This window comes from Hyperolius riggenbachi, chromosome 9 (genome assembly GCF_040937935.1).
Source record: "Hyperolius riggenbachi isolate aHypRig1 chromosome 9, aHypRig1.pri, whole genome shotgun sequence".
NCBI lineage: Eukaryota > Metazoa > Chordata > Amphibia > Anura > Hyperoliidae > Hyperolius > Hyperolius riggenbachi.
This window is the reverse complement of record NC_090654.1, coordinates 14828965-14973143: the sequence shown is the minus strand read 5'-3', so window position 1 is coordinate 14973143 and position 144179 is coordinate 14828965. Positions and strand designations below refer to the sequence as shown.

The window sequence follows — 144179 nt, the reverse complement described above, 5'->3', positions numbered from 1 at the left end:
TACTGACTATACTGTGTTACTTTTCTGACTATCATGATGAGGTCATATTATACAATACAAGGACCAGTGTGACCAGAAACACAAACGAGAATCCTGATTGGTGGAAGCAGGCTTTGGGGCTAAAAATGGTCAAAAGAGACCTGCATTCATTGTTTTCTTTATGTAAATGCAAAATGAAAATATAGAATTTTCTTGTATGATGGCGTTTTTAGGACTAATCCACAAAGAATGTTAACCCCCTGGCGGTCTATTAAAACCGCCAGGGGGCAGCGCAGCACTTTAATTTTTTTTTTAGCTAGCCTAGTAGCACTAGCTACACGATAGCCGCTGTGCAGCGGTTCCCCCCTCCCCTTCCGATCGCCTCCGGCGATCAGAGCAAACAGGAAATCCCGTTCAGAACGCGATTCCCTGTTTGGCTTCCCCCGTTGCCATGGCGACGATTGGGATGACGTCATCCATGTCATGGCATCGGAGGGAGTCCCGATCCACCCCTTAGCGCTACCTGGCGTGTGATTGGCCAGGCTGCGCAAGGGGTCTAGGGGGGCGGTGCTAGCTGCGTGTAACAAAAAAAATTGTACAAATCGGCCCACCAGGGCCTGAGAAATCCTCTGCAGCGGCTAAGCCCGAGCTCAGCTCGGGCTTACTGCTGAGGAGGTTAAAGCAGCAGGGACAGCCATACTATCCCAGAAAAAAACACATACCGGTGTATATATAAGTAGATAAATACTTCTTCTACTTACGTAACATTTGTATTGTACTGTCCACGTTTTGATTTCAGTGAGGTTAAATAGTAAATCAAGAGAAAACTGTTCCAGGCATTTTCCACCTTTACTGCCTCTGACTGAAGCCAATCCTGATGTCATTTCCTCCCTTGCTCTTTTTTTTTTATCCTAGAACCTACACTAACCTGAAACTGTCCTCAGCCAATCAGTGAGGAGCAGGAATGTGGGAGGGGTGATGACAAAGTTTCCCTCTCCCCAGCAATGTACCAAATAGAGCCAGGCTGAATGGGATAATGTTCATTACAGTAGAAACATTTATGATTATATTGGAATGCTTGCAATGCAGGGTCGGGTTGTAGACTGCATAATAAACATAGAGCAGTGGGTAAATGGAATTTGATTTTGTGGCTGACAGTCCCGCTTTAAAAGGACCCAAAGTGATCATTAGTGCTACTCTCTGACCTACCTACCTTTCCCTCCCCCAATACGACCATAAATGCAGTAATTGCTCACTACACACTCTGGCTGTTAAAGTAAACTTAAGATGAAAAAAAAAGTTTGATACATCCCTGGGGCTTCCTCCAGCCCCCTTCAGGCTGACTGGTTCCTCGCCCTCCTCCGCCACCCCCTGCATCCTCCGCTAGGCAGCCCGGGCTCTGCACAAGCTTCTATGGAAAGCTGTTCAGTGATTTATTTTTTATCCCAAAAATGTATTTTTATCCAGAATTCCCACTATCACAAAAAAACATAAATGGTAGAATACATACAGTATATGTAAATTGAACAATTCTTTTAGAGTAAAATGCACTGTGAATTACCTTTTTCTTATGTTGTTTTCATTTACACTATGTAGTTAAAAAAACCTGACAGATCGGTTTTGGAGGAGCCCATCTCTTCATTAGTGTTGGGCGAACACCTAGATGTTCGGGTTCGCGAACGTTCGCCGAACATCGCCGCGATGTTCGGGTGTTCGCGCCGAACTCCGAACATAATGGAAGTCAATGGGGACCCGAACTTTCGTGCTTTGTAAAGCTTCCTTACATGCTACATACCCCAAATTAGCAGGGTATGTGCACCTTGGGAGTGGGTACAAGAGGAAAAAAAATATTTGAAAAAGAGCTTATAGTTTTTGAGAAAATTGATTGTAAAGGTTCAAAGGAAAAACTGTCTTTTAAATGTGGAAAATGTCATGTTTCTTTGCACAGGTAACATGCTTTTTGTCGCCATGCAGTCATAAATGTAATACAGAGAAGAGGTTCCAGGAAAAGGGACCGGTAACGCTAACCCAGCAGCAGCAGCACACGTGATGGAACAGGAGCAGGCGCAGGAGGAGAAGGCCATGCTTTTTGAGACACAACAACCCAGGCCTTGCATGAGGACAAGAAGCGTGCGGATAGCATGCTTTTTACCGCCATGCAGTCATAAATGTAATAAAGATAAGAGGTTCAATAAACAGGGACCACGCGGCAACGCTAACCCAGCAGCAGCAGACGTGATGGAACAGGAGGAGGCGCAGGAGGAGAAGGCCACGCTTTCAGGTGCAACTCAGGCCTTGCATGAGGACAAAAAAATGTGTGCGCAAAGCAATGCAATGAGTAGTTTTCAGGACACAATGGGCTATTCGGAGGAGCTATTCCCACCCCCACAATCTTCTACCTGTGAAAGGTCAATGGAACAGCCACAAATGTTGTGCCCGGATTCACAACCTTTTTCTGTGGAAAATGCACCTCGCACTGAAATGCAAGGCGAGGCCGAGGATGAACATGACGTCAACAACTCAACATGATGCAAAATGGGGGCGGAACAGAAAGCTGCTTTCAATGTTTTGAAGGCCTTAATTGCCTCCGGTGGCCAGTTAGGTGCATCATTCATCACACCCAAATCCCAGAGCAATGTGTGCAGGAATTTGAATCTCAGGAGGTGTACCGAGATCATCTGGACAAGTGACCAAGTGACAAGTGACAAAGTGACCAGTGACAAAGTGACAAAATGACAAAGTGACAAAATGACAAAGTGACAAAGTGACAAGTGACAAAATGACAAGTGACAAAGTGAGAAGTGACAAAATGACAAAGTGACAAGTGACAAAATGACAAAGTGACAAGTGACAAAGTGACCAGTGACAAAGTGACAACTGACAAAGTGACAACTGACAAAGTGACAAAATGACAAAGTGACCAGTGACAAAGTGACAACTGAGAGGTTGTTCTGGGGAGCTCCACTGCACTCAGTCGCATATGAGGAGAGGTCTCGTCGGGACTGCTGATCCTCCTCAGCTTGCTCAAAGCCTTGAGGGTTCCTGAAGATCCTCTGCTTGGAGTTCGCCGGGGTTCAGCTTGGTGTCGGGGTCGGCGGCGTCCTCCTCACTCCAACGTGGCAGATCTTCTGTTGAAGGAAAAAAAAAAAAACATTGTTAAAAGTCCAGTACCGCTTCTGAAGGACTCACCAAGAGATGGAGGAGCGCTTCAATCTAGCGCACCATCGCTCGCTGGGTGATGTCCCTGCCTACGCGCTGGAATTCTACGCTGCACATGCTAGCACGCTTTTGCGCAGTGCCGAGGCGCATTCCAGCAGCTAGTAGCTACCAAGCTTCTGTGGATCTGATTGGGCCACCATGTTGGATCTCTGCCAAGTCCTCCAAAATTTTGAGCAATCCACGTTGCTTGTGACTGAGCAGTGACAACTCTACAGTCAGCATTACAATACCACTGCTGTGTTTACTGAAGAAATCAATGTTGAAGATGGAAACCGCTGGCATGATGCAAGTGGGGGATTCTGAAGATGAAAACGATCAGCGTGATGATACCAACATCAGGCAACCTGCCTCAGGAAACGCTGGTCCCAGCTATGACAAAGAACAGGACGAGGAACAGCTGGAGTTGGAGCAGGAATTGGATGCCCCCACTGCCGAGGGACAGAGCGGTGCACGTTGGACTTCCACAATTTAGCGGGAAAGGACAGCAGAAGAGGAAGAAAGTGATGCTGGTGACGAATATGGTGCATCACAACAATCACAACGCTTACAAGAACATGAAGACAGAGGAGTCTGGCAGGACTCTCTGGCACACATGGCTCAATTCATGCTAGACTGCATTGAACGCGGCCCGTGCATTATTCACTATTCATTATTATTCATTATTCTGGAATCTGGACAACACCAATTACTGGGTTTATACCCAGTTTATACAAACACAATGTTAAAAAACTGATTGAAGAAAGTGTCAGACAGGTCAAAAATGGAACAATTCCAGCAGGCCCTTGAGGATGGAGACTTTAGAGAGGAGATTGACATCCTCCTCCTTCTCTAGCCAGTTGTACGCCGACAGACTGACTTCAGCAAACCCAGGAGGACCAGGAGGGCAGCAAAGAACACAAGCTGCTGCTAGTGCCGAAAAGGGAATGGTATTGGCAGTGTCCTTGGAGTGGGAACATTTTCTGACACCCATGCAGCAGCCCACAGAACAGAAATCGGGCAGTTCCACGTCCTCCAACACCAATCGCCTGGAGAAGATGGTCAAGGTCCAGGACTACATGTCAGATGGCGTAGCTGTGTTGAACAATCCATCTGCAGACAGACGGTGAGTGTGACAGGCAGCACAGAAGGACCATGGCAACTCACTCATAGTACCACAGTTTGATAGTGCTGCCCAAAAAATTATATGGATCCGTGGACCCGGGCACTGCGGGCAGTACTGGGAAGTGGGAACGCAGATTTTAGTACCTAAACACACGATACAACATGTTTTCCGGGGTCGGACTCTGAGGCACATACAGATGGTCCCGATCATCATCCTCATCATACAACTCTTCTCCTGAGTCTGACCCACCCACCACCTCTGCCACCCCAACATCCCCAGACACAGACCCCTCATCGTCCTCAACATTAACTTGGGATGCTGGCCTGAGCCAGACCTCCTCCTCCACATCAGGCCCCATCATCTCCTCAATGGCAGCCCTCATTAATCGTTCTGGCGACGGACCGATGGACACAACATTCTCCTCCGGAGAGGGCTGCTGCTGACCACTGGCTGCTGGGGTGGATGTTATAGCTTGCGTGGGGCGTTGGCTGTTGCTGTTGTTGGGAGTGCTGCTCACAGCGGAGGTCTCTGAGGAACTCATGGTGAGCTCATATAGTGGTTGGCGGTGAGTGGAGTATTACTGATCCCAGCAATATACACACTGACTGGCAGAGTACGCAATGCTATATAGTCTGGCTGAGCGGTGTACACAGAGTGGCAGTACACACAATGCTATATAGTCTGGCTGAGCCGTGTACACAGAGTGGCAGTACACACAATGCTATATAGTCTGGCTGAGCGGTGTACACAGAGTGGCAGTACACACAATGCTATATAGTCTGGCTGAGCCGTGTACACAGAGTGGCAGTACACACAATGCTATATAGTCTGGCTGAGCCGTGTACACAGAATGGCAGTACACACAATGCTATATAGTCTGGCTGAGCCGTGTACACAGAGTGGCAGTACACACAATGCTATATAGTCTGGCTGAGCGGTGTACACAGAGTGTCAGTAAACAATGGTATATAGTCTGGCTGAGCGGTGTACACAAAGTGGCAGTAAACACAATGCTATATATAGCGTGGCTGAGCGAGGTGCACAGTGGCAGTACACACAATGCTATATAGTCAGGCTAAGCCGTGTACACAGAGTGTCAGAAAACACAATGCTATATATAGCGTGGCTGAGCGAGGTGCACAGTGGCAGTACACACAATGCTATATAGTCTGGCTGAGCCGTGTACACAGAGTGGCAGTAAACACAATGCTATATATATAGCGTGGCTGAGCGAGGTACACAGTGGCAGTACACACAATGCTATATAGTCAGGCTAAGCCGTGTACACAGAGTGTCAGAAAACACAATGCTATATATAGCGTGGCTGAGCGAGGTGCACAGTGGCAGTACACACAATGCTATATAGCCAGGCTAAGCCGTGTACACAGAGTGTTAGAAAACACAATGCTATATATAGCGTGGCTGAGCGAGGTACACAGTGGCAGTAAACAATGCTATATATAGTGTGGCTGAGCGAGCGGTGTTCTACTGTTCCCAGCAGCGACACACAATGACTGGGGGGGACCCTGGCTAGCGTGGCTGGAGAGCGAACTACCCTGCCTGCCTACCCAAAGCTAAACCCACAGACAAATGGCGGAGATATGACGTGGTTCGGGTATTTATTTACCCGAACCACGTGACCGTTCGGCCAATCAGAGCGCGTTCGGGCCCGAACCACGTGACCCGTTCGGCCAATCACAGCGCTAGCCGAACGTTCGGGGAACGTTCGGCCATGCGCTCTTAGTTCGGCCATGTGGCCGAACGGTTTGGCCGAGCACCGTCAGGTGTTCGGCCGAACTCGAACATCACCCGAACAGGGTGATGTTCTGCAGAACCCGAACAGTGGCGAACACTGTTCGCCCAACACTACTCTTCATGGAGGAATCTCAGTATCTTCTTTATTCTTTACAAAAGCATTACCTAGAAAGGATCTGTACAAAGATGTCCACTAGCTTCCCTATTCATTTTCACACTATTTTGGCAGTCGGACTGAGCAACTGCAGTAAGGCCCGGTTCACATTAGCGGTCGCCGTCCGGAATCGCCGTGCCGGAGCCGGACCGCATGCAGAACGGACGGAATGGACGCACGGCATAGCAATGAAAGCCTATGCGTCCGTTCACATGCGTCCGTTTCGTCCAGACCGGATCCGGACTCCGGCATAAGACCCAACATGCGCTATTTTTTGGTCCGGCTCCTCCGGCAGCCGTATCCGGAGCGGAGCCGGACTGCACCATCCGGCCAATACAAACCAATGAGAACCGGAGAGCGCACAACACACTGGCTAAAAATCCGGATGTTCTACCCCACTTCCTATGCGTATTGAAGCGGCGATTTTGGATGGGGACACATGGGCAAGCATTTTGGAGTGGAGCAGCAGTGACTTTAAACGTGCTGGAGATGTTGGCAGTATGTTGGAGGTGGAGGTGAGTGCTAAACAGCGGAGGGCCTGATTCCACAGGTCCACCTTCTGCTGACCTTCCAGACCCCAACATTTTTATTCTATTACTACTATATTTTGCCAAACGGATCCGGATCGCATCCTGATGAACACCTGATGCAACCTGACCGGATCCGGATCGGATCCGGATCAGAACCGTACGGTTCCGATCCGGATCCGGTCCGGATCCGGTCAGGTCATCCGGTCCGTTTGGCAGAGAACCGCAAGTGTGAACCGGCCTGTGCTTTCCTAAATAAAGAAATGACTGAGAATCCCTCATGAGGGGCTGGACTATTCCAAAACCTGTCAGATCTGTAAGATTTTCACTACCTACTGTAAGTGTCAGCAACATAGGAAAAAAAGTAATTTATAGTGTATCTTAGTTTGGGAGAAATGTTCATTTATTTGTATGTATTTTCCAAATGTTTGTGATCGTTTTCCTTTAAAGTGAACCTGAACTGAGTAAAATTATTTAAAATAAACACATGATGTACCTGCAAATTAATATTACATATTTACCTCACCGTCTGTTCCTTTCAGAAGCTCAGCATTTTCTTATAACAATGATTCCTCCCAGTTCTGACAAGATTTTGTCAGAACTGAAATATATCAGTTTCTGTCAGTTATATATCAGTTGCTGTCAGTTATAACTGAAAGGACAACTGATGTGCAAGGTAATGTCCATGTTTCCCTATGGCTCAAGTGGGTGATATTACAGTGTAACAATGTGTTGACCAGGAAGCTGTTATGGGGTTGTAATGCCTGGCAGATCTCCTGCTTTCTTTTCAGCTGCTATGCCCCAATCTATCACCACCTTCTTCACCCTATGTGGCGCAACACCGCTTGAATGAGAGGTGAGGAAATAGCACCTGCCCGATTTCGGTTACACCAGGGCCTTGGAAGTGCAAGGTATAGCAGCTGAGGCCAAGAAAGCCAGAGTACCACCAGAACAAACAAGACTATGTAGCTGGGTGATATGGAAGAGGCTACACAGACCACTACAGATGAACTATGGATAAGGGAGCAAGATTGCCCAGAGCAACCGCAGCTCTGGGCTTCCGATAACTGCCACAAATAAACAAGACACACTGGTTGCTCAGGGCGACCGCAGCTCTGAGCATCTGACTGAGTATCAAGACAGACAATAGAGAGAGAGACGGAATGCTTGCCAATCTAATCGCTGCCTTAGTGATAGCAAGCATCCACACTGACTTGGACAAGGCAAACAAGTAATAACGTAACTAATAGCAACCGCAGCCTAATGTTACGTTCACAGGAAACAGGATTAGCAGGAACAGACAGACAGAAGGATGTTTGCCTAGCAATAGCAAACATCCACACTGATACAGACAAGGAATACTGGTAGGAGCGTAACTAATAGCAACCGCTGCTATAGTCACGTCCCCAGGAACAAGCAAGCAGGATAACTACTAGTCACCAACATGGTGAAGGCAGTCTCCCACTAGCAGGATGGTAAGACTGCACTGACCCCCGCAGGTGCAGTGAACGTCCAGGCAGGTAAGGTAATTCAAAGCAATACAAAATACAAAATCACAGCATGGCCCAGCAACAACTCAGGTAAGCTGTACGCTATGTCGGGTGAGGTCTGGAATGAGAGGCAGGCTTTTATATAGACATCAGCCAATGGGAACAGACATGCAAATTTCCACGCAGCTGAATGGTAATAATGCAATCCTGTGCTACACTGATTGAAGGCTGTAAGCTGTGTGTGAATGGAAGGGATCTTCTTTACAAATGCATGCCAGATTATGCAACCACAGGCATGCAAGAAATCCACAGCTGTCTTACTGCAGTTCAACCGCAGCAAGCCATAGGTGGATTCATGACAACATTCTGTGCTACGTTGAACTGCAGTGTGATTCCAAATAGCAATGACTCTCATGGCAATTGCAAACAAAACCAAGCAACCAAATGCAGGTAGAGAAATCAAAACTGCTCGGCTGCAACCGGCAGGAGGGATCCTTACAGGGGTAACGGCCATTTTGAAAGAGAAACAGAGAATTTCATCGATCACAGTGGACAAATGGGGCGCAGGAGAGGAGAAAAAGATTGATGAGCAATCTACACGCGAGGTAAGTTTTGATCTGTGTGCAGGGGCGTAACAATAGACCCTGCAAGGGATGCCTCCAAAGGGGGGCCCAAAAGCCACAGGGGGCCCGTGGGGGGAAAAGTTTGAGAGACTGAAGGCTAAGGGCACCGAGAGAAAAAAACGTATTCTGCTCTCGCACCATTGTTATATTGACTGCATGTGTCCACCACACAGATAAGGACTCATACACACTGAACTCCCCATCAGACAGAAATCTTTGCAAGATGCTGCACACACAGATGCTGTACACCTGCAACAGATCAGTATCTGCAAATCATCTGTTCCTGCAAAATGCATTCATAGTCTATGAGATCTGCAGATCATCATACACGCCTTGTTTAACAGACATTCATCTGCAGATCAGATCCACCAGGATGGATTTTCAGATCTGCAGAGGATTGTCTGATCTGCAGATGAATGTCAGTTAAACAAGGTGTGTATGAGGATCTGCAGATATCATAGACTATGAATGCAATTTGCAGGAACGGATCTTTGGCAGGAACAGATATTTTGCAGATACTGATCTTTTGTGTCTGTACAGCATCTGTGTGTGCAGCATCTTGCAAAGATTTCTATCTGATGGGGAGTTCAGCTCCATAGAATAGACTGTGTAGGTGTGGCTCTCATACTACATGGAAGGGGGTAAGATTTCTGTCTGATGTGGTGTTCAGCTCCATAGAATAGACTGTGTAGGTATGGCTCTCATACTACATGGAAGGGGGTAAGATTTCTGTCTGATGTGGAGTTCAGCTCCATAGAATAGACTGTGTAGAGTATGGCTCTCATACTACATGGAAGGGGGTAAGATTTCTGTCTGATGGGGAGTGCAGCTCCATAGAATAGACTGTGTAGAGTATGGCTCTCATACTACATGGAAGGGGGGTAAGATCTCTGTCTGATGGGGAGTGCAGCTCCATAGAATAGACTGTGTAGGTATGGCTCTCATACTACATGGAAGGGGGTAAGATTTCTGTCTGATGTGGAGTTCAGCTCCATAGAATAGACTGTGTAGAGTATGGCTCTCATACTACATGGAAGGGGGTAAGATTTCTGTCTGATGGGGAGTGCAGCTCCATAGAATAGACTGTGTAGAGTATGGCTCTCATACTACATGGAAGGGGGGTAAGATCTCTGTCTGATGGGGAGTGCAGCTCCATAGAATAGACTGTGTAGGTGTGGCTCTCATACTACATGGAAGGGGGGTAAGATCTCTGTCTGATGGGGAGTGCAGCTCCATAGAATAGACTGTGTAGGTATGGCTCTCATACTACATGGAAGGGGGGTAAGATCTCTGTCTGATGGGGAGTGCAGCTCCATAGAATAGACTGTGTAGGTATGGCTCTCATACTACATGGAAGGGGGGTAAGATCTCTGTCTGATGTGGAGTGCAGCTCCATAGAATAGACTGTCTAGGTGTGGCTCTCATACTACATGGAAGGGTGGTAAGATCTCTGTCTGATGGGGAGTGCAGCTCCATAGAATAGACTGTGTAGGTGTGGCTCTCATACTACATGGAAGGGTGGTAAGATCTCTGTCTGATGGGGAGTGCAGCTCCATAGAATAGACTGTGTAGGTGTGGCTCTCATACTACATGGAAGGGGGTAAGATTTCTGTCTGATGGGGAGTGCAGCTCCATAGAATAGACTGTGTAGGTGTGGCTCTCATACTACATGGAAGGGGGTAAGATTTCTGTCTGATGTGGAGTTCAGCTCCATAGAAAAGACTGTGTAGGCATGGCTCTCATACTACATGAAAGGTGGTAAGATTGGTCTGTGATCTTTCATTTTCAAAAGACTATGGTCTGATGTGTGTATGTGGCCTTACTGTTGCTGCTTCATTGAGAGCTTATTGTCTCATACTGACTCCAACATCCTGTAATAAGAGTATCAATCAGTGACATTCTAAATGTTTTGCCAACGTTACAGTGAATGAATACTATATCTTACATTCAGCATGTCATTGTTGTTCCTCCATATAGCATGTGCTCTCATGTAGTAAAATAATACAGCTGTGTGTGTATGTATGTACTGGGAGCAGAGCTGCAACGAGGGACTTGTCGGCTGCAAGGGGCTGGAGGAAGCCCTGGGTAAGTAGATCTGGGGGTAGCATAGATTGCCTGACATTTCCTTTAAAGGGAGACTGTAAGGGGGTCGGGGGAAAATCACCGATGCTCCGGCCCCGCCTCCGGTTCACTTCTGGAATTTCTGACTTTAAAGTCAGAAAACCACTGCGCCTGCACGCCCGTGTCCTCGCTCCTCCCACTGATGTCACCAGGAGTGTACTGCGCAGACACAGACCATACTGGGCCTGCTCTGTGCGCTCTTGATGACATCAGCGGGATCGAGGACACGGCAACGCAGGCGCAGTGGTTTTCTGACTTTAAAGTCAGAAATTCCAGAAGTGAACCGGAGGCGGGGCCCGGAGCATTGGGGAGTGGCTGCGCGGGCACAGGATGTCTGCGGGGGACCATTAGAAGCCCCGGGTAAGTTCAACTCATTTTCCCCCGACCCCCCTACAGTATCCCTTTAAGTCTTAGTGTTTTTATCTGCATGGGGAAAACACATTGGTCCTCAGTTTTCCTGGGGGGTGGGGGGCCCCCATCCAAAGTTTCGCGGGGGGGCCCATCAAAAGTTTTGCAGGGGGCCCAGTGATGTCTAGTTACGCCCCTGTCTGTGTGTGTTTATTTTGACTTTTAATTTCCAGTTCAGGTTCTCTTTAAGTAAAACATAAGAACCTCTATGGGCAGCAGAGAATGCCTGTGTGATGAATGGTGTAACGTGTTATGTAACAATGCAGAGGACAGGTGCAGTGCTGATAGGCCTGTTTATATATAAAGCATTGGGTCTCTTTGGTCCTGCAGGGACATTTGTCTCTGGAACGTATGCAGTAATTCTCTTACCCGACTATTGTGTCAGCGATTTCTTGCCTGTTTGTGGCTTCATTGTGAGCTGTTCGGAACAATGCAGGTGGCCTGGTTGCCCTGACAGCTAGACATTTATAAGAAGGTGAAAGACAAAAGAAATACCGAGAGCCCAATATAGTGTAGTATGCAAAACAAAGGGTTGGAAATGAAAAGTATATAATGTATATACTCACAAACGTGGGTTACCTCCTAGGTAACCACTGTATAGGCAGGTGAGGAGATTAGACCTGTCCTCACTTAGGATTAAAAGTCGCTCTCTGTAGATAAGGAAATAAGGGGCAACACCCCTCCACCAGAGGTGGATATTGATAATGTAAGAGTGAACAGAGGCGCCAGCAGGATAAAAGGTTCTAAAAGGCTTAAAATCCCTCAGGAGGTGGTGGTGGACTCGCCTTCCCGAAGCAGACAAGATACCGTCAGTTTATGACAACAGGTTTATTAATATACTCCAAAACAAACAGTGCAACGCGTTTCACGGGTATGTTCCCGCTTCCTATTTTGAATACACAAGTGGTGGGAAAGCAGGACCGGGCCTAAGGCAGAGGCTGGGGAGGCACCAGCCTCTGGTTGCACACCTGTGCCTCCTTGAGTGCCTCTCTCACCCAGCGATGAGAGTGTACGCAGAACTCGCCTACCAGTGCCACCGGGATCTTCAACGTGTCGCACTGTTCAACGTCTCCTCTCTCTAACGCCCTCTAGTGGCATCTCTCATCACATCTGCTGCTGGAGGAGTCAGAGAGGAGATGCGGTGACTGGCACTGGACAGGTGAGTTGTACCTGCACCCAGGGGACGTCTGGCATCTAGATATATAATGAGGGTACCTAATACTGCGGGGCACATTTGGCATCTATATACTGGGGACACATCTTGCATCTATATACAGGGGTACCTAATACTGGGGACACATCTTGCATCTATATACTGGGGGGTACCTAATACTGGGGACACATCTGGCATCTATATACGGGGGGTACCTAATATTGCGGGACACATCTGGCATCTATATACTGGGGGGTACCTAATACTGGGGACACATCTGGCATCTATATACGGGGGGTACCTAATATTGCGGGACACATCTGGCATCTATATACTGGGGGGTACCTAATACTGCGGGACACATCTGGCATCTATATACAGGGGTACCTAATACTGGGGACACATCTGGCATCTATATACTGGGGGGTACCTAATACTGCGGGACACATCTGGCATCTATATACTGGGGGTACCTAATACTGGGGACACATCTGGCATCTATATACTGGGGGGTACCTAATACTGGGGACACATCTGGCATCTATATACTGGGGGGTACCTAATACTGGGGACACATCTGGCATCTATAGCTATACCAGGGAGGTACCTAATACTGGGGACACATCTGGCATCTATATACTGGGGGGTACCTAATACTGGGGACACATCTGGCATCGATATACTGGGGGTACCTAATACTGGGGACACATCTGGCATCTATATACGGGGAGTACCTAATACTGCGGGACACATCTGGCATCTATATACTGGGGAGTACCTAATACTGCGGGACACATCTGGCATCTATATACTGGGGGTACCTAATACTGGGGACACATCTGGCATCTATATACTGGGGGGTACCTAATACTGCGGGACACATCTGGCATCTATATACTGGGGGTACCTATTACTGGGGACACATCTGGCATCTATATACTGGGGGGTACCTAATACTGGGGACACATCTGGCATCTATATACTGGGGGTACCTAATACTGGGGACACATCTGGCATCTATATACTGGGGGGTACCTAATACTGCGGGACACATCTGGCATCTATATACTGGGGGTACCTAATACTGGGGACACATCTGGCATCTATATACTGGGGGGTAGCTAATACTGGGGACACATCTGGCATCTATATACTGGGGGGTAGCTAATACTGGGGACACATCTGGCATCTATATACTGGGGGGTACCTAATACTGCGGGACACATCTGGCATCTATATACAGGGGGGTAGCTAATACTGGGGACACATCTGGCATCTATATACTGGGGGTACCTAATACTGGGGACACATCTGGCATCTATATACTGGGGGGTAGCTAATACTGGGGACACATCTGGCATCTATATACTGGGGGGTAGCTAATACTGGGGACACATCTGGCATCTATATACTGGGGGGTACCTAATACTGCGGGACACATCTGGCATCTATATACAGGGGTACCTAATACTGGGGACACATCTGGCATCTATATACTGGGGGGTACCTAATACTGCGGGACACATCTGGCATCTATATACTGGGGGTACCTAATACTGGGGACACATCTGGCATCTATATACTGGGGGGTACCTAATACTGGGGACACATCTGGCATCTATATACTGGGGGGTACCTAATACTGGGGACACATCTGGCATCTATAGCTATACCAGGGAGGTACCTAATACTGGGGACACATCTGGCATCTATATACTGGGGGGTACCTAATACTGGGGACACATCTGGCATCGATATACTGGGGGTACCTAATACTGGGGACACATCTGGCATCTATATACGGGGAGTACCTAATACTGCGGGACACATCTGGCATCTATATACTGGGGAGTACCTAATACTGCGGGACACATCTGGCATCTATATACTGGGGGTACCTAATACTGGGGACACATCTGGCATCTATATACTGGGGGGTACCTAATACTGCGGGACACATCTGGCATCTATATACTGGGGGTACCTATTACTGGGGACACATCTGGCATCTATATACTGGGGGGTACCTAATACTGGGGACACATCTGGCATCTATATACTGGGGGTACCTAATACTGGGGACACATCTGGCATCTATATACTGGGGGGTACCTAATACTGCGGGACACATCTGGCATCTATATACTGGGGGGTACCTAATACTGGGGACACATCTGGCATCGATATACTGGGGGTACCTAATACTGGGGACACATCTGGCATCTATATACTGGGGGGTAGCTAATACTGGGGACACATCTGGCATCTATATACTGGGGGGTAGCTAATACTGGGGACACATCTGGCATCTATATACTGGGGGTAGCTAATACTGGGGACACATCTGGCATCTATATACTGGGGGTACCTAATACTGGGGACACATCTGGCATCTATATACTGGGGGTACCTAATACTGGGGACACATCTGGCATCTATAGCTATACCAGGGAGGTACCTAATACTGGAGGCACATCTGGCATCTAGATATATACTAGGGAGGTACCTAATACTGAGGGCACATCTGGCATCTATATACTGGGGGTACCTAATACTGGGGACACATCTGGCATCTATATACTGGGGGTACCTAATACTGGGGACACATCTGGCATCTATAGCTATACCAGGGAGGTACCTAATACTGGAGGCACATCTGGCATCTAGATATATACTAGGGAGGTACCTAATACTGAGGGCACATCTGGCATCTATATACTGGGGGTACCTAATACTGGGGACACATCTGGCATCTATAGCTATACCAGGGAGGTACCTAATACTGGAGGCACATCTGGCATCTAGATATATACTAGGGAGGTACCTAATACTGAGGGCACATCTGGCATCTATATACTGGGGGTACCTAATACTGGGGACACATCTGGCATCTATATACTGGGGGTACCTAATACTGGGGACACATCTGGCATCTATAGCTATACCAGGGAGGTACCTAATACTGGAGGCACATCTGGCATCTAGATATATACCAGGGAGGTACCTAATACTGGGGACACATCTGGCATCTATAGCTATATTGGGGAGGGACTGCCTAATACTGTGGGGCACACCCAAAGGGAAAGGGGGGACCTATTGGTGGTAAATCTGGCTCCGTATATTGGTGGAGGAAGGCTACCGGGGGGGGGGGGGTACATCTGGCTATCTTACATGGGAAGGGGGGCTACGTAGGGCTATCTTAACTGGAGGGGGGTCCTAATGCCGGGAGTACACCTTGATATCTTACATGGGAGGGGGTCTACATCTTGCTTCCCCCGTCCTCCTGTGTCCCACGGGGGTCCCGCTGTGCCCCTCCGAATAGCGGGGATGTAAATATTTACCTTCCTGGCTCCAGCGCAGGCGCAGTATCGGCTCTCCGCTCGGAGATAGACGGAAATAGCCAATCGCTGTCGGGCCGCTTTACTGCGCAGGCGCAAGTCTCCTGCTCCTGCGTAGTAGAGCGGACCCGACGGAGATTGGCTATTTCCGTGCTGAGAGCCGCAACAGCACCCCCGCTGGAAGGTAAATATAGCAAGCCTTGTCAGGCTTGTCAAGGGAGGATTGCCGGAGACTTCGGGGGAGCAATCGCTGGACTGCCTGCAGCTGCAGGGGAGGGGGAGCCTTATTGGGACCCTGAGGCTTCCCCCTACCGAGGTGAGTACCCCCCGGGGAACTTTTGTTTTTGTTACAGAGTCTCTTTAAAGGTGACGCTACGCATCATCACGCCGGATGGCATGACAGTACTGCACATGCGCCTTTTTCTACCACTGAACCGTTCATGCGCAGGACTATCACGCCGGCAGCAGTGATGACACGTAGCATCACCATTAAGGAAGTGTCCGACAATCGGCCCGGGTGTAGCCGGTCGTGATTTCTGCAGCGGGACCGGGAGAGGGGCCAGGGGGACCTCGCGGCCTACGGTGGGCTGGAGGATTCCCCAGGTAAGTCCCATCTTCATCTATTTTTATTGCTCAGGCGAACAATCGTTTGTATGCTAATTATCTGTTGTTTACGAACGACAGTAGTCTAAAGTCTGTACGTTAGTTTGATGCAGTGTTTTCATCGGATTGATTTTCAATTCCTGATGTTGTTATGTCTGTTTTCTTTTTTTATTACTATTATTTTTTTGTCTTTCCTTGTTGTACTTTTCTGTACTCTCACTCACCACAGTGCTTCCTCTGATATTCTAGGTATGCTTTGGAACTGGATAGGGTCCTCAGTGTTTCCCATCACTGTACATAAACATGATAAAAGCCCTGACATCATCTAATGATCACATCTAATGATCCCCACAGTGACATCATCCTGGCCTGCCATGCAGTACAATAGCAAGGTGTCCATAGAAGGATCACATGATGAATGGGTTTAGCTTCCTGCACTAATGCTTTTATCTTCCAGGCCTTTCACTGATGACCATTCACTTGTCTGGTGATAATGACTTCACACATGGGGGCAGAATGGAGATAGTGATGTGTGTTCACCCAGGAGGGAGCCGCCCAGTGACCCTCCCGTTGCCTGCAGGCATTATTAGACACAAAGCAGGCCTGTTGTGATACAGTCAGCCCTGGTCCAGACTTGTTTTCTTTTCTATGCATGTTGCAGTGGGGCAGCACTAGGGGGTGAAAAGGATGCAACCGCATTGAGGCCCTTGGGCCAGAGGGGCCTCGAGGGTCCCTCCCTCAACCGCAGTATTAGCTCTTTATTATTTCTGTGCTGGTAATAATCACTTCTATAGATGCTTTGAATGGTGATAATCTTTTAGGCCTTGTTCACATTATAAATCGCAAGCACTGAGCGATTTATTGAGCGACTTACTGAGCGATTTTTTTAGCGTTTCTCTAAGCACTTTTGTGTTGCATTTTTAATCACCAGCGCTAAACCCTAACCCCTCCCCCCCTGAAATCACCCCTATTAAAATTTACCGTCTGGTCTTATTGCTATTTCAATCGTTTTTTTCCACAAAGCAATGCAGTTTGTTGCGCCTCAGATAACCGTCAGATTCAATAAGAGTGATCGAGTCTGCAGGTAAGCATCAATGTGTGTATGGCCAGATTTAGTCCTCCTGAAATCCTCCTCTCGTTTTCTCTTCAAATCAATCACACAATCAGCAGGGAGTTTTTGAGATGCCACCAGCCCTGTTTATCATGCGATTCTATAAATGAACACACAGGGAGTAAGAACAGGTTCTGCAGGTAACACAGGGGAATCCCTGGCTTGGGAGCTCATGTAGGGAAAGGTCAGGCAGCGCAGGATCCTATATTGGTGCATACATACCTCCAGCTAGTCCCCTAGTAGACACGTGATATGATAAAAAAAAAAATGGGCGTGTCTGAACACTGATCAACAAAACTTCTGAATCGACTCGTCATAGATTTCATACATTTTAGTCAGATCTGACTCTTACATTGAATCTAACGATCAATCTATTTCTGCCAGGAGACGTGGTCAGCAATCGCAGAGCTTAGGTATTCCTAGGGGATTGTCAGTGATGAGAGGCGAAAGCCCCATCTACAGGATACAATTTTTTGTGCAATTCGATTGGATCGATTAAATCCAACATGTCTGATCGGGATTCGATTCGATCGGTAGTGTGATCAATTTGCCATTGTTTTGCAATGACATTCGACACACTATCAAATCGAATCCCGATGGGACATGTCGGATTTAATCGATTCATCGAATTCGATCCGATCGAATCGCACAATAAATTGTATCGTGTAGATGGGCCTTAATACAGCAATTCTGGCTTACATGCAGATTGTATGCAGCCTGGAAGTGGTCCAGTCAAAGTGCTGTAATATACAGAGATATACAGATATCTAATGGGTGATGGGTAATTCTCCTTATTTGTGGTCTCTAGATTTTCTCCATTTTGAGGCCCTGTTCACAGCGATCAGTTGCCTTGTATAATCTGCATGCCAACTCACTGGCCATACAATGCTATGGACCTGTTCACAGAACTGCGTTGTAAGTGATCGTATAATTGTAACTCGCAGCATGCAGGCTTTGCATTAGGGCCGCTTCACACGTAGGCCCAGTGCACACCGAGCGGTTTTTGGAGCGATCCGCCGGCCGCATCCGCCTCTAAAAACGCTTGTCTAATGTATTGCAATGGGATGGTGCACACCGGCGGTTTGCGGTTTTTGTCAAGCCGCAACGCGCCTCCTGCTGCGCGTTTGCGGTTTTCGGAAGCGTTTCGTCCTCAATGTAAAGTATAGGAAAAACGCAAACCGCTATGAAAAACGCTAGTTCAGAGCGGTTTGCCGGGCATTTTTGTTACAGTAGCTGTTCAGTAACAGCTTTTACTGTAACAATATGTGTAATCTGCTACACAAAAACGCACCCAAAACCGCTAGGTATGTTTAGAAAACCTCTCTAAACATACCTAGAATCGCTCTGAAATCAGCTCCCAAAACCGCTAGCGTATTGCAGATCTGCTAGCGGTTTTGGTGTGCACTGGGCCTTACTCGTTCAGGACTTTATTAAACTCCGCTTAGCGCAGGAAGCGGATCCTAGGATCTGCCTCTCCTTGCTTCGGTTTGCTGCCCCGCGCAAGCAGAACGCTAAGTGGAACTCGGCACATTATCCCGGGACGGAAAATGTGTGCAATGAAAACCTATAAGAATGGACACTGTCGGTTCTCACTAGGCTAGTTGTCCGTCCACTTCGCTAGTTTCGATTGCTGCGGTGACGTAAAACTTACGTGTCCCGTCACCTATTGCCGCCGCTTTGCACCTCCTACACAGCCCGGAGTCCAGCAGAAGAATGGGGATCTCCATTGGGTTGTCCAATAGGAACCCTCAGCAACAGGAAGAATACGCAGTTGGTTCATGGTGGACCAATGAAAAATCTCCCTGTTGCTAGGGAGAAATGGCCTGCTGCAGCTTATGGAGAGCCGCGTGCATCTGCAGGCCTCCGGGCTGAATAGATGGTGGTGGCGGGACAGGTGAGCGTCGATGGATGTGTACGGGTGGTCGTGATCGACGCAGGAGCAGACGAGCGGAAGCAGAGCCGACAGGAAATTTGTTGCAAGCGGATGCAAAATGAATGGATACGACTAGTGGATGCGTTTACCGTTTCCGTTTTGCATCTGCTGTAGTGTGACTTCTATGTCCAGTTTCCATCGCAGTTTATATTCATTATAACGCATGCGTTATAGAACTGACCACTGTGAACCCAGCCTCAGTCTCTCATAGGGGGAACAAGAAGTCTGCGGCTCTGTGCCCTGCATTTGTCTTCCTCAGTGTACGGGTGAATGACTGTTGGTTCCTTTGAAATAGTTGCCCTGTTTTAGAGCTGTTATTTTACTATGATGACTCCTAAATGAAACAAGAACTTTGGAAAAAAAAATACAGGAAACCCAGCAGCCATAAGATGCCAACATGTATTCACAGGTTTGCATTACTTTACACAAGGTTTGGACGCAGGGTCACTTAAAGGGACTCCGAGCAGTGCAGAAACTATGGAAAGATGCATACCATTTAAAGCTCTCTTTCTCCTCTTTCCAATGATATATAAACCGCCGCCCTACGCCTTTTAATTTTCGTTATGTTTGCGATTGAAATTGCCACGGCCGCATTTTCGATCGCGAAAATAGAGAAAACTAAAAGGCGTAGGGCGACGGTGTCGCCAGAAAGAGGAGAAAGAGAGCTTTAAAATGATATCCATCTTTCCATAGTTACATTGTATTACACAGGGCAACTTTTTCTGCTGAATGCAGCTGCTGATTTTGAGAAAAAGTCGCCCTGTGTAATACAATGTAACTATGGAAAGATGGATATCATTTTAAAGCTCTCTTTCTCCTCTTTCTGACGACACCTAAATCGTCTCCCTACGCCTTTTAGTTTTCTCTATTTTCGCGATCGAAGCCGCGGCAATTTTAATCACGAAAATAACGAAAACTAAAAGGCGTAGGGCGGTGGTTTATAAATCATTGGAAAGAGGAGAAAGAGAGCTTTAAAATGATATGCATCTTTCCATAGTTTCTGCACTGCTCGGAGTCCCTTTAATGCAGGAAACCTGTCTCTAGCATGTAATAGGGATGGTCAATGAGATGATTATAATTTCAGAAATGGACCAGCAGCTGCTAATAGCTAAATACATTTATGGTACGGTGGCGTAGTGGTTAGCGCTCTCGCCTTGCAGCGCTGGATTCCCAATTTGAATCCCAGCCAGAGCACTATCTGCGCAGAGTTTGTATGTTCTCCTGTGTCTGCATGGGTTTCCTCCGGGTACTCTGGTTTCCTCCCACATCCCAAAAACATATGTTAAGTTAATTGGCTTCCCCCTAAATTGGCCCTAGACTACAATACATGCACTACACGATACATACACAGATATATGACTATGGTAGGGATTAGATTGTGAGCTCCTCCGAGGGGCACATAAGTGACAAGACTATATACTCTTTGCAGCGCTACATAAATACTATGAGTGCCTATGGCAAAGGAAACCTGGGTTCATATCTCAGCTCTTCCTGTTGAGTAAGCCAGCACCTATTCAGTAGGAGACCTTGGGCAAGACTCCCTAACACTGCTACTGCCTATAGAGCGCGTCCTAGTGGCTGCAGCTCTGGTGCTTTGAGTCCGCCAGGAGAAAAGCACAATATAAATGTTCTCTGCCTGTGTCTACTAAATAATAATAAAAGGTACCTGCCCCCCCCCCCCCCCCCATACCATGAACACTGTAGCGAGTCACAGACAAGTACCAAGTACGCAGAGCAAACCTTCCTACACAGGGTTTACTTACCTCAGGCTTCTTTCAGCAGACCATAGTCTTTCAGCTCCCTCAGTGTCCTCTGCATTGTGCCCCAGTCTTCAAGTAAAGATCTCAGATTAGTCTAGTCGCGGGCTATTCCACATGCATGGTCCCGTCCAGCTGCCTCCTCGATTGCGTGCCCGACGGTGCGAGTGTATTGCACATGCAATTATTTTGCAATGGGAGCGCGATTGAGGAGGCCCATAGACATGACTGCTCATGTACAGTAGCCAACAGCTAGACAAGTGTGAGAGCTTTCTGAGGGGGACAGCAGCACAATGGAGGGGGCTGGGAGGACACAGAGGGACCTGAAAGACTACATGGGGTTGGAAGAAACCCCAAGCAAGTAAAAATCTTTTATTAAGGCCGGTTTCACACTGTAAACTGACGGCAGCAATGCGGTGCGTCGCTTCCGCCGCACCGGCAAAAACAGGCCTTTGGGCAATACCGCACTACTACGCGGTATTCCTTATCTGGCATTGGGCCAAGCAGGAAGTGACGCGCGCTTGCGGTCCCTTCCTGCTTCAGGGTATGCGGAATTGCACTGAAGCATAGTGTAAAAATACGCTTCCGCACATGCATGCCGCGACAGTAATTTTTTAAAAATCCCTGCATCGCCATAGACTAACATGACTTCCGGGGCGACGCAGATCAACCGCAGAAGACGCGCGGTTACATAGTTCTGGACCTACGGGGATGCAGCGAAAACGTCACTTTTGTCGCGCCATAACGTGGAGGTATAAAGTCTCAAGTATGAAAATCTCCATAGACTTTCATTGCACAGAGGTGGGGTGCGGTAAAAATACAGCACCATCCCGGTGTGAAAGGGCGCTTACAGTTCAGGCTCCCTTTAACCTAATAAGGGTTCTTACACTGCAGATCGCAATTCTGATTCTCATTTTCTCTGGATGCTGGAAACTCAACAAGAAAAACACAAAAACCGCAGCATGCAGGACTTTTTTCATTGCAACAAAAATCGGAATTTCATGTAAAATCGCATCAAAATCGGAATCACATGTAGTGTAAACTGTAAAACAGCCCTCAGGCTAATTTTTAAAGCAGAAACCTTGTGCAATCCCTCCCCCCACACACACAAGAGAAAAAATGGGCACTCTGCACATTGAGGCATCTGTGGTATATTTAGTTCTTTTTGCACAATTAGACACGTCCTGTCAATTCTATTGGCCCAATTCTGATCTGCCTACAATTTGCATCCGAGACACGATTATTAGCAGCCCACTGACCACCTCTATTGGTGAATATGCCCAGTAGGGGGCAATACTTTAACGTCGGAACATCAGTTTATATAATAGTTTTGGCAATAAGGTCTGCGTTATTAAGCTGAAATAGTATGAATACCAGTGTACACCCAGCTCCTGGAAATCATTTTATCCTACATTTTGGATAGTGTAGAACTATGTTATGTTAGCATCACCACTGGTGTGACTTACCCCCAACTTCCTGTGCTTGCAACCACCACGGGGCTTTGGGACTTTAAATTAAGTGAACCAGAGATGGCAGACTAGTGCTTATTTATGCTTGCCTGGGGCATTCTCCAGCCAGATAAATACCGTAGCTTACCTCGCCATCCTCCGTTATTTCTCTATGACTCCCGTTAGCAGTCGCGGGCTTCTGCGCATGCGCAGCTCAGCCACGGTAGCACCCCTCATCGCACTCCCGTCCCCTGGAGCGTTCTGCGCCTGTACAGTACTGTGCAGAACGCTCCACGTGTGAGTGCGGCCGGGGCACACAGGAGGCCGAGCTGCGCATGCGCAGAAGCCCACGACTGGCGGCGACTGATTACCGGGAGTCGTAGCGCCAGAACGGAGGATGGCGGGGAAAGCCGCGGTATTTATGGGGCTGGAGGAAGCCCCAGGTAAGTATAAATAAGCGCTAGTGTGACATCTCTGGTACACTTTAGACAATTGAAGTGAGAGGGATATGGAGGCTGCCATATTTATTTCCTTTCAAGCAATACCAGTTACCTGGCTATCCTACTGATCTACAGACCCTGAACAAGCATGCAGCAGATCAGGTGTTTCTGACATTATTGTCAGATATGACAAAATTAGCTGCATGCTTGTTTCTGGTGCAAATCAGACACTACTGCAGCCAAATAGACAAGCAGGGCTGCCAGGGAACTGGTTTTGTTTAAAAGGAAATAAATATGGCAGCCTCCATATCCTTCTCATCTCAGGTTCCCTTTAAGCAATACCAGTTGCCTGGCTGTCCTGCTGATCCTCTGTCTCCAATGCCTGGTACACACCATGCAATTTCCCATCAGATAGTTGGTCGAATAGGTCATTTTCGACAGGTCCGATTTCATTTCCAATCACTTCTGTACAAAATCGATCAGGAAAACGATCAGAAATCAGATCGGACCTGTCAGAAATGATCGATTCAACTGTCTATCTGATGAGAAATTGCATGGTATGCACCAGGCATAATACTTTTAGCAATAACCCCTGAACAAGCATGCAGTAGATCAAGCAATTCAGACATTATTGTCAGGTATGACAAGCTTAGCTGCATGCTTGTTTCAGGTAATCGAGACAGTACTGCAGCCAAATAGACCAGCAGGGTTGCCAGGCAACCGGTATCGATGAAAAGGAGATAAATATGTCAGCGTCCATATTCTTCTCACCTCAGTTGTGCTTTAAGCATATCATTGTACATCTCAGAAGCAGCTGCCTGAAAACAAAAGATCAGTTTTGAAACCCACTTTTCCTCGGAACCCCACCTTTGCCCCTTTTTTTTTTAAATTAAAGTAACGATGACATAAAATAAATTTTGTTTTTATTAAAAAGAGTCATGGAGTATTCCAAAATATAAATCTTATTTTCTTCCCGACTCGATAATTCATTTACAATGTACATTTTCCACGGCGGGGAACGAAAAACAAAAAGTCATACAAAATGACAGTAAGAGCCTTTGCTATATATATATACCCCCGTTTCAAATTTTTTTAGCTGCACCTTTTAACAACAACAAAAGGATAAAATTGCCAGTACTACGATGTCTACAGCTGGAAGACGAGACATTTAATTGTACTGAAACTTCATTTATGAAAGGATGAGGGGGTACATACATAATTGTACATTTACTGACGCGTTTCCCCGTCCTGGACACTAACTAGAAACAGTCATCATGTTGTAGTTTTTGGTGGGGCTGTCTCGGCCCATCCGCAGTGTGTCTTTGCAGCTGGAGTGGGCTTCTAGGGACATTGTCGCTGCCGGGACCCCCTCGTACAGTACACATATAGATCCGTCTTCGCCGATGCGGTACGAAACTTCGAACGGGTCGACCCACAGCGTCAACTCGCTGGGGAGCAGCTGGAACAGTCTGCGGTGGCTGAGACCGATGTGGCCCGCTGCCCGGCCTATCAAAGGGTCCATTTTGTGGTTGATTCTTAAGCAACGGTAGCCGGACCCTTTGCAAGGAAGCTGGGGGAACCAGTGGTGTTTGTAATGATCTGTTGAAACAAAGAGGGGGAGTGGATAGCGTCGAGGAGGAGAGGGAGGGAAGGGTTGGCGTAGAGAGGGAGAGGAGGAGGAGTTTGGAGGAAGAAGAAGAGAAAAAAAAAAAACAAGTATTAATAACTATTCTCTCCAGTCTGGCTGGTTAGATCTGGCCTTGCTCAAAGATACGTCCCACCGAATTCATAATACTCGTCTGCGGCCTACGCTGGGGTCTGTATTGTATCACAGGCCATATGGCCCCCACTGTATGCTACAGAGTTGCCTTGACCAAATGTTTTGTTTGTTATAATCCCCGACTCTGAATAGATTTATGAACAATCGCTTTTTCCCTACAAGTCAGTGGATCTCACGATCTGAGGGATAAGATTTGATGCAAGTTTAGGCCCAACTTCGATATAAACAGGATGCAAAACTTGCACATATGTTTTCAATGAGTCAATCGGCTCGTTATGTCCAAGTCTGATAAATACGACAGACGACAAAATGGTGACAGTACAGAGATAATCTACGCTAACAACAAAAGCAATAACGCTTTCAGAATGTATAAACAGTGAATACATTTAAGGCAGTTAAGTCTATGAACGCAGTACCATTCGATCGGTTGTGGGATGTACTACGTATATAAAACCGATTAATTTATTTTTCCATAGTATAAAAAACTACAAAAAGCTTTGGTCCCAGTACTTTGACGCTATCTGCGTGGAGTTTGTATGTTTGCCCCACGTGTCGGTGGGTATCCTCTGGACATTCGGGTTTCCGACAGACTACAAAGCCGATCAGCCTCCCCCAAATATCTGGCCTAAAGCAACCCATACACCACACAATCTTGATTGATGCGCTTTGGGTCCTATGGGAGAAAAGCACTTTACAAATGTTTTGTTGTTGTTGATTGTACAATCTTCAACACTTTTATGTACTATGAGAGCTTACCTACAGTCTGTTGTTTTGTTTTTAGTGTGGCCATACACTGTACAATCTGGATTGTACAGGTTTACCAAATCTATGTAAAGGCTCCAATACGTTACACCGATTAAGCGATCAACTTTATTGAGCGATCAACAACAGTGTGGCCGATCGGAAGTCGATCGACTAGTGGCCCACACACTGTGAGATCCTATGCGATTCTCCACCAATCGATCTGAAAGATGTTGAGCCTCCATACTCTGAGACCACAAATCGATTCTGTGTCAACCTAAATATTGTAAACAGTAGCCGATTCCTTTACAATCTATCCTGCCGATCGAGTAAATTGGTCGATTCAACCAGATATCGGCCAATTTCCACTGATCGAGCAGAATTGAACATAATGAATTCTCCCCGGATCCCATAAGATAATCCAATCAAATGGTTGAACAAACAGGAAAATCGAGGAATGTATAGGGACCTTAAAATATGGTCCCACCGATTGTTTTTATAAGCTCTTGTACTACACAAAACTGCGGAACGATTGAGCAAACAAGATTGTATGGTGTATAGCCGTCCTACACGAATGTGGTAAGATTGGACAACAAAGATTGTATGGGATACTACAGGGATGCAGTAAGACTGTACGATAAGGATTGTATGGTGTATGACCGCCTACAGTAGGGACATTATATTACTTTTATGGTAGGCATTTTAGACTAGGACTACGATTGGGCTATTATATTGTCACTATTGTCGGCCTATTAAAATATCTAGAACTAGATTAGGAGAATTAGATTGTGAGCTCCTTTGATGGAATAAGATATTTATTATTCAGTGTACCCCGTATACACATTGCGGAAAGTGTCTTCAGTGTATAAATACATAATAATATTAATAAACAAGTATGGAAGGTAACTGAATCTATACACACAATAGTAATGGATCTGTCTTGCGATATAAGCTATAATATGCCTGAAAATAAGGCACAATGATCAGACCTGACTTTATGAAAGTATAACACATACAATATATAGAATATGAGATAAAGTCACCTCTCATGGAGTCCTGTAAGGAATGGCAGAATTGTTGCAGTTGGGTTTCTTCTATCAGGCCACTTGTTTTGAGCAGCTTAGTGACAAAGGCAGCAGCTGTGGAGATCTCGGTCTTCATTGTCCCCCTTTCTTGTTGCCTCCAGCGAGTATTAGAGAAGGATCCTAGGCAGAACATACACAATATTCCACTTATTTGTCTCTGGTCTTCTATGGGGATGGGAGAAAGGACATGGGAGTAGAGTGATTGCAGATCAGGGGGATTTCTCATCAGAAGTCGGGGAGATCGGGATAGAGGGGAGACCCTGGAGAGCAGATGACACCCCACTTTCTGTCTGTGGACCCCCTGAGGTCAGATCGGGCCAAACAATGGGGTACTGAGCAGAATGTTCCCCCAGTTCTCCCCAGCTGTCTCCCCTGTTTTCCTGGCAGGCTAAGGAGGAGGTGCCGCAGCTGCTGATGCGGATGGAGGTGGAGGGGTTACAGAAAGTGATTCAATTGTTTGTGTTCCATTCATTAACCCCTCCCCTAAAGTCACTAAGCCCCGCCCCTCCCGGAGACCAGCTGCCCTTGAACTTGAGGGATCGGGGTCCGCTCTGCCTTCATCCACGGGGTCCCCCGGGCCAGATCAGCAGAGCGCTAAGGAACGTTCTTTCTTTCGGGAAAATTTGAGAGGGGGCAGCACAAAAATTCCTGGCAGAGTTAACTGGGGGCAGCAGAGTAAACAAGGGCTGGGCGGGGCCGCGAGGCAGCCACTCCGCGGTGACGTCACAATGGAAGCCTCGCGCGCACGTCCGCACAGGTTTGTTACAATGTATAAATAAACAAACAGAGGCGCGCTGACACGTCACGGGCAGGGAATCTGCCCGGCAACAAGTGGGAGTGGGTGGCAGGAAGGGGTACGGGGGCAGTCTGCTTAGCAACAGGTGGAAGGTGGGGGGATGAATTTCGGCAGCCACTTCCTCCTTAACCCTTCTGGGGCCGACCGCAGCGCAAAAACTTATTTACAAGATCAGATGTTCTGCTTCTGGCTGTTTCATTCTCAGAGTTTTGTGGCTCTGATTGTGGCCCAGAAAGTAAAAGTTCTGCAGAATTCTGGGGTGGGGGGGGGGGAGGCCTCTTACATCCCAGCGTTTATCAGAAGCGTTTATTATGTAATATCTGAATTCTAATCTAAGCGGGTCTGTGTATGAATCTGTCACAGAGAAGTGCTGTGATTTCGAGATAAAGCACTTTCCCTGGTCCCCAGTTTCATAAAATTGTGTGACATTATGCACCCCTTTTCCCCCTGTTTTGACAATGCCTGTATTGAAGCTTGGTCATGCCGATAAAGCTGTCTTTGATTTGATATGACTTTGATAAGGGATCTTTTCACAAAAGGCTGTGTTCACACTTGTAATATGTGCAATATTTCGCACATGTGTTTGCTAGCGCTGGTCCGGTAATAAGAAAAATTCTAACATTTGTAACAATGTACTACTTGACAAGAAATCGCATGCGCTGCCCACAAAAATAGGCTCTGTTCCCACTTGAGTGGAGAATGGACATTTTTTGCCTGTTCTCCGCACATCGAATGATAGGAGCCATTCACACTTGTCACGCTGTAACATATCCGCAGTATAGCCTTCTGGGCAGGCGGATCCCCCCGTTTTGCCGTTCGGGGAGCACATCCGGACCCAGCAGACCATCGGATCCCACTGGCTCCAACATGGTCCGGTAACAAGTGGGAACACAGCCATACTCCCAGGTGCGTTATATTGCAACGCACAAGGACTGTCCTGTGAACCCTGACATGAGAGTCTGTGGACTTTCATGTTGCCGTGCAGACAGGGCCGGCGCTACCATAGTGGCAAAGGGGGCAATTGCCCCAGAGCCTGTAGGGGCCCCCAAGGCATGTCCCTCCCATCTTAACTGTTGCTCCATGGGGCCTCTGCAGAGTCTTTGGTAGAGTAGCGTCTCACCTGTGCTGGGGGCAGGTGACACACTACACTGCCATAGACTCTGCAGGGACTCTGCAAGCACAGTTAAGTTGGATGGTGATTGGGAGGGATGGTCAGCAGCCAGCTCCGGGACTCAGGAGGGAAATCTGTTGCAAAAAAGGGCCCCTAATGCCGATTTTTGGTCTATTGGGGGGGCCCTGGATTTATTCTGCCCCGGGGCCCCACTGTGACTAGAACCGGCCCTGCGTGCAGATCACACACCTTGTGAAGTGTGACAGGGCCGCACATATTTTGAAACAGTCTTAGGTTCTTAAAGCGGCTCACTCTGCTGCCGCACAAATTCGGTAGGGAGTGTTAAATACTATTCCCCCTCCGAAGTCATCGCAACTCAGAGGGAGATGTAATTTGGGATCCAGGCAGCAATCGCTGAATTACCACCGTGCATGGGGGACGGACTATAGCTTCGGCGCTGCGCCACTTGAGGCAGGCACCAAAAAGCCCGGCGTCACTGGCTACAAAAGCAAGTAAAGAGTCCCTCTGTTGTGAAGCAATGATTGCAGCTGCCAAGTGAAAACGCCATTTTTTCTGGTGAGCATTGTCGGGTATTTAGGTAGGCGATCTGACACACGATCACCAACTGTATGAAATCCAGAGATGGATGAAGATGAAGTGGAGCCCTAGGCGAGTTAGTAGCTTTGAGAAGGGTCAGAGAATGTAGCAGGTGGGTCCATGACACCCACTTGGTCCCAGGCACCAGCCTAACTTGCCTTGTGGGCTCTGTGAACAGCACATATCACTCAATTTTAAAGAACGCATGAAGTCAGTAAAAAGTCACAAGTTAGATACCTTGGTAGTGGGAAGAATGTAGGTGGTTTAGAGCAGGGGTAGGGGAACCCAGGGGCGTAGCAATAGAGGTTGCAGAGGTTGCCACCGCATCGGGGCCCTTGGGCCAGAGGGGCCCTGAAGGGCCCTCCCTCAACTACAGTATTCGCTCTCCATTGGTCCTGTGCTCATAATAATCACTTCTATAGATACTTTGAATAGTGATGATTATTAACAAACTGTTCCCCATTCCCTTCTTACACCTCTGACACTGTAGTTGCCATTGGCAGGTTTTGGTGCGCCGTATCAATTGTTATGTATAGAGTGCTTGGGGGGCCCCATTGTAAAACTTGCATCGGGGCCCACAGCTCCTTAGCCACGTCACTGGGGGAACCTATGGCTCGGGAGCCAGATGTGGCTCTTTTGATGACTACATCTGGCTCACATCAGTAGGGGTTAATTCACTAAGCTACACTGCTCAAGCAGCGCAGGTCAGTGTGGCAGTTTGAGTGACATTCTTAAAGTAGGCACCCTACTGCTGTAGCATGCACTACTAACTTACTCGCGCTACCCCAAAACTAACGGCCGCTCCAATTGTCCCACCCTGGACCCTGTCAGGTCCAGTGACTTTGTAGGATGAGATCCCAACACTTTGACAGGCAGCCTATTGGGCCAAAGTGCGGGGATCTCGTCCTACAAAGTGAATCAACCTCCAAGTCAGCTAGCTAATTGTACACGCTGTTAGTCGGTATTTCTCCTGTCTGGCTCTCAGGGAAATTGCTGATGTTGCTGAAACCCAAGAGAGGCTGAAGATGTGTCTGACACTTCCGCTACCTGGCGGATCAACTGTATACACATTACCATGGCAACAGGGACGTGAGCCCAACTGCAGAGCCGGGACAAGGTCCTCCAGTCCTCCAGCACCCAAGGCTGAGACACCAAAGTGCGCCCCTCCATCCCTCCCACCCCAGCCATCACACACTGATTGCTATTATACTAAGAGGTGCCCCAGGGCCCCCAACCCTCTCCCCCACAAAACCTTAATCTCTAGTTATCTGGCTTGCACTAGTCACTGCCATGTATCCCCTTTTCTTATTTCTCTCTGCTTCAAAGACAATAGGGGGATGATAGCTGTGTGAGTTGTGCGCCCCCTCCTACACTGCGCCCTGAAGTTGGAGCCTCTTTCGCCTCTGCCTAGGCCCGGCCCTGTCCTACTGTCCCAGTTTTGAACATATCGTATGGCTCTCACGGAATTACATTTTTAAAATATGTGGCTTTTATGTCTCTTTCAGCCAAAATGGTTCCTGACGCCCTTGTTTAGAGGTTTCCTGGATCTTCTTACAGCACACCATTCCAGTGCAGGGTCTCTCTATGTTTTTTTGATTTCCTATCATCGAGTAGCCTCCTTCTGGCAGTACTCCCCGACCATGGGCGGGTGCCTACAGACCGTGCATGTGTGAGTAAGGTCGGTGCATGCCCAGTAGAACTAAGCCCTCGTACTTGGTGGACAGTGGACAAAAGGCTTTGTTCTACTGGGCATGCCCGGAATATACTCACATGTACCCAGTCCGGATGCGCTCGCCCATCCTGCGCTGGAACGGGTGCAGTATAAGGATATGGGATGCCTTATGACCATTCAGAGACTTCCAACTACTAGGATAGGTATCTAACATTTTTTTTTTTTTCACTGCCTTCAGGGCCCATAGGCTGGGTTCACACAAATCTGTATAGCTCTGTTCCAGTCCTGTCTTGTCCTGTCAGTTTTGCATCAGTACGCCATCCGTTTTAACAGGAATAGAACTGTACACTTTATGTGTATCAACACAGCCATCGAAACCTCATATAAGGCCTGGAACCCACTACGAATTGCAAATTGCTATAGCAATCGCTGACGTTTTTATTTAGCGTTTTGTAAGCGGTTTCATGAGTGTTTTCCTGCGATTCTGGTAGCGATTTTAAAAAGTGTAAGCTTTTTGCCAGCGATTGTGATAGCGATTAGTGATTTTATTATTTTTTACAGTTTGCAGTAATTTAAAATATAAATAAATGTAACCACAGTAGCGATTGCGATTAGCAAAATCACCATCGCAGGACAGGCAGCATTTTAGGAGTGTTTGTGCTTCAATGTAAAGTATATCATGAATCGCTACACTTAGCACTTTGTGTGCGATTATAAATTACTGCAAATGTAACAAAAATTGTAATAATTTGAAAGGACCCATCAGAATTAAAAATCGCTACACAATCGCTGCCAAAAAGCTTACACTTTTTAAAGTCGCTCCCAAAAGCGCCAGAAAATACTCATGGAATTGCTTACAAAACGCTAAAAACGCTTCCTCCAGCCCGCGGCAGGCAGGAGGTGCCCTCGCCGCCGCTCCGCAGGCTCCTGGTGGCCAACCCGACCTGGCCAGGCCGGCTGCCAGGTCGGGCTCTTCTGGGCCCCAACGACGGGCTCTTCTGCGTTCCACGCAGGCGCGCTGATGTCATCGGATGTCCTCCGGTCTGTACTGTGCCTGCGCAGTTCAGCCCGGAGGACGTCCGATGACGTCAGCGCGCCCCCGTGAGGCGCAGATTGGAGCGCAGAAGAGCCCGACCTGGCCAGGTCGGGTCGGCCACCGGAGACGACCGGGAGCCTCCGGAGCGGCGGCGAGGGCACCTCCTGCCTGCCACGGGCTGGAGGAAGCCCCAGGTAAGTGGATATGGATTTTTATTTTTTTTCCCACTCTCTGAACCTTCCCTTTAAACAATACCAGTTGCTCGGCTGTCCTGCTGATCTATTTGGCTACAATAGTGTCTGAATCACACCAGAAATAAGCATGAAGCTAATCTTTTCAGATCTGACAATGTTGTCAGAAACATCTGATCTGCTGCATGCTTATTCAGGGGCTATGGCTAAATGTATTAGAGGCAGAGGATCAGCAGTACAGCCAGGCAATGTGCATTGTTTAAAAGGAAATAAACATGTCATCCTCCATATCTCTCTTCAGTTGCGCTATAAAACCTGACCCACATTTTTCTAGGAGTGATGGCATTTTTGTCGCTTCTGCTATCTGGATTGCCTCATTCAGGCATCGCAGCCCTGGATACCCCCACAAGCTCAGAGTTTAGACGCCCATGAGAATGGATTCTAATAGCGCAGGGCTACTTCAAAGCGTTGCTTTGTCAGCCTGTCCCAGCTGCCCAGGCACCCTCCGACAGGTCCACTTTAAGTATGTTTAATAGGCCTGATTGTTATAATTTGCAGCATTTTTCTCGAGTAGCGTCACGGCGGGTTACATCTGCCTGCAGTCTGTTTAGCTTGTGTTACTTTTCGCCATAATTTGAACTCAGCTTGAAAAGTCATCAAAATAGCTGAGTGTTGATCGCTATGACAAATGCTGGTAAAAAATACCCCCCTTTTTTTAAGTGATCACAGGAACATTAGCGCAGCTTCATACGTCGTTCTTCCATCTGGAATCCGTTAAAATGGCTATTTGTGTTGTGACCGCGTTCGGTTCTCGCTAGCGACTGCAGAGTTCTAGGACTGGTATTTAGGTTGGAGCCGCTCGGGGTTATGTTCCATGTCCCAAGTCGCCCACATCGCATTCGGAGCTTTTTTTTAAATGAATGAATTTTTATCCTCCTACGGCTGTGTGGAGCTGCAGTTTATACACTTTTATAGTAAACCTGAGACGAAAGGGTGTAAAAGTTTTTTTAAAACGGCAGGAGCTTTCTGCGCCTCCGCAGTAGTACTGCGCAGGCACAGAATGCTCCAATCCACGGGAGCTCGATGGGGATTGTGCCTGCGCCAACTGGCCCCGACTGGCCGAAGATATCGGGGCATCTACTGGAGCATCCAGGTGGCGGAGGATGGCGGCGAGAAAGAGATCTGCGTGGTGGGGGCTGGAGGAACCCCAGGTATGTATAAAACTTTTACACCCTTTCATCTCAGGTGCACTTTAAAGGGGAACTGAAGAGAGAGGTATTTGGAGGCTGCCATGTTTATTTCCTTTTAAGCAATACCAGTTGCCTGGCAGCCCTGCTGATCCTCTGCCTTTAATACTATTAGCCATAGACCCTGAACAAGCATGTAGCAGATCAGGTGTTTCAGACTTTAAAGACAGATCTGACAAGACTAGCTGCATGCTTGTTTCTGGTGTTACTCAGATACTACTGCAGAGAAATAGAGCAGCAGGGCTGCCAGGCAACTGGTATTGATTAAAAGAAAATAAATATGGCAGCCTCCGTATACCTCTTACTTCAGTTCCCCTTTAAAGGGAAGGTTCAGGGAGGGTGGGGAAAAAATAAAAATCAATTTCCACTTACCTGGGGCTTCCTCCAGCCCGTGGCAGGCAGGAGGTGCCCTCGCCGCCGCTCCGCAGGCTCCCGGTGGTCTCCGGTGGCCGACCCGACCTGGCCAGGCCGGCTGCCAGGTCGGGCTCTTCTGCGCTCCAAGTCCTTGTACTTCTGCGTCCCACCCCGGCGCTCTGACGTCATCGGACGTCCGCCGGGCTGTACTGCGCATGCGCAGTAGTTCTGCGCATGCGCAGTACAGCCCGGCGGACGTCCGATGACGTCAGAGCGCCGGCGTGGGACGCAGAAGTACAAGGACTTGGAGCGCAGAAGAGCCCGACCTGCCAGCCGGCCTGGCCAGGTCGGGTCGGCCACCGGAGACCACCGGGAGCCTGCGGAGCGGCGGCGAGGGCACCTCCTGCCTGCCACGGGCTGGAGGAAGCCCCAGGTAAGTGGAAATTGATTTTTATTTTTTCCCCACCCTCCCTGAACCTTCCCTTTAAGTTTTGAAGTTCTGCAAAGGATTATGGGTAAGCTGGGAGTTTCTGTGTATTACAAGAGCTGCAAAGTCACAATGAAATCACGATGAATAGTGATTGAAAAGCGATTGCTAGTGAAATGGTGCAGGCAGAGCGATTGTGGTTTGCCGATGGGCTCAACTTCATCCACTTCTATTGGCATTGTGATTTTTTAAATCTGTGATTCCAAAATCCTTCTGAAAGCGCTCTAGTGGCTCCTAGGCCTAAAAGAGACTGTGCCTGTAGCTTTAAAGGATACCAGAGCCCAAATGATTATGAGAAACAGGGAGCAGGCATGTATGGTGAGCTGTCCTGATGCTGACCGCTCCCCCAGTTCTCCAAACTGCCCCTCCGATCCCCCTAATGTCCACCGCCCCCCTCGTCTTGGCCGGGTTGGGCATCGCTGCGCATGCGCTGGCACGCTGCACGCGTTGTACAGCGCACGACTGTGGCCTGGGGCCAGCGCTCTGCGCAGGCGCATGATGTAATTGTGATGTAAAGTATTAGAGCCACAGGATCAGCAAGACAGCCAGGCAATCTGCATTGTTTAAAAGGAAATAAATATGGCAGCCTCCCTATCCCTCACACCTCGGGTCACCTTTAACCTGTGTAGGAGGATCAGTCCTGTCGGTGTGGGGTAACATTTACGTATTTCTCTGCCTTGTTAAATTTTCCATGCGCAAGGAACGGAAGCACAGCAGATTTTTCCAGCAATCGTTCTGTTTTATTACCGTGCAGTTTATTTTCCCAGACAGTGTTTTAATCCTGTACTCAGAAGTTCAGAATAAAACATAAAACACGCCAGTAAATAAAAAGAAATCTGGAAAGTAAAAAAAAATAACTTATGTCTGGGCTTCCTGGAGACTCACATGGAAAACCCAATCAGGAAGAGGTGACGTCACGCAAGGGCTGCCTCTTCCCATTACTTACTGCAAAATCTAAACATCAATCCACGGTGACATCTGGCTATGGAACAGCGGGCATTCGCGAGATCAGAGGATGCGTCATTCCTGGGTCCAAAACAGCAGGCTGGCACCGGCTCCCAGTCCCTGCCCAAATTACGGAGTGTTTTTCTCTTGTTTCAACCCAAAAATTCTATAAGGGCCCACCTAGAGTGGCTTCAAGGACAACTGAAGAGAGAGGTATATGGAGGCTGCCATGTTTATTTCCTTTTAAACAATACCAGTTGCCTGGCAGCCCTGCTGATCCTCTGCCTCTAATACTACTAGCCCTAGCCCCTGAACAAGCATGCAGCAGATCAGGTGTTTCAGACTTTAAAGTCAGATCTGACAAGACTAGCTGCATGCTTGTTTCTGGTGTTATTCAGATACTACTGCAGTGAAATAGACCAGCAGGGCTGCCAGTCAACTGGTATTGATTAAAAAGGAAAGAAATATGGCAGCCTCCGTATACCTCTTACTTCAGTTCCCCTTTCAGTCTTGCCAGCGATTCCAAAAGCACTAGGCTAATGAAAGGCAATGGAGGCAAACCCACAAGAGCGATTGTGATTAGGAAAATCGCAATCGCGGGTCGGGCAGCAATTTTGCTGCAACTGTGCTCCGATAAATATAAATAGGACTGATGCAAAATTGCTTTTCATTTGCTGTACAAAAATGACTTTGCATTGATTTCACTATCCAACGAAAACAGATGGAAATTGCAAATCGCTAATCGCAATCACTCTGCAAACACAAGCAGATAGGCCCCATTCACACTTGTAAATGCAAATCGCGAATTTGCATTTCTTTTTTCCGTCTATTTTTCGGCACTTGTGTTTTGCGATTCTAATTCTAGTGAATGAGAATCGACACGCCATCGTCGGAAAAATGCTGCTCATTTGCAATCAGCAATAATCACAAACGCCTCACAATCGCTGTAGTGAGAGTAATCCCATAGGATTACTTGTGTAGTGCTTGTGCAGCAGTGCCTTGCTGATCGCCGGCGACCAACAAAGCACGAATTGTGTCCAAACAGCGCCCGAGTGTGAATAAGCCCTAAACTAAAGATGCTTCTAAAACCACCGGAAATCTCTCTAACATATCTGTACAAAATATGAGCAAAAACGCTAAGCAATTGCTATTAGCGAACTGTAGGGGGCGCCTGGGCTACAGGTCACAGAGAGGGCAATGCGATTTTTAAACACGGAACAGGGGCGGAGCTAGTATTGTTGAGGGGACCCAGCAGGAAACAGACAAACCCCGCCCCCTGCGATAAATCATGGGAAACTTGCCACTGCTAAAATCAAACTGCATAGACCACTAATTTGCCCTCTGAAATATGTCATTAGTTTAATAATTAAAGTTATATAATTACTGGTAAATTCTAAAACTGCTCACCTCCAGGACCCTCGCCTCGCTTCGTCTGCCGCCTACACTCACGCAACTTTACTAAACCGATTACTTTGGTGGTGTGGATGGTATTTAGGCTGGGTGCGCACTTGTCAGTGCGTGAAAGGTCGCGTTTTCTGTCATGTGCGTTTTTGCGGTTTTTGTGTGTTTTTCATATGATTGCGGCTTGCATTTACAAAACGCATACAAAACGTTTTGCATGCGTTTTTATATTGCGTTTTATGCAACCCACTAGGAAATCAACTGGAAGCGGAAACAGATCAGAAAACATAGTTTAAAAAAAAACGCATATAAAAAGCATTACATTGCGTCACCATTGACTTTCAATGTGTGCGTTTTTGATGCGTTTTTGAAAAATATGCAACAAAACCATAAAACGCTTACAAAATGCATATGCGTTTTTATATGCGTTTTTTTATGCGGCCCATTGACTAACAATGCATAAACGCTGTGTTTTCCGCAACGCTAGCGTTTCTGCTAAGTGTGTTCCCAGCCTCAATGACATATTTCGTACGGCAAATTAGTGGTCTATATATGTATGTATTTGTTGGGCACTTTGCTTTTAGTTTATTGCAGGGAGAGAAGCTTACCTATGAGGATTCTTGCTTGGTCCCCTCAACTAGACTAGCTCCGAGGGGGCTGCTTATGGAATGGGTGGGGGGCTGCTGTACATGGATGTCAAACATGGATGATGGGCTGCTGTACATGGATGTTACACATAGAAGAGGGGGCTGCACATGGAATGAGAGGGGACTGCTGTACATGGATGTTACACATAGAAGAGGGGGCTGCACATGGAATGAGAGGGGACTGTTGTACATGGATGTTACACATGGAAGAGGGGGCTGCACATGGAATGGGAGGAGGAGCTGCTGTACATGGATGTCACACATGGATGATGGGCTGCTGTACGTGGATGATACACATGCAAGAGGGGGCTGCACATGGAATGGGAGGGGGCTACTGTACATGGATGTCACACATGAAAGAGGGGGCTGCACATGGAATGGGAGGGGGCTGCTGTACATGGAAGAGAGTCTGCATATGGAATGGGAGGGGCTGCTGTACATGCATGTTACACATGGTAGAGGGGGCTGCACATAGAATGGGAGGGGCTGCTGTACTTGGATGTTACACATGAGGAGCTGCGTATGTAGTGGAATTTGCATACATGTTTTGGCCTAGGGTAACCATGGCAGCCTTGGCAAGCTATGGACATGCAGGGTGCAGGGGTAAGAGGAGTTACAGAGTAACCAGTAAAGTCATGGACAGCACAGCACAGGCTTACCTCTGATGCATATAGCTGAACGTCTATCCTGTAATGGAGAGAAATATGACACTTTAGTGATCTTTGCTGGTAAATGAAGTAAAATCCATGATGTGAGGACATTTCTATGATCAGAGGAGGCTGCCATACCAGTGTTTAGGAGAATGATGTTTGCAGGAAGCAGGATGCTGTAGCCGGCTGAGCAGCAGTCTGGCAGTTATGAGCTGGGCGTGTCCGTTGAGCGGTTTTCCTAGGTGGCGCATGCACAGCCTCCCCCGCATGGCAGTTACTGCAAGCAGCAAGGTGATTGGAGGAGGCTTACTACAAACAAGATTTGCTGAGATATTGGTACACTCATCTCGAATATAAAAGATTGGAAAGGGGGATGATCTGTACCTCAGAAAAGTATTTATTCTGTGGTTGTATGGATAACAGGCAGTGTCTGGGCTTGAGTATGGAAAAGGGAGGAGACTGCTTGTAGTTTTGCTCCTCAGGGGCGGAGCTCAAGTCTTCAAAATATCCCTGAGCAGCCAACTGCTCTGTAACTGTTGGCAAAACAAGTGTTAAGATGGCTGCCTTTTTGGGTTTGGGTTCAAGGTGCGTTTGCAGTTACTGGGGGGGCTCAGCGCATCTCTGAGCTGAGGCCATTCAGAGGCGGCCTGGTGATGCGCTGATCCCACTTTTTCTGCGCAATTCTTAATTTTACTGGTAGCGCGCCCAGGCTATGCATATGCATAGGTAGGTTTTAGTTAGTGTTAGGTCCCCTCCCATGGAGGAAAGACTTCTTCGACAGTGGGAGGGACGAGTACCTAACAAATTGCATTGCAAGCTGTTAGTGGAAACTAACATCCTCCAAGTGGTAGACAGGTTGTATGTGTGCTCATTGTGTATTTGTATCCCATGAGTGGGGTCTGCACTTTTTTGCAGGTAAGCATTCATCTGTTTTTAAGTAGCGCTGTTCATTTCTTTGCTAAGATGGCTGCCTTGCCTACAGTCAAAGTATCCGTTACTGCAAACACTGGATGCCATTTTGTGATATTGCTTCTTAATGCTTAAGGCCGGTTTCACACTGCCGACCTGCGGTATCCGCTGATCGCACCGCCAAAAAAAGCCTATGGAGATTACTGTGCACAGTAATCTCCTTCCTGGCTGCAGGCCAAGCAGGAAGTGAGGATCTCTAGTGCTCACTTCCTGTCGGCAACTTTTGAATTACGCAGAGGTGTGTTAACAAAATATGCTTCCGCGCATTCGTGCTGCAACGTGAATGCGAAAAATAAATATAAACCTGCATCGCCATAGACTTACATGACTTCTGGTTGTCGAAGGTCGCCATGCAAGTTACCAGCACGACGTTGTGCTAGCGTCAGGCGTGCGGTAAAAACATCAATTCCGTCGCATCGCACAGGTATTAAATGCCCCATAGACTTTCACTGGTCTAGCGTTACCCTGCGTACAAACACGTAACGCAACGCAACGCACCAGTGTGGAAGGGGGCCTGAAGAGTCCTTCCTGTGTATTTTTAAATACAATCCAATGCAATTCATGTTATCCTTATAGTACCCAGATGTTGCTTTGGCAACTGAGGGGGTGAATAACTCACCTGTTTGCCGGCAGCCGAGATGGGGGCTGGGCCGTGTCAGGTTTCCTGACAGGAAACCCGGTGATGCACTTCCTGTCTAGCAAGCAGTACGTCACTAAACCGGGGGGGGGGGGGGGGGGGGGGCGGCGCTATGCAAACGTACCTGCTGGCGCACTCTGCCTCAGGGTCATGTGTTTGTCATTTATTTGCGTTGCAGTGGGATGGGCCAGGGGCAGGAGCATGGCATCGCACCCCAACGCAAAAATCAGGTGTAAAACCGGCCTTAAAGTAAACCTAAAGGTTTTACAAAATATATATAAATACAAAATACTAGTGACCTAAGCCTGTATAAAAACGGGCTGTAAGTCTATCGCCGTGCGCACTCGCCCCCTACACACGCGCCTCCGCCGTGCGTGCACATACGCTTGGCCGGCCCACCTCCTGGCCCCTGCGTCCTGTCGCAATGGCTGTGTCAGTGCGGGACATGCGCAGTAGCGCGAAAAGCACTGACACATGGACATGGGACGCAGGGACACTTGTAGATTATTAGGTAGGATGGGGGAGCCTCTGGAGAAAACACAGTTCAGGCTTGATACTTACCTATGTCTAAGGAGGGCTCTGGATACCATAGAGTTTTCCCAGTCCTCACTCCGTCCCCCAGTGAAGTTCTACAATCCAATACCTCTTCAGCCCTCCTCAGGAGCCTTCTGAAGTGCCCATGTCCCCGATTGCTTCTGTACTGCACATACGGAAACTTGGACTTGCCAGTGTGCGCAGCACGGATGCAGCGTGTGCGTTCATCTTCGGAAATCCTCGGGGGCAATAGTACTTCTGAAGGCTGCCCGAAAGCTGAAGAGGTATTCAAACTAGAAGATTTAATAACTACAGCAGGGAACAGCGCAGGGATGACGGGAGGGCTCCAAGGTATCCATAACCGTCCCTCTACATAGGTAAGTATTATCTAACATTCCCTCCATACCAAGATTCTGGTTAACTTTAACAAATTTGGGTCAGATTTGCAGAATTGCATACATTATCTACAGCCCACAGATTGTCCTTGCGTAACAATAGACCCTGCAAGGGATGTATCTGCATGGAGGTCCAGAAGCTACAGGGGGCCCTGTCCTGAGAGACTGACAACTAAGGGCACAGAGAAAAAAAGCGTTCTGCTCTCTGCCTCTCTGCACATTTGTTCTAATGACTGCATTTGCTCAGCCACTGATAATGAATCATATAAAGTTTTGTAGACAGTCCCTATTCAATGAGCAGGGGGAGGGGGCCCCTTCCAAAGTTTTGCATAGGGGCCCAGCGATTTCTAGTTACACCCCTGGTGGTTAGCACTCTCGCCTTGCAGTGCAAATCCCAGCCAAGGCACTATCTGCACAGAGTTTGTGTGTTCTATCCGTGTTGGTGTGGGTGTCCTCTGGGCACTCCGGTTTCCTCCCATATCCCCAAAACATACAGATATGTTAATTGGCTACCTCCCAAATTGGCCCTAGACAACAATACATACACTACATGATACACACACATAGGACATATGACTATGGTAGGGACTAGATTGTAAGCTCCTCTGAGGGACAGTTAGGCCCCATTCACACCTGAAACCGCAAAACCCCGGCAATTAACGCTAGCCTGCGATTTTGCAGAAAAATTACTGGACACTGCAGTGATTTGGGAGCGATTGCGATTAGCGGTGCTATGCATGCTAATCGCGATCAATAATTGCTAATCGCTGGCAAAACGCTGCATGTTACGCGTTAGCGGTGAGAACACTGCCATAGGCTTACATGGGCTAGCGGTTTTTTTAAAAACCGCTAGTGTTTTGCGATGAGCAGGAATCACGCAATTCCCACTCAAGTGTGAATGGGGCCTTAGTGACAAGACAATATATTCTGTACAGCGCTGCGGAAGATGTCAGCACTATATAAATACTAATAATTCAGGCCTACAGTCGCAGCTGACTTTGTTTTGCAGAAAGTTCTGGACATGAGTTGGCGTTTGGCTCTCGTGGGGTTGCTGCGAGTTCACTGGCTGGCTGTAGGTTTTCTGCAGTTCGGTACACAGGGCTTGATTGTGGCAGTAATTAGAACTGTAAAAACTCCCTTATAAATAACTCATGTTTCCTCCCTGCAGACAAAGTTCACACACAGGCCCCTAACAACACCGCCTTGTAGGGAAGCCAGACACATGGCCTGCGGACACAGGGCGGACTGAGGAGGACCCAGCAGAGAGGAACAGATTGCTGCGAGTGGAGAAAGTGTCAGGCTGGGGGCACACTTGTCTGTGCGGAAAACCAGGCGTTTTCTGCCATGTGTGTTTCCGCTTTTTGTTTCTTTGCGTTTTGCGTTTTTACATGGCATGTGTTCGCGCTTTTCAAGCATTTGTGCTTTGAGGTTTTGTTTTGAAATAATCTGACCTTTTTGATGGAAAAAAAAAATACAGTATCATACTTTTTTTTTGTAATAAGCGCATGCAAAACAAATGCATTCCCCACACCCCTTCCATACGAAAGCATTGTATGCGAATAGCATGCAAGTCACATACAGTATGTGGGATTGTGCATTCTTAAAACGGTACATTGCAAATCATAATGCAGCCCACAGACTTTAAAGTGGCATACATATGAATTGGCCGCCGGGAGACTTGAGCGCAGGATACAGCCGGTATATGGCTTATTCTGCTGCTGCACAAGTCCCGGCGGTGGTAATTACTATTCCCCCTCCAGGTCCACGTGGATGGTGGGGAATGATATAATTCGGCTTCCGGCTATTGCTGGCGGCTGAATTACAGTGTTTTAAAACCAACTTCAGCTCTGTCTTCTGACGGCGCTGAAGTTACTGACTGTGCGCCGCTATACCCGTAATACCTATTATGGCCTAGGGTGGCGCCGGCTGTGCCCACATCTCCTGCGCTGTTATTTAAGCGCTCGTTTCAAGGGTACCTGTAATGGAAAAAGTTGCCCACATGTGTACTTACCTCGCCGTTTCAGCACTAGGACCCTCTGAAGCCCACTTGTGCGCACTGGGTAGGCGTACTCGGCTTGCGCCTGCACAGTAGCGTGGAGATGAACATGCATGGCTTTTACTGCCGAGTCCGATTGGCGGCTCCATGCTACTGAGCAGACGCAAACCATTCTATGTACAGGAGCGCAAGTGCGGAATTCTGGGGGTCGCATTGCTGAACAGCAAGGAGGAGGGGGCAGGTAAGTATCTACTGAGGTAATTATACTATGAAGCGCACAGGTTTGCTGTAAGCGCAATTTTGCGTGCATTTTCCGCTTTTCAGCAAAACGCACGCGATTTACACAAGCGAGCTCTCAACCTCCCATTCTTGTGTGCGCAGTGATGAGAAAAAAATGCAGATATTCTTTTTGCATTCATTTTGTACTAAAATAATGTTTAAAGCGGACCTGAACTCAGAACTTCCTCTCTGCTCTTAAAGATACACAACAGCATAATAACCTTAAGGCTGCTTTCACAGTGGGACGTTACAGGCGCACATTAGAGCAGCCAGTAATGCACCCCACCGCACAGTAATGAAAAATCAATGGGCTGTTCACAGTGCCCACGTTGCGCATCTCAAGATAACGTACTGCATGCAGTACTTTATACACGACTAAGCCGCGTTAGACTGCTTGCACATGCTCAGTAATGTTAGGGAGGAGGGGAGAGCGGCCAGGCACATGGCTAATTAATATTCACTGCACGATGTAACGTGCAGTGTTTACTTCCTGGAGCGCCGCCCTGTGCGGCGATTGGCTGGCGGGACCACGTGATGCCGCATGTGTCCAAGAGTACGCATCACGGATGCCAGAGTGAGCTGCACAACGCGGCTCAGTCTGACGTCCACATCCAACACCACCAGGCGTTGCGTTAGGGGCACGTTATGCGACCATAATGTCCCCTAAAATGCAACAGCCTGGTGGGAAAGTAGCCTTAAACAAAAAACATTTCTTTGTTACAGCTGATACAAATACTAAAATAAATCTACACAGTTTCTACTTAGTGATTCATGGAAGCAGACATATGGGCTTGATTCACAAAGCGGTGCTAACCTACTTAGCACGTCTAAAGTCTTTAGACACGCTAACCAGGGTGCTAAGTAGGTTAGCACCGGATTTCTCAATCAGATCGCGTGCTAACTTTGTGCGCGCAAAGTTTTACGCGCACAAAGTTTTATGCGCGCTAAGTCCCATAGGCTTTAATGGGCACTTCGCGCGTGCAGTACGCGCGTAAAGTTTTACGCGCATAAAGTTTTGCGCGCGTAAAGTTTTATGCGCAAAAAGCTTGTTTAGTCGTGCTAAGGGGGTTTTCACAGGCGTGCTAACAGTTAGCACCGCTTTGTGAATCAAGCCCCTATTGTTTACAGCCTGTGCTTTCAAATGGGCTTATCTGCCATCTCTGCCATAGGCAGTCATGTGACACAGGGGAGAGATTAGATTACAACTTGTGAATAGACACAAATGAGGGGGAATTACGCAGGCTAAACTCTCTAAATACATTCAGGGTGCATTTCTCTACGTTTTTTTTCTGTCCTATGCGCAACAGATCAGGTGCTTATGGAGCGAAAATGTAATCGAAAATAATTTTGTACTTTTTCACAATTTTTTTTTTGTGTGCAAATTTTCACTCAAAAAAATAGTTTTGCTTTTTCGCAGAAAAACAATTTTTGGCGTTTTTGTGAATTTTTGTCATATGTATTTTCATGAAAATTTGCGAGCAACACCGGAGCTGCCCCGTCCCTGGCTTCCTGTGCTGGGCTGTAACCTCAGGGAACATCTGAAAGTCTCGCCTGCAGAATGTATATTTTTTGGGGGGTAAATTGCTGATCCTGATGTTCTGGGAAAGGTCTGAAAGGCTCCTCTGTGTAGGCCAGGAACGTCTGGTCATGCCACTCAGAGGCAGAGCTCGCGTTTCATTGTTGGGTGGGCACCGGGACATTGGTGCATATTTTAGGGGTGGGTCTGCACCAGAAATCGCACAGGAAAAGCACACTTGTTTTTTTCGGAGGGTTTGTTATGAGATCCTCGCTGTGCTGGCTCTTAGGCCTCTATGAGACGGAAGGCTGAACTGCGCGCTTGTCACCTGGCCGGTGCAAAAAGAGCAGTTGATGGGGTGAATGTGGAGCAGGGAGAGCATAGCAGAGGGCATGTGGAGCAGGGACAGTATGCCAGGGGACATCAGGAGCAGGACAGCATGCCAGAGGACATCAGTAGCAGGACAGCATGCCAGGGGGCATCAGGAGCAGGACAGCATGACGGGACATCTGGAGCAGGGACAGTATGCCAGGGGACATCAGTAGCAGGACAGCATGACAGAGGGCATCTGGAGCATGGACAGTATGCCAGGGGACATCAGGACCAGGACAGCATGCCAGGGGACATCAGTAGCAGGACAGCATGCCAGGGGGCATCAGGAGCAGGACAGCATGACAGAGGGCATCTGGACCATGGACAGCATGCCAGGGGGCATCTGGAGCAGGACAGCATAGCAGAGGGCATCTGGAGCAGGGACAGTATGCCAGGGGGCATCTGGAGCAGGACAGCATGCCAGGGGGCATCTGGAGCAGGGACAGTATCTCAGGGGACATCAGGAGCAGGACAGCATGGCGGGACATCTGGAGCAGGGACAGCATGGCAGGGGGCATCTGGAGCAGGACAGCATGGCAGAGGGCATCTGGAGCAGGGACAGCATGCCAGGGGACATCTGGAGCAGGGACAGCACGGCAGGGGGCATCTGGAGTAGGGACAGCATGGCAGGGGGTACCTGGAGCATGGACAGCATGCCAGGGGGCATCTGGAGCATGGGCAGCATGGCAGGGGGCTTTAGAGCAGGGAGCGCGTGGCAGAGGACATCTGGAGCAGGGACAGCATGGCAGAGAGCATCTAGAGTAGGGAGAGCATGGCAGAGGGCATCTGGAGCAGGTAGAGCATGGCAGGGGGCATCTGGAGCAGAGAGAGCATGGCAGAGGGCATCTGGAGCAGGACAGCATGGCAGGGGGCATCTAGAATAGGGAGAGCATGGCAGAGGGCATCTGGAGCAGGTAGAGCATGGCAGGGGGCATCTGGAGCAGGGAGAGCATGGCAGGGGGCATCTGGAGCAGGACAGCATGGCAGGGGGCATCTGGAGCAAGGAGAGCATGGCAGAGGGCATCTGGAGCAGGACAGCATGGCAGGGGGCATCTGGAGCAGGACAGCATGGCAGGGGGCATCTGCAGCAGGGGCAGCATGGCAGAGGGCATCTAAAGCAGGACAGCATGGCAGGGGGCATCTGGAGCAAGACAGCATGGCAGGGGGCACATGGAGCAGGGACAGCATGGCAGAGGGACATCAGGAGCAGGGACAGCATGCCAGGGGGCATCAGGAGAAGGATAGCATGCCAGGGGGCATCTGGAGCAGGGACAGTATGCCAGGGGGCATCTGGAGCAGGGACAGCATGGCAGAGGGACATCAGGAGCAGGGACAGCATGGCAGGGGGCATCTGGAACAGGGACAGCATGGCAGGGGGCATCTGGAGCATGGACGCATGTCAGGGGGCATCTGGACCAGGGACAGCATGGCAGGGGGCATCTGGAGCAGGACAGCATGACAAAGGGCACCTGGAGCATGGACATCATGGCAGGGGGCACCTGGAGCATGGACACCATGTCAGGGGGCATCTGGAGCATGGACAGCATGCCAGGGGGCACCTGGAGCATGGACAGGATGGCAGGGGGCATCTGGAGCAGGGACAGCATGGCAGGGGGCATCTGGAGCAGGACATCATGGCAGGGGGCACCTGGAGCAGAGACAGGATGGCAGGGGGAATCTAGAGCAGGGACAGCATGGCAGAGGGGATGTGGAGCAGGGTCAGGGTGGCAGAGGGGATGTGGAACAGGGTCAGGGTGGCAGAGGGGATGTGGAGCAGGACAGCATGGCAGGGGGCATCTGGAGCAGAGACAGCATGGCAGGGGGCATCTGGAGCAGAGACAGCATGGCAGGGGGCCCCAGGTGCAATGGGCAGGAAGAAGCTCTCTAAGTACAATGCAACACCAAGCAGCCTGTGCCACCAGTGTAATTAATATCTATAGAAACATTACCGAGGACACATTTCCAGAACTTGCTGCGACTCCCTAATCAGAGCCAGATTTTATTCTGAGAACTGTTTATACCATAAGTGATTGCACAATATTAGCCTGCAGAATGCAATTCCTGGAATTTGTCATAACAGAGAGAAAAGGAGCACAGAACAATGCCAGGCTATGGCAGCACCGCCACTGCCCCGGCATGTGTCTGAGTAATAAGCTGAGCCTATGCCAGGCTATGGCACCACTGGCTCTACCCTGGCATGTGTCTTAGTAATACGCTGAGCCTATGACAGTATCGCCACTGCCCCGGCATGTGTCTGAGTAATAAGCTGAGCCTATGCCAGGCTATGGCAGCACCGCCTCTGCCCCGGCATTTGTCTGAGTAATACGCTGAGCCTATGCCAGGCTATGGCAGCACCGCCACTGCCCCGGCATGTGTCTGAGTAATAAGCTGAGCCTATGCCAGGCTATGGCAGCACCGCCTCTGCCCCGGCATTTGTCTGAGTAATACGGTGAGCCTATGCCAGGCCATGCCAGCACCTCCTCTACCCCGGCATGTGTCTGAATAATACGTGGCTGAGCCTATGCCAGGCAGCTCATATGGAAATGAACAGACAGAGTAAAGCTGCTTTTTATGTCTCTAGTCTGACTTGTAAACAGCAATTACAATAATTGTAATTAGGGTCATCTGACAGACTGACCCATTTCACAGACTATGTTATTAACCCCTGACTAACTCTAACGGTGCCTGATACTTTTCCATAGACATTTCCTGCTGGCCGCTAACAACGGGTTTGTTGCATCAGGATTAGTTGAACTCAGTGGCATGGTAGTGGAGTGCTGGGTCCCTGGTTCAAATCTGGGGCACTATCTACACAGAGGCCTCAATTCACGGAGCATTATCAAACGTTTATCAAACACTTTATCAAACGTTTGATAATTTACCTCATGGGTAAAATCTCATTTTAAATTCACTAAGGTGTTATATATTTATCGAATGTTTTACCGATAAAACGTTCAACAAATATATAACACCTTAGTGAATTCAAAATGAGATTTTACCCATGAGGTAAATTATCAAACGTTTGATAAAGTGTTTGATAAACGTTTGATAATGCTCCGTGAATTGAGGCCAGAGTGTGTATGTTCTCTCCTGTTTGTGAAGATTTCCTCCTACATACCAAAAACATACAGATTAACTGGTTACTAAAAAAATGTCCTTAGACTGCAAGAGGAACAAAACCATGGTAGGATTAGATTGTGAGCTCCTCTGAGGACAGTCAGTGACATGACTATGTACTCTCTAAACTGCTGCAGAAGATGTCAGTGCTATATAAATACATAATAATAATATGGTAGGACATTAGACTTTGACTATGGTAGGATTAGATTGTGAGCTCCTCTGAGGACAGTCAGTGACATGACTATGTACTCTGTAAAGTGCTGCAGAAGATGCCAGTGCTATATAAATACATAATAATAATATGGTAGGGCATTAGACTATGACTATGGTAGGATTAGACCGTGAGCTCCTCTGAGGACAGTCAGTGACATGACTATGTACTCTGTAATGTGCTGCAGAAGATGGCAGTGCTATATAAACACATAATAATAATATGGTTGGGCATTAGACTATGACTATGGTAGGATTAGATTGTGAGCTGCTCTGAGGACAGTCAGTGACATGATTATGTACTCTGTAATGTGCTGCAGAAGATGTCAGTGCTATATAAATACATAATAATAATAATATGGTAGGACATTAGACTATGACTATGGTAGGATTAGATTGTGAGCTCCTCTGAGGACAGTCAGTGACATGACTATGTACTCTGTAAGTGCTGCAGGAGATGTCAGTGCTATATAAATACATAATAATAATATGGTAGGACATTAGACTATGACTATGGTAGGATTAGATTGTGCACTCCTCTGAGAACAGTCAGTGACATGACTATGTACTCTGTAATGTGCTGCAGAAGATGTCAGTGCTATATAAATACATAATAATAATATGGTAGGACATTAGACTATGACTATGGTAGGATTAGAGTGTGAGCTCTGAGGACAGTCAGTGACATGACTATGTACTCTGTACAGTGCTGCAGAGGATGTCAGTGCTATATAAATACATAATAATAATATGGGAGGACATTAGGCTAGGACTATGGTAGGATTAGATTGTGAGCTCCTCTGAGGACAGTCAGTGACATGACTATGTACTCTGTAGGTGCTGCAGGAGATGTCAGTGCTATATAAATACATAATAATAATATGGTAGGACATTAGACTATGACTATGGTAGGAGTAGATTGTGAGCTCCTCTGAGGACAGTCAGTGACATGACTATGTACTCTGCGAAGTGCTGCAGAAGATGTCAGTGCTATATAAATACATAATAATGGTAGGATGAGATTGTGAGGACTGTACTGCACAAAATCGATCCCTTTCTTGATCAAAAGAAAATCGAACGTGTTGGAAATTATCCATCGATGGGATATTTCCTGTCGATGTGATGGGACAATTGCCTTGTGTGTACCAGGCTTTACAGGCTGTGTTGTTTCCCATGTATTGGGCAGTGATAGCCTCGCTGCTCAAGTTGCTAAAAATAAGACAAATAGGCCTATGTCTGATGCTTTTCAGGCTGATATAATCAGTGGACAGTGTGGACATCTGGTTTTGGTGTACAGTGTGCAGCATGGTGGTAATTTGTGTAAAATAACCCAAACTGTTTCCATTTAGCAGAACAGGCTATTCCTGACTGCAGTAATACAAGTAGACATTCCTTCAGGCTTGTGGTCCACACCCTGCATTGTCTGCCCAGGAGCTGGGGGGCCCCGCATACGCTGCACTGACGGCTAATTGCTAAGAGAGAGGGAGGGACCAGCGGTGATAATGTACCTGTATACCCGGACCAGCCACAACATTATAATTATTTGACTCGCCGCACACATGGATTCCTTACTGAAGGGAGGCCCAAAGGCTTCCTAAGATTGCTATCTGGGAAAAGTTTATGAGGGGCAAAAAGGCCAAAACAGGCAATTTGGGTGCCCACTAGCGGTAAACGTTTGGGTGGCACCATAGACGCCATTGAAATAGTGGTAATAAGGGGAAATTTGGGCGCCAAAATGATCCCTCAATGTGGCTATTTTAATGGGTGCCTGAAGGAATGTCTACTTGCATTACTTGTGTTTTAATTTTTTTGGGGTGGGGGCGATAGGAGGCCAGGGTGTGCAGGGGGGTGGGGAACACAGGGGGGTGCATGGTTACTGTTAGATGTCACGTAGAGTGTTTGTGCAGGGAGAGGGGGCAGTTAGGGTAAGTCTTCAGGGTATTTGTGGGGGGAGGTTAGGGAGTTAGGGTTAGGTGTCAGGTAGGGTGGGTGCTTATCCGGGGGGGGGGGGGGCAGGAGTTTCGCACTAGGATTTTTACATTGTGCTCTCTCTAGCATCCTGTACTTAACAATTGATATAGAGCACCAAAACCTGGCAAGGACAGCTGCAGTGACAGAGAGGTGTAAGTAGAGGAGGGGACAGCCGCAGTGTCAGAGAGGTGTAAGCAGGGGAGGGGACAGCCGCAGTGTCAGAGAGGTGTAAGCAGGGGAAGGGACAGCTGCAGTGTCAGAGAGGTGTAAGCAGGGGAGGGGACAGCTGCAGTGTCAGAGAGGTGTAAGCAGGCGAGGGGACAGATGCAGTGTCAGAGGGGTGTAAGCAGGGGAGGGGACAGCCGCAGTGTCAGAGAGGTGTAAGCAGGGGAGGGGACAGCTGCAGTGTCAGAGGGCTGTAAGTAGGGGAGGGGACAGCCGCAGTGTCAGAGAGGTGTAAGCAGGGGAGGGGACAGCCACAGTGTCAGAGAGGTGTAAGCAGGGGAGGGGACAGCCGCAGTGTCAGAGATGTGTAAGCAAGGGAGGGGACAGCTGCAGTGTCAGAGAGGTGTAAGTAGGGGAGGGGACAGCCGTAGTGTCAGAGAGGTGTGAGCAGGGGAAGGGGACAGCCGCAGTGTCAGAGAGGTGTAAGCAGGGGAGGGAACAGCTGCAGTGTCAGAGAGGTGTAAGCAGGGTAGGGGACAGCTGCAGTGTCAGAGAGGTGTGAGCAGGGGAGGGGACAACTGTAGTGTCAGAGATGTGTAAGCAAGGGAGGGGACAGCTGCAGTGTCAGAGGGGTGTAAGCAGGGGAGGGAACAACTGCAGTGTCAGAGAGGTGTAAGCAGGGTAGGGGACAGCTGCAGTGTCAGAGAGGTGTGAGCAGGGGAGGGGACAGCTGTAGTGTCAGAGAGGTGTAAGCAAGGGAGGGGACAGCTGCAGTGTCAGAGGGGTGTAAGTAGGGGAGGAGACAGCTGCAGTGTCAGAGAGGTGTAAGCAGGGGAGGGGACAGCTGCAGTGTCAGAGGGGTGTAAGTAGGGGAGGGGACAGCCGCAGTGTCAGAGAGGTGTAATCAAGGGAGGGGACAGCTGCAGTGTCAGAGGGGTGTAAGCAGGGGAGGGGACAGCTGCAGTGTCAGAGGGCTGTAAGTAGGGGAGGGGACAGCCACAGTGTCAGAGAGGTGTAAGCAGGGGAGGGGACAGCCGCAGTGTCAGAGATGTGTAAGCAAGGGAGGGGACAGCTGCAGTGTCAGAGGGGTGTAAGTAGGGGAGGGGACAGCCGTAGTGTCAGAGAGGTGTGAGCAGGGGAAGGGGACAGCCGCAGTGTCAGAGAGGTGTAAGCAGGGGAGGGAACAGCTGCAGTGTCAGAGAGGTGTAAGCAGAGTAGGGGACAGCTGCAGTGTCAGAGTGGTGTGAGCAGGGGAGGGGACAGCTGTAGTGTCAGAGAGGTGTAAGCAAGGGAGGGGACAGCTGCAGTGTCAGAGGGGTGTAAGCAGGGGAGGGGACAGCTGCAGTGTCAGAGGGGTGTAAGTAGGGGAGGGGACAGCCGCAGTGTCAGAGAGGTGTAAGCAAGGGAGGGGACAGCCGCAGTGTCAGAGAGGTGTAATCAAGGGAGGGGACAGCTGCAGTGTCAGAGGGGTGTAAGTAGTGGAGGGGACAGCCGCAGTGTCAGAGAGGTGTAAGCAGGGGAGGGGACAGCCGCAGTGTCAGAGAGGTGTAAGCAAGGGAGGGGACAGCCGCAGTGTCAGAGAGGTGTAAGCAGGGGAGGGGACAGCCGCAGTGTCAAAGAGGTGTAAACAGGGGAGGGGACGGCTGCAGTGTCAGAGAGGTGTAAGCAGGGGAGGAGACAGCCGCAGTGTCAGAGAGGTGTAAGCAGGGGAGGGGACAGCCGCAGTGTCAAAGAGGTGTAAGCAGGGTAGGTGACAGCTGCAGTGTCAGAGAGTTGTAAGCAGGGGAGGAGACAGCCGCAGTGTCAGAGAGGTGTAAGCAGGGGAGGGGACAGCTGCAGTGTCAGAGGGGTGTAAGTAGGGGAGGGTACAGCCGCAGTGTCAGAGGTGTAAGCAGGGGAGGGGACAGCCGCAGTGTCAGAGAGGTGTAAGCAGGGAGGGTACAGCTGCAGTGTCAGAAGTGTGTAAGTAGGGGAGGGGACAGCCGCAGTGTCAGAGAGGTGTAAGCAGGGGAAGGGGACAGCCATAATGTCAGTATAAGTATAAGCAGGGGAGGGAAAATCTACAGTGTCAGAGAGGTGTGAGCAGGGGGAGGGGACAGCTGCAGAGTCAGAAAGGCGTAGCTGAGGAGCAGACAGCCTCAGTGTCAGAGGTGTAAGCAGGGGAGGGGACAGCCACAGTGTCAGAGTGGTGTAAGCAGGGGAGGGGACAGCTGCAGTGTCATAGAGGTGTAAGCAGGGGAGGGGACAGTTGCAGTGTCAGAGAGGTGTAAACAGAGGAGGCTACAGTCGGAGTGTCAGAGAGGTCAGAGCAGGGGAGGGGACAGCAACAGTGTCGGAGAGGTGTAAGCAGGGGGAGGGGACAGCCTCAGTGTCAAAGACGTGTAAGCAGGGGAGGGGACAGCTGCAGAGTCCGAGACCTGTAAGCAGGGTAGGGGACAGCTGCAGTGTCAGAGAGGTGTAAGCAGGGAAAGGGAAAACCGCAGTGTCAGAGAGGCGTAAACAGAGGAGGCTACAGCCGCAGTGTCAGAGAGGTGTTAGCAGGGGGAAGGAATAATTTTTTACTGATTACAACTATTCACATCACAGATGTAATCCTTACTAGCATAGCACCACACAGTGGTTGTAGGAGGGCCCCTCTTGTTTAAGGGCCCCAGTGCGGGTGCACCCTCTGCATTCCCTACTGCTGCACCACTAGGGAGGAGGCGAGGACGGTTGGGAAACCCCTACGTGCAGAGTCTGGGGAGCAGCAACCCCCCAGTACCACATATGTCTGTATTGGTTGCAGCGGTTTTTGGATTGCGGCTGAAGCACTGCTGAGAGAGGTTTTAGCTCCCCCCATGTCTGCAGATGGCTTCCAGATGTTTACTGTGTGAATTGGTTAAATCTGCTGTGAGCTTTGATGAGCAGAATGGAAGGACTGTGTGTCCTGGGAGTGTTTCTGTGAAATGGCTGTGATGCAGTACAGCTATTGTGCACTTTCTGAGTAGTTCGCAGCACACCTGCTTTCCTGCCCTTCACCACAGAACTTCCTTTCTGGCAGCCCAGTACAGACTGTACCTTGTCAGGCTGACATAACCCTCTGGGCAGCTCACAGAGACACTTATTATCCCTCCTTACCGAATGTTGTTCTCAGGCATTCCTTATTAACACTGCTGTTGCAGGCCGCAGAATAAACATGCATGCACTTTTATGTCATTTCTACCCTTGGCCTTTTAATCAATCAGGAAAGCAAAAACACGTGCGTCATATTTACCCAACACGGCAAGACCTGTTCCATCCGAGGATTAGATGAAAATTGTACATTTCAACCAATCTAATAGCAAGGCACGAGCAGGGTCTTTTCTGGACGTTTTGGTGCCTAGGGCAAGGCAGCTGTCAGGGCTGTTTCAAGGCTAAATTGCACCCAGGGTGTAAAAATTGCACGCCGTTCCCCCCACCCCCGTTTACTCGCGAACCCTTACTCTTTAGGGACAGTCACACAGCCACAGGTCACAAGTAGATCTGCCTACTTACTAGTGACCAGCCGCTCATTCAGGAGGAAGCAGGGACCAGGAGAACACACAGGTGAAGAGAGCCCGGAAAGCCGACTCCTCCATTGGCGCCGCGCAGTACCGCTACAGGACATCAGGTGTCATCACGTGGTGGTGACGTGATGATGACTTGACGTGTGACGCAGGCAGCCCAGGAGGAGTCAAGGAAGGTGTTCGCGCTGGTAATCTTCTTTCTCCTCCCATTTGGTTTTACTGCACGTCACCAGCTCCCTAGCGGTGATGTCCTTCTACCTGCACCCCCCTTCTTCTACTTGCCGCTCTGCGCCTGGGCGGCTGCCCTGCCTGTGCTTACCTAGAAACAGCCGTGGCAGCTGTTGCCTGCCCCCCACCCCCTAAACTGAAACTGCCATACATCACTTGGTGTTTGGACAGATCAATCATTAGATAGAACAGATTCGATCAGAGAGAGATTGATATTCCTATCCTTTAACTTAAAGGGACCCTGAGTAGAGCCTTTAAAATGAAAATCTGCACTTACCTGGGGCTTCCTCCATCCCCATTGCCCGCGAGGTCCTTCAGCGTCCTCTGGTTCCCCTCCGTAGTTCGGCTGGCGGCTCTGTTAGCCCTGCGACTTCGGCCAAAGTCGTGCACAACTTAAAGACTGAGCCGCGCATGAGCAGGTTGCTTACAGCAAAGGGCGTGTGATCAAGCCTGGTGTGCGGACAGGCCGCGCATGTGCATTTGTGCACGATTTTGCCTGAAGTTGCCAGGCTAACGGGGCCATTAGCGGGACCACGGAGGGGACGCAGAGGATGTCGAGGGATTTCACAGGTTATGGGGGCTGGAGGAAGCCTCAGTTAAGTACAGATTTTCATTGTAAGCGTCTGCTCAGGGTCCATTTAAAGGAAACCTGTGGTGGGCGTATAAAGACAAAATATACACACCTGGGGCTTCCTCCGACCCCTTCGGCCTGACTGCTACCACACCGTCCTCTTCCGACTCTCCGTTCGTCTGCAATGGGCCCCAGAAAGTCCTCTGATCCGGGGCCAACTGCGCATGCGTGGCCTGGCTGCGTGCTCCCGCTGTGTTCTCATCACCTGGTCCATTCTGCATCTGCACAGTACTACTGCTAAGACACAGTTTGCTCCTGGCGACGATAATAGGGCCCCCCTGCAAAAATTATAGCATGGGGCCCCCTTGGTCCCTGAACCCCACCCAGGTCACGTGATCAGGAGCCGGGGAATGGAAGCAGGTAAAAAATTACATATGCTCCTGCACACGGTTTTTGTGAGCAAACAGGGAGGGGTTTTGCTAATTGGCAGCACTTTTTGGTTGAGAGAGGGAGGAGGAAGGGCCCCCAAAGCGATGGCAGGCGTCGCAGGGGTTATTGCTACGCCCATGATTGAGACTGGGGTAGTAGCCCGACGTGCATCAGTGCACGTCTGATGTTAGGCCCCGTTCACACTGCACGTGTTGCTGTCCGGATTTCGGGAACGCGTGCAGGAGGCAGACACGCACGACATCAGAAAGTGCATAGACTGCACTGTCTGATGTTCACACTGCATGCGCTCTGGAACAGTGCGGTCCGGGAACGCATGCTGCACGCATTTTTTTGACAAAGAGAGGTTATATAAAGTTATCCCTAAAGTTGCAGTATATCAGTTTTTGTAAATCATTACTAAACACCTCTATAACTTGGCGTTTAATCTACTTTATTGGGATCACAAACTTCTTTTTTATTTTTTTTTTAACCACTAAAAAGTCTTTGTCCTCAGTTTATTTATGCCCTTTCAGAATGTAATCCTACAGCTCCCGCTGTAATAACAAACAGAAATAAACTTCTTCCAGCTAGAGTTTATTGTCACCACCAGTTCTGGATGACAATAAACAGAGGCGCTTGGCACTGACCTGGACGGCTTTTAGTTATAGGCTCCACCTTGACTGTCTGATGAAGCTGGGTCACACATGTGAAACGTGTTACAAACCAAGGAGTATATCAGTAAATCGTACTGTTAAATGTTAATACGTTTGTTGATGTTTGTCCTTTGGAGTATGTAAGTCCACCACTGCCACTCCATGTTATATATATTATATTTTACCCTTTTGGTGCCTCTGTTCCTTTGCCCATAATTCCGATCCACCCTTGGTGGAGGGGTAACACCCCCCTTTTTCCTATCTACAGAGAGCAACTTCTTAATCATGAGTGGGAACAGGTTGAATCTTCCCACCTGCATTTGCAGTGGTTGCCTTGGCGGTAACCTTGGTTTGTGAGTATAATTATACTCACCTTTCCACTTTCACACCTTGATCCCAGTACATACTACACTATAGCGGGCTCTCGTTGTCCCTGTGTTTCTTTCCTACAAGTTCTGGATGCAAGCCTGGCTTCGTGAGCATAAAGAGATAATTTGCATATTCAATAGTGGTGCATTGTGGGTAGCCACAAATATTCACTTATAGCTAAATTATTGCAAATGTCCTTCTGTTTTAAGAAGACAAATCACACCAAGCATTGTTTCTTGAGGTGACTGTCATATGTAGAGCTGTGAGCATAGCTCTCAACTGTCCCTCTTTTGGAGGGACAGTCCCTGTTTGGGAGCCCTGTCCTTCTGTCCCTCTTTCCTCCTTATTAGTCCCTCTTTCAGGACTAGGTCCCTCTTTCTGTGTAAATATATATATTTCTCAACTAAAAAATATGTTTGATTGACTCTAAAGTTTATTCCCATCCTTTAAATTGATATATTACTAATTGATATATTACTAATTGTATAATGTTACTATGAAGAAAAATGAACCAGGATAGAAAGGACCAGTCTGGTTTGAATTATAAAACAACATATTTTTCTTATTACATTTTTATGGTATGCGTGACTAGGGGTGTGCCAGGGGCGTGGTTAGAGGCGTGACAGGGGCATGGTTAAAGTGTCCCTCTTTCTCATCTCAAAAAGTTGGGAGGTATGCTGTGAGCCCGAGGTGAGAGACACATGGAGGCTGCCATATTTATTACCTTTTAAGCAATACCAGTTGCCTGGTTATCCTGCTGATCCTCTGCCTCTAATACTTTCATCCATAGCCCCTGAACAAGCATGCAGCAGATCAGGTATTTCTGATATTATTGTCAGATCTGACAAGATTAGCTGCATGCTTGTTTCTGGAGTGATTCAGACACTGCTGTAGCCAAATAGATCAGCAGGACAGCCAGGCAAGTGGTATTATTTAAAAGGAAACAAATATGGCAGCCTCCATATTCTTCTCACTTCGGGTTCCTTTAAAGCTATAATCTCTGTAATTATCTAGAAACTCCCCGAATGCTAAAGTCTCAAAGAAATAATAGAAAGGATTGGCTGGAAAAAACTTTTCAAGCAGAAACATTTTTTATTAGGCATTAGTTATACTGACAGGAAAAAAATACCTTACAGTATTACACTGTATTTACTATATGTCATGTTCCTTTAATGGCGAGGCCATTATACTTCCTGGAATTCTGGGATTGGCGGAAGCGGCTCAAGCACTCCACCAATCCCAGCGCAGAACGGCAGAGAGGGGCGGGTACTCAGGCGAGGAGAGGCTGCGACACGCAACCAATCAGATCCGCCGCTGCGCAGACAGCCTATCCCCGGCCAGGAAGAGGTTCCGCCCTAAAGAGACTGCGCTGTGATTGGCTGCACGCTTCCCGGCAGTCTGTGTGAAGGAAGAAGCCGCCAAACCATGTGTGTGAGTGAGTGAGCTGCCGGGGCGCCGGTGACAGGAGGGCGGATGGACGGGCGGTGTGTGGAGGTGAGTGCGGCGGGAGACAGAGCCTGTGCTGTCCGGGGGGCTCTGAATACATATACAGCCAGCGCTGCGCACTGACCCTGCCTCCCAATACCCTGACACGGCCCTTATGTATCCCCCCCAGTCCTTCTCTCCTCCTGCACCCCAAGTTCTTCTATCCCTATCAGCCTGATTGGGAGCCCTGCCCCCCCTCCCTCACTATGCACTTGCCTTATGTGTCCCACTCCAAGTCCTTTTCTTCCTCCTCAACCTGACACTGCCTTTTATGTCCCTCCAAGCCAAGTCCCGTTCCCTCCACCATGGCACTGCTCTCATGCCCTCCCTCCCCCCTCTACCATTGCATTGCCTTCATGTACCTCTTTACCCCTAATCGGCGCTGGTAGACTTGGGCGCAGGATCCAGCTGGTATAAGGCTGATCCTGCTGCTGCACAAGTCCGGACCGTGTTAATTACTATTCCCCCTCCAGGCCGCCATGGATAGTGGGGGAATGAAATAATTCGGCTTCCAGCGATTGCTGGAGGTCGAATTATTGTGTTTTTTAAGCAACTTCAGCTCCGTCTTCTGACAGCCGGCGTTACTCACCGAGCGCTGCAATAGGAATTATTCCTATTGTAGTCTATGGAGGCGCCAGATGCGCCCAAATCTAACAGCGCTGAAAAGCACTGCTCCGCTGACACTGCCCTTATGCGCCCTGGCCTCTCACCACCTCCCTAACTATGGCACTGCTCTCATGTCTCAACTAGCGTTGTCCGGATCATGAATGATTTGGATCTTTGATCCGAATATCTTTTGTGAGTCGAATCATCCGGATCATCAAAATGAACGATTCACTTCACAAAGGGGGTGGAGTCAGGAGCAGCACGCCCCCCTCTCTCAGCGGGCAGGGGGGTCCTGGAAGCAGAGCAGAGATGGATCGCTCTGTTGGAGGGGAACCAGCCTTGCAGGGACAGGTACATGAGAGAGGGGACATGGGTGCCACTGCCAGATATGTGTAGAGCACACGTACTGGCTATTATAATTATATTATGTAGAGCACACGTACTGGCTATTACATTATAATGTGCTGCTGATTTTAGGCTGTCTGTTCCGTAGTTGTGCATAGTGAACAAATGGGACACTTTTGGCTCAGAAGCACAGCTTAGTAACTCTGTAGACAGCGTGCTGGGCTAGAATGACAGGGCAGGCACTGTGATTGAAATGCAATATGATCCTCCTGCACTCTGCTCTAACCTCCTTGGCGGTAACCCCGAACGTAGTTCGGGGTAAGCCGCGCAGGAGGTTTTCTCCGGCCCTGCTGGGCCGATATGTTTAATTTTTCTTTGCTGGACGCAGCTAGCACTTTGCTAGCTGCGCCAGCACACTGATCGCCGCCGCCCCGCGCACGATCGCCGCTATCCGTTGCGCTGCACGCCCCCCCAGATCCCGTGCGCTGCCTGGCCAATCAGTGCCAGGCAGCGCCGAGGGGTGGCCCGGGACTCCCAATGCCGTCCCGACGTCAGTGACGTCATCCCGCCCCGTCGCCATGGCGACGGGGGAAGCCCTCCAGGAAATCCCGTTCTTTGAACGGGATTTCCTGATCGGAGATCGCCGAAGGCGATCGAAGAGGGCGGGGGGATGCCGCTGAGCAGCGGCTATCATGTAGCGAGCCCTGGGCTCGCTACATGATATAGGAAAAAAATTTTTTTTTTAAAAACTGCTGCGCTCCCTCCTGGCGGATTTTTTTTTTATACCGCCAAGGAGGTTAAACAGCTGCACTTCACCCTAAATTTATGATGAGTGTAAAAGGTTAGAAAAGGACACATTGGGGAATGCTTTCTTTCACTGTGAGACGTTTGCATTCAAACTATACAGATGAACATATAGGTGAAATATATTTAAAGCATATGATTGCAACTTGTGCGTAATGTGTGCAAAAACCTGCTCTCTACTCACCCCTCTTCGTCCACCTCCTCCCTTCTCAGTCCACCATCTCCCCTTCTCTGTCTGTCCACCCCCCTCCTCTTCTCTGTCCACTGCAGGAAAAGTCCTGTCCTGCTAGTCATTTCACCCCCCGAATGCTTCCCTAGTAAAATGATCCGAGATTCGGATCAAAGATCTGGATCTTTTCAATGATCTGATTCGAATCATCCGAATCATTGAAAAGATCCGGACTTCCCATCTCTAGTCTCAACCTCCTCCCCAGTCCTCCTCAACCCCTTCACCATGGCACTGCCCTCATGTCCTCCCTCCCCTCTTACCATTGCATTCCCTTCATATCCCTCTCTCCCCTTCACCCCCAGTTTTCCCCTCACCATGAAACTGCCCTTATGCACCCGTGGCCCCTCTTACACCTCACTATGGCACTGCCCTCATGTCTTAATCTCTTTCCCAGTTCTCCTCTGACCCTGACACTGCCTTTTATGTCCCCCCAAGCCCCCCCCCCTTTACACCGCTTACCATTGCACTGCCTTCATGTCCCTGTTTCCCCCTCACACCCTGTTTCCCCTTCACCCTGACACTGCCCTTATGCCCTCCCCCTCACTATGGCACTGCCCTCATGTCTTAATCTCTTTCCCAGTTCTCCTCTGACCCTGACACTGCCTTTTATGTCCCCCCCCTTTACACCGCTTACCATTGCACTGCCTTCATGTCCCTCTCTCCCCCTCACTCCCCTTTTCCCCCTCACCCTGACACTGCCCTTATGCCCTCCCCCTCACTATGGCACTGCCCTCATGTCTCAACCTCCTCCCCAGTCCTCCTCTCCCCCTCACCATGGCACTGCCCTTATGTCCCCCCCTTACCCTGACCTCATGAACCCCTTCTTGCTTCATGTCCTCCCCCACTTACAGCCAGTGTCCCCATCTGCCCCACGCCACAAGGTCAGAATCAATTTTATTTGGCCAAATACGTTTGCACTTACTGGTAATTTAACTTGGCAGTTGCTTAATTGACACAGAAAATATGATGCAAGACAGACAGTATAGATCACAGGTGTCAAACTAAAGGCCGTGGGCACAGTGCCATTTTATGTGTCCCTCAATAGCTTCCAATGTCCACCATTGCAAGCAGCAACACAGGAAACCTGGAGCAGATAAATATTAAACTGCTGCACTGTGCTACTCCGCTGAAGGGGGAGGAGCTGGCTCCACTGTGCTACTCTGCAGAAGGAGGAGGAGCTGGCTCCACTGTGCTACTCTGCTGAAGTGGGGAGGAGCTGGCTCCACTGTGCTACTCTGCTGAAGTGGGGAGGAGCTGGCTCCACTGTGCTACTCTGCAGAAGGGGGAGGAGCTGGCTCCACTGTGCTACTCTGCAGAAGGGGAGGAACCGGCCTACCACACTTGCTATTGTTACACCACTTAATTTGATACTGTTCAATAAATGTTAAATCTTAAACTATTTGGCCCATGACTAAGACTATGTTTTAGAATGTAGCCCCTTAATTGATTGAGTTTGACACCCCTGGTATAGATGTGAGTCCAGGACAGCATATAAGATAAAGTGGTAGTAAACATGGTGCAAAGTGTTAATTTTCAGAGATTGATATCTCACTTCTGAATGCATAAGCTGGAAGGGGCAGGGTGAGAGGGCTCAGAGGCAATCTTGGTCACACTCTTTCTGCACCTGCTAGAGCAGGCATAGGCAAACTCGGCCCTCCAGCTGTTACGGAACTACAAGTCCCACAATGCATTGCAGGAGTCTGACAGGCACAGTCATGACTCATAAAGGCAAATGCATTGTGGGACTTGTAGTTCCGTAACAGCTGGGGGGCCGAGTTGGCCCATGCCTGTGCTAGAGTAAGGATCCTGTAGAGGAGGTAAGCTATAGCCCATTATTCTTTCTGCTGTGTGGATGATGCGATGCAGCCTCACCTCTTCACGTACAGAGCAAGAACCGAACCAGTTAGTCATAGATAATGTAGTGATGGATTTGATGATCTCAGTATAGAACTGTACCAGTCATTTTCTGTGGTAGGCCAGTTTTTTTTCAGAAGTGCTTAAATGAAACCTAAACTGAGAAGGATATGGATTTTTCCTTTTAAAATAATACCAGTTGCCTGACTCTCCTGCTGATCCTGTGTCTCTAATACTTTTAGCCGCAGCCCCTCAACAAGCATGCAGACCAGATGCTCTGATTGAAGTCAGACTGGATTAGCTGCATGCTTGTTTCAGGTGTGTGATTCAGTCACTAATGCAGCCAAAGAGATCAGCAGGACTGCCAGGCAACTGCTATTGTTTAAAAGGAAACATCCATATCCCTCTGTTAAAAGGAATACTGTAGGGGGGTCGGGGGAAAATGAGTTGAACTTACCTGGGGCTTCTAATGGTCCCCTGCAGACATCCTGTGCCCGTGCAGCTGCTCACCGATGCTCCAGCCCCGCCTCCGGTTTACTTCTGGAATTTCAGACTTTAAAGTCTGAAAACCACTGCGCCTGTGTTGCCGTTTCCTTGCCCCCGCTGATGTCACCAGGATTGGACTGTATTGCGCAGGCACTGTATGGTCTGTGCCTGCGCAGTACGCTCCTCCAGAAGTGAACTGGAGGCGGGGCCGGAGCATCGGTGAGTGGCTGCGCGGGCACAGGATGTCTGCGGGGAACCGTTAGAAGCCCCGGGTAAGTTCAACTAATTTTCCCCCGACTCCTACAGTATTCCTTTAACCACTTAACGACCGCCCCCAGCCGATGGGCGGCGGCAAAGACCGGGCCCAAACGACCGCAATACGCCCATCGGCGGGGGCGGCTGCGGGAGTGGCTATGCGGCGATCGCGTCATTCGTGACGCGATCAGCCGCCGGGGACTGGCTCCGCCCACCGCTCGTAGTAACCCGCCGGCCGTTCGGAAGCGCCGGCGGGTTACTAGCACCCGGATCGCCGCTGAAACAATGTATAATAGGCTTTGTAATGTATACAAAGCCTATTATACTGGCTGCCTCCTGCCCTGGTGGTCCCAGTGTCCGAGGGACCACCAGGGCAGGCTGCAGCCACCCTATGTCGCACCCAAGCACACTGATTTCCCCCCCCCCTGCCCCCTGATCGCCCACAGCACCCCTCAGACCCCCCCCTGCCCACCCCCCAGACCACTGTTTGCACCCAGTCACCCCCCCTAATCACCCATCAATCACTCCCTGTCACTATCTGTCAACGCTATTTTTTTTTTATCCCCCCCCCCTGCCCACTGCCCCCTCCTGATCACCCCCCACCCCTCAGATTCTCCCCAGACCCCCCCCCCCCCCCGTGTACTATATGCATCTATCCCCCCTGATCACCTGTCAATCACCTGTCAATCACCCGTCAATCACCCCCTGTCACTGCCACCCATCAATCAGCCCCTAACCTGCCCCTTGCGGGCAATCTGATCACCCCCCCACACCAATAGATCGCCCGCAGATCCGACATCAGATCACCTCCCAAATCCATTGTTTACATCTATTCTCTCCTCTAAACACCCACTAATTACCCATCAATCACCCATCAATCACCCCCTATCACCACCTGTCACTGTTACCCATCAGATTAGACCCTAATCTACCCCTTGCGGGCACCCAATCACCCACCCACACGCTCAGATTGCCCTCAGACCCCCCCTTATCAATTCGCCAGTGCAATATTTACATCTGTTATTCCCTGTAATAACCCACTGATCACCTGTCAATCACCTATCAATCACCCCCTGTCACTGCCACCCATCAATCACCCCCTGTCACTGCCACCCATCAATCACCCCCTGTCACTGCCACCCATCAATCACCCCCTGTCACTGCCACCCATCAATCAGCCCCTAACCTGCCCCTTGCGGGCAATCTGATCACCCACCCACACCAATAGATCGCCCGCAGATCACCTCCCAAGTGCAGTGTTTACATCTCTTCTCTCCTCTAAACACCCACTAATTACCCATCAATCACCCCCTATCACCACCTGTCACGGTTACCCATCAGATTAGACCCTAATCTGCCCCTTGCGGGCACCCAATCACCCGCCCACACCTCAGAACGTCCTCAGACCCCAGCCCTGATCACCTCGCTAGTGCATTGCTTGCATCTATTTCCCCCCTCTAATCACACCTTGAGACACCCATCAATCACCTCCTGTCACCCCCTAGCACACCTACCCATCAGATCAGGCCCTAATTTGCCCTGTGTGGGCTCCTGATCACTCGGCCAAACCCTCAGATCCCCCTCAGACCCCCTTCCGATCACCTCCCCAGTGCATTGATTGCATCTATTTTCCCCTCTAACCGCCCCCTGAGACACCCATCAATCACCTCCTGTCACCCCCCCTAGCACTCCTATCCATCAGATCAGGCCCAAAACATCCTGTCATCTAAGAGGCCACCCTGCATATGACCGGTTCCACAAAATTTGCCCCCTCATAGACCACCTGTCATCAAAATTTGCAGATGCTTATACCCCTGAACAGTCATTTTGAGAAATTTGGTTTCCAGACTACTCACAGTTTTGGGCCCGTAAAATGCCAGGGCAGTATAGGAACCCCACAAGTGACCCCATTTTAGAAAGAAGACACCCCAAGGTATTCTGTTAGGTGTATGATGAGTTCATAGAAGATTTTATTTTTTGTCAAAAGTTAGCGGAAATTGGATTTTTATTGTTTTTTTCACAAAGTGTCATTTTTCACTAACTTGTGACAAAAAATAAAATCTTCTATGAACTCACCATACCCCTAACGGAATACCTTGGGGTGTCTTCTTTCTAAAATGGGGTCACTTGTGGGGTTCCTATACTGCCCTGGCATTTTAGGGGCCCTAAACCGTGAGGAGTAGTCTAGAAAACAAATGCCTCAAAATGACCTGTGAATAGGACGTTGGGCCCCTTAGCGCACCTAGGCTGCAAAAAAGTGTCACACATGTGGTATCGCCATACTCAGGAGAAGTAGTATAATGTGTTTTGTGGTGTATTTTTACACATACCCATGCTGGGTGGGAGAAATCTCTCTGTAAATGAACAATTGTGTGTAAAAAAAAAATCAAAAATGTGTCATTTACAGAGATATTTCTCCCACCCAGCATGGTTATATGTAAAAATACACCACAAAACACATTATACTACTTCTTCTGAGTACGGCGATACCACATGTGTGACACTTTTTTGCAGCCTAACTGTGCTAAGGGGCCCAAAGTCCAATGAGTACCTTTAGGATTTCACAGGTCATTTTGAGACATTTGGGTTCAAGACTACTCCTCACGGTTTAGGGACCCTAAAATGCCAGGGCAGTATAGGAACCCCACAAGTGACCCCATTTTAGAAAGAAGACACCCAAGGTATTCTGTTAGGTGTATGATGAGTTCATAGAAGATTTTATTTTTTGTCACAAGTTAGCGGAAATTGATATGTATTGTTTTTTTTTTCACAAAGTGTCATTTTCCGCTAACTTGTGACAAAAAAAAAAAATCTTCTATGAACTCACCATACTCCTAACAGAATACCTTGGGGTGTCTTCTTTCTAAAATGGGGTCACTTGTGGGGTTCCTATACTGCCCTGGCATTTTAGGGGCCCTAAACCGTGAGCAGTAGTCTAGAATCCAAATGCCTCAAAATGACCTGTGAATAGGACGTTAGGCCCCTTAGCGCACCTAGGTTGCAAAAAAGTGTCACATGTGGTATCGCCGTACTCAGAAGAAGTAGTATATTGTGTTTTGGGGTGTATTTTTACACATACCCATGCTGGGTGGGAGAAATCTCTCTGTAAATGGACAATTGTGTGTAAAAAAAATCAAACAATTGTCATTTACAGAGATATTTCTCCCACCCAGCATGGGTATGTGTAAAAATACACCCCAAAACACATTATACTACTTCTCCTGAGTACGGCGGTACCACATGTGTGGCACTTTTTTGCACCCTAAGTGCGCTAAGAGGCCCAAAGTCCAATGAGTACCTTTAGGATTTCACAGGTCATTTTGCGACATTTGGTTTCAAGACTACTCCTCACGGTTTAGGGCCCCTAAAATGCCAGGGCAGTATAGGAACCCCACAAATGACCCCATTTTAGAAAGAAGACACCCCAAGGTATTCCGTTAGGAGTATGGTGAGTTCATAGAAGATTTTATTTTTTGTCACAAGTTAGCGGAAAATGACACTTTGTGAAAAAAAACAATTAAAATCAATTTCCGCTAACTTGTGACAAAAAAAAAAAATCTTCTATGAACTCACCATCCTCCTAACGGAATACCTTGGGGTGTCTTCTTTCTAAAATGGGGTAATTTGTGGGGTTCCTATACTGTCCTGGCATTTTAGGGGCCCTAAACCGTGAGGAGTAGTCTTGAAACGAAATTTCTCAAAATGACCTGTGAAATCCTAAAGGTACTCATTGAACTTTGGGCCCCTTAGCGCAGTTAGGGTGCAAAAAAGTGCCACACATGTGGTATCGCCGTACTCAGGAGAAGTAGTATAATGTGTTTTGGGGTGTATTTTTACACATACCCATGCTGAGTGGGAGAAATATCTCTATAAATAGACAATTGTGTGTAAAAAAAATTAAACAATTGTCATTTACGGAGATATTTCTCCCACCCAGCATGGGTATGTGTAAAAATACACCCCAAAACACATTATACTACTTCTCCTGAGTACGGCAATACCACATGTGTGGCACTTTTTTGCAGCCTAACTGCGCTAAGGGGCCAAAAGTCCAATGAGCATCTTTAGGCTTTACAGGGGTGCTTACAATTAGGCACCCCCCAAAATGCCAGGACAGTGAACACACCCCACAAATGACCCCATTTTGGAAAGTAGACACTTCAAGGTATTCAGAGAGGAGCATAGTGAGTCTGTGGCAGATTTCATTTTTTTTTGTCGCAAGTTAGAAGAAATGGAAACTTTTTTTTTTTTTCTTTTTTTTGTCAGAGTGTCATTTTCCGCTAACTTGTGACAAAAAATAAAATCTTCTATGAACTCACCATGCCTCTCACTGAATACTTTGGGATGTCTTCTTTCCAAAATGGGGTCATTTGGGGGGTATTTGTACTATCCTGGAATTTTAGCCCCTCATGAAACCTGACAGGTGCGCAGAAAAGTCAGAGATGCTTGAAAATGGAAAAATTCAATTTTGGCACCATAGTTTGTAAACGCTATAACTTTTACCCAATCCAATAAATATACACTGAATGGTTTTTTTTTAATCAAAGACATGTAGCAGAATAACTTTCGCGCTCAAATGTATAGGAAATTTTACTTTATTTGAAAAATGTCAGCACAGCAAGTTAAAAAAGTCATTTTTTTGCCAAAATTCATGTCTTTTTTGATGAATATAATAAAAACTGAAACTCGCAGCAGCAATCAAATAGCAGCAAAAGAAAGCTGTATTAGTGACAAGAAAAGGAGGTAAAATTCATTTAGGTGGTAGGTTGTATGACCGAGCAATAAACCGTGAAAGCTGCAGTGGTCTGAATGGAGAAAAAGGCTCTGGTCCTTAAGGGGCGAAAAGACTGTGGTCCTGAAGTGGTTAAGGTTCCCTTTAAGCTCAACTGTCTACTGGCACACCTTCTTCTGTGTCTTCTCTCTTCTCTGATGCCTGTGACCCAGTAGCACGTACCTCGTACAAGCTGTCAGGTCACATGATATAGGTGCGCGGCTGCGATGGAGAGAAGGCACGGGATCTGGGAGGAGGCTTGCCAGTTGACAGGTGAGCTTTACCACGAGGCCATACGGCACACAGGTGGGGAGATCAGCTGGTGGTCCATCGGTCATCTGTAAATTAACATCGCTACCCCGCACCCCTGACCGAGCCCTTTCAAACGGGATCATGCCAGCATGCTGGGTTGATTGAAATTACGACCCAGCAGGCCGGGAATTACCAGGCAGCCACATTGTGACATCGATCCCCTCCAGATTCGATCATTATGACCAAATCTGCCGGATATTGATGCCACAAATCGAGTAATGTGTGGGAACCTTTAAGAGGAACTTAAAGGGAGCCTTAACTGAAAGATAAAAAAGAGTTTTGCTTACCTGGGACTTCCCCCAGCCCCCTGCAGATGTCCTGTGCCCACGCTGTCACTCACCAATCCTCCGGTCCCCTGACAGGCAGCTAGTTTCAGTTTTAGAGACTGACCAGATGCCGGCCAGTGCACCTGCGTGGTTCTCGCCGTGCGTGTACTTGATCACACTACTGCCGCTGTGGCCGTCTTGCACAGGTACAGTATGTGTGCTGCATGTACATTGTACGCGTACTGCACCTGTGCAGGACAGCCACGGCAGCGGGAGCGCAATCGGGTACATGTATGGCAAGAGCCACGCAGGTGCACTGGCTGGCGCCTGGAATGGGATTCTGAAATCGAAACAAGCTGCCTGTGGGGTATTGGAGGTTTGAGATGGCACAGGACATCTGCAGGGGGCTGGGTGAAGCCCCAGGTAAGTGAAACATTTTTTTTTTTTATCTTTCAGTTAAGATTCCCTTTAAGTGAAAAGGGGAAAAAGAAAAACAATTGCAAAGTGATCAAGAATTGATTGATAATCCCCATGTTATTTGTTCATATTGTTTGGTCCACAATCAGCCTGCACCTCATCATCTTTACTACTGGCAGACAAGAAAGCACCTACTGCCATTATCTATAATCGCGCTCACTAACTATGCGATATGCTCACATTTTTCTTTTTAGTAGATGTACATATGCACAGAGGGAGATACTGGTTGCTTGGCAGTTGTAAGCAGCCGTTACTTCCCACAATGCAACAAGGTTCCCACAGTGTTATGTCAGGACCATGGGGGGGGGGGGTTCACCCCAATATCAGCCATACAGACCTCCCCTGATGATCTATTAGAGAAAAGGTAAAGATTTATCGTGGGAAAGAGGTATCGGGTACTGATTAGGACGAAGTTCAATCTTTCGTTACAGTTCCTCATTTAACACAAAGGTAAACTGTTCATGTAAAGGCTGCATTTTTTTCCATCACCAGTCTTTTCTGTGCTTGTGATATTTACTTTTTTTTTTTTTTTGCAGGGGATTGGGCCTTTGAGCTATGTCAGTAAACCCTCTGTTTGCTGCTAGGAAAAGGGACATTTCAGTGCTGTATGGTCCAAGCCGTGCATACAACACCTCCTGCCCTACAACAGCTCAACCGGTCTACCCACTGAGCAATGATCAGAGCTACCCTCCCTCAAAGCGTCACCGACCGGCAGACCATTCAGAAAACAAAGCCATGGATGATATCTTTGGTGACCAGGAGGACTTCACAGCTGATGATCTGGAGGAAATCGATGTGTTGGCCTCGCAAGCGCTCACACAGGAGCTAAGCTCCGTCAGTCATCCACATCGAGGCAATGCAATCTCAAATAAACAATCAGCATCTGCATCGTGGCAGCCACGAAACTCCGTACCGGAGAGGCCGGAAAGGGCTGCCTTAAGTATGTTGGTCTTGATATGAACATGTAACATAACTCACAGTGGGGATTAGGGATCGTCACTGCGATGCGAATAATTACGGGTTGATGTAGCTGTATGCAAATGTATGTATCTTGAAAATGAACCGATCAAATCCTGCTGAGTTAAAATTTGGTCCATTTTCAAACTGCATAAATTTGCATACAAAATCTGCATAATCCTCCAACTCAAAATTATTTGCATCTCATTGACCATCCCTAGTGGGGACTATACACAAAGTTTGGATAGGCTGCGGTTATGGTCTAAGCCTGTCAGATTTTTATTGTTATGTTTGTTCTAATTGTGAGCTGGCAAATCGTGCATTTTACGAGAAGAATTCCTCATCTTTTCCAGCATGCATCGGAATATAATTAGTGCAGCGCTGGGTCCCCGGTTTGAATCCCAGCCTGGGCAGTATCTGCACAGAGTTTGTATGTTCTCCCTGTGTCTGTGTGAGTTTCCAGCCGGGCACTCTGATTTCCTCCAAAAACATACAGATAAGTTAATTGGCTCCCCCCTAAATTGTCACTAGGCTACGATACATACACTACATGATATAGACAGACATGGTATCTGAATATAAGACACATACAGTGGTTTGCAAAAGTATTCGGCCCCCTTGAAGAATTCCACGTGAAAGACTAATACAAAGTGGTGTACACCTGAGAAGTGGAACGAAAATCATACATGATTCCAAACATTTTTTACCAATAAATAACTGCAAAGTGGGGTGTGCGTAATTATTTGGCCCCCTTTGGTCTGAGTGCAGTCAGTTGCCCATGGACATTGCCTGATGAGTGCTAATGACTATGGAGTGGAACTGTGTGTAATCTAATGTCAGTACAAATACAGCTGCTCTGTGATGGCTTCAGAGGTTGTCTAAGAGAATATTGGGAGCAACAACACCATGAAGTCCAAAGAACACACCAGACAGGTCAGGGATAAAGTTATTGAGAAATTTAAAGCAGGCTTAGGCTACAAAAAGATTTCCAAAGCCTTGAACATCCCACGGAGCACAGTTCAAGCGATCATTCAGAAATGGAAGGAGTATGGCACAACTGTAAACCTACCAAGACAAGGCCTTCCACCTAAACTCACAGGCCGACCAAGGAGAGTGCTGATTAGAAATGCAGTCAAGAGGCCCATGGTGACTCTAGACGAGCTGCAGAGATCTACAGCTCAGGTGGGGGAATCTGTCCATAGGACAACTATTAGTCATGCACTGCACAAAATTGGCCTTTGTGGAAGAGTGGCAAGAAGAAAGCCATTGTTAACAGAAAAGCATAAGCAGTCCTTTTCGCAGTTTGCAACAAGCCATGTGGGGGACACAGCAAACTTGGAAGGTGCTCTGATCAGATGAGATCAAAATGGAACTTTTTGGCCAAATGCAAAACGCTATGTGTGGCGGAAAACTAACACTGCACATCACTAAGCAGGGACAGGGAAGCTGGTCAGAGTTGATGGGAAGATGGATGGAGCCAAATACAGGGCAAACTTGGAAGAAAACCTCTTGGAGTCTGCAAAAGACTGGAGACTGGGGGCAGAGGTTCACCTTCCAGCAGGACAATGACCCTAAACATAAAGCCAGGGCAACAATGGAATGGTTTAAAACAAAACATATCCATGTGTTAGAATGGCCCAGTCAAAGTCCAGATCTAAATCCAATCGAGAATCTGTGGCAAGATCTGAAAACTGCTGTTCAGAAACGCTGTCCATCTAATCTGACTGAGCTGGAGCTGTTTTGCAAAGAAGAATGGGCAAGGATTTCAGTCTCTAGATGTGCAAAGCTGGTAGAGACATACCCTAAAAGACTGGCAGCTGTAATTGCAGCAAAAGGTGGTTCTACAAAGTATTGACTCAGGGGGCTGAATAATTACGCACACCCCACTTTGCAGTTATTTATTTGTAAAAAAAAATAAAATAAAATAAAAGTTTGGAATCCTGTATGATTTTCGTTCCACTTCTCATGTGTACACCACTTTGTATTGGTCTTTCACGTGGAATTCCACTAAAATTCATGTTTGTGGCAGTAATGTGACAAAATGTGGAAAACTTCAAGGGGGCTCGAATACTTTTGCAAACCACTGTACTTATGGTATCTGAAGCAGCAGAAGTGTTATTTCCCATGGAGATACAGACACAGTTAAAACATAAAAAGTAGATTTAAACATAAAATAAAACTAGAATATCTTAGTCATTTTTAGGAGAAGGAAGATAGATACAATTTTTTTTTAGTTTATTTTTGCCTCGGGTGTCCTTTTTTAAGAGGTCTCCTTGCTGTCAGTCACTTGTGGTCCTCACTTCTCTGAGGGTAACTATTATGTGTGTTATAAATGACAGTGCTAAGTCTGTATGTATAAATTTTTTTTTTTTTTTTTTTTTTTTTCACCTCTAGAATCCAGTAACGGAAACGATACTTTTGGACTTAATCATCTGCAGTCGGAGCACGAAGGCTTGAATCAAAAAGTGAGTTTTCCTGGGTGCCTTACTGGGAATTGTACAGTTCCCCATATCTAGTTCCCCATCCGGTCCGCCTTTCAGCAGCTGACGTGGAAGCGCCGCCCCTCGTCTGACTTGTGGTTGGTCGGCGCATTGTTGTCATTTGATTTTTTTTTTTTTTATTGCTTCTTCTTTTTTTTTTTTTTTTTTTTTATCTGAGATATATAGCTGTGAGGATTTAAAGCGGAATATAACCCTGCATTTCAACTTTGCTCTAAAACATTATTTACAGTATATTATACACAACCAGCATTTTTTTTTTTTTTTTTTTTTTTTTTTTTTTTTTACTAGACCAGCATTTGGAAGGGTTACACAGGGCTTTAAAGTTCCTGGAGATTTCTGCAGACGCATCAGAAGCTGAAATAGATACATTTTGTTTACATAAATGTATCTAAGTGTTGAATGTGACTCATCTCTCTGACTGAAGGTGGCCACACACCATACAATTTTTTAAATATCTGTTCAATTAAAGAATTGCAATCAATTTTTCTGACTGATTGTAACAAATTAAAAAATATGACCACTGTACCACACACCTATGCTCAATTTTTCCCCAATTATGATAAAAATGATTGGAAACTCTGAGAAAATTGCTAGGGTGTGTATATTAATAAACTTACAATCCAACACACACCATACAATCTTTAGAGAAATTGAACAGAAATATCTGGCATTCCGGATCGATTTAAATCGAAAAAAAAACGGGAATTCCGATCTGATTTTTCAGTCGAATGAAAAAAAAGCTTTCGATTTTTTTTTTTTCGAGATACGATCGTTTTCATCAAATTGCTGTAAAATCGGATCATTTTATTGTATCGTGTGTGTGGCCACCTTGAGAAGGAGCTTGGAGGACAGCCAGAGTGTGTAAGATTTATCAATGGATACATGTAACTAAACAGAATATCTATCTGAACTTCTGCATATCTCTCCAGGGACCTTTTAAACCTCTGTGTGTAACCCTTCCCATGCTGGTCTAGTAAAAAAAAAATACTTTTTGCATATAATATGCTGTAAATAATGTTTTAGAGCAAAGTTGAAATGCAGGGTTATATTCCGCTTTAAGTGGACCTGAACTCAAAACTTCCTCTCTGCTCTAAGAGATAAGCAACAGCATAATCTTGAAAGAAAAAACATTATTTTTTTTATTTTACAGCTGAGACAAATCCTGCAATAAATGAGCAGTGTTTCTACTTTTGCTTTCATGGAAACAGACATAGGGTTAACATCGGCCGACAGCTGAGAGATCAAATTATAACTTGTGATTAGTCACAGATGAGGATGGAATTAGACAGGCTAAACTCTCTAAATACATCCAGGGTGCATTTCTCTATATTTGCCTTCTGTCCTGTGCAAGAGATCAGGTCCACTTTAAACCTTAGTGAATTAAGCTTGAAAGAGGGAGATGGTCCTTCTAAAATGTCACAGCTATATGAGGTGTGGATGGAAAAATAAAAAGATGTCTTAAATGTAATATTTGACGGTGATGGGTGAAAATAAGAGACACAGGGCTGTAGCACGTCCTCTCTCTTCCTGTTGGGTGCTGTTCATCTTTCTTCATACACTGCTGGAGCAAGCCTAAAGGATGGGGGATATCAATGTCTTACTGACATGTCCGGCTGCCTAATTGTTCCAGGGCAGTGACTCAAAACCTAGGGGGAGCAATGGCTGCTCCCCATAAATCTACATTTTAAAGTTAAGCTGGCCATACACTAGGCCGATTACCCGCCGATCAACAGCAGATTCGATCACTGGGATCGAATTTGCTGTGACATCGTTCACGCTAAATGCTAAACTTTGATCTATTTTGTCCCGAAATAAATCGGTCCCGTCAATCGCTCCGTGCGGGAAATTACCGTCGATCGCCCGCGGGTAGGGAGCGCATCGCTAGCGGCGTATGACCGACGCAGGTATACGTTACCTGAAGCTGGCTCCTGGCATCTTCTCCGCATCATGTTATCCGTGTAGAACTTCCTGTGTCACTGCAGTGACAGCGGAAGTACAAATAGAGGGCGCTCTTTGAACTTCTGCTGTCACTGGAGTGACAGAAAGTTATACGCGGATGTCGTGATGCGGAGAAGATGCCCGGGACCAGGCTTCAGGTAATGTATGGAGGGGGGGGGGGGGGGGGGGGGACAGGCGGCAGCTCAGCAGATGGTGAATTGGTTTCAGGCTGAAATCGATTCACAATCTGATTGCAGTAAAGGCAGCCATACGATTCCTCTCTGATCAGAGAGGGATCTATCTGTTGGTCAAATCTGATGGCAAATCGACCAGTGTATGGCTACCTTTAGCCTGTATGTGTATCTGACAGTGTTTACTCTCTGAGCCTTCTCTGCGCTTCTCCAACCAATGAAAGCTCCTATATAAACAATGGCCTTTCTCTGGGTCTCTATTCAGGGACTCTCCGGTGACAATGCCCGACATCTGGTGACGTTGCTGTGTGGCAGGAGGTCACATTATATCACTCTAAATTCCCACAGGCAGCCCAGAAGCCTCAGTCTCTGTATCTCTGTATGAGTGCTGCCCCAAGGAATGTCTACAGAAATGTTTGTTACCTGAAACAGAATACTCAAGCAGCTCAGGGTGACCCAGGAGAGTATAGGGAACTAAAAGAGACTGAAAAGCCCTCCTACTAAAAAGCAATGCTTGGTGGGATGTGCCTTCTTAAAACAGAAGGTATTAGCGATAAGTCGGCTTTACGTGTGGTTACCCACAATGCACCGCTACTGAATATGCAAATTATCTCTTTATGCCCCAGAAGCCAGGCTAGCATCCAGAACCGCTGGTGGTGTGGCTCTTAAATGTTTTATTATATATCATAAGCTATAGTCTTGCTATATACCAGCAGTTCTGGATGTAAGCCTGGCTTCAGGGCCATAGAGATAATTTGCATATTCAGCAGTGATGCATTGTGGGTAACCACAGCTGTGGACCTAAAGAGAGTCTGCAGCCTTCTAAAAATGCTCTTTTTAATTTGACTTTTAGCTTGAGCAATATCAGCATAGCTAAAATGCTGCATTCCCACGGCAGAACAAAGTAATTACACCCCCCAAATACTGTGGCAAAATTCCATGACTTTCCAGGTCGTGGATTTTGCTGCCCGGGGAGGCAGAGCTTAGTCTCCATCAGCGTCAATCTCTATGGATCTCCGCCTCTCCCCACCCCCCTCAGTGAAAGAAGATGAGAGGGGCGGGGAGAGGTGGCGATCAACGGGGGATTGATGCAAGTAGAGGCAGAGCTACAGCACTAAGCTCTGTCTCTACCAGGAAGCAATCCCTGCATTTTGCCTCTGGAGTTTGGGGGGTTTATTTACATCATTGTGCTGTGGGAATGCAGCGTCTTAGCTATGCTGATATTGCTCAAGATACCGTATATACGCGCGTATAAGCCGAGATACCCACTTTTACCTCCTAAACCAGGAAAAAGTGATTCACTCGCATATAAGCCCCCTACCCAGTATAGCCTCCTACACAGTTGCTTGATGTGCCCCCAGTGCAAGTCAGCCCCTCTCCCCATAGCCAGATGTGTCCCAAGAATGATAAAGCTATGTCCCTGTTCAATGCACCGCTGACACGTTGCTGGCACGCTACGCTCCATAAGCCAGGGGACGCAGGTAGTCTTGAGCAGCGCACTCTGCACACCATGTTGCAAGGGATGGGGGGCACAGACACAGCAGGGAGCCAGCTGGTAAGAGCAGGATCACTAGTGCACAATCCTTACACTCCTCTGCCAGTAACAAAAACTGCTCCACCGATTCACATATAAGCCGAGGGGGGTAACTTTCCAGCACATTTTTTTTGTGCTGAAAAATTAGGCTTGTATCGAGTATATACAGTAACTGTCACATAAAAAGAGCATTTTTAGAAGGCTTCAGACTCTTTAAAGCAGTGGCTGGATAGTAGACCTGAGTTATGAATCTCAGCTCTGCCTGTTGAGTAAGCCAGCACCTATTCACTAAGGAGTTCTTTGGGTGAGACTCCCTAACACTGCTACTGCCTATAGAGCGCATCCTAGTGGCTGCCTCGCAAGCGCTTTGAGTCCGACAGGAGAAAAGCGCTATACAAATGGAATTAAAAGCTGAATTATCACAAATACCGTCTGTTTTTAAAGAAAGCTCTGATACAGAATCAGATGCTTACCTTAAAGGATTTACGAGGTGAAAACCAATAAAATGGCCGCTTGAGGTTGCTGCGCAGTCCACATAGACGCGAGTGCGGCTGCGCAGCTTTAGGGCCTCCCTTCCCGATCCACGCTACAGGCTGCGCAGCTCCTCTTCCTGGTTCAAGTGCACCCAATAGCTGACTGAGCCCACCCACGCATGCGTAGTTACTCGGAGCAATTGCCATTACGCGCACTTAAAGGAAACATCCAAGCTAAAAAAAACACTTACCTGGGGCTTCCTCCAGCCCGTGGCAGCTGTCCTGTGCCCTCGCCACAGCTCCGGTGGCTCCCGGTCTTCCCCGCTGCAGAAGCCGACCTCGCCGGGTCGGCTTCTTGTGCGCTCCACGACGCAGGTCACGTGGTCCAGCCGACGTCATCAGTATTATACTGTGCAGTACCGTCCTGATAACGTCGGCCGGACCACGTGACCCGTGCAGTGCAGAAGAAGCCGACCTGGCGAGGTCGGCTTCTGCAGCGGGGAAGGCCGGGAGCCACCGGAGCTGCGGCGAGGGCACAGGATGGCTGCCACGGGCTGGAGGAAGCCCCAGGTAAGTGGAGTGTTTTTTTTTTTTTTTTTATAGCTTGGACCTTCCCTTTTAAACCAGGAAGATGAGCTGCGCGGCCCCCGATGAAGGAGGGCTGTATTCAGTAATGGGGGGCTTGTTACAAAACCTCATTAAATTCCTCAGGCTTCCCTCTCTAAATAGTAAGTAGCATATTTTGAACCTGAGCTTCAGCTCTGGTTTGCGGCAAGAAGGCAAATCACAATATTTGTAACCTGTGTACGTTTTTTTTTTTTATCTGTTAGTTGTGATGCTCCTTGATTTAGAGAGTTATGAGCGGTACCGCCTCCACAACCTCCTAACGGGGGAAAAAAAATGCGACTTGTTTGGCGCACTACAGAGAGCATGCAACAAACTCACATAGCTCAGAGATCAGCTGCCAGCAGCAAAGATGTCGCCTCCTAATTTTAAAGGGAACAGTAAATGAGAGGAATAGGAATATGGAGGCTGCCGTATTTATATCCTTTTCAACAATACCAATTGCCCCCTACGTCGCCTCTGTGCGCTGCCCTCACGTTGCCTTTGTGCCCTACACCCCCCCCTCTCCGCGACGCATCTGTGCGCCGCACTCCGCGTCTCCTCTGTGTGCTGTCCCCCACGTCGCAACCCAACCCTCATAGAAGTCCTTCTGGCTGTGAAGAAGAAAGTGTTTTTTTTTTTTTTTTTTTTTTTTTTTTAATATGATAGCTGAAAAAAAAGCACCATGGAGCGTAGCACATGGCGCACAGAGGTGGCGACACGAGTGAGTCTCCACCCCCCAACAGTTTTGATCATTTGGATGTCTGGAACTCTATTCTGATTGATCACCCCGCCTTCCTATTCGTTGGAGTTTTTCATAGATTCCTCTGTTTACTCCCTCAGCTGAAATCTATTCAGGATGAAGTGTTGGTGAAGAACGGTGAGATTAAAGTCTTGCGAGATGCCCTCCGCCAGACCGAGTCCAACCTGGAGCAGCAGAGGATTGCGCATGTGCAGACGGAGACCGAGAAGGCTCGGCTACAGAGCGAGAAGGAGAAGGAACTCCTGAGAAAGGTGCGGATGGATGCCGGGTAACCCGGGGGCGTGGTTACTGGAGAGAGAGTCACTGAGATGCTGATAATCCTGACTGTATGACAGTTAGGACTGCACCAATCAAAATCTGCAGGAAGCGCCTCCTGATTGGCCTAGCTTCAAACTGTGTATAATTTGTGGAAAATTTGCATACAAGTTATTAACATTTCATTGACTGTCTCTAGTTTTGTGCAGTGTCCTCTAATTCATAAGTTTACTTAAAGGGAACCTGAACTGAACGGGGGGTAAAGAGTTTCACTTACCTGGGGCTATTACCAGCCCCCTGCAGAAGTCCTGTGCCCTCGGAGCCGCTGTGGAATCCTCCGGTCCCCCGCTGTCACTTAGTTTCGTTTTTGACGACTCACTTGCCGGCCGCCATGCTTATTATTGAACGCATTCCCTACTGCAATTAGCGCTGTTGCGGACCAATGCGTACAAAAATACGAGTTGCCGCAATACGCATGCGTAGATATGTGGAAACGTGTATCTTTCGGAGGCGGCCTGGTGTTGCGCTGATCCACCTTTTTGTGTATCTTTGTACGTTGGACGCATTGGATTGCGTCCAATAATACGCATGGCGGCCGGCCGACTGGTGAGTCGTCAAAAACGAAACTGACAGCGGGGGACCAGAGGATTCCAGAGCGGATCCGAGGGCACAGGACTGCTGCAGGGGGCTGGTAATAGCCCCAGGGAAGTGAAACTGTTTACCCCCGTTCAGTTAAGGTTCCCTTTAAAAGTTAAGGCTGGTACACACATACAGTTTTGATTGTCCAATTTTATGACTTCCATGTAGTACAAGAGCTTACCTATAGAATCTGTCCATAGTATTTAATATCTGTTGACTCTTATGCTACACGGAAGTGTTAAAATTGGCTAGTCCTTGCTTGGTCAATCAGAGTTGGATGTGTGTATGCGCCTATAGCCAACATTTTGTCTAATATAAGGGCAGGTTATGATACTTGGCAGTTGGCAACAGGTTTTTATCTCCCATAATGCAACAAGGTTCCCAGGCAGGAAACTGACCTGACCTGGCCATGGCCCTGACATCACACCGTGGGAGGGGTTTCACCACAATATCAGCAACAATGGTGTCTCTGAAGCTTTTAGAGAGAAGATTTCTCATGGGAAAGGAGTAGAATCAGCTACTGATTAGGATGAAGTGCAATTCTTGGTTAGCGTTCCTCTTTAAAGGAGTTATCCGGGCATTCTAAAGAAAATAAAGGCTACTTACCGGGGGCTTCCTCCAGCCCCAAGCTCCTAGGACCTCCCTCGCCGCACCCCTGCGCGCAGCCGTTCGCCGTAGCTCCGTCCCGGTCCCCGGCGATGACGTCAGAGCGACCTCCAGGTCGCTCTGTACTGCGCCTGCGCGAGCAGCGCTGCCAATCACCGCCACGTGGGCCGGAGCGGATTGCGCAGGTGGTAGTAGTTCTGGAGGTCGCTCTGACGTCATCGCCGGGGACCGGGACGGAGCCACGGCGAACGGCTGCGCGCAGAGGTGCGGCGAGGGAGGTCCTGGGAGCTTGGGGCTGGAGGAAGCCCCCGGTAAGTAGCCTTTATTTTCTTTAGAATGCCCGGATAACTCCTTTAAGGACCAGAGCCTTTTTCTAAAAAATATTTTTTTCTTTTCTTGTGAGATCACTGATTGGCTCACGTAACCAGAACCAGGAACTTATAGAGAACCCGAGGTGGGTTTGAAGAATGTTATCTGCATACAGAGGCTGGATCTGCCTATACAGCCCAGCCTCTGTTGCTATCCCAAACCCCACTAAGGTCCCCCTGCACTCTGCAATCCATCATAAATCACAGCCACGCTGCTGACAAACAGCTTGTCAGAGCTGGATGTGTTAATCTCTATAGTGTCAGTCTGCTGCTCTCCCCACCTCCTGCAGAACTCCAGTCCCCGCCTGCATCCCTTCCCTCCCTGCTGATTGGAGGGAAGGGACGGGGGCAGGGACCGGAGCTATGCAGGAGGTGGGGGAGCAGCTGAGACTGACACTACAGATGTAAACAGAGTTTCACAGCATGGATGTGATTTATGGGGGATTGCAGAGTGCAGGGGGACCTTAGGGGGGTTTGGGATAGCAACAGAGGCTGGGCTGTATAGGCAGATCCAGCCTCTGTATGCAGATAACATTCTTTAAACACACCTCGGGTTCTCTTTATGGTGTGTACACACTTGAAAGATAAATGAAAGATCACAGACCAATGTTACCCCCTTCCATGTAGTATGAGAGCCATACCTACAGTCTATTCTATTGAGCTGAACTCCCCATCAGACAGAAATCTTTGCAAGATGCTGCACACAAAGATGCCCGTACAGACTCAAAAGATCAGTATCTGCAAAAGATCTGTTCCTGCAAAAGATCTGTTCCTGCAAAATGCATTCATAGGCCTAGTGCACACCAGAGCGTTTCGGCTGCGGTTTGCGATCCGCTTGCGGGTGCGGATCCGCTAGGGTAATGTATTTCAATGGGCTGGTGCACACCAGAGCGGGAGGCGTTTTGCAGAAACGCATACTCCCGGGCTGCTGCAGATTTTGGATTGCGGATGCGTTTCTGCCTCAATGTTAAGTATGGGAAAACCGCAAACCGCTCTGAAAAACGGCACTTCAGAGCGGTTTTGCAGGTGTTTTTTGTTACAGTAGCTGTTCAGTAACAGCTTTACTGTAACAATACATGAAATCTACTACACCAAAACCGCTAGACAAAACCGCAAAACGCTAGCTGAAACGCTGCAGAAAAATAAAAAGCGTTTCAAAATCTGCTAGCATTTTGCGGATCTGCTAGCGGTTTTTGGTGTGCACTAGGCCATAGTATATGTAAGATCTGCAGATCCTCATACACACCTTGTTTAACAGACATTCATCTGCATATCTGACAATCATGTGCAGATCTGAAAATCCATCCTGGTGGATCTGATCTGCAGATGAATGTCCATTAAACAAGGTGTGTATGATGATCTGCAGATATCATAGACTATGAATGCATTTTGCAGGAACAGATCTTTTGCAGATACTGATCTGTTGCATGTGTACAGCATCTGTGTGTGCAGCATCTTGCAGATATTTCTATGTCTTGCTCAATAAACGACAAACGCAAGTTTGAAGCCTGTGGAGTGCCTTTTTCTACATTGGTGGAGCCAGTGGACACCTGAGGAGCAGGAACCACTGACAGGGCTGCCAGAGTTATAACTGGTTGAGGGCTCGTTTCCACTATCGCGAATCTGCATGCGTCCAACGCATGCAGATCCGCACATGTAATACAAGTGGATGGGCCTGTTTCCACTGTAGCGTTGTTGAGGTGCGTTTTTTTCAGCGTGAAAAAAACGCACAAAAGAGCCAACGATTTCGCCTGCGTCGGGAATCCGTGCGAATCGCCGCTAATGTATTTAATAGTAAAAACGCATGCGTTTGTTACATGCGTTTTTACCCGCGATTTCGCGTGCGATTTCGCACCTTTTTCAATTTTATTTAGCCCTGGCAGTGTCATGGTTAATTTCGCATGGCACCCTGCCATGCGAAATCGCAGGCGAAATCGCGGGTAAAAACGCATGTGGAAACGCATCCGCATGCGTTTTTACAAGCGTCGGAATGCGGCCGAAATCGCGTCGCAACAGTGGGAACGAGCCCTGAATGAGAGATATAAGACTGCAGCCAGGGACTTCCCAAGGAGTAGGGAATCAGACTGTACTGCAGCCAGTGGACTCCTTAGTGATAGAGCCAATGAAATCAGCTCCTGACCAACCCACAGAGCTCTGCTGTCATAGCGATGGGAAAGTGGCCCGGTAATTGAATTCTACGCCCTGGCAGGGATAACTGGTTCCAATCGCAGCATAGATTTCAAATCCAGTACCAAGGTCCGGAAGTGATTAAATGCACACAGAAAAAAGCAATACTGGAGCATAACTAAATGCAGAAAAATCACCAAACTAAAACATAGGGTAAGGCCTGATTCACACTACAAGAGCTTTTTAACTCTAGAGATTTTAAAAGCTCTTGCTAATGCAGCGCTATGGGGGAAATCGCTCCAGTGTGAACACACACATAGGATAACATTAGCAAAAGCTTTTAAAATCACAAAGCTCTTAGAAAAGCTCTTGTAGTGGGTCAAGAGCTTTTCTAAGAGCCCAAAATGTGGGTCAAATGCCATTGAAACACATTAGATGTGTGAAATCGCAATTTCTTACGGTGCACAGACATTCAAATAGGTGTGAACGGGAGCTTTAAATCTAACCTATCCTGTTCTAAATGCTGCTGTAGGATATGAAAAACAAATAAAAAGCTGGTTATGGCAAAGGACTCAATGGTTAATCTAGTAGTTAATAGTCAACTAAGTTTAGCCAGTGCACAAGGACAATGTATGGAACATGCTCCAAGGTAAACATTTTATAGGTAAACATAAGTTCCTCTGCAAACCATCATTGCAGATGCCCTGCATGACAGTGTGAAAATGCAAAGACAAGGTTTTTTTTTTTTTTTTTTTTACTTCCAGTAGAGGGTGAAGACTATTTTGTCGTGTAATAGTTGTGGTTGAAGTTTGACTTTTTATCTTGCTCGCTGTTTTGTGAGGCAGGATAGGGAGGTTGCTAAAGAAGAGAGCAACTAATGCTTATACTGATTTGGAGGGGAGGGACGCAATCTCACTGACCTCTGTGACGGCGGGAAACCACTAGAAATGGCTGCAGCTCCCTTAAAGGAGAACTGTAGAGAGAGGTGTATGGAGGCTGCCATATTTATTTCCATTTAAGCAATACCAGTTACCTGGCTATCCTGCTAATCCTCTGGCTCTAATACTTTCAGCCATAGACCCTGAACAAGCATGCAGCAGATCATGTTTTTCTGACAATTTTGACAGATCTGACAAGACTGGCTGCACGCTTGTTTCTGGTGTTATTCAGACACTACTTCAGCCAAAGAGATCAGCCGGGCTGCCAGGCAACTGGCAAATAAAAATGGCAGCCTCCACTACAGTTCTCCTTTAAATTGCACCAACGCTGTGTGCAGCAGTTCCCTGGGCGATTGTGATTGTGTTTTGCTAAGATTTGAAGCGCTTCTGATTATTTTTTTTTTTTTTTCAAAATAAACTTTATTATACTTACCAGGTGTCTGGGTTCCGTCCGTAGCCTGCCCCTTAAAGAGAATCTGTACTCTGAAATTCTTACAATAAAAAGCATACCATTCTATTCATTATGTGCTCCTGGTCCCCTCTGTGCTGTTTCTGCCATTCTCTGCTGCAAACCTGGCTTGTAATTGCCAGTTTTAGGCAGTGTTTACAAACAAACTAACCAGCTTCTAATAGGCTCAGCTAAGCAGAGTGTGTTAGTCACACAGAGCCTGCAGGGGGTGTGTACAGCTTCTAGCTAATCACAAGCAGCCCTGCACATTCCAGTCTGACTGCCTCAGCCTGACTGTGCCGACTATAGAGAGAAGATTAGATCATATAACAGAGATAACACAGCTACTGTGCAATTAGGAAAAGCTGCAGTAAGCCAGACCACATTAGAAAAGGCATAGGAATTTATAGCATAGAAGAAATAAAGATAAACAATTTGTTACAGAGTCTCTTTAAAGGGCAACTGAAGTAAGCGGTATACGGAGGCTGCCATATTTATTTCCTTTTAATCAATACCAGTTGCCTGGCAGCCTTGCTGAGCTATTTCTCTGCAGTAGTATCTTAATAACACCAGAAACAAGCATGCAGCTAGTCTGGTCAGATCTGACTTTAAAGTCTGAAACACCTGATCTGCTGCATGCTTGTTCAGGGGCTATGGCTAATATTAGAGGCAGAGGATCAGCAGGGCTGCCAGGCAACTGGTATTGATTAAAAGGAAATAAATATGGCAGCCTCCGTATACCTCTCACTTCAGTTCCCCTTTAAAGGAAGAGGTCATAAATGCTTCTCTAGGACCAATCAGAGAAGTACCTGTAACCTCTTCTGCTAGGAGGCGGGTCTACAGGTAGAAGCCAGACATCGGGACACCCAGTAAGTATAAATGACTTTATTTAAAATTCAAATCTCTCGGCCCCCAAATCGCAGCAAAATGGCTTTTTAAAGCTAATTTGCAACGCTTCTATACACAGCATTGACCGCAAACACACTAAAAATGCTGCATGTCCTGTGATTGGAATTAACCCTAATCGCAAACGCACTGGTGGGTTCCCCACATTTGAATACATTGACAAAGTGTGGTTTTTTTTGGGGGGGGGGGGGGGAGGGGAGTTGTCCGTGATTCAAAAATGCTAATAAAAACCCAGTAATCTACACTCTCCTAAAAGATTATTAGTAACATTTGTTCAATTTCTCATTAATGCAATTATCTAATCAACCAATCACATGGCAGTTGCTTCAATGCATTTAGGGGTGTGGTCCTGGTCAAGACAATCTCCTGAACTCCAAACTGAATGTCAGAATGGGAAAGAAAGGTGATTTAAGCAATTTTGAGCCTGGCATGGTTGTTGGTGCCGGACGGGCCCGTCTGAGTATTTCACAATCTACTCAGTTACTGGGATTTTCACGCACAACCATTTCTAGGGTTTACAAAGAATGGTGTGAAAAGGGAAAAACATCCAGTATGTGGCAGTCCTGTGGGCGAAAATGCCTTGTTGATGCTAGAGGTCAGAGGAGAATGGGCCGACTGATTCAAGCTGATAGAAGAGCAGCGTTGACTGAAATAACCACTCGTTAGAACCAAGGCATGCAGCAAAGCATTTGTGAAGGCACAACATGCACATCCTTGAGGCGGATGGGCTACAACAGCAGAAGACCCCACCGGGTACCACTCATCTCCACTACAAATAGGAAAAAGAGGCTACAATTTGCACAAGCTCACCAAAATTGAACAGTTGAGACTGGAAAAATGTTGCCTGGTCTGATGAGTCTCGATAGTCAGAATTTGATGTGAACAGAATGAGAACATGGATCCATCATGCCTTGTTACCACTGTGCAGGCTGGTGGTGGTGTAATGGTGTGGGGGATGTTTTCTTGGCACACTTTAGGCCCCTTAGTGCCAATTGGGCATTGTTTAAATGCCACAGGCTACCTGAGCATTGTTTCTGACCATGTCCATCCCTTCATGACCACCATGTACCCATCCTCTGATGGCTACTTCCAGCAGGATAATGCACCATGTCACAAAGCTCCAATCATTCCAAATTGGTTTCTTGAACATGACAATGAGTTCACTGTACTAAAATGGCCCCCACAGTCACCAGATCTCAACCCAATAGAGCATCTTAGGGATGTGAAGGAACGGGAGCTTCATGCCCTGGATGTGCATCCCACAAATCTCCATCAACTGCGAGATGCTATCCTATCAATATGGGCCAACATTTCTAAAGAATGCTTTCAGCACCTTGTTGGATCAATGCCACGTAGAATTAAGGCAGTTCTGAAGGCGAAAGGGGGTCAAGCACCATATTAGTATGGTGTTCCTAATAATCCTTTAGGTGAGTGTAGTACTACCATGTATCCTCTATAATAAGTCGATAAATTTAGGTCTAACTCAAGTGTAGGGGTCGGCTACACGAGCCTATGGATCCGGTGTGGACTAACATAGGATATGTGACCATGTCTGTCCCTCCAATGCAGAAACGGTCTGTCCTTTTTTTTTTTTTTTTTTTTCTAGCAGGAACGGTGTCTAATGCAGGGGCAGTAAGGGCCCGTTTCCATTAGATGCGCTGCGACTACATAGACTCATCGCACCACGGCTGTACTGTAACCAATGCACAGCAAAGGAACAGTTTCCATTGCGTGCTTGTTGTGCGGAGCGATCAGAGAATCTGCAGGATGCTGCAGATTCCCACCCGGTCGCATCTGCCCGCCTTCTCCTCCAATACACTTCTGCATCGGGAGATGTGGAAGTGATGCAAATGGGAACGGAAGTGTTACGTAGCCACAGGCTTCCATTTGCAAGTGGCAACGGGCCATAAGGCTGCGTAGTAGTCAGCTGTAGGCTTCCTATACACGGCCAGATGGTGCTCAGTCAAAGTTGCCAGTTGGGGCCGCCTCTACCGAGAATCTGCCAAATATACGGCCGGATTGTCTTCAAGTACAAGGCGAGGCCATTGTGCATTTTGCCCCTCCATAGCAACAGAACATGACGTCAGTCTGCAGGCTAGTTAGGCATCTTTACAGAACTTCGTCCCAAACTGTCACATGAGGTATCAAGTCCCGAATCTTGCTGGCGACTGTGCTTGTGCAACCACACTTGCTGTAGTCATTTAGTGCCACACTCACAGGTTCTCTTTTTTTTTAGTAATGCTGCAGTAGCCAGTCTCATAGATAAAACCGTTTTTTGTGAGGTTATATGTGCATTAAAGAGGCCCTGTAGTGACATATAGAATGCAGTTAATTAATCAGGATACCCACTATTACAGTAATCAAACACTTACTTTATCTATACATGTATATTAGTATGTAGCCCGGCCCTCCCAGTGATGCTTACCCTAGGCTGTTAAGATATGCGGAATCTGCCCTTCCCCAGAGGATTCTGGGAGATCAGGTATTTTTACTGGCTTAAGAATTCTCAGGAACAAACATTTTTGCTTTGATACAAAGGTTCTTGCACCTGTGATAAATTTCAGAATGTATATCGGGGAGAGGAAAGATTTTACAATGGGCAAACATTGATTTATTAGTGAATATTCTAAAATAAAAATCAGTTTTCATTCATTTCTTCCGTATGACTCACACATATACTGTCGCTCTTTTGCAGATCCAGTCCTTACAGTCAGAATTGCAGTTTAAAGATGCGGAGATGAATGAGTTGAAGACAAAGCTGCAGAGCGCTGGACGAAGGTCCGTGGCTCCCCAGGTCAGGTATGTGGTTACCGAAAGCTGGCAAATACACATGGATATTCATGTGGACAATTGGTTGGTTGTTTTGGTTTTCTTGCATTTATAGAAAATATCTGCAATGTAATTCTGTGGCTCGCAAATTACATCACTACAGTATATGTGCATCGTGTGTCTGTCTTAACCACTTTATCCACCACTACAGTAGATATACGTCCTCTGTGACTTCATCTAAGCCACGAGTCAGTAGATATACGTCTTGTAGCAGAAGCAGTGCTGTGCAGGATTGGGCTTGCTCCTGTGCTCATTTCTGGCACTATCTGATGCAGCACTAATTGGTGAATGGGAATATATGTTTCCTGAGCTAATGAGACTAATTTTTAACATTAAAAATACTTTGTATTTTTCACTATGAACTGAGAAAATAACTCTGTAGCATTATTTCGGAAACAAATATCTTCACCATAGATTGTGACAAGAACATAATGTATAATTTTTTTTTTTTTTTTTTTTTTTTTTTGTGATAAGCGGTAAGAATAGGCAAACAATTTTCTACAGTAGCACTTTTTTTATTTTTTTAAACTGCAATTGGTAAAACTGAGAAATGTGTTTTGTGTTTTTTCTATTTTTCTCCCCTTATTTTCCCGTTAAAATTCATGGAAAACAAAATTATTCGAGGGGAAAAAATGGCATACAATGAAAGCCTAGCTCATCTTGAAAAAAATAAATAAATATGGATGCGAAGTGGTTAAAAGGCAGTAAAACAATTAGCTGATCAGAAAAACACAAGTGTAACATATTCAGTATACTGTGTAAAATGTGATAAGCAGCCATGTGGTTGCCACTGTTGTCTTAAATGTAGGATGCAGAACATAAGTCATTTTCCTTCTGTGCAGCCCCAAGAAGAGTCCCTCCAGAGCAATGAAGGTTGAGCCGTGTTCCTCCCCACAGCCAGGGAGAAGCAACTTTCCCACCAAGGAATCCTTCAATGCAAACACCGGTGTCAAGTCTCCGCTCTGCCCTCAACTGCCGACATCTCTGCCAGGCAAGTAAGGGTCAATATTGCACTGCCCAATTCCTGGAACCTTTTTTTGGGGTAGCGTTGGAAGTATATAGAGGTTTGATGGATTTTTGCTGTTATTGTCCACATTTGCAAGATTTCCCCCCACTTCCTGTTTAGGGGACTTTAGTGGAACTTTCTCTTAAATGTAAAGACTGATAGCCCCAGGGAAAGAAATAAAAAAAAAAACTGTATGCCAATCGAAATTGGGCCAAAATATAATATGGTAGGACATTAGACTATGACTATGGTAGGATTAGATTGTAAGCTCCTCTGAGGACAGTCAGTGGCATGACTATGTACTCTGTAATGTGCTGCAGAAGATGTCAGTGCTATATAAATACATAATAATAATATGGTAGGACATTAGACTATGACTATGGTAGGTTTTAGGAAAAAATTGAATTGAGCGATTTCTGTCTGAAATTGCGATTTCGATTCGATTCACGGTTTCCTTCCAATCAAGCTTTGTTCCCCCTCTTTGCCTAGTTGTTCCCTCCTCTGTCTCTTTGTGCCCCCTTTGCCTCTTTGTGCCTCCTCTGGGTCTTTCTCTTGCCCCCTTTGTGTCTCTGTGCCCGCTCTGTTTCTCTCTGTGTCTCTCTGTGCCTCCTCTGTCCCCCAAGCTGTATCAGTTCTGGACATAGCTTCTAATGCACGGAATACTTTCTGTATGTCATGTGACATACAGGAACCCGGAGTTTTGCCAAGCACACTTCTTCAAACTTCCCCATGTGGAAATGACCTGACTGCGATAATTACAGCTTTGACGATTCCGAAATTGTGATCTTGGTGATCGCGATTTCGATTTAAATTCGATTTATCTTTCAGGCCTAATAGGTTTAGAGTGTGAGCTCCTGAGGACAGTCAGTGACAGGACTATGTACTCTGTAAAGTGCTGCAGAAGATGTCAGTGCTATATAAATACATCATAATAATAATATGGTAGGACATTACACTATGACTGTGGTAGGATTAGAGTGTGAGCTCCTCTGAGGACAGTCAGTGACATAACTATGTACTCTGTAAAGTGCTGCAGAAGATGTCAGTGCTATATAAATACATATTATTATTATTATTATTATTATTGTAGGACATTACACTATGACTATGGTAGGATTAGATTGTGAGCTCCTGAGGACAGTCAGTGACATGACTATGTACTCTGTAAAGTGCTGCAGAAGATGTCTGTGCTATATAAATGCATAATAATATGGTAGGACACTTCATGGTTTTTGCTGTTTTTTTTGTCCCACTTGGCAAGATTTCCCATCACTTCCTGTTTAGGGGACTTCAGTGGAACTTTGTCTCTTAAATTTAAAGACTGGTAGTCCCAAGGAAATAAATAAATAATAAAAAAAAAACCTGTATGTCAATCAAAATTGGGCAAAAATATAATATGGTAGGACATTACACTAGGACTATTATAGGATTAGTGTGTGAGCTCCTCTGAGGACAGCCAGTGACATGACTATGTACTCTGTAAAGTGCTGCAGAAAATGTCAGTGCTATATAAATGCATACTAATACATATAGATTGTGTAAGGTAAGCCTTGACGCATAGTGTGTATTAGGCGGTCTGTCTGGTTGGTTTTCAGCTCTTAGGCCTGGAACCCACTGAAATCAGCAAACGCAAAACGCAACCGCTAGCGTTTTGTCTGAGCGGTTTGCAAGCGGATTCATGCGCGTTTTTGGTCGTGTTTTGCAACATTGTATTTTTTTGCCCAGCGGGTGCGTAGTGTTTTGCGTTTTTATCCTGATTGGTCCTGTTAATTAATTTTAATTTTGTTACAGTGTGCTGAACCGCAAAACGCTAGCAAAACCGTTCAGTTTAGGTTTTGCTGAGCGTTTCTGCTAGCGTTTCAATACTTTACATTGAAGCGCTAACGCTCCCAAAATGCTGCAGGTCCTGCGTTTGCGTTTCTGGGAAACGCAAACGCTCCTGTGGAAGTTGCCCCATCCATTAACATCTCAGTGCTGCCAAAACGCTGCCAAAAGCGCTCCTGTGGGTTCCAGCCCTTATAGCCATGTTTTCATGCTATGTCTTTGTCTTGTAGAGGCTGAGGGGCTGCACGAGGCAGTGAATAAGTCCAGAGTATTCTCCAGCTTATGCTCTGTGCAGAGAATGAGCAGCAAAGGTGACTCTCACTAACCTGTAGAATTGTTTCAAAGCTGATTCTTTCCAACTTGTCTTTAGTTTCCTGTCGATTAGTAAAGTAATGATTCTACGGGTTTGGCATTGGGTTAGCATGGTAGGGGGTCACATTAGTGGAACTGGAGTCAGTTTATTCACTTTATTTCTGATGAGAGCACTGTAAATGGACACCACAATCTGTAATTTTTAAAGCTAACCCGAGGTGAAAAAAATGAGTAAAAAAAACTTGTTACCTGAAATGGGGGGCTAGCCGGATCTGGCAGTGTCAATTACTGCTGCTCCTGCATCGCCAACTTTCGGTTTAAAGGGATACTGTAAGGGGGGGGGGGGGGGGGGGGGGAAATGAGTTGAACTTACCCGTGGCTTCTAATGGTCCCCGCAGACATCCTGTACCCGCGCAGCCACTCCCCAATGCTCCGGCCCCGCCTCTGGTTCACTTCTGGAATTTCAGACTTTAAAGTCTGAAAACCACTGCGCCGCCGTTTCCTCGCTCCCGCTGATGTCACCAGGAGTGTATAGCAGAAGCGAAGTATGGTCTATGCCTGTGCAGTACGCTCCTGGTGACAGCAGTGGGAGCGAGGACACAACAACGCAGGTACAGGGGTTTTCAGACTTTAAAGTCTGAAATTCCAGAAGTGAACCAGAGGCGGGGCCGAAGCATTGGGGAGTGGATGAGCGGGAACAGGATGTCTGCGGGGGACCATTAGAAGTCTGGGTAAGTTCAACTCCTTCCCCCCCCCCCCCCCCCCCCACCCTACAGTATCCCTTTTTTAAAGAAAAAAAAAATTCATCAGAATTTTCAACCACGACCGATCAAGAAATATAGTAAAAAAAAAAAAATGGGAAATTAGATCACAAAAAATGTAAAACCTTCAGTTCCTTTATACAATCGATTTATGTCCCCGATTTTAATTCAAATGGTTTTTATTGTATCATGCGTGGCCATGTATAGGAACAATTGTTTGGTAAAGTCCTTACTAGTCTTTACTTTTATTCTGGGCGGAAAAAGATGATTAAATCGTTCTTGCAAAATGGATTATAAATGAGGGACAAATCCTGTTATAATACGAATTGCAATATCTCACAGTACTTGGAGGTACGTTTGGAAATGGCTTTTTTCCATTTTGAAATGCAATTGTGATAAAATCACGTTTCTTCCTTATACCACTACTGCGACTATACAAAGCTCAATCGCAGCCAATACATAACAGGACGACGATTGCCCTTGGGAGAAAATGGCGCTGCAGTCGGATTGCGCTCATGGAAAGCATCGCTGCTATTGCCGTTAGTTTAAACTATAACCTTTTTTGCGATCTGTTAGCGATTAGAGTTAGATCGCTAAGCGCAGGGTGGTGGAAGAGTGGCCTAAGTGATCATGTGTCTCAGGCTGGAGTTGAAATATTGTATAATGTGTGACGCTTTCTCATTAGCTAGCTCTTCAAGCACATTATAAAAACGTCTTTTTAAAGGGAACCCGAGGTGAGAGGGATAGGGAGGCTGAACTGTTTGTTTCCATTTGAGTAATGCAGATTGCCTGGCTGTCTCCTCAGCCTCTAATACTAAAGTATTAGACCATAGACCCTGAACAAACATGCAGATCTGATGTATATGACAAATTTGACTAGAATAGCTTGCTTTCTTGTTTCAGGTTAGTGATTAAGACCCTACTGACAAGATCAGGACTGCCAGGGAACTGGTATTGTTTAAAAGGAAATAAATATGGCCGTTTTGATGGGTATCACACCTAGTGTTCGGTTTAAGGTCTTTTAATTGTGTGCAGTCACGCAGTTTAGTTAATCGTCATTTTGATAGAACAAACATTTCTTATTCTTTTTGAATGAACAAATATAAATGACAACTTTTCTACAGAAAAAAAAATTCAGATGTCAACACAAATAGCTGAACAGTACATACAAGTCCAACCATGCCATGTACCATAATATATCTAGACATCAGAAATGGTACAAATAACTAACATAATAGCCAGAACTGACCTGGTATTAAAGAAAACCTGTAACAAGAAAAACCTCCCCTGGGGGGTACTCACCTGGGGTGGGGGAAGCCTCCGGATCCTAATCAGGCTTCCACCGTCCTCCTCGGTCCCACGGGGGTCTCGCTGTGCCCTTCCCAACAGCGAGTAAGTAAATATTTGCCTTCCCGGCTCCAGCGCAGGCGCAGTATCGGCTCTCCGCTCGGAGATAGGCAGAAATAGCCGATCGCTGTCGGGCCGCTCTACTGCGCAGGCGCAAGTCTCCTGCGTAGAAGAGCAGAACCGACAGCGATCGGCTATTTCTGCCTATCTCCGTGCTGAGAGCCACAACAGTGCCCCCGCTGGAGTCGGGTAGGTAAATATAGCAAGCCTTGTCGAGGGAGGATTCCGGGACACTTCGGGGGAGCCAGCGCTGGATTGCCTGCAGCTACAGGGGTGAGGGAAGCCTCTTTGGGACCCTAAAGCTTCCCCCTCCCGAAGTGAGTACCCCAGGGGAACTTTTTTTCAGTACAGGGTCTCTTTAAGATAAATAAGTGTTGTGTTGTAGTAAACAAATAGAAAGGAGCACAAGAATCCATACAACCCCCAATTAAGGTTTTTTTTTTTTCCCCCAGGCTCGGTTTTGGTAAACAGTTTGTTACAACAGACTGGATCGGTCTCCTCACTCAGTTTGTGCCATCTCCTCAGCAACGACTTGGAGTATCTCCCCGGGTCACCGGTCCGGATAGGCCATGCCAGCAAGTAAGTAGGCATCACAGCTGAGTCATTTGTCACTTATAAATCTAAGCAAAGATGACTCGTTGTCAGATATTTACTATGATTTGTTTAAGTGGACCTGAACTCAGAACTTCCTCTCTGCTCTAAAAGATAAGCAATAGCATAATAACCTTTACAGAAAAACATTTCTGTTACAGCTGATACAAATCCTGCAATTAACCTACAGTGTTCCTACTTCCTGCTTTCATGGAAGCAGACATAGGGTTAACAACATGTGCTTTCTAGTGAGCTGCTCTGCCGTGGCAGTCAGGTGACACAGCTGAGAGAATAAATTACAGTTGTGCTTAGTCACGGATGAGGGGGAATTAGACAGGCTAAACGCTCTACATACAGGCAGGGGGCATTTCTCTGTGTTTCTGCTGTCCTGCACAAGAGTTCAGCTCCACTTTAAAGCTCTCTTATAACTTGGAAGAAAAAAAAGTGATATACTTACGCCAGTAGGGGAAAACCTATGGATCCTCCTAGACATCCCCAATCTTCTATCACCCCTCCGCTCCCAGCTGGGATCCTCTTTACCAAAGTGGCTGGATAGTGCAATTCCCTTTTGCCTGGCCTCCCCTCTAATTGACTGCCCCACTTCAATTGGTAATGAATGCGGCAGCCAGACTGATACATTCTTCTCATCGCAGCGCCTCAATGACTCCGCTCTGTAAAGCCCTACACTGACTCCCCATCGGCTTTAGGATCAATTTCAAGATCCTGTGTTTGGCCTACAAATCAGTGCACAAAACCTGCCCGACCTACATCTCTGATCTGGTCCACAGACACATACCAGCCCGCCCCCTCCGATCCTCCAATGACCTGAGCCTCGTCGCACCGCGCATATCTCACTCCCATGCACTATTGCAGGACTTCACTAGGGCTGCCCCCACTCTCTGGAACTCACTCCCACCAGCCATCAGACTCACCCCCACCTTTAATACCTTCAAACAAGCTCTCAAGACTCCCCTTTTCATGCTCGCATACCCCCCTACACCAGCACCATAATAAGTTCTGTTAAGCCGCATCTACACGAGTAGATGCGGCCGCGATGCTCCTTATCAATCGAGCCACTAATGCGGCTCGATTGATAAGATCCGACAGGACGGATCTCCGCACCGCCGATTCCCTGCTCGCTCCCCGCGAGGGGACAATGGCAGGGAATCGAGCGGAAGATAAGCGGGGAATCTAATGCGGCGCACGCGCGGCGAGCGGGGACACGGCGGGCACGCGGAAGAGGCGATCCGGCGGCTAATCGAGCCGCCGGATCGCTGCAATGTCCCGTAGTGTAGATGGGGCTTAAGACGCCCTCTCAACAGATGCACCTATTGTCTCTAATTCCAACCCTTTAGATTGTAAGCCTCTGGCAGGGCCCTCCTCCCTGGTGTTTCCAGATTGATTATGCAATCTTACTGTCAATCACACCTCTTGTGGACTAGAACAGTCTATTTTGACCTATGACACTGTATTGTTCTCAAATCATTTGCATGATCTTGTTTTGTTGTGAGTTTCCTGTATGTCCTACCTTGTATGTTAACCCATTTATCTATTGTGCAGCGCTGCGTAATGTGTTGGCGCTTTATAAATAATAATAATGGTGTACTGGTTAAGTAAGGCCAGTACTGGCTTGGGTCAGTACCTATTCAGTAACTAGTTCAAGGCAAGACTTCCTACCACTGCAGGGTGGCCTCTTGAGCGCCTCCCAGTGGCTGCAGCTATTAAGCGCTTTGAGTCCGACAGGAGAAAAGCACTATACAAATGTTTGGATTATCTTTGCAGCCAGGCTTCTATCCATGCACCAGTGGGTTTGTGCCTGCGAAGTAGCATGGAGCCACTCGTGCACACAGGGGAAAAAACATGCACTAGCGACTCTGTGCAAGCGAGGGCTGTACTTCGCAGCTGCTCAGTGCGGCCCCGCCCATACACAAAGGGAGGTGTGGCCGCGCCCAATCCTTTGTTTGGAGAGTCTATTAGCATATTATTGATAGCCATCGTGTTAGCCCTAGTAGACTGATTTCATGTGCACAACCTGCTGGTGTTTAAAAATGGAACAAGAGTATGCAAGTATTACATTATTGCCGTAGCACAATGGACAACGCGTTTTGTGGTTTACATTCCCTTCCTCGGGACAATTTTATGTGCATGCAGTCCTGTGCAAGGAAAGCTACGGGAGACGCTAATAGAAAGGTCTCCTCTACCTGGCACCCAGCATGGACTGCTCTTTATCTTTATAATAACTAGTATCTTCTGTTTTTTAGCTCCTCAGGTAAATCCGCTTCCAGCCTACTGTCTTCCGCGCAGTGTCTGGCTTTGAAGAATGCACAGAAATTGGCCATCACTGGACTGAACTCTGTTGCTTTGGGTGAAGACTTGTTGGAGCAGAAGACTTCGGTCCAAAGTCGGAGAGGCTTACCACATCTTATCGGAATGTCTCGCCTCCCAGGAGCCGTGCTTATACTGCCCCTAGTGGAATTTCATGTAACTGCCTACTGTCAGGCCATACAGCCTCTGGAGAAATCCGGAGTGAGTCCGTCTGATAATCAGTCGTTGTCCTCCTCCGGCTCGAGCCGTACCATTCTCTCCAGCGTGGAGGAGACCATCTCTGGTCTTGGCGAACCTGCTCTGGCCTCCTTGGGAATTCTCTATTACCTGGTGTTTTATAGCCTGGAGGCGGTGGAGACTCTACTCCAGGACAACTCAGAGAAATGGACACACACGGCTTTCCACCCAGAGACGGAGCCAAATCCAAGCACTTCGAGGTGTGGAGTGCTGGACGGCAACAAACATCTCCACCCTCTATTTAAAAACTTGGTTTCCCTCTTGTCTTCCACGTTTGTAACTTCCAAGAGGGATGTTGTCCGAGAACAGGTCCTCAGAGTGCTGGTGAAACTGGCAGAGAACGCTCCTAGCAATCTGTTGATCAGGTATGGATATATATCCCAAGGTGTACAGCAGTCTTCTCAAAAGTTCTAACCATCATATGTAGCATGACGGTGTCCAAACGCATGTCTGATGGCCATGAGCAAGGGAGCGTCTGTAGTACAAGGGGGGCATTGTCAATTTTTAAAGCAGTAGGATTAGCCATACTATGCCAGGGAAAAAAACACGTGTATATAAGTAGATAAATGCTTGATGTACTGTACTGTCAACGTTTTGGTTTTAGTGAATTTTATATAGTAATTGAAGAGAATTCTGTTCCTGATGGGAACCATGTCTTTTGCCCACAGTTTGAGTCCTGATGTCATTTCTGCCCTTAACTTTTTTTTTTTTTCCTCCAATCGGGGAGTCACCTTAGCCTTGCTTGTAAGCACAAGTGAGCAGAGGATCGTGTTTCAGCTAGGCAGCTAGGCAGGGAAATAAATGGAAGAGGAGGAATATATAATAGATAAAAAGAACCCCCAGCATGCAACTGTTTGGCACTGACTGTTAAAGGGCCAGTGTTCCTAAAGTATGTGATCACTTCAAACCATAACAGCAGAAAAAGTTTTGAATGCAGGATTAGCATCTTTATAACTTAAAGGGAACCTTAACTGAGGATATGGATGTTTCCTTTTAAACCATACCAGTTGCTTGTCAGTCCTGCTGATCTCTTTAGTTGCAGTAGTGGCTGAATCACCCACCTGAAACAAGCATGCAGCTAATCCAGTCTGACTTCAGTCAGAGCACCTGATCTGCATGCTTGTTCAGGGGCTGTGGCTAAAAGTAATAGAGACACAGGATCAGCAGGAGAGTCAGGCAACTGGTATTATTTTAAAAGGAAATATCCATATCCTTTTCAGTTTAGGTTCCCTTTAATACACCAGTTGCTGTTGAAATTTGTTTTTTATGGTGACAATCCCGCTTTATACTTTTTTTTTTTTTTTTTTTTTTTTTTATATAGTAAAGAGCAAAGGTAGCCATACATTCTTCATCAACGATTAGTTAGATCTCTCTCTAATTGACTTTGTTCAGAGAAAAATCTGTCTGCCCATATACTGCGTGCAGATTTCCAGTAGACTTCAGCGTGAAATCCATTGCAAATCTTCCTGTTGCTGCCCAAAAGCACCTATACCATGTGACAGCAGATGGACAGCACGGTGGTGTAGTGGATAGCACTCCCAGGCAGCGGCAGTGTCAGACACGTCTTCAGCTTCTCTTGGGTTTCTGCAACATCGGCAATTTCCCCGAGAGCCAGACAGGAGAAATACAGACTAACAGCTTGTACAATTAGCTAGCTGACTTGGGGGTTGATTCACTTTGTGGGACGAGATCCCCGCACTTTGGCCCAATAGGCTGCCTGTGAAGTGACAGGCAGCCTATTGGGCCAATGAAAGTGCCGGGATTGCGTCCTACAAAGTCACGGGACCTGACGGGATCCAGGGTGGGACAATTGGAGCAGCCGTTAGTTTTGGGGGAGCGCAAGTAAGTTAGTAGTGCATGCTACAGCAGTAGTGTTCCTACTTTGAAATTTTTTTTCTTGTGCTGCCACACTAAGGGCCCTTTTACACTTAATCCGCTAGTACACGATGGTATGCGTTTTTTCCATAACCGTGCATTGGGAAAAAGCTTTCAGTTAAAAACACCTATAGTGTGAACTGTGCCATGGGAAAACATGAGCATTACTTTGAAAATCAGTTTTCTTTCGTTTTTAACTGAGAGCAGCTGATTAAGTGTAATAGGGGCATAAGCTGCGCTGCTTGAGCAGTGTAGCTTAGTGAATCAACCCCTACTGATTTGTATGTGAGCCAGATGTAGCCATGAAAAGAGCCACATCTGGCTCCTGAGCCATAGATTCCCTAACCCTGAACTATGGTATCCGTAAAGCGCAACGGAAGATGTTGGCACTATATAAATACTAAATAATAATTTAGTGCTTCTTAGTTCTGGCACTCTGGCTAACACCAGAGGAGGCCAGGATTTGTACATGTGACAGGTGACGAGTAGCATGAGAGGGGGACACTAGCCAAGGGTTCATCGGTCACCACGATATTAAATGCCATTACCAACATGCATCCGATTGAGCCCTTGCAATCAAGATTTTCCATAAATCCTGAACGAGCCTTTCGACTGATTTCAGACAGAATTCAATCAAAGGATAGATCGGGAGGCCATGTTGCAGTATCGATTTGCTTTCATAGTCTATTTTCCTGCAAAATCGATCAATGTACGGGCACCCTAAGTTAACAGCATTTGTTGGGCTTTGACTGCTGTCTTGGTTTCTGTTGGCGATCCTCCCTTCCGGTTTATTGTGGCGGGGTCCATGAGAATAGACAGTGAGGTGAAATCTTTCTAATGTAGACACAGATGACAACAAAAGAACTTTTCAGTAATGTGGAAACGCAGAATGCGTGAGGTTCCTATTGCTGTGTTTTTCACCGAGTAAGGCCCCATTCACACTAGAGCGTTTTACCGCGATTTCAGCAAAACGCTCAAACGCTAGCTCTTTTTAAAGCGCTAGGGTAATAAGTCTATGGGCCTGTTCTCATTTAGGCGATTTGCGCAAGTGTGAATAAGCTTAAGAGCTTATTCACACTAGTGGCTTTTTTGGCCTTTTTTTCTAGCGCAGGCAATCTTGAAAATCACCCATTGTTTGTGCAATGATTTTCTGAGAAGGTTCATATCAGCACGTTTTGTCCGCTTTGCGCTGCGCAAAGCATTGCCTGGACCATTTTGGGGGCGATTTTGCTCTAATGGAAGGTATAGGAAGAGTGCTAAACGCTCACAATTGCTTTGTGCGGTGATTGCCTTCGCGATTTTAAGAATAAATACATTGTAGAAAAGTGCTTTAAAAAAAAAACCGCAGTGCCCAGGCAAGCACCAGGAGGCGCTAAAAAACATTGCGCACAAAAGCGCAAACCGCTAATATTTGAGATTTCGATTCTAGATGTGAACAGAGCCTAACGATGGACCACACCCAAACAGGGACGTGGACTGAAATAATTCACATTTTTATTTAACCTTAGGGAAAAACTCCTCTGTAAAGAGAATCATTGAGGCGTTACATTTACGGGGGGCATGCTGGTGAGTTATTGCCTCTGGCATCCATCAGTCCTGGCAGCATTAACAGATTATCAGCTTCAATAGCGTTATCTCGTAACTGCATAAGTGCACTGCTTTTGATCTCAGTCGGCAGAACTCATTGTGCTGTAAATTCTTGGAATGCTTTGATCTCTCTCCACTAGCAGAAAATATAGAAACTGAAAGCAGAAGTCCTCTGTTACTGTCTCCTGCTGCCCCCTAGTGTCAACTGGCTATAAATACACATTACAGCAGTACTAATTAGTAGCTAGGAAATGTAACAAAGAAGAAATTAAGTGCTAAAATTGGCCTGGAGCACTAAAGGGTTAACAGAGTGCCTTACATTACAGGCTCTATGCTTTTTTTTTTGTTTTGTTTTTAAATCTTGTTCCTCTTTTGAGGATACCCGATGTGAACTAAGTAGGAAAACCATGGGGAGCAGGCATGTGCTGTCAGCTGTCCTGATGCGCCCCCCCCCCCCCCGTTCTCCTCTCTGCTTCTCTGATCCTTCGTAAATACCCCCGGCAGACGCTGGCCCGGCTGCTTGCATCCTACACTGTGCACCTAAGGCCGATAGCGATCCGCGCATGGCGTATTTGTGATGTCATGCGCAGCGCACTACTGGCCGCGGGCGCACACTGTAGGACGCACGCAGTCGTGCCAGTGCCTGTGCACTAATTCCCGGCTCACCCCCCCCCCCCCCCCCCTTTATGCCTGCTTCCCCCCCCCCCCCCCCCTTTTTTTTTTTTTTTTTTTTTTTTTTTTACCCCTGCTTAGTTCGTATCTGGTATCCTTTAATTTGCACATTGAATACTAAAGTGTGTGTTCTTCCTTTTGGTCGTGTTTGCAGATTTCAGTGCGTGTTGAGCTCTCCGGTGCTGCTGCAGTGTCTGTCCTCGGATTGTCCGCTTCCTGTAGCCCTGAATGCCGTCAGACTGCTGGCTCTTCTCGCCGATCAGCCGGGACTGGCCGCCCTCTTCTGTTCCTGCTCAGGTTAGTTTGCCGCTTTACACACTATAAGCCGTATTTGCCAAAACCGGAGGACGTTATGGTCATTATGCTCCATTTACAGCATACATGTAAAACTCCATCCCGCCGGCCAAATCTGGCCCCCAGAGCCATTAAATTTGGCCATCAAGGGGTTTCCCCAATTAGCATTATGTCCCTCTCTAGACCACCAGGGGAGCTATATTGGAGGTGAAGCCCTAGAACACCAGGGAAGCCATATGGGGGAGGCAGGGGGAAAGCACTAATTACCAGGGAACTGTATAGGGGAGGGTGGGGGTCACTAGACACCAGGGATCTGTGTATGGCAGGGAGGACCACTAGATACCAGGGAACTGTATAGGAGTTGGAGGGGAGTAATTGGACACCAGGGAAATTTATAAGGTGGCCAGTAGACCTTGAGGTTGGCCCCCAGCTTAGTCCCAGTGTACAATTTTGTATTTAACACCCCTGATTTTTAGCAGCTAAAAGCATTCTCACAAATCTCTAACTTCTGGATGCCATAAGCAACTGACTTGTTAGTAAATTACAAATATATATACCGTATATACCCGCATATAAGCCGACCCGCATATAAGCCGACCCCCCCCCCCCACTTTTACCTAACAAACCAGTAAAAAATTATTGACCCCCATATAAGCCGGGGGGGTAGGAAATGCAGGCCGCCTTATTCCCCTAGTGTGTCCCAGTATAGCTAGTATAGTGCCCAGTATAGCTAGTATAGTGCCCAGTACAGCTAGTATAGTGCCCCAGTATAGCTAGTATAGTGCCCCAGTATAGCTAGTATAGTGCCCCAGTATAGCTAGTATAGTGCCCCAGTATAGCTAGTATAGTGCCCCAGTATAGCTAGTATAGTGCCCCAGTATAGCTAGTATAGTGTCCATTATAGCTAGTATAGTGCCCCAGTATAGCTAGTATAGTGCCCCTTATAGCTAGTATAGTGCCCATTATAGCTAGTATAGTGCCCAGTGCAGCTAGTATAGTGCCCCAGTATAGCTAGTATAGTGCCCCAGTATAGCTAGTATAGTGCCCTAGTATAGCTAGTATAGTGCCCCAGTATAGCTAGTATAGTGCCCCAGTATAGCTAGTATAGTGCCCCAGTATAGCTAGTATAGTGCCCCAGTATAGCTAGTATAGTGCCCATTATAGCTAGTATAGTGCCCAGTGCAGCTAGTATAGTGCCCCAGTATAGCTAGTATAGTGCCCCAGTATAGCTAGTATAGTGTCCATTATAGCTAGTATAGTGCCCAGTGTAGCTAGTATAGTGCCCATTATAGCTAGTATAGTGCCCAGTGCAGCTAGTATAGTGCCCCTAGTATAGCTAGTATAGTGCCCCAGTATCGCTAGTATAGTGCCCCAGTATCGCTAGTATAGTGCCCATTATAGCTAGTATAGTGCCCATTATAGCTAGTATAGTGCCCCAGTATCGCTAGTATAGTGCCCCAGTATCGCTAGTATAGTGCCCCAGTATAGCTAGTATAGTGCCCCAGTATCGCTAGTATAGTGCCCCAGTATCGCTAGTATAGTGCCCCAGTGTAGCTAGTATAGTGCCCAGTACAGCTAGTATAGTGCCCCAGTATCGCTAGTATAGTGCCCCAGTATCGCTAGTATAGTGCCCCAGTATAGCTAGTATAGTGCCCCAGTATAGCTAGTATAGTGCCCCAGTATCGCTAGTATAGTGCCCCAGTATCGCTAGTATAGTGCCCCAGTATCGCTAGTATAGTGCCCCAGTATCGCTAGTATAGTGCCCCAGTATAGCTAGTATAGTGCCCCAGTATCGCTAGTATAGTGCCCAGTGTAGCTAGTATAGTGCCCCAGTATCGCTAGTATAGTGCCCATTATAGCTAGTATAGTGCCCCAGTATCGCTAGTATAGTGCCCAGTGTAGCTAGTATAGTGCCCAGTATAGCTAGTATAGTGCCCCAGTATCGCTAGTATAGTGCCCCAGTATCGCTAGTATAGTGCCCCAGTGTAGCTAGTATAGTGCCCAGTACAGCTAGTATAGTGCCCCAGTATCGCTAGTATAGTGCCCCAGTATCGCTAGTATAGTGCCCCAGTATAGCTAGTATAGTGCCCCAGTATAGCTAGTATAGTGCCCCAGTATCGCTAGTATAGTGCCCCAGTATCGCTAGTATAGTGCCCAGTATAGCTAGTATAGTGCCCCAGTATAGCTAGTATAGTGCCCCAGTATCGCTAGTATAGTGCCCCAGTATAGCTAGTATAGTGCCCCAGTATCGCTAGTATAGTGCCCCAGTATCGCTAGTATAGTGCCCAGTATAGCTAGTATAGTGCCCCAGTATAGCTAGTATAGTGCCCCATTATAGCTAGTATAGTGCCCCAGTATCGCTAGTATAGTGCCCCATTATAGCTAGTATAGTGCCCCAGTATAGCTAGTATAGTGCCCCAGTATAGCTAGTATAGTGCCCCATTATAGCTAGTATAGTGCCCCAGTATAGCTAGTATAGTGCCCCATTATAGCTAGTATAGTGCCCCAGTATCGCTAGTATAGTGCCCCAGTATAGCTAGTATAGTGCCCATTATAGCTAGTATAGTGCCCAGTGCAGCTAGTATAGTGCCCCAGTATAGCTAGTATAGTGCCCATTATAGCTAGTATAGTGCCCATTATAGCTAGTATAGTGCCCAGTGCAGCTAGTATAGTGCCCCAGTATAGCTAGTATAGTGCCCCAGTATCGCTAGTATAGTGCCCCAGTATCGCTAGTATAGTGCCCCAGTATAGCTAGTATAGTGCCCCAGTATAGCTAGTATAGTGCCCCAGTATAGCTAGTATAGTGCCCCAGTATCGCTAGTATAGTGCCCCAGTATCGCTAGTATAGTGCCCCAGTGCCCCCCCCCGCCTCCCCTCTCCCCCGCGGCCGCCGCTGCTTTTACCTTAGCAGGCGCCGCTTCTTCTATTCCCCTCCTCTCTGGCTCCGTAGGACAGCAGCACTCTTCACGGTGGCTGCTGTGATCAGACAGGAAGCAGCGAAGAGCGCGGCTTCCTGTAGCGGCGGTTGCTATGGGAACTGCTCTCTCTCTACTGCAGCCGCCGTGAAGAGCGCTGCAGTGATTTACGGAGCCGGACAGGAGGGGAATAGAAGAAGCGGCGCCGGGCAGGTAATTGCAGCGGTAGCGGGGGGGGGCGGGGTGACAGTGCGGGGGGCTCGGACCACCATCACCAGCACCAGACTCGCATACAAGCCGACCCCCCCCCCCCCCCCCCCAACTTTTGACCCCCTTTTTGGGGGTAAAAAATTCGGCTTGTATGCGAGTATATACGGTATATCTGCATTTTCCAACCTCTGCTCAAACGCATCCCAAAACTTTGTGTACCTGAGATGACTTGTTGAGATAGACAGACGTCTTTATACAGTGGCAAGAACATAGACTTCTACAGTGGGTTGCAAAAGTATTCGGCCCCCTTGAAGTTTTCCACATTTTGTCACATTACTGCCACAAACATGCATCAATTTTATTGGAATTCCACATGAAAGACCAATACAAAGTGGTGTACACGTGAGAAGTGGAACGAAAATCATACATCATTGCAAACATTAAAAAAAAACAAATAACTGCAAAGTGGGGTGTGCGTAATTATTCTGCCCCCTGAGTCAATACTTTGTAGAACCACCTTTTGCTGCAATTACAGCTGCCAGTCTTTTAGGGTATGTCTCCACCAGCTTTGCACATCTAGAGACTGAAATCCTTGCCCATTCTTCTTTGCAAAACAGCTCCAGCTCAGTCAGATTAGATGGACAGCGTTTGTGAACAGCAGTTTTCAGATCTTGCCACAGATTTGGGTTTAGATCTGGACTTTGACTGGGCCATTCTAACAAATATATATGTTTTGTTTTAAACCATTCCATTGTTGCCCTGGCTTTATGTTTAGGGTCATTGTCCTGCTGGAAGGTGAACCTCCGACCCAGTCAAGTCTTTTGCAGTCTCCAAGAGGTTTTCTTCCAAGGTTGCCCTGTATTTGGCTCCATCCATCTTCCCATCAACTCTGACCAGCTTCCCTGTCCCTGCTGAAGAGAAGCACCCCCCAAGCATGATGGTGCCACCACCATATTTGACAGTGGGGATGGTGTGTTCAGAGTGATGTGCAGTGTTAGTTTTCCGCAACACATAGCGTTTTGCATTTTGGCCAAAAAGTTCCATTTTGGTCTCATCTGACCAGAGCACCTTCATCCACATGGTTGCTGTGTCCCCCACATGGCTTGTGGCAAACTGCAAACGGGACTTCTTATGCTTTTCTGTTAACAATGCCTTTCTTCTTGCCACTCTTCCATAAAGGCCAACTTTGTACAGTGCATGACTAATAGTTGTCCTATGGAGTCTCCCACCTGAGCTGTAGATCTCTGCAGCTCGTCCAGAGTCGCCATGGGCCTCTTGACTGCATTTCTGATCAGCGCTCTCCTTGTTCGGCCTGTGAGTTTAGGTGGACGGCCTTGTCTTGGTAGGTTTACAGTTGTGCCATACTCCTTCCATTTCTGAATGATCGCTTGAACAGTGCTCCGTGGGATGTTCAAGGCTTTGGAAATCTTTTTGTAGCCTAAGCCTGCTTTAAATTTCTCAATAACTTGATCCCTGACCTGTCTGGTGTGTTCTTTGGACTTCATGGTGTTGTTGCTCCCAATATTCTTAGACAGCCTCTGAAGCCGTCACAGAGCAGCTGTATTTGTACTGACATTAGATTACACACAGGTGCACTCTATTTAGTCATTAGCACTCATCAGGCAATGTCTATGGGCAACTGACTGCACCCAGACCAAAGGGGGCTAAAAAATTACGCACACCCCACTTTGCAGTTATTGAATTGTAAAAAAAAAAATGTTTGGAATCATGTATGATTTTCATTCCATTTCTTATGTGGCAGTAATATGACAAAATGTGGAAAACTTCAAGGAGGCCGAATACTTTTGCAAACCACTGTATACTATGCTCCTTTTCCATTTCTTTTTTCTTTTTTTTTCCCCTGCCTGAAGCAGTGAGTATCCAGCTAAGCAGCTGACAGCTTTTCTGTGGGTACCCAGTTGGGCTATATCATCCTTCACTGATATCAAATTACAGCTATAAGGCCTCGTTCACATTGCGTTCTGCTCGCGTTAGCTGTCACGTTTGGGCTTTTTTTTTTTTTTGACGCATTTTTTTTTCAATTCCCGACGCTTGAGTGGGCATTGCGTTTTAGTGAAAAGTGCATTTTAAGCACTTTTCCCAAGCGTTTTTGTAATTCACTCCATGACGCAAGTCAGGAAGTGAACTCTTTGACCCAGAAAATAATAAATACAATGTATTTATTCTTAAAAACGCGAACACAATCGCTGCGCAAAGTGATTTTGTGAGTGTTTTTTCTATACCTTCCACTGAGGCAAAATAGCCTCAAAAATGGTACAGACAGCGCTTTCCTGAGCGGATCAGAGAAGAACCGCTCAGATGTGAACACTCTCTCTCATAAAGAATCATTACACAAGCGCTTTCGGGGCGAGTTTGACAAACGCCTCTACTGTGAACGAACCCTTAAACACTTTCCTGAGCAGATAACTGGACTTCTGACTGAAAATGCATTGAGGGGCCATTCACTGGAAAAAAGGCAAAACTGATTTTCACCGGGATTATCTCGGTAAAATGACTGTACAAATCTGCGTTTGAAGAGCGATCGTGATTAGCGCTTCTATAGCATGCTAATCGCCATCGCTCCCAAATCTCCAAAATATGCAGCATGTAACACCTTTGCTGCTAGTCGCAAAACGCCCGCGATCGGCAGCAAAGAGCTTTAACCACTTAAGTACCAGCGGTCTCTGCCCCCTTAAAGAGGAACTCCAGCCTAAATTAACATACTGTCATTAAGTTGCATTAGTTATGTTAATTATAATAGATAGGTAATATAATCTCTTACCCACACTGTTTTAAAAGAACAGACAAATGTTTGATTTCATGACGACAGCCATCTTTTTGGTTGAAAGGAGATGACTGGGAGCATGAAACAGTTCCAACTGTCCTGTGTGCTGATCACCCCTCCCAGTTGCTAGGCAACGTGAACAACATCATAGGAAATCCCATCATGCTTTGCACAGCATCAGGGAAAAAAAGCCCGGGCAGTTTTCTTTGATGGGTGGAGCTTAGCTAAAAATGCAGCTAAAAATGATGCTTAGAAAAACAAAGTTCTGATGCTGTGAAACTGTTAAACACTAAGCCTTTTCAGTTCTGCTGAGTAGATTTTTAGTCCGGAGGTTCACTTTAAGGACCAAAGACCACTGGTACAATCCGGACAAATCGCCGCCGTCACCAACGCACGCCGGGATCCTCCTGACATCCACTCAGCTGTCTCTATGACAGCAGAGTTCCTGTGAGCCGGTCAGGAGCTGCTTTCATTGGCTCCTGACTGAGTCTATCAATGTAAGCCAATGGGAGCTGCTTACATTGATAGACACGGCCAGAAGCCAATAAAATCGGCTCCTGACCGGCTCACAGGAACTCTGTCGTCATAGAGACAGGCAGAGCCAGTGAGCTGCGGCGCTATTGGCAGGGAACGACGAAAACAGCGGATGCACGCTGTGGGCAGTGTTTGAAATGTACGCCCTGCCAGCCAGGAGCCCACCAAAACATAACGTACATTTCAATCACTGCGGTCCTTTAGTTAAAAAGCGTTATCGCTTTGGCGCCCTAGTGTGAATGGGCCCTAACTATTGACATTTTATCTCCTCTGGAGTGCTTGAGACACTGCAATTGAGCACACAGTGAAAAGCTATATCTACTTTGTAAATGTTCATGAAGAATTCATGGTTCCATCTATCACAGCAAGCCTTCCAGGTCCTGAAGCAGCAAAACAACCCCGGACCATCACACTACCACCACCATATTTTACTGTTGGTATGATGTTCTTTTGCTGAAATGCTGTGTTACTTCTACGCCAGATGTAACGGGACACGCACCTTCCAAAAAGTTCTACTTTTGTCTCGTCGGTCCACAAGGTATTTTCCCCAAAGTCTTGGCAATCATTGAGATGTTTTTTTAGTAAAATTGAGACGAGCCTTAATGTTCTTTTTGCTTAAAAGTGGTTTGCGCCTTGGATATCTGCCATGCAGACCGTTTTTGCCCAGTCTCTTTCTTATGGTGGAGTCGTGAACACTGACCTTAATTGAGGCAAGTGAGGCCTGCAGTTCTTTAGATGTTGTCCTGGGGTCTTTTGTGGCGCCTCGGATGAGTTTTCTCTGCGCTCGTGGGGTAATTTTGGTCGGCCGGCCACTCCTGGGAAGGTTCATCACTGTTCCATGTTTTTGCCATTTGTGGATAATGGCTCTTACTGTGGTTTGCTGGCGTCCCAAAGCTTTAGAAATGGCTTTATAACCTTTACCAGACTGATAGATTTCAATTACAGTACTTTTGTTCTCATTTGTTCCTGAATTTCTTTGGATCTTGGCATGATGTCTAGCTTTTGAGGTGCTTTTGGTCTACTTCTCTGTGTCAGATAGCTCCTATTTAAATGATTTCTTGATTGAAACAGGTGTGGCAGTGATCAGGCCTGGGGGTGACTACAGAAATTGAACTCAGATGTGATAAACCACAGTTAAGTTATTTTTTAACAAAGGGGGCAATCACTTTTTCACACAGGGCCATGTAGATTTGGAGTTTTTTTTCTCACTAAATAATAAAAACCATCATTTAAAACTGCATTTTGTGTTCAATTATGTTATCTTTGACTAATAGTTAATGGTTTTTGATGAGCAGAAACATTTAAGTGTGACAAACATTCAAAAGAATAAGAAATCAGGAAGGGGGCAAATAGTTTTTCACATCACTGTAAGTCATTTTCTAGGAGTAGGAGGACAGATCCAATTGTTTTTATCTCATCGGTTTATTTTCATCTCTGGTTCAGTCTTCAAGCAGGCACACAATAGGACTTCGGCCATTTTAGTGGACTGATTTCCCACCATATTTTGTGGACAAGCTTGTTTTATGTTTTCTAAGGCCCCATTCACACTTGAAATAGCAAAACGCGGAAAAATCACTGAACACCGCGGCGATTTCTCCGCGATCGCGTTTAGCGCTTCTATAGCACTGAAATGAGATCTCTGGGAAATCGCCTGAAAATGGTGCAGGCGACGCGTTTGCTTTTTGCTGTTTTGGGCGATTTGCGGCGAGTAGCGCAAATCACCCAAGTAAGAGCGTGCCCATGCTGTTTTATTACAGTAGTGCTTATAAAAGGGCTAGCGTTTGAGCGTTTTGCCGAAATTGCGGCAAAACACTCAAGTGTGATTGGGGCCTAAAAGCCTTTCACTTCCTCTTACCTATTTCTGTCACCCATTATACCTGCAGACTGTAAGTTCATATGGGAAGGGCTCCCTCACCTGGTTTGTCTTGGTATTGCTGTTGTACATATATATACACTGCACCTGTGTTATCTTTATTGCCCCAATTAGCTCATGTAACTTTGTCTGAAAAACATTTGCATGGATGTTGTTGATACTGCTTAACTGACTGGTTAGCCCAGTGGTCTGCAAACTCGGCCCTCCAGCTGTTACAGAACTACAAGTCCCACAATGCATTTGCCTTTAGGAATCATGACTGTGGCTGTCAGACTCCTGCAATGCATTGTGGAACTTGTAGTTCCTTAACAGCTGGAGTGCCAAGTTTGCAGATCACTGGGTTAGCCGAATGCAGATTTAGAGGCCACAGTATATTGGCATGCTTCATATTGCTTTATATCTTAATATATTGCACCTCATACTCTAAAGGGTGTTTTGCTGTTTTTCACACTGCAGTTATAAACCGCTAAATGTGTGACTTATCATATTAAAGAGAAACTGGTGAAATAAATAAATTTGCTTATTTTTTACAATGACGTGTAAATGATTTAATCAGTGTTTGCCCATTATAAAATCTTTCCTCTCCCTGATTTACATTCTGCAATGTATCAGTGCGGCGTGTTGTCGATCTTTGTGAAATGTTTGTTTACTGAGAATTCCAAAGGGTACAAAATATACCTGATATCCCAGAATGCTCTGGGAGGGGAATTCTGCATAACTTAACAGCCTAGACTAACCATTAGTGGGAGAGTGCGGCTACATACCAATATTCCGAAATATATACCGCATTCTTCAGAATATCACACACAGCATTTCGATTCTCTCGAAATCGGAATGCTGCAGTCACTGGGTGACACAGCTCCAGCGAAGCTGAGCCCAATCTCAGTGTTAACCAGCCCTTACTGCTGGCAGATGCATCACTACGGAATGTGTTTACTGAGCGTTCTAAAACCAGTAGAAAATAAACCTGGTTTCCCCAAATGATCGGGGGATGGAGAGAGAGAATTCTGCTTAAAGCGGACCTGCGGGGGATGGAGAGAGAGAGTTCTGCTTAAAGCGGACCTGAACGTCCTCTCTGCTCTGAAAGATGCGCAACAGCGGTGCGGTTCGGTGGGGGTTTGTAGACTCATGGAGGGTGAAGTCTGAGGTGCCAGGACATCTGTGCCTATAGGCTCCTGTGAGGTAAAGCCAGGCCTGCGTGCATGGAGGGCGGAGTCTAGGGTGCCAGGACATCTGTGCCTATAGGCTCCTGTGACGTAAATCCAGGCCTGCATGCATGGAGGGCGGAGTGTGAGGTGCCAGGACCTCTGTGCCTATAGGCTCCTGGGAGGTAAATCCAGGCCTGCGTGCATGGAGGGCGGAGTCTAGGGTGCCAGGACCTCTGTGCCTATAGGCTCCTGTGACGTAAATCCAGGCCTGTGCATTTCAGAATGTAAATCGGGGAGAGGAAAGATTTTACAATGGGGCAAACCCTGACTAAATAATTTTATAACTATTGTAAAACAATAAAAATAATTTTATGCATTATTTCCACTACGGTTCCTCTATTTAGACTGGTACGTGAGCTGCGGGTGTCATCACTTGGTTAATAAGTTATTAAATTACCGACTCGTCCTTACATAGCACAATCCGTTCATGAGTGCCTCGTGTCTCCTTCTCTCTGCAGAGAGCTGTGTGCTGCTTGCCTTGTACACGTATGTCATCTCCAGGCCACATAAACACTTATCCCACTCCCTCTGGCTGCAGTTTGAGCATGAGGTAAGCAATGTCTTGTTTTTTTTCTTTCCTTTGTTTGTCCTGTAAACCTGCGTTCTTTGGTTTATGGAGCGAGGCTGTGTGAGGGGGCTGCACAGTTTGAGGGCAGTAAAGAAGCCACCCAAGTACGGTCACCTCTAATGTTGATGTAGCTCACATGTCCTTTAGGCTGACTCTACACTTGGCCCTTGCATTTGCAGTGAGATGCTCAGCCTCCCCATCACACCACAAAAAAACCTACATTCATATGGCCCTGCAGCAGAGTGCACTGACGGGGTCATATTCAAATTACTGCCCCTTCCATGCTCGTCGCCCAGTGACGTACTTCCTACCAGGCACGGGCTCACGAGTAATTATGAGTGTTAAAGCATTCAAATTTGTGATTTAAATGAGGCTTAAAGTGGATCAGAGATTAACTTTTACTCATTGCATATTTGTGTTCCTTTCCTATAGTTTATAGGGCAATCCTTCTTTTTTGTTTTAATACTCTAATTCCCTATAAACTAAACAAGCCTCGCCCACAGCATTTCAGAGTGCCCTGGCATTTTCAGACAGTAGCAAGGGCTCATGGGAGCTCAGTCTGGGCAGGAGGAGGGGGAGGTATTACTAGCCAGAGATTTCAGAGGGAGGAGGGGGGTTAGGTTTTTTTTTTTCACAGAAGATGCAGATAAGCTTGCCTGTGTGTAATGTTTACAAACATGGCTGCTCTCATTGTATCACAAGCATAAATAATAATATTCTATTGAAGCTGTTTGCAGTTAGATTTGCTGTGTAAACTATCTAAACTTTAGATAAGATATATAGACAAGTTACTTGTTATAGTTAGTTTTTTCATCTCGGATCTGCTTGAATTGCCTCAGGTGTGCGGCTTGGAAATTAGGGGTTATTTACCCATAAGTCTGTGATCCTATTGGATGCGTTGCATGCATCCCTACATGCAGTTCTTCCTTCAAGCCAAAAGGAGGAAGTGCGCGGTGGTGAGGTTTGCAACGCATCCAATAGGACGCGTGCACGCTATTTGGAGCACACGCTATACCATAAACTTATGGGTAAGGGCTCTTTCACATCAGAGCTTGCGTTGGAGAACGCTCAAAGCATACGTTTTGTTGTATGCGTTTTAATGCGTTTTGATATGCGTTGCACTGCAGTGAGTGTGCGTTTTTAATGCGTTTTTTTTCTTTTAGTATTCAACTTTCTACATTGTTCCTCTGTTGCATTCTGGGACTGATTGCCTGCGTTAATGGATTAAAAACGCACATAGTGTGCGTTTTACATTGACTAACATTGTAACGCATAAAGCTAGCGTCGGCCGAAAAACTGCGCCTGGGTGCAGTGTAACGCAACGCACAAAAAGGCTGCGTTATATGTGAAAGCTAAAATGAAAGTCTATGGACTTTCATTTCACCTTGGGTAACGCAAACTTTACCCGTTGCGTTGAAACGCAGAAAATCTGCCCTAATGTGAAAGAGCCCTAAATAACCCCTTATTTCCCCGCCGCACACCTGAGGCAATTAAGCCTTATTTTACGCAGCGCTGGACATTAGTTTAGGTTACAGACATATTGCTGTATGTCACTCCTAAATATTGACAATACAGGAATACAAGAAAAACCAGATCACGCAGCACAGTATGAGTACCAGGTAATGCTTAGTCAGTCACTGGAGGGGAGCATGGAGATCACACAGTATGAGTACAAGGTAATGCTTAGTCACTGGAGGGGAGCATGGAGATTAGGCAAGTTAGGTTCACTCAGATGCATAGCATGGGTTTACAGTAATGGAGGAGCATGATCAGGTAGGACACAAAAGGAGGACCCTGCCCAAAGGCTTACAATCTAGGAGAGGTGGGGTCACGAAAGGTAGGGTACCAGAGTTCAGCTGAGTGAAAAGGTGAGTTTTGAGGGCCTTCTTGAAAATTTTTGAGGGGGCAACCCTAATGGGTGGAGGTAGGGAGTTCCACAGTGTTGGAGCTGCTCTTGAGAAGTCCTCGAGGCGTGCATGGAACTGGGTGATGCGGGGGACGGTCGGGCGAAGTTCATTGGAAGAGCGGAGTGAGCGGCTAGGTGTGTACCTCTGAGTAAGATCGGAAATGTAGGTTGGGCAGGTTTTGTGGACAGATTTATAGGTCAGAAACAGTATCTTGAATCTGATTCTGGACTGGATAGGAAGCCAGTGGAGGGATTCACGGAGGAGTGGATAATTCTGGCTGCCGCATTCATGATGGACTGCAGTGGGGCTGTTCGGGTCATAGGGAGACCAGACAGAAGGGCATTGCAGTAGTCGAGGTGGGAAATTATGAGGGCATGGATGAGGAGTTTGGTGGTGGCAGAGGTCAGGAAAGGGCGAATCTTGCAGATGTTACGAAGGTGGAAGTTGCAGGAATTTGTGAGGTTTTGGATGTGGGGAGTGAAGGAGAGTGCGGAGTCCAGGGTGACACCCAGACAGTGGGCCTGAGACGTAGGGCGAATGGTAGTGTGGTTAACAGTGACATGCACATCTGGGAGGTTCATGGATGGCCGGGGTTGGAAGATCATAAAGTCTGTTTTGTCTAGATTTAGTTTCAGGAACCTAGTGGAGATCCAGGAGGAGATGGCACATAGGCAGGAGGAGACTTTGTCCATGGTAGTGGTGGATATGTCAGGGGTGTGGGTGTCATCTGCATACAGATGATAATTAAATCACGAATTTGAGTGCTTAAACACTCGTAATTACTCAAAGCACATGCTTGCTCCCTCCTGGAGAGTAAGTACGTCGCTGGGCTTCCCAGCTACCATGTCATCTTTGCGTTGTCCGACGCCACCAACAAATGTCTTCGTCACCCATTGACTTGCATGCATACCACCGGCATGGAAGTCCCACGGCAGCGCGCTGTGGACTTAGCAGTGAGGTGGCTGACAATCGGAAACTTCTGGCACAGCACGACGGGCTAAGTGTACTAGGCCCCATAGGACCTTCATTGCTGTTCTTACCCTGAGTGCTGAAATGGTAACACTACGTAAAGAAAGCCTCCCAGTGTAAAAGGTACCTGAAACCAAACATGTCCAATACAGCGCAGGAGATTTGGTGGTGGAGAAGAGCACATGGGGAGGTGGGCCCTGCCAAATGGGCTGGGAAGAGGGACACATAAGGGGAGGAGGAGTGTAACTCCAAGGGAGGGGGTGGAGCTATGAAGATGGTGGGTAAGCCATGGGGAACAGATGGGTCTGTAACCCTTAGACTGCCAACTATTTCTTCAAAAAGCTATACGCCAGTGCCAGCTATGTATGTATTGTTTATTAAATGTCTTGCCCAAAGTCCACATTTAGTCAGTACGATTGTGGTTGAGGTGTAAATACATTTGTGATGCTTGAGAATTACACTAATATGATACAGATTTGTGTTTATTGTAAAAATCTATTGAACAATGGACTTATCAAATCTTGCAGTGGAAGAATTTCAATGGTCCATTTTCAAGCTGAATAAATTTGCAGTAACACTTGCAAAATTTTGCATCAACTTATTTACATATTTTAGGTAAAGTAACTTGGCGCTGAGCCATAACGTAGTTCTTTATGCCTTTCAGACGTCCTTGGCACAGGAGTGGGGACACAAACGCTTATAGAAATCCACTGTAAGCAGAAATAGTTTTGTACTAAAATGCCTTTAGATGTCTGTGGCGTCTGGATGCGAAAACACAGAACACCTGTGGATGTCGACGGCAGTCTAAAGGTGCCCATACATTAGAAGATTATGGGCAGATTCGACCAAGAGACAAATTTATCTCTAATCGAACCTTCCCATACACTACAAACAGGCTGATTCCCGTCCGATTTCAGCATGAAATAATCAGGGAATCGGCTGAGCCGCCGCTGCCCCCAAAATGTATAAATATATGTAGTGTAGTGCATTTATACATTACCTGTCCTGTAGCAGCTTCCGCACGGTGTCCGTCCATCTCGCCGAGTAACAGCCGCATACACGCTAGCGGCACGCTATGCGGAACCCGGCGAGATGGATGGAAACCGCGTGGAGGCTGACACTGGACAGGTAATGTATATTAACCACTTAAGGACCAGGGGATTTTCTTCTGATCGGTGCTGCGTGGACTCTCCAGCCCGCAGCACCGATCAGGAAATAGCCAGGGCGATCAGACTCCCCCCACCCCCCCCCTTTTTCCCCCACTAGGGGGATGTCCTGCTGGGGGGGGTCTGATCGCCGCCGGCTACCCGCACTTTCCGGGGGTGGGGTCTTCAAAGCCCTTTCCGCCCTCCCCGGCTTTCCCTCCTTCTCCCTTACCTTCTGAGTGACGCAGGACGGATATCCGTCCTGCGCCTGATAGGATGGGCTTCTGCCTATCAGATGCCGGCGATCGCCGATCTACGTCACTGCGCTGCTGTGTGATGTAAACAGCAGGGATTTCTTCCCCGCGTGTTTACATTTTGCCGGCGAGCCGCGATCGGCAGCTCTCCGGCTGTTCACGGAGACACCCTCCGTGAACTGGCATGGAAAGGCCGCTCTTTCGAGCGGCCGTTTCCATGCTATGCCACTTATGACCCGCCGACGCTTATGGGCGTTAGGCGGTCGTTAAGTGGTTAAATACACACTACATACATTTATACATTGCAGCGGCGGGGGTCTCGTCGCTCATTTGCAATTCGGCCGCTGTACCACCGTACACCCGAACAACGAACTTCGGCCCGACATCTTCCAGCATGCGCGACCGACCGTGCAGCCCATTTTTGTCCCGAAATTGGTCGCTTTGTCGGTCGGGCATGCACTTGGCAGCACCAATTTTCATCCTATTTCGATTATAATAATCGTATTGGATGGTCGATCGATCGGCTAATGTATGGCCTGCATAAGGGTTGAGGCCTGATTTATAGAGTTGAAGGTGAGGGCAGGACTAATGGGGGGGGGGGGGGGGGGGGAGTTTCATAGAGTAGGGGCTACTCTGGAGAAGTCCTGTAGGCTCATAAGTGAGGAGGTGATAAGGGGTGGAACTCTGAGAAATGTATATTTTTCGTAGTATGCAGTGTTCCTTATAGGTGAGATTTCTTACAATTCTTTCCTTTGTGCAATGACTAAGATATACAGTAAATGTGTAGATTGATGGACTCTCATTACTTCATATATTACTTTCCCCAGGTGGTTCGGCTGCTGAACAAGCTGAATACTCAGGGTTGGAGTTCACCATCCAGCGAGTCGGGAGTTTCATGTCAGTGTAACAGAGAGGTAATCTGTCTTTATCCTCTTTTATATGCTGTTATTTGAAGCTCTGTATAAACTGTAGTAGTTTTTTCTTTCTCAGATTTTGTGTTAATGCTGAAATGGCCTTTTCTTTTTGGTTTGTTTCCACAACGCTAGCAGCTTTTGTTACAACACAGTCCAGATGGCCGCGGTTTTGCAGGAAAGGGGGCAAAGATCTGTGTGGCTGTGCATGTAAACAATGTGATGGGCAGTTGTGTGGGCAAGGGAAGGATAAGAGGATTTGTGTGGTTGTGTCCCCTGCCCAATGGTATGGAATTTCATAGGCTCAGGATCTGAAGAGATAGAAGAGATAGACCAATTTTTTTGTCAGTGCCAGAGAATTGACACACACACACACACACACCACACACACACACACACACACACACACACACACACACACACACACACACACACACACACACACACACACACACACACACACACACACACACACACACACACACCACACACACCACACACACCACACACACCACACACACCACACACACCACACACACACACACACACACACACACACACACACACACACAGACACACACAGACACACACACACACACACACACACACACACACACACACACACACGGGTTTAAAGGGAACTTAACTGAGAAGGATATGGATGTTTCCTTTTAAAACCAGTTGCCTGGCAGTCCTGCTGATCTCTTTGGCTGCAGTAGTGGCTGAATCATACCTGAAACAAGCATGCAGCTAATCCAGTCTGACTTCAGTCAGAGCACCTGATCTGCATGCTTGTTGAGGGGCTGTGGCTAAAAGTATTAGAGACAAATCTCCTTCTCAGTTTAGGTTCCCTTTAATGGGGTGGATTGTGGGCCACCATACACACAGTAGATTCTCTTCAGAGGCAACCCAATGTGGCCTCCTGGCCCGAGAACCATCCAGGGATATGGAGGCTGCTATATTTCCTTTTAACCTATTATATCAAATTGGACACATAAAAATGTCCACTTTGAGCACCGCTAATGCTTTGAGGATATACTGGTGCGCCCTCTTAATCAGCGGTAGCTGCGCACACTCCTGGCGCTTGTGCACGGCGGGAGTTACAGTGCAACAGTTGGTGAACAGGAACGTGTTAAAGTGGACCCAAATTAAAAATAAAAGATTTCAGAAATAAAATCTATTTTCTAAATTATAATAATAGCCGCGTTTTTTTCAGCTGCATGATGACAAATATAAAATATTTTACATTTATTGGAGGAACCCCTCCCTTCCTTTCATATTGCCGGGACAGAATCCGGCAAACTGGTGGAGTAGATGGTGTCCAGCAAAGGAGGAATTGCTAATGGCTGCCACCTGTATAGAGTACATTTGAAATCGGCGCCGGTAGACTTGGGCGCAGGGTACAGCCGGTATATGGCTGATCCTGCTTCTGCACAAGTCCGGGCCGTGTTAATTACTATTCCCCCTCCAGGCCGACATGGATAGTGGGGGAATGAAATCATTCGGCTTCCAGCGATTGCTGGAGGCCGAATTATTATGTTTTTAAGCAACCTCGGCTCCATCTTCTGAAGGAGCCGACGTTACTCACTGAGCGCTATAATAGGAGTGATTCCTATTGAAGTCTATGGAGGCGCCGGCTGCGCCCAAATCTAGTAGCGCTGAAAAGCACTGCTCCGCCCTGTATAACCCTAGTTATGCAAAGAAGAGGGTGAAAAGCATGCACTGAAATGCTCATAGGTTTGAAGGAGTGTTTATTTATCTTTGTATGTGTCAGAGTGGTGCAACTAAATATTAAGAATTAAAAAAATGTTTGGTTTGGGTCCGCTTTAAATCATGAGCCGCATTTATAAAAGTGAAGCAAAAAAAAAAAAAAACCCTTCCTGGCTCCATCTTGTGGCCAAAAAGTAACCATTTAAGTACCAGCGGTCTCTCCCCCCTTAAGGATCAGAGACCGCTGGTACCAGAAACGGCAGAATGACGAATCGCCGTACATACCTGCCGTCACCGCCACACGTCGGGAACCTGGGCCACCCACTCTGCCGTCTCTATGACAGCAGAGTTCCTGTGAGCCGGTCAGGAGCTGCTTTCATTGGCTGCTGACCCTGCGCATCAATGGGGGCGGCTTACATTGAAAGACAGGGTCAGGAGCCATTGAAATCAGCTCCTGACCCACTCACAGGGCTCTGCTGTTATAGAAACAGCAGAGCAAGTGAGCTGCGGTAGGGAGACAGCGGCGAGATCGTCGGGAGCAACGAAAGCGGCGAGAGCCCGCAGCGTCGGTTGATTGAAATCTACGCCCTGGGAGCCAGGTAGCCACCAAAACGGCGTAGATTTCGATCAGTAAGATCCTTAAGTAGTTAAAGTTAAATATATATATATATATATATATATATATATATATATATATATATATATATATATATATATATATATATATATATATATATATATATATATATATATATATATATATATATATATATATATATATATATATATATATATATATATATATATATATATATTAGAGAAATTGTGCATTTCCCTTTGAAATGCATAGAAAATAAGGTCATTCTAAAACAAGTATTGCTTGCCAAAAGCCTAATTTGTGATGAAAAAAAACAGAACTATAAAAGATATAGATATAGATATATATATATATATATATATATATATATATATATATATATATATATATATATATATATATATATATATATATATAGTTATAGATTTTCTAGGTGTGATAAGCTGTGATAAAGTTATGGCCAAATGAATGGGAGGACAGGTGAAAATAGCTGTTGGCGGTTATGGTAAAATAGCCTGTGGTTACACAATGCACATTGCCTGGCTGTCCTGCTGATCCTCTGCCTTTAATACTTTTAGCCATAGCCCCTGAAAAAGCATGCAGCAGATGAGGTGTTTCTGACAAGATTACCTGCATGCTTGTTTCAGGTGTAATTCAAACACCACTGATGCAGGACTGCCAGGCAACTAGTATTGTTTAAAAGGAAAATAATATGGCAGCATTTTGCTTCAGGTTTCCTTTAAAGGTACCTGAACTGAAGAGGATATGGAGGCTGCCATATTTACTTCCTTTTAAACAATACCAGTTGCCTGGCAGCCCTGCTGATCTCTTTGGCTGCAGTAGTGTCTGAATCACACAACTGAAACACGCATGCAGCTAATCCAGTCACATGCTCACATGCTTGTTCAGGGGCTAGGGCTGAAAGTATGTCAGAACATCAGGACTGCCAGGCAACTGGTATTGCTTAAAAGGAAATATGGCAGCCTCCATATCCCCTCTCACTTCAGGTGTCCTTTAAAAGGAACCGGAGGTAAGAGACATATAAAGGCTGACACATTTTAAATAATGCACATTGCCTAGCTGTCCACCCTATTGAAGAGGTGTTGGATTGCCTTTCTAGCCTGTCTCTTCTTTGTTGGGAGAGTCGGTGGCCTTGGATCTCTGGAAAGGCTGATCAGGGCCGAGTAACAACCTTGAGAAAGTTAAACAGACGTCTCCTCCCAACAGATTTATATATTTTCTTGGAATTGCACTGACTTTATCTCTGTGTGCTGCAGCAGGTGTGAGAGCTCTGGGGGAGATCACTGCGCTCACTGTAAACACCCGGTCATGTGCAGAGACTATCTGTATATTTTTATTTTCACGTGCCAGCATGTTCTCCATATTCATGCAGATTGCAGAGCAGGATTTGATGAGGCAGAAGATCATATTGACTACTTGTGTCAGTGCTCAGCTTTCAAGATTCAGTGAAATGTTAATAATTCAGCCTTGCATTTACATTTAGTGCAATTTGTATTCAGCCTGGGATTGGGCCAAGCAACATCAACAGCAGTAAGTGCATTCGATTGGCTCGATGCAAAGCTGCATACAGTGTGCATTAACTGCTTGCCGACCGCGTCACGCTGATGGGCGTGGCCGCCGCGGCATCCCCAGGACCGCCTAACACTAATCGGCGTAAAGTCCTGGGGCTTCGTTTTGCAGGAGTTTGCGCTTGGTAGGCGGAGCTCCACTCCGCCTTTAGTCTCCCAGTGGCGATCGCCGCTCTGAGACTTAGATGGTGAAACTGCCGTCTAATTAGGGTGAACAGCGCTGCGATCTACAGCAGCACTCTAGAGTGTCGGCGGTGATCGGCTGTCAGTCTGAAGCCTATGACAGCCAATCACAGTGATTGGCTGGTGGGGGGAGGGAGGGTTATAAAAATAAATATAAAAAATACTTACAAAAGACAAAACAAAACACTGGGGGAGCAGTCAGACCCCACCAACAGAGAGCTCTGTTGGTGGGTAAGGGGGGGGGGGATCACTTGTGTGCTGTGTTGTGCGGCCCTGCAGCTTGGCCTTTTGGCCTTAAAGCTGCAGTGGCCTATTTTACAAAAAATGGCCTGGTCTTTAGGGTGGGTAACGCCTGTGGTCCTGGAGGGGTTAAAGGACCACTCCAGCAAAAAAACGTAAGCAGTTAAAATCTGACAAATGACAGGTTTTGGACTAGTCCATCTCATCTTGGGAGATTCTCAGGGTTTCCTTTGTTTTCAAAAGCATTTCCTGAAAGGCAGTTGCTAAGTCTAATGCTAGAATAGTATGCAAGTGAGTAGGGAGGCTGGGTGTGGTATCTTACTATTTTGGCCATTCAGGTAATTGTTTTTGAAAACAAAGAAACCCTGGAGATTCCCTATGAGGTCATGGACTAGTCCAAAAGCTGTCAGTTCTGTTGTCAGATTTCAACAGCTTACTTTTTTTTTATCTGGAGTGGTCCGATAAAACAAACTGGAAAACAAGACTTGGATACCCACCTAAGAGGGAAGGCTCTGAATCCGATAGAGCATTGATGGCTAACCTTGGCACCCCAGCTGTGGTGGAACTACAAGTCCCATGAGGCATTGCAATACTCAGACAGCTCTAAGCATAACTCGGGGAGGCAGAGGCATGATGGGATTTGTAGTTTTGTCACAGCTGGAGTGCCAAGGTTAGCCATCACTGGTCTAAAGCCTTCCCAGTCCTGCATTGCCTCATTCCGCCACTGTCCCCCATTCAATATTCACACCTTCTGGTGTCTTAGGAAGGCTTCAGAAGCATTCCCCGAGTAATGCGTGTGCATCCGTACTGTGTGTGTGCTGGAGTCTGGACTCACATGTGCGCTGTGCAGATCTGCTCGTTTTTGGTAGTACTCTGGAACACTGTTACTTTTGAAGGGTGCCTGAGAAGGTATTCGGCCTGATGGCTGAATAATTTCATCGTGGGATAGCGGTTAACCACTTCCTGTCCCTATGAAGTGAAAACAAGTCTCTGCACTCTCCTCCTTACAAAATCTTAGATAACACTGTTTACTTATCTCTGACCTGATAACATCACTACAGAGTTGTAAAGTAAGGACAGCAAACCCCTCTCCTCCTCCCAGGGAATTAAATGGCTGAGTTTATTAGTAAACAAGTGTAAAATACACATTCCAGGAGCAGACAGTAGCAGATTGTATATACATTACTTGTTGCATCTAATATATTATCAAAACAAATAGACAAATTTAAATGTGGGTTTAACCACTTTAGGATCGGGGGGTAGATATGCGTACTGACACGTTACGATCCCCGCGCTATTTTCGGTTCCTCCACCGTCGCAGCCCCCTCCATCTGTGATCAGGATGTGAGAATCTTTTTATTCTCAATCCTGATCACCGTTCCAGTATCTTCCGAGAGCTTGCAAAAGTCGCACAAGCTCTCAGACCCAGAAACACGGTCTCAGTAGCACCATCTTGTGGTCAAAAAGTAAAAATACACCTAATTATACCAGTATACTGTTTTACATAGAAAGTTTTTTATTTTATTACTTTTAACCCCTTCCAACCTTGCCCCACAGTTACAGAAATAAAACACTTGGTAAAAAAAAAAAAAAAAATTTTTTTTTTACATAAAGTTACCTTAGGGACTTTTCTAATATGGATGTCATGAGTATATCACTGTTAATTTTGCAAAAAAAAGTCTTGTAATAAGTGAAATAGTATTAAAAATCCCTAAATGGAAAAATGCTCCTTTATTTCCAGATAAAATATTATCACTATACATTGTACTAGGGACACAATTTAAACGTTGTAATAACCGGGACAAATGGGCAGGGGCGTAGCTAGGGGTGGGCGGGGTAGGACAAGTGCCCCCGGGCGCTGGGTCCCTAGGGGCGCCCAGCTGTGACCTGTGTTTTTTTTTTTTATTTATTTACCTGGTTACTACCACTGGGGACACCTAAAGACCTGGTTACCTATACTGGGGGCACCTATTTTGGGGAAACTGCTGCCAGATGAACTGTATTTTTGGGGAACCGCTGCTGCCAGATTAAGTGTATTTTGGGGAACAGCTGCCAGATTATATGTATGTTGGGGGAACCACTGCTGCCAGATTGTGTCTATTTTTGGGCAACTATTGTCAAATATCTGTATTTTGGAGGAACCTCTGCCAAATTACATGTATTTTTGGTGAAATGCTGTCAGATTACATGTATTTTGGGGGGAAAAACTATGGCAGAGCTCAAACTTCCCTGCCAGACCTTTTACACCACTGCTAAGGTCATGTATATTTGTCCCCACCCATTACCATGCCCACGCCCCTTTTTTGACCTTACAGGGCGCATTAATAGTCTTTGTCCCCGGGCGCTGGAAACCCTAGCTACGCCTCTGCAAATGGGCAAATAAAATGTGTGGCTTTTATGTATCGAAGCACGTTTTATTTTAGTTTCAAAGACTTTTTTATTAGGTAGCCATAGAAAGGAGTTTACATGCAGTTATTAAGAAGAAACAATCAATAGGCACATGTTAGTATCATTAATTGAATACAGAAAAACTGCAGATACATACATTTTGTCAGGTTACAGTATGCAATTGGTGCTTTATGTTTGAAATAGAGGCCAGTCTCTAGAGCTACCCAAAGGTTGTCTTAAGATCCAGACTAGATGTGGTCTTAGATGTAGGTAGCCTGTAATTAGTATTAATAGTATAACAATTAAACAAAAATGAAGAACAACGAAAATGGGAATGAAAACACAAGAAAATAAAAAGAAAGAAAAAATTAATACAGAGTTGGAATTGTTGGTCACCTGAACCCCAGCATCCTTAGTTATTTATGAGAGGGGAGGAGGAGAGAAGGATACACTTCTAATGCAGGGCCTTGGTTAGGCCTGATAGGCCTAAAGAGGTATCTAGAAGGCTCCCAGTTGGCTTCTTACTCCTGGGGAGGACCCATTCTGTATCCAGGGGAGCCAGATTCTTTCAAAGTGGTCAGTTCTGTCCAGTAGGTTTGCCTTAATTTTTTCATTAAGCATTTTGATATGTATTCGGTGTAGTACCCTTGTGAAAAATAATTTAGGTTGACGCCACTGCGAGGCTATATATGTTTTGGTTGCGTTTAGAGCAAACTGAATAAGTTTGTGCTGTGCAAACGTAACATGCTCAGGTTGTAAACCTAGCAGGCATGTAGCAGGATTTAGCTCTAAATGAATTAATAAAATATTTTTAAGTTTCTGAATAATCTTTCGCCAAATAGAGGCAACCTCTGGGCAAACCCACCACGTGTGATACAGTGAACCTACATCTGGACATCCCCTGAAACAGAGATTAGATTGATCTGCAAAGATGCGGTGCAGTCTTTCAGGAACCAGGTAAGTCCTGTGGAGAAGTCGAAGTGAAACTTCCATATCAGTTACATAAAGGCTGCCTTTAGAAAGTGTGTCGAAACATTGATCCCAATCATTGCTATCCAGATTTTTCTGCAGGTCTTTCTCCCAGGCCAGCTGAAAGGAACACTTAACATCCTGAGGCCTAGCATTCAATGTGGAATATAGTAGAGATAGTATGCCCTTGCGTAATGGGTCTGACGTACAGATAGATTCAAGCGTTGTTAGAGGAACACTTTGGCCTACTTTAGCTATTGAAGTCAAATAGTGATGCAATTGGAGCATTCGAAAAAGTTCTGACGGTGGAATTGCTAAGTCTGACATCATAGTCTGTTTAGAGGGGATCTTACTTCTATGAAGTAGGTGTTTTATAGAGCAGATATTATTATTAGTCCACCATTTAAAGTTAGGGCTTTTTAGCCCCTCAGGGAATTCAGGATTATGCAGTATCTCAATCAGCTGGGAGGGATCAGACTGCAAGTGGTGCTTAAATCTTACCCTTTTCCAGATGGTTATGGTATGGTAAGAGAAAGGCGAGGTCTGCTGGATTGCAGAATTATTCCATTTTTTAGCCCATAAAATACCTTTCCATGTTAAGGGATCCATACAATCATTTTCCAGTTTGACCCATAACGGTGTATGTGGCCCCGAGTAGACTGTTGGGATAAAAGCCAGCTGGGAGGCCTGGTAATATTTGAATAGGTTTGGTACGGAGAGACCCCCTTCCTTTTTATGATTCATCATGGTGGTCCTAGTTATTCTGGGCCTTTTCTCAGCCCAGATAAACTGGAAAATTTGTTTCTGTAGGGGTTCTAGTTCTTTCTTAGTTACGGATATAGGGAGGGTGCGAAAGTAGTACAGTATTTTAGGCAGTAGGGTCATTTTGATTGCAGAGATTCTACCTGCCCAAGAGATGTTATAATTCATCCAAGATTGAATTAACTTCGAAAGGGCTTTATAAAGAGGGGTATAGTTCCAATGATGGAGTTGTGAGGGGTCTACCGTTATTTTAATGCCCAGATATTTAAGGTAATGCGGCTGGTGTTTAAAATTAAAAATACCACTAATGTATTTGCCCATTCCTTTTGGGAAATTACTAAACATTGCTTCTGATTTGGAGAGGTTGAGCTTGAGACCTGAGACACCCTCAAAACATTTAGGGGTTTCAACAGGTTAGGGATAGATATCACAGGGTTAGTCAGTGTCAAAAGCACATCGTCCGCAAATAAGCTTAATTTGTATTCTCGGTCACCAATCCGATATCCCTGGATATCTGGGTTTAAACGAATAGAGTTCGCAAGGGGTTCCATGATTAGTGCAAAGATTGCTGGTGACAATGGGCACCCTTGGCGTGTGCCTCTTTGTATTAGTATAGGGCTTTTGGTACTCCCAGGTAACTTGAGATAGGCTCTAGGTGAAGAGTATAGCTGGCGAATGATATGAGTAAATGCCCCCTTAAGACCAACATGATGCATCACTTCAAGCATATAGTTCCAGGAGATGGTGTCGAAGGCCTTTTCAATGTCCAAGGCCAACGACACCACCTGTGACCCAGAAACCTTTGCATGGTGGAGTATGTTAATAGTTTTGCGGATATTATCCGCCGCTTGTCTGAATGGTACAAACCCTACCTGATCCCTGTTTATCAAAGCCGGTAGGACTTTATTGATACGGATAGCTAGTATATTTGTTAATATTTTATAGTCCTGATTCAGCAAGGCAATGGGCCTATAGTTTTTGGTGCTAAGCTTGTCACGATCAGGTTTGGGGACAGTGGTTATATGAGAGTCTAGAAATTCTGGAAAGGTCAGGGGTTTAGTTCTTAAGTTGTTGAAACATTTGACAAGATAGGGGGTTAGTGTGGCAGAGAACTTTTTATAGTAAATAGAGCTTAGGCCGTCTGGGCCTGGGGCCTTATGGAGTTTCGTTTTTTTTTATGACATCATCAATTTCTTCATCAGTAAATTTTTTGTTAATTTCTTGGACTGCTTTAGTGGTTAGTTTGGGTAGGTTGAGGGTTGCTAGGAATTCAGGGACATTTACCTGAGCAGGGGATGGATGGGCTGAATATAAATTAGAGTAGTATGCATGAAAGGCTTGATATATTTCTTCTGGGTTACTAGTAACTCGACCATTAGTCATGCGGATCTTATTAATAGTGTTAAATTTTTTTTGGTTTCGGAGTTTGGTGGCCAGCCAGGAGTCTGGCTTGTTTGCATATCTGTAGTAGCTAGCTTTGGTTAGTCTAAGGGCTCTTTCCGTAGATTTTGCTAAAATGACATCTAGTTGTGCTCGTGTATCCTTTATTTGTTTGAGGAGATAGAGGGTTGGTTCTTGCTGATGGATGCGCTGAAGTCTAAGTAGCTTAAAGTGCAAGTTATCAAACTGTTCCAGAGAACGCTTCTTGACCCGAGAGGCGGTTTTAATCAGGAACCCCCTAACAGCTGCCTTATGCGCCATCCACAGAGTAACTGGTGATATATTGTTTACATCATTTAAGTCAAAGTATTCCTCAAGGAAATCAGAGATCTGGGCTCTGGTGGACTGATTAATAACCAGGGATTCGTTTAAGCGCCAATGTGGGCGCGAATATGTCTGTGTGTGAAGGTCTACACTAAGGAGCAGGAGGTCATGATCCGAGAAAGTAACCGGAATATGTCTTAGATAGCGTAAGGATGGTGTAAGTGAGGATGTAACTAGAACATGGTCGATTTTCGCATAGGTTCCATGTGCACTAGAAAAATGGGTATATCCTCTCTTTTCACCGTAAAGTTCCCTCCAGACATCTACTAAGAAGTTATCTTCAATCATTAGGGATAGCTGAGAACGTTGGGCTTTAGTTAATTTATCTGGTGACAGTCTGTATTTATCAAGCCTCTCATGCATGGTCAGATTGAAATCGCCACACCATATAAACATTGTGTTAGGCCCTATCTCAAGGTTGCTCTGGATCTCTGTGAAGACCTGTAGCGCTTTATCAGGAGGGGCATAGCAGTTGATTAGATATAGCAGCTTATCGTAGAGTGAACCTTTTAAGATTATGTAACATCCTTCTGGGTCTAGGTCAACAGAGGATATTTCTATGGGTAATGTATTTCTTATTAATACCGATACACCTCTGTGTTTTTTATTAGTTCTGGCATGAAGCACAGTAGTAAAGTGTTTGTGAAAAAAGGTGGGACAGGAGGACACAGAAAAATGTGTCTCCTGCAGACAAATAATGTCTGGTTTATGCTTTTCTATTTCTAAGAATGCCTTTCTCCTCTTCACTGGGGCGTTAAAACCCCTTACATTAAGAGATATCAATTTCAGGGATTCCATGAGGTTTAATTGAAAGGTAATTATTAATGCAGCCTAGAGTATTAGGGATGTGGATTTTTCTGTCAGGGCAGGTGACCAACAATGAAATTAAAACATTAACCAACTTTAAATGAACAGCAGGCGACTTGCAACCCAGCAAGTCCCTGAACCTTAAGATAACAACACATATTATCAGGAAGGCAGCAAAGGAGAACTTACGAGTCCTCCCCAGCATCTGCCTAGAGTCGAGGGGAAACAACATATTTAACCTGAGTGAGGGGAGACCAGATAAGATGGTTACGAGGGAATTTACCCTCTGTTTGTACTGTCCAGACCCGTCTTCACAGAAGCAGGGGGGCCCAGGGGGGAGAGAGTGAGCCAGCTCCTGCGTCCAGGCGTCAATATCAACACCCCGGCCGCAGCAGCCAGCCAGTCCCCACATCGGGCAACCCCAGCTAGAGTTTGAGGGGCCTCCATAGGGAGCTTTTATCATTTATGGTTTAGTGTAAATCATATACTGACATTAGCTATGTAAGCAGGGTGACACCGTCCAAGCAGGAAGTTATGTTTCAGAGAGCAGTTGTTTGTTATCAAGTGGTATCGGGGGCCCTCCAGCAGAGGCCTACCGCGCAGGGGGTGCCTGCAATTCCTGGAGCGTATATAGCATAATGCCACATGTGACGGTATCTTGTATATGTGGTCACCAGAGTCCTCTCATGCCAGGGTAGGCCGGCTATCAGGGTAGAAGTTTCGTCCCGAGCATATGAAATTGTTAGCGTTGAAGGCCTAAATGACGCCCATAGTTCATAGTTAAATATTCTGGCGCTAGGTGTCTTCCTTGGGCACGGTGGGTGGTATGTAGGCATAGTGTTTGCAAAAGTTCGCCATGCCATAAGGTGGCAAGCTGAAAGGTTGTAGGGATGTCATTCAGGGGGTCTAAATATCTCAGGCGCCAGCCTTCAGGGCCAACATAGTAGTGGCAGTATAAAGGGACATCATTGATGTCTAAGGTAAGGTAAGAGTAAAGACAAGTTGAGAGTTAGGTAGATTACACTTATCTTGGGGAAGAAGCTGGTGATCTAGGAGCAGAGTTCGACCTCCGTCCGGATGACTGCCATGTACGTTCAGGGCGTTGTACTCTAGGGGTATCCGAGGCTTGAGGCAGAGTCACGGAGATGTTCGCCGCTGCTAAGATGCGCTTGCCTTCCTCCATTGTGGTGACACGGTGGATTGTCCCCTGTAAGGTAAAAATTAGGGAGCACGGAAAGCCCCATTTGTAGCGTATATCTTCTGTTAGCAGGGCCTGCGTCACCGGCCGGAACGATCGCCGTTTTTGTAGAGTTAGCGGTGAGAGGTCCGCATAAAGTTGCACAGACGTAGGGACCCCTGGTAATGCAGTTAGATTTCGCGCGGCCGCCATTATCTGCTCTTTCGTTTCGTGGTAGTGAAACTTGAGAATTACGTCTCGGGGTAAATCCGGATTCCGTGGTCTTCCCAGGGCTCGATGGATTCTGTCCAAGCGCAGCAGTGGTGGATCTAGCTGCGGCAGGATTGCAGAGAATAGGTTTGTGGCCACTGCGCGGACATCTGAGAGGGACTCAGGCAGGCCCCGTATTCTAATGTTGGATCGGCGGGCTCGATTTTCCTGGTCCTCTAGCCTGGCTTCTAGAGCCTCGATTCTTTGCTCGTGTGCATCTAGGCGCTTCTTGTCCTCAGCTAAGGCGTCCGCAAAGGAGTCCAGCCGCTGTTCGACCACGTGCACTCGCTCACCCAGGTCACGCAGGTTGGTATTAATGCTCGTGACTGCATTGTCCAGCTCCTTCTTGAGCATTTTGTGTATGGAGTTCAGTAGAGCTGAGTTGTCTTGTTTCGGAGGCGTGACGCTGCCTGGGGAACTTCTGCTGGATTGAGGAGAAGACTCTGTTGACGGGCTGGGCGTCTTGTCCGTCGTGGCGGCGGCCATCTTAGGGCTGAGGCCTTCAGAGCTGCGCGCAAACAGTTCGGGGATCGTGCCCTCCTTGACCTTCTTTTCTTTCCCTTTCTTGGTCCGTCTCCTCGTGGACATGTCCCGGGAGCCACCTCAGTAAGCTGAGCCTGTTCGTGGGGTCTGGAATGCTATAGATAGCCTCTTATCACTCACTCAGGCACGGAGCTCGGCTGACCTACATCCGATCACGCCGACGCCGCGCATGCGCCCCCAAGCACGTTTTATTTTAAAACTATAACTGCTGAAAACTGAGAAATCATTTTTTTTTCTGTTTTCCCTTATTCTCTTTACAATGCATATAAAATAATTCATAGCAAAAACTACCACCCAAAGAAAGCCTAATTTGTGGCACAAAAAACAATAGATCATTTCAGTGTGATAAGTAACAAAGTTATCGCTGAATGAATGGGAGGAGTGCTGAAATGTGAAAGTTGTTTTGGTTTTTAAGGGAAAAAAACTGTGATCCTGAAGTGGTTAATGTACAATAGAACTGTTTACATTAAAGCGGAATATAACCCTGCATTTCAACTTTGCTCTAAAACATTATTTACAGTATATTATATGCAACCAGCATTTTTTTTTTACTAGACCAGCATTGGAAGGGTTACACAGGGCTTTAAAGTTCCTGGAGATTTCTGCAGACGCATCGGAAGCTGAAATAGATACATTTTGTTTACATAAATGTATCTAATGCTACGTACACACATGCGACAACGATCGTTCGTTAAGAACGACGAACGAACTTTTAATTGATGAAAGAACGACCTAAGTAAAGGTAGTTTTAAAATGTGTGTAACGATCTGATCGTTAGAACGAACGTTACATCACAGAAAGCAACTATTGCGCCTGCGCATAAAAATGAGAAGTTCCATGGAGAAATAGTGAAATGCGCATGTCAAGCCTAGTACGAACGATCGTTTCCAACGATGTACTACTTTTGCAAACGATCGTCGTTGGTTAAAATCCGCCGAGACAGAACTTTCTTTTGTAGCGATTTGGCTCGTTCGTCGTTTGCCTTAATAGTCGGTGGTTCGTTTTTTGTAACGATCGTCGTTGGTAAAGATCGGGGAACGATCGTTACAAACGACTATAGTCGCATGTGTGTACGCACCTTAAGTGTTGAATGTGACTCATCTCTCTGACTGAGAAGGAGCTTGGAGGACAGCCAAAGAGTGTGTAACATTTATCAATAGATACATATAACTAAATAGAATGTAGCAATCTGAACTTCTGCATTTCTCTCCACGGAACTTTAAACCTCTGTGTTTAACCCTTCCAATGCTGGTCTAGTAAAAAAAAAATGCTTTTTGCATATAATATGCTGTAAATAATATTTTAGAGCAAAGTTGAAATGCAGGGTTATATTCCGCTTTAAGGGCTCTTTCACAGTGGGACGTTGCGTGTCGCACAACGTGCCCCTAATGCAGCGCATGTAGGTTATAAAATTGGACGTTATTTTGCATTGTTATGTGTCTCTTGGTGCGCCGTTTTCATTGCATACTCATGGAACGAAAACAGCCACGAGTTGCAATTTTTAAACCATTACTGAGCATGTGCAACACACAACGCAGCAAATGTATTGCTAAACGCACAGCATGCAGCACTTTCTAAATATTGCTACACGTTACACACAACGCAGCGTGTGCACTGTGAATGTCACACAGACTTTGTATTGATGTGCGTTAGTCTGCGTTGGAACATTTTCTAACGTGCGACTTTAACGTCCCGCTGTGAAAGAGTCCTAAAGCTGCAATGTATGAAAGTGGTTAGATTGTGTATTTTTTTCACTTTTTTTTTATTATTTTCTTTTTAACCAGTTCGGCCTTTCTGGACGAGCTTTTTCGTCCAGAAAGGCACTGCTGCTTTACCTGCGTGGTGCGCGCGCCCGCGCGCGCACCCGCCGCTAGCCCCCCGATCAGTGAATGGGAATATAATTCCCATTCACCGATCTAACTTCCCCGCAGAAATACCGACGCTTTCTATCCAGAGAGCGTGGTATTTCTGCCCCCAGGAAACGTCTCCCCTGCATTTAAGTTCCTGGATGCGAGATCGTTCGCATCCAGGACTTTTTTCACTGTGGCCATCTTGTGGCCAAATAGTAACATGCACCAACATACATTTTTAATAAAAATATTTTACATTTAAAATTAGCAGTTTCCCTCCCACACCAAAAATTACCCACATACACTTTTTTTATTAAAAAAATACAATAAAAAAAAAAAACACATAAATAGTTACCCAAGGGTCTGAACTTTTTAAATATGCATGTCAAGAAAGTATGTTATTATATTATCTAAAATTATAAGCTTCTAAATAGTGATGGACGCAAATTGAAAAAATGCACCTTTATTTCTAAATGAAATATCGGCACCATAAATTGTGATAGGGACATCGTTTAAACGGTGTAATAACCGGGACAGATGGGCAAATAAAATGCATGGGTTTTAATTACGGTAGGGTATATTAATTTCAAACTATAATGGCCAAAAACTGAGAAATAATGAATTTTTTTTCATTTCTTTCTTAATCTTCCTGTTAAAATGGATTTAGAAAAAAATAAATCTTAGCAAAATGTACTACCCAAAGAAAGCCTAATTAGTGACGGAAAAAACAAGATATAGATCAATTCATTGTGATAAGTAGCAATAAAGTTATAGGCGAATGAATGGGAGATGGACGTTGCTCGAATGCATGAGATTTTCGGCAATGCGGTGCTGAACTGGTTAAAATGCATAGAAAATAACTTAATTACAAAAAACAAATATCAGCCAAAAAAAAAAAATAGATCATTTAGTTGTGATAATTATTGATAAAGTTATTGCCAAAGTAATCAGAGGTGAGCTGTACTGTAAAAATGACCAGGGTAGGGAAGTGGTTAAAACAAGGCCACGGAACGAGTACCAGGAAGGCTGTGAGTGCTCCAGAGCTTTGCCTTAGGCTGGTTTCACACTAAACCAGTATTAGTGATGCGGTGCGTTGCTTCTGCCGCATGGCTCCGCCAGAAACAGGCCTTCAGGGAACACAGTGTTAGTACATGGTGTTCCTGTCTGGCCACCAGCCAAGCAGGAAGTGACGTGGGCTTGTGGTCACTTCCTGCTTCGGGTTATAGGGAAGTGTACTGTAAAAATACGCTTCCGCGCATGCGTGCTGCAACGTCGCGTCGGTAATGATTTTAAAATCCCTGCGTCGCCATAGACTAACATGACTTATGGCCCGATGCAGGTAGCCACAGAAGCTGCGCGGTAATGCAGTTTTGGACCTGCGTCGGGGATCTGGCGAAAACGTCACTTGTCGCTCCAAACTGTGGAAGTATGAAAGTCTCCATAGACTTTCATTGCCCGGCGGTGGGGTGTGGTAAAAATACCGTACCGCCTCAGTGTGAAAGGGCCCTTAACTGAATGCCAGCTTGAAACGAAATGCTTTGTTTGAAAGCTGCTGTTGCAGTGACAGCCTCTGTCAGTATATCACCTTGGGCTGCCAAGTGTGCAGCCAGAGATTGGGGGGCAGTAAGACATTATAGTTACCTGCCCCGGATGGCTTCTTCTCTTCCTCCACCGGCGGCTCTTAACTTCCGGCGGGTCTTCTGGATTCCGATCACATGATATGACGTGATCGGGATACAGGAGACCATGTCAGCATTACAGCTCCTCCTGGTGATGGAAGAAACTCCTCCATCACTCCTCTTCCACCACCAGGTGGCACTGTAATGGGGACATGGTCTCCTGGATCCTGATCACATGTTATATCATGTGACAGGAACTGAGAAGACATGTTGGGAGTACATCGTCGCGGTGGAGGAAGAAGCCGCCGATGCTGCTTTCTGGACAGTTAAGTACTGTATGAGAGCTCTCTGCCGCCCACTCTACTCTGCCGCTGCATACCCTGCCAAACTGGGGAAGGCACACTTCCCCGGCTGCATGAAAAATTTGGTCCTGCAGCTAAATAAAGTTTTACTTTTATTTGGCTGCTAAAGGGTTGAGTACTTTTTTTTTTTTTTTTTTTTTTTTAGTTTTTTTTTTTTTTTTTTTAGTTTGTGTGTAAACCAGAATTATTCCTATTGCATGCACCATCTCTGGCTGACACATACTTTGCCACAACACATTTAGGTGCAGGACTGAGTGATATCAGCCAATCTTGGTAACAGCAATGGGGGTGTTGGCGGCTCCCATATTTGCTAATCTGTGTTTAACCAGTTCGGCCTATCTGGACGAGTAAGTTCGTCCAGATAGGCTCTGCTGCCGCCGCGTGGTGCGCGCAATCGGGTGCGCTCCCCCCCTCGCCCGCCGCTAGCCCCCCCCCCCCCCCATCAGTGAATGGGAATATAATTCCCACTCACCGATCTAACTTCCCCTGCAGAAAAACCAACGCTTTCTATTGAGAGAGCGCTGTATTTCTGCCCCCAGATAACTTCTCAGTTTTCTTTTAGTTCCTGGATGCGAGATCGTTCGCATCCAGGACTTTTTTGACTGTGGCCATCTTGTGACCAAATAGTAAACTGCATCTACATACATTTTTCCATAAAGAATGATCTTATTTTACATTAAAAATTTTCTGTTTCCCTCCCTCACCAAACATTACATTTTTTTTATTAAGGAAAAAAAAATACAATAAAAAAAACAAACAACATAAATAGTTACCTAAGGGTCTGAACTTTTTAAATATGCATGTCAAGAGAGTGTTATTATATTATTTTAAACTATAAGCTTATAAATAGTGATGGACGCAAATTGAAAAAATGCACCTTTATTTCTAAATAAAATATCGGCGCCATAAATTGTGATAGGGACATCATTTAAACAGTTTAATAACCGGGACAGATGGGCAAATAAAATACATGAGTTTTAATTACAGTAGTGTTAATTAATTTCAAACTATAATGGCCAAAAACTGAGAAATAATGATTTTTTTTCATTTCTTTCTTAATCTTCCTGTTAAAATGGATTTAGAAAAAAATAATTCTTAGCAAAATGTACTACCCAAAGAAAGCTTAATTGGTGGCGGAAAAAACAACATATAGATCAATTCACTGTGATAAGTAGCAATAAAGTTATTGGCTAATGAATGGGAGGTGAACGTTGCTCGGATGCATGAGATTTTCGGCACTGTAGGCTAAAGTGGTTAATCAGTGGAAATTTTACATTTATATAAGTTCGGGGGAGAAGATGACATCAGCTTCTGCTGTACTTGCATGGGATTGCATCATTATATGACGTGGGGGTGGGGTTCTGATGACGGATTTATCGCTGGGGGCTTTTGCAAATCAGCCGCCACAAATTCCGTTAAGCATTATGCAAGTGTGGTAAACATTTTGCTTGTAGCTGCTGTTTTTGTGATGCACACTTTCATCTCCTCAGATCAGATAAACCGTGCATGCGCAAGCCTACAGGAGATACAGATTTATGTAAACATGCGTTACGTTGTGACGAACATCAGCATGTGCCAGATAAGGTGTGCTTCCTGCGACCTTCTATACGGGGTGGCCAGGGAGGAAACGCCACCCACAGTCTTTCCTGAACGGTAAACGGCTAAACCACAGACTCTGGTTTTAGAACAAGATCTGTGCAGATCACAGTAAACAAGAGCATCGAAACCCGAGTGACGTATAACATTAACCCTCCAAGAGGCTGTAAAGGTGCCCGCTAATTGGTGAATAAATGGGAGGAGCGCTGTAAGGTGAATATTGCTGTGGGGGGGGGGGGGAGGGAGGAAGGAAACCCCCTTAGGCCTCATTCACACCTAGTGCGCTTCTGTCCGCTTTTTATCAGCACACCAATGTTACAGATTGATACGCGTTGCTATAAAGTGGACAGAAGCCCAGTAGTGTAAATGAGGGTGGTGAAGTGGTTAAGTCTATACGCTACACTAAAATCGCATCTGTGTTATTTTATTTGCATTTTAAATGACCACTAATCGCAAATATTGTAAGATTTAAAATACATTTAAAACGCATACAAATAAGACGTACATTTCTTCCAGAGTAAAATGAGCCATAAATTACTTCTCTCCTATGTTGCTGCCACTTTCAGTAGTTGGTAGAAATCTGACAGAACCGACAGGCTTTAAGCCCAATCTACACGATACGATTCTTTGTGCGATCCTATTACGATTCTATTTACGATCCGATTGAATTCGAAATGTCCAATCGGGATTGGATTCAATTCGTTTTGCCATTTCAAAACAATGGCAAATCGAATTGAATCGAATCCCAATCGGACATGTCGGATTTAATCGGATCGTAAATAGAATCGTAATCGAATCGCACAAAGAATCTTATTGTGTAGATGTGGCTTTAGACTGGCCCATCTACTCATGGGGGATTCTCAGGGTTATCTTTAGTTTCAAAAGCACTTAGTGAATGGCAGTTGCTCAGTCCAACTGCTAAAAAATTGTGCAGGGAGGCTGGCCAGCATCTTTATATAAATCCTTTTCAAAGAGTGACTTTATAAAGAATAAAGGCCATGGTGAGAATCCCCTATGGAGAGATGGACTAGGCCAAAACCTGTCGCTTCTGTCAGATTTCTACTACCTACTGTAAGCGACAGCAACATAGGAGAAAAGTAATTTAGGAGAAAAGTAATTTATGGCTCATTTTACTAAAGTTCATGTCTACTAATAAACTCTATTGAGCACTTTTTTTTTTTTTTTTTTGCATACAGCTTGAATGAGGCTGCTATCTGCTAGATTTAGATCAGAGCCTCCCGGCCAGTACTGGAGTGTTATTTCTGTGTTGCATCGTGTGCTAGTGGCATGCCTGAATCACTTTGTCATGTGTTTTTGTTCAGGTAGTGAAAGCCTTGGTCCTCACCCTGCACCGGGAGTGGCTGTGCGTTCGCCGTTTGCCATCGCTCTCCCCCACGCCAGCTCAAAACAAGTCGGTGCAACTTTTAAGGGAGTCCGTCATACTGCTGTACAGCTTCTACCAAAAGGACAAAAACTTCAACGAGCATTGCCTGGAGGTCTTCCACCAGTACGACCAAGTGGTGCCGGGCGTCCGAGCCCTCCTGCGCAAGTATAATATCCTCCAAGAGACTGAAGGTCAGTGCTAATGTTTCACTGAGAAAGTTCATAAATAAAATTTATTTTTCCAAAGTGTCATAACATTTACTAGCGTCTTAGCAACATTACAACCTTAACCACTTTACCCCCGCCCGTACGAATTTCTCCATCCCTTTTTTCCATCCTTTCACCCCCAGGGACTGAGAAATCCGTACTTTCCGCGCTCCCGCCGCTGCCCGCGCTCCCGCTCGTAAACACGCCGCTCGCCCGGAGATCAATGAACGGGAAAATCCATTCGCGTTCGTTAATCTAAGCCCCGCAATGATCCGCTGCTTATCCGATAAGCAGCGCGATCATTGTGAACAAGAAAAACTTTCCCAGCCTCCTAGTACTTCCTCCAAGTGTCCGGAAGGACGCTTGGAGGTCGCATTAAACAAAAAGTTACTGTTGCCAAATAGTAAAACTACACCCTAAAGCATTTTTCACATACAAATACATTACTTGTACACAAAAAATTAACTCATTACCTCCCACACTCCCCATTTTTTTTTTTTTTTTTGTAATTAAAATTTTTTTAAAAAAATGTACAATTAAAAAAATACATAAATAGTTACCTTAGGGACTGAACTTTTTAAATATGTCAGGAGGGTACAACACTGTTACTTTATAAACTATGGGCTTGTAATTAGGGATGGACGCAAAACTGAAAAAAATGCACTTTTTTATTTCCAAATAAAATATTGGCGCCAAACATTGTGATAGGGACATAATTTAAACGGTTTTATAACCGGGGCAAATGGGCAAATACATTTCATGGGTTTTAATTACAGTAGCATGCATTATTTAAAAACTATAATGGCCGAAAACTGAAAAATAATGACTTTTTTCCTATTTTCCCATTGAAACATATTTAGAATAAAATAATTCTTGGCATAATGTCCCACCTAAAGAAAGCCTAATTGGTGGCGGAAAAAACAAGATATAGTTCATTTAATTGTGATAAGTAATGATAAAGTTATAGACGAATGGAAGGAGCACTGAAAGGTGAACATTGCTCTGGTGCTCAAGGGGTAAAACCCCTCAGTGGTGAAGTGGTTAAATAGACTCTGAAGCCTCCTTAAAATGTTTTTATTTTTAAAACCTCTTAAGTATGTTTGCCCTAACTAAAACGCCGCATCCCCGTGGCTGAAATGTCACTAAATCCCCCCAAACTCCCCTCCCAAAATCCACAACTTTCTTGGTCGTGGATTTTGCTGCCCTGTGCGCTTCCGTGAGAGGCAGAGCTTTCAGCTGCAGCTCTGCCTCACACGAGTCTATCAGCGTGTATCTCCGCCTCTGCCTGCCCCTCTCAGTGAAGGAAGACTAAGGCGGGTGGAGGCGGAGATCCACCGCTGATAGATGCGTGTAGAGGCAGACCTGCAGCTGAAAGCTCTGCCTCTCACGGAAGCGCTCCCTGCAGTGTGCCCCGGGGAGTTGGGGGGATTTAGTTATTTCAGCTGCGGGGATGCAGCGTTTTAGTTGGGGCAAACATGCAAGCTGTATTTTAGTCTCTTTAAAATGACACTGAAGCAGAAAAAAAAAAATCAGATTCTTGTCAGATTCAACTTGAAAGGCATCTGACAGGAATCTACCTGATGGTCAAATCTGCTGCAAATCTATAAGTGTATGGCCACCTTAAGCTGTACTACACATACAATTCATTATCTCAAGTTTATTTTTATTTCAGGTTTGCTTTAAAGGGACTCCGAGCTCATCTAAAAAATAAAAGTTGTACTCACCAGGGGCTTTCTCCAGCCCAGAGCTGGTCGGGAGGTCCCACGACGGCGTCCTGGCTCCTCTCCTACTCCCGGAATGGTTGACCGGCCGCAGCCCGGGCGACACTCGGCCGAGTGTCGGGCTGCTCCTTCCGCGTTCGACGCGGCTGACGTCACACGCCGGCCGCCTCGCGTTATCACGGCGGCCGGCGTGGCAGTACCGCGCATGCGCTCTTTAATCGTGCGAGGCGGCCGGCGTGTGACGTCAGCCGCGTCATATGCGGAAGGAGCAGCCTGACACTTGGCCGAGTGTCGCCCGGGCTGCGGCCGGTCAGCCATTCCGGAGCGGGGAGTAGGAGAGGAGCCAGGACGCCGGCGTGGGACCTCCCGACCAGCACTGGGCTGGAAAAAGCCCCGGGTGAGTACAACTTTTATTTTTTAGATGAGCTTGGAGTCCCTTTAAAGGGAATTTAAAAAATGTTTTTTCTCACCTGTAGCTACTTCCAGCCCCTAGAAGTCTGATAGGCCCCATGGCGTGGTTCACCTCTGAGCCAAGCCTCTGCTCACCCCCTCCGTAAGATCGCAGCCCGGTCGAGATCTTCTGTGCATACGTGGCCACGTCACTAGTGATCGCGCTTCCGTCGCTGGGAGCGATCTGCGATTGCACAGTTCAATTCTCTCCTGGCGACAGGAGTGTGATCATGAAATGCGCGCATGCGCAGATGATCCCGGCCGCGGGTCGCAGTCTTACGCAGGGACGACCGGAGGCCTGGCTCAGAGCGGAACCACGCCGTGGGGCAGAACAGACTTATGTGGGCTGCACGAAGCCCCAGGCGCATAAAACATTTTTAAATTCCCAGACGGATGCTTTAAAGACCCTTTGAAATGAATCCTCAAAAAACACGGACTTTTCTCACTCTACATCAATAGCACCTTTTTGGTGATATTTTTTACGCTCAAGCCATCGCTCGGCTTCTGCTAATGGCTAGTGTAAGTAATCACATTTAATCTGCTTTTTGTAGTTTGCCGCCGCTCGGGCCCCAAGAAACGCTGATATGCTGATCAGAGTACGAGAGAAATCTCCGCCAGGAAACTTGGGCACAGGATACAGCCGGTATACGGCTGATCCTGCTTCTGCACAAGCCACGGTGGCGTTAATAACTATTCCCCCTCCAGATCCACGTGGATTGTGGAAAATGATGTAATTCGGCTTCCAGCTATTGCTGGCGGACTAATTACAGCGTAAATGCAACTTCAGCTTTGACGTCTGATGGCGCCGAAGTTACTCACTGTGCGCAGCTATCGTTGTAATTCTTATTACGGTGAATGGTGGCGCCGGCTGCGCCCAAATCTCCTGCACTCGAATCGACGTGCTCACTATCACTGCGTAATATGTTGGCGCTATATAAATCTGGGCTCTGGGACTGGTATATCCGTGTTACTTTGGTGCAGAAGTCCTGAGCTGCAGTGCCAGCGGCACGGAAGACCAGAAAGTACGGCTGCAGGTGCGTAATTTGTGAAACAGCGAGCAGCTTAGTGAGAACCGTCGCAGCCTATACTCTTGGACTAGCATTAATTCCTTCGGCCTCCATCCGCTTCATCCAACAGTTCTGGAAAAGCCTGCAGGGCCCAAAGTTGCGTTCTACTTGTCCGAACAAACTGAACGTATCCTTCCAAACGGACTGAAGTGAACGGATCCCATTGCTTTGCATAGGATTTTTTGTTTTGTTTTGCTGAACAGAAAGTTTTTCTTAAAGGTAACCTAAAGTGAGAAGGATATGGATTTTTCCTTTTAAAATAATACCAGTTGCCTGATTCTCCTGCTGTTCCTGTGTCTCTAATACTTTCAGCTACAGCCCCTCAACAAGCATACAGATCAGGTGCTCTGATTGAAGTCAGACTGGATTAGCTGCATGCTTGTTTCAGGTGTGTGATTCAGCCACTACTGCAGCCAAAGAGATCCGCAGGACTGAAAAGCAATTGGTATTGTTTAAAAAGAAACATCCATATCCCTCTCAGTTTAGGCTCCCTTTAAAGGACAGCTGAAGTTAGTTATATGGAGGCTGCCAAATGTATTTCCTTTTAAGCAATACCAGTTGCCTGGCTATCTTGCTGATCTTCTACCTGTAATACTTTGTCATAGACCCCGAACAAGCATGCAGCATATCAGACGTTTCTGACATTGTCAGATCTGACAAGATTAGCTGCATGCTAGTCTTTTTTAAACAGGGAAGAATTGGCAACGCTTCTACAACCAGACAGCTTTCAGGCACGCTGACAATATGTCCCTGTTGTCTTAAAAAAAAAAATGGCCAACTGCCCCCGGGTTCACACTGTTTGTTTGGTAATTAGAGGTTAGGATAGCTTCCATGAAGGATGACCTCATTGCAGTGGAAGGGTCCAGTATTGAATACTCAGCTTCCAAAATATGTTTGCATGCAAACATCCTCCATTGCTGTTAATTTGGTGCATCTGTTTTGAATAAAAGATGTGTACCCTGCCTATAATTAGGCTCTGCACACCTATCCTGCTGGTCATTCAAATGCAGCCTGCCGTGGGCAGTGCTTCCAACTTTCCCTGTATGCTTGTTTTATTGTTGTTCAGACATTACTGCAACCAGAAGAGCTGCCAGGCAACTGGTATTGTTTAAACGGAAATAAGTAGGGCAGCCTCCAAATCCCTCTCACTTAATTTGTCCTTTAAAGTGAACCAGAGACGAAGCACCCTTGTGTATTTTACCATATATATCAGTGGGAACATTAGAGAAAACACCTACCATGTTCTCTGTTTCATCCTCACTGCTAAGTGTCTGTTATCAGCTGTGATAAGAATCCCGGACTGAGCATTCAGTCTGGCTTTGTCGGGAATAATTATAGCAGAGCCACAAGGGGGCAGGCTTGGGATTGAAAAGACACCAGAGAAGACAGTCAGCTATAATCTTTCCATAGCAAAGCTAGACTAAGTGCTCAGTCGGGGATTCTTATCAGAGGTGATAAATCAGATTAACTTCAAGAAGGAGAAAAAGGTGTGTGTATGGCACATCCCATCAATTGGAAACCTCAAAGAGCAACAAAGTGTAATCACATAGCAAAACAATCTTTCCAGCGTCCTCAGTTATATGCTTGCTGTTAGATTGCCAAATTCTGCCACCCAGACGTGTGCACAGCTCATCAAAGAAGAAATTCACATTAATATCTGATTCCAAGAAAAAAGCAAAGAGCGTGCACCTTCCGTCTAAATAGTGCTGTTTAATGGCAGTGAAGACAATCTGTAAATTCGTGCAGGCATTTCATATCGATACAGTATGGCATAACGTATGCTTGTCAGACATCTCTTACGTGACCGGCAAAGAAACCTTCGGTGGCTGGTGCTGGAGGTGGGTGCCCGGCTAAGAGTGGGGAGGCGACGGCCGTTTCGCGTCTATGCGACGCTTGGTCACGCGTTCCACTGTGAACAGCGGAAGCAATCGTCCCGGCCTATAGCGGGAAGAAAATCCCGCCCCTTCCGGTGACGTCACTTCCTAGTGACGATGTGTGGAGCGCAAATGCTTGGTGGCACGCAGTATGGCGGAAGTTATCCGCATATTGAGCCAAAGAACGGGGAACCAATTGAAATTTACAAAATTGTAAATAAAACCCACACCATGCTGCCACTGTGGGTGCAAAAATCTACAGATACAGAAAAATTATATAAAACTGTGTCATATATGTGGCACCACACAGTGTAAAAGGCAGCATCGATGTATGGCACAAAACTGCAAGCCAACAGAGCCCATGCGCTTAACACACTGTGCAAACTGTGTTTTTAAAGTGACAGTGCAGGTTAAAAACAGTTTGCTGGAAAAGGAGCTACTTGGTCAAACTGCTAGTGGACAAGCAAATGGGCTAGCCTAAGGGCATCTGGATAGTTAGGGTCAGGTCTATAGGGAAAGGAGGAGGAGGTAGTTGGGTACAATGGGGTATAATTTATTAATACCCAGTCTATGCACACTAACCGGGTAACCCAAGACATATACTATGGCCACTTATTTAGACTTTTACATATACATTCTAAGCTCCTATATTAGGAATACAATGAAAGGCAGTCTGGTCAGGGTCAAATGACCAATTCGAATCTTTTATGAAGTACTTGAATACCAATACAGTGAACATGCAGTTTACTTCAGAATTGAGCGAACAGGAAATCACTTTCCTGGATGTTAAGCTTGTGGTGGAGAACAATACCTTGATCAGCAGGGGTTACAGAAAGGCCACGGCCACTAATTCGGTACTCCACGCACATAGCTTTCATCCGGGTCATGTGATTGAGGCCATACCTTATGGCCAATACTTACGTTTAAGGCGAAATAACAGTAATGAGCAGGATTTTGATACCCAGGCTGAAGATTTAACCTCAAGATTCTTACAGAGAGGATATGATAGGGAGCTTTTGGAGAGATCTAAGTATAGAGCCAGAAGACAGGAGAGACAAATGTTATTAACTCCAAAAAGTAAGGAAAAGGAGGATAAGAATAGGACCACGTTTACGTTTGAATTTTCTCCTATGGCAGATCAGATAAGAAAGACTATTTATGCCAATTGGTCTATGATCACTAATGATTCCGATTTGGATGTTATTTCTGGAACCCCCCCAAGGGTAGCGTTTAGGAGAACACCTACGTTAGGTAATTTATTAACCAGTAGCGAGTTTGTTACACCTAAAACTAAAGATTGGTTAAGTTCCTCTCTTCCAGTGGGGAATTTTAAGTGTGGTCATTGCCACTTGTGTGGTAATATTAATTCCAGTAAATGCATCCGTTTAGGTAGAGAAAGGTTTAGAGTGAAGGAATTTTTTACGTGTCAAACGAATTTCGTTGTTTATGCTATGTTATGCCCTTGCGAGTTCTTTTATATAGGCCAAACCACCCGGCCAATGAAAACAAGAATAGGTGAGCACATCGCCTCCATTAAATCTGGGAAAGGTTGTACCCGCTTCATCACCCATATGAGGGAGACCCATGGTGGAGATGGTTCAGTGATTCGCTTTGCAGGTATAGAGAAACAAGAGAACCCCCGAAGAGGTGGGGATAGAGAAAAACTACTATTGAGGAAAGAAACCACAATTATTTTAAAAACAGAAGCGATGGGCCCTTTAGGCCTCAATGATAGAATTGAGTTATCCTGTATGTTAGATCCTTAATGGACAGTAATATATATAATATTCTGAACCTTTCTTTTCCTTCTATTAATTGTATCTGGATGCCTGTACCTAAATGCACTGTATACATTTTAAATTCTGGACTTTTCTGGTCGGGGGCTGATGGGTGAGATGTGGGTGCCTTCAGGGACTCATTATATGTTGGGGATCCTTAGACAGGTTGGCCATTATCTTGGAGGTACATGTAATTGCCCTGGATTTACTTGCTATAGGGCAATTGACTGCCTTTCATTGTATTCCTAATATAGGAGCTTAGAATGTATATGTAAAAGTCTAAATAAGTGGCCATAGTATATGTCTTGGGTTACCCGGTTAGTGTGCATAGACTGGGTATTAATAAATTATACCCCATTGTACCCAACTACCTCCTCCTCCTTTCCCTATAGACCTGACCCTAACTATCCAGATGCCCTTAGGCTAGCCCATTTGCTTGTCCACTAGCAGTTTGACCAAGTAGCTCCTTTTCCAGCAAACTGTTTTTAAAGTGACAGTGCAGGTTAAAAACACAGTTTGCACAGTGTGCTGAGCGCATGGGCTCTGTTGGCTTGCAGTTTTGTGCCATACATCGATGCTGCCTTTTACACTGTGTGGTGCCACATATATGACACAGTTTTATATAATTTTTCTGTATCTGTAGATTTTTGCACCCACAGTGGCAGCATGGTGTGGGTTTTATTTACAATTTTGTAAATTTCAATTGGTTCCCCGTTCTTTGGCTCAATATGCGGATAACTTCCGCCATACTGCGTGCCACCAAGCATTTGCGCTCCACACATCGTCACTAGGAAGTGACGTCACCGGAAGGGGCGGGATTTTCTTCCCGCTATAGGCCGGGACGATTGCTTCCGCTGTTCACAGTGGAACGCGTGACCAAGCGTCGCATTGACGCGAAACGGCCGTCGCCTCCCCACTCTTAGCCGGGCACCCACCTCCAGCACCAGCCACCGAAGGTTTCTTTGCCGGTCACGTAAGAGATGTCTGACAAGCATACTTTATGCCATACTGTATCGATATGAAATGCCTGCACGAATTTACAGATTGTCTTCACTGCCATTAAACAGCACTATTTAGACGGAAGGTGCACGCTCTTTGCTTTTTTCTTGGAATCAGATAAATCAGATTAAGCAGAGAACAATGAAACAAAGAGCAGATTAGGTGTTTACTGTCATGTTCCCACTGATTTCTAAGGTAAAATACATGAGGGTGCTTCGTCTCTGGTTCACTTTAAGACCATGTAATGCTGGATCCACACTGTGCGTTCGCGCACTCGATTTCCCGCTCGATTCCCGTCGATTCGTTTATTTCCAACATGTCCGATTTGGATTTCGATGGATCGTTACGTCAATTTGGCATGGAAAGTATGCCAAATCGACCTAACAATCCATCGAAATCCAAATCTGACATGTTGGAAATAAACGAATCGACGGGAATCGAGCGGGAAATCGAGTGTGCGAACGCACCGTGTAGATCCAGCATAAAAGGGGCCTAAATGGTTTTTAGGGAAATAGTTATATTTACATAGTATTCGGGTTGGAAAAATGACATACGTCCATCGCGTTCAGCCAGTTTAGGCCAAGAAACTTTGTGCTTGGGTAGTGAATGTACCATTGGCTCAGGGTAAAATGGGCATTGAGAAGGTACAGGACTCTGTAACCAGCCTAAGTTGTCATCTCCATTTCTGATCTTGTATTGCAGAGTTTGCGCTCGATGAACTCTGCCCTCCTGACATGGAAGCCGAGGACGAGAACATGGACTGCACGTGATATACCGACACTGCCTTTATTACTGTTTCTACCGCATATTTTTAGCATTCCGCTATAAAATGACACATGGATCTCATAGGCTGGAATGGACTCTGTATAGCTTGCATTTTTCTGTGTACGCTATTCATGTGACACATTTCTGAATACTGTATGTGTTTTAAAAATGAAACTCCTATTTAAATACCAGAATTTCCCACGAAACACAATGTGGTGAGTGACTTCTTGAACTTGTACCGCCTTATATAATTCTGTTGTCAGGAATTAGCCCAAATGTAAATTCAAAAGAAGGAAACAAAACTTTTTTCTTTTTTTTTTTTTCCGATTTGTGAATTCAGTGTTCGGCGTGAGCAATGTGTTTATTATCACCGCAATAGTGAAGCAGGTAAGTGCTTGGAATGTCGGAGTGTAGTGCTACGTACACACATGCGACAACGATCGTTCGTTGAGAACGACGAACGAACTTTTAATTGATGAAAGAACGACCTAAGTAAAGTTAGTTTTAAAATGTGTGTAACGATCTGATCGTTAGAACGAACGTTACATCACGTAAAGCAACTATTGCACTTGCGCATAAAAATGAGAAGTTCCGTGGAGAAATAGCGAAATGCGCATGTCAAGCCCAGTACGAACGATCGTTTCCAACGATGTACTACTTTTGCAAACGATCGTCGTTGGAAAAAATCCGCCGAGACAGAACTTTCTTTTGTAGCGATTTGGCTCGTTCGTCGTTTGCCTTAATAGTCGGTGGTTAGTTTTTTGTAACGGGGAGCGATCGTTACAAACTACTATAGTCGCATGTGTGTACGCACCTTAGGGATGGTCAGTGAGATGCAAATTATTTTGAGTCTGCAGGATTATGTAAGTTTTGTATGCACATTTTATGCAGTTTGACAATGGACCAAACCTTGGCAGAATTTGATTGGTTCATTTTCAAGCTGCCTGAATGTGCAGACTAAATTTGCATAATCCTGCATCGACTCAGATTTGCATGTTATGGACCCGCCCCTATCAGAGTATACCTCGCCCAGCAATGTATAGATCCTTTGTCAGAATTGGTCAGATAACAACCGATGCACGGCGAATGTCTGAGAGAAGGGAAGACTTGCATTAGATTGGATAAAGACGGACCTCTCGCCTTGCATTTTTTAAAGTGGATCTGAACGCTTTTTGTAGCCTCTCCATCTTTTTTCCCCCCAGTAAATATTAGTACCGGTGGTGAAATATTTGCCTCTTACCCACGTTCTGTAGGTTAGAAAACATTTTTTTTTTTTTTACATTTTGAGGAAGAGTGCTTCGGTGCGTAAGTGGCTGCAGCCTGAAGCACTCTAAGTCTGTGAGGAGAAAAGTGCGATATAAAGGGATTCCCAGGGCTTTGGGAGAAAGTTGAACTCTTGGTTGGAGTTTCTCTTTAATCAGTAGATGATGCCCCCTTTCTCATGAGAAATCTATTGCTTTTCACAAACAGACCATCAGGGGGCGCTGTATGACTGATATTGTGGTGAAACCCCTCCCACAAGAAACTCTGAGG

At 46.5% G+C, this 144179-nt stretch overlaps 2 protein-coding genes across 6 annotated transcripts; one reads left to right on the top strand and one right to left on the bottom strand.

Moving 5' to 3' along the window:
* Window positions 1-24067: 24067 nt before the first annotated feature.
* Window positions 24068-38124, bottom strand: LOC137531945 (protein BTG1-like). 2 transcript variants are annotated; one of them, XM_068251988.1, is made up of 4 exons: window positions 38040-38124; window positions 37911-37938; window positions 26726-26887; window positions 24068-24760 (listed from the first exon to the last, which is right to left on the bottom strand). In XM_068251988.1, the coding sequence occupies exons 3-4, from the start codon at window positions 26841-26843 to the stop codon at window positions 24417-24419; spliced, it is 462 nt and encodes a 153-aa protein (XP_068108089.1). In that variant the 5' UTR covers window positions 26844-26887; window positions 37911-37938; window positions 38040-38124; the 3' UTR covers window positions 24068-24416. The 2 variants fall into 2 exon arrangements, with proteins under 2 accessions (XP_068108089.1, XP_068108088.1); XM_068251987.1 differs by lacking the exons at window positions 37911-37938; window positions 38040-38124 and having other exon boundaries at window positions 26726-27345.
* A 53-nt stretch (window positions 38125-38177) lies between these two features.
* Window positions 38178-143795, top strand: ATRIP (ATR interacting protein). 4 transcript variants are annotated; one of them, XM_068251985.1, is made up of 14 exons: window positions 38178-38237; window positions 68266-68669; window positions 71081-71151; window positions 76770-76940; window positions 85672-85775; window positions 86648-86796; window positions 88866-88946; window positions 91568-91694; window positions 93968-94633; window positions 98557-98699; window positions 108680-108771; window positions 113892-113978; window positions 133725-133977; window positions 142584-143795. In XM_068251985.1, the coding sequence occupies exons 2-14, from the start codon at window positions 68285-68287 to the stop codon at window positions 142649-142651; spliced, it is 2397 nt and encodes a 798-aa protein (XP_068108086.1). In that variant the 5' UTR covers window positions 38178-38237; window positions 68266-68284; the 3' UTR covers window positions 142652-143795. The 4 variants fall into 4 exon arrangements, 3 of the variants coding, with proteins under 3 accessions (XP_068108086.1, XP_068108084.1, XP_068108087.1); XR_011023812.1 differs by lacking the exons at window positions 38178-38237; window positions 142584-143795 and adding exons at window positions 57227-57333; window positions 121526-121640 and having other exon boundaries at window positions 133725-133810; XM_068251983.1 differs by lacking the exon at window positions 38178-38237 and adding an exon at window positions 57227-57333.
* Window positions 143796-144179: the final 384 nt, after the last annotated feature.

Bases quoted from the DNA above. Each gene is read 5' to 3' on its own strand.
- LOC137531945 (XM_068251987.1), bottom strand. From the start codon at position 26,993: ATGAGAAATCCCCCTGATCTGCAATCACTCTACTCCCATGTCCTTTCT. The intron at 24,761-26,725 runs GTGACTTTATCT...TTGTTTCAACAG, and splicing joins CTTACAGGACTCCATGAGAG to ATCATTACAAACACCACTGG.
- ATRIP (XM_068251985.1), top strand. From the start codon at position 68,285: ATGTCAGTAAACCCTCTGTTTGCTGCTAGGAAAAGGGACATTTCAGTG. The intron at 86,797-88,865 runs GCAAGTAAGGGT...TTTGTCTTGTAG, and splicing joins ACTGCCGACATCTCTGCCAG to AGGCTGAGGGGCTGCACGAG. The intron at 113,979-133,724 runs GTAATCTGTCTT...GTTTTTGTTCAG, and splicing joins CATGTCAGTGTAACAGAGAG to GTAGTGAAAGCCTTGGTCCT.